The sequence below is a fragment of the Bombyx mori genome, chromosome 23, assembly GCF_030269925.1.
Source record: "Bombyx mori chromosome 23, ASM3026992v2".
NCBI classification, from domain to species: Eukaryota; Metazoa; Arthropoda; class Insecta; order Lepidoptera; family Bombycidae; genus Bombyx; species Bombyx mori.
This window is the reverse complement of record NC_085129.1, coordinates 11,341,799-11,446,188: the sequence shown is the minus strand read 5'-3', so window position 1 is coordinate 11,446,188 and position 104,390 is coordinate 11,341,799. Positions and strand designations below refer to the sequence as shown.

Here is a 104,390-nt window from a genome sequence, read left to right as displayed (position 1 = left end):
AACGTTGAAGAAAAGGATCCGAAAAAGACTCGAAATAGTTAAAAAGTGGTTACCCAAAAGAAAATTGTACACTCATTTAAATTTACACGTTCAATTCGGTTCAATCTTAATCACGATCATTAATTTTGATCACGGATAACGATCGAGATTGACGGTGTACTGGCTCCCTAAGCAACTCATTATTTTACAGACATCCTACAGATATACATTTACCTTTTTTTATTGACAACATGACACAAGGTCTTTTCCGTATCACCAAGTTTCAGATTACAACGCTGCCAAAGTTTTCACTGAGAAAACCATAAATAAAACAGTTATGAAACCAATACATTCATTTTAAATGCCATGCCATGTCTTATTAAATATAAGGAGCCATATTATATAAAATTCATCTCCAAAGTAGTGTTCTAATTTCAAATTTAATCCATCCTATAATATATTTATTTAGATTTTTTTATACAAAATGTTCCACTAATATACAAGAACTGAAAATAGCCAATATTCTTCTCGTTATATTTTATTAAAATAATTGGCAAATCGACTCGAAAAGACAAATGATATGAGACATGTTTGGAATTTTACAGAGATAAATTCATCATCCAATCTGATATGGTTTGAAAGCATCTTGTGGCGTTTTATTATGCGTAAGCCGGAACGCACGGGATGTGGGAAAAAGGATATAGTCTGTGACACAATACCTTTTTACCGCCAAAATATGAAAAACATAAAAAATAATTTATAATGTGTTAAATAACTAATATAATGTAATTACTTTATGCCGCTACAACAATAAAATTTATATTGTTCCAACTGTGGTGTTAATTACATAAAACACGACCAGGCGAAATAAAGAAGGGACTCTATATGAATTCCCTCATTGGTGACCCCGACGTGATCGATCGTTACAAATAGAGATCGAGTAGAAACCATATACACCTGGCGCAGCATCCAGACAAGGTCGAGTACAAACTATATACACCTGGCACAGCATTCAGGCAAGATCGTCTACAAACCATATACACTTGGCGCTGCATCGCCGCGCACAGCAGAGTGATCAAGTACAAGCGGTTAAACACCTGGTGCGGCATTCCACAACATGGAACTTATTTTCTTCTTTTTTTTTTTGTGTTTTCTGATTAACTCAGTGAAGTGTTTTAAATTTTTTATTTTATTTTAATCTTAATTCTTCTTCATATTCTCCGCCTATACTGTAACTTTAATTTTGTTACTTAATTGCATATATAACAGCTTTGTCTTTGTCGATATAAAAAACAAGAAATACAAAATTTAAATTTAATTTAAAGGTTCCTTTTGTAACAATAGGGCCTTCATTGCTCCGCCAATTCATTGTATAACATTGTAGTTATAATATTAAGGTATTATTGTACGATTAGTAGTAAGGAAATATTTGTTTTTACGAGGCAAAATAATTACAGTTTTAGGTTTTATCAACATGAATGCTTTAGAGTAAATAGTCACGAAATGTAAGTCGGTGCCTAACAACACATCTGTATTTGACTAATTTCTATTTTCTTGTTTACTATAATTTTATTTCATTGTTTTACTGTGTCTCTTATAGTCAGTATTTTGCCACCTTTTACCATAATCATTAATTTTCAATTTCCTCTTTACTTATTATTATTATTATTTATTTATATTTATTTAAAATCTTATTAATTACATAATATTTTTTAAAAAATATATTAAAAATACAATTTTTAAAAAACACTATATAAAAATAGATTGCCGCTGATGGCGGTGTCTACGACACAAGCCACCAGTGGTTAGGACTCCAGAGTGAGAAACCTCCTCACAATGCGTGCAGTATCGAGGATAACTGCTTTCTGTATTAGGCCCTTAACCCAGCTGGATAACGAAAGTTTCTTAAGATGTTGATCGAAACTTTTCGCTATCAAGCCGTGTACCGATACAACTATTGGAACAATGATGGTTGAATCAACATGCCACATGGCGGTAGTCTCGTGGGCCAGGTCTAAATATTTTATTAATTTGTCCTTTTCTGCCTTCACGAGGTTCTCGTCATGAGGAATGGTGACATCAACCAACACTGCTCGACGCGCAGATCGATCTATTATCACAATATCAGGTTTATTGGCAACAATATACCTATCCGTGATAATAGATCGGTCCCAGTAGAGCGTAACATGACCATTATCAAGAACTGGTTGAGGTTGGTATTGGTAATAAGGTACAGCAGAATCAAGAAAACCATATTTCAGAGCAAGTTGTTATTATTATTGTTATTATTATTATTATTGTTATTATTATTATTATTATTTTTAAGTTGTTACATTGTATAAATGCTTTTATTTTTATTTTTTTACAATTGTAAACGTAGTGTTCAATAATGGAGGCAAACGAACAATTAGTAAGAGAAGAAAATACACTGTTACTACAACAAAATGCCATCCTAAAGGCTGAGTTACAAAAACTTAAAATGCAAGGCATTGATAAAACGGACCCACCCCCCACAGACCCATTATTTCCTCAACCTACCTCAGTATGCAGAGTAGCCATAAAACTTCCTCCCTTCTGGCCTGATCGGCCTGCAATTTGGTTTGCTCAGGTAGAGGCACAATTCTCGAGTTCAGGCATCTCCGCTGACCTGACTAAATTTAACTACGTGATTGCTCAGTTAGATACCCGAGTTATTGGGGAGGTAGAGGACATTATTCTCCAACCACCACCTGAGGACAAATATGGTCGCCTCAAATCCGAGTTGATCCGTAGGTTGTCCACGTCTGAGGAGCAACGTGTCAGGCAACTTGTCAGTGATGTTGAGTTGGGTAACCGCCGTCCTTCGCAGTTTTTACGTTATCTTAGATCATTGGCAGGAAAAACCCTCACTGATGAAAATTTGCTTCGCCAGCTATGGATGCGTCGCCTCCCACAACATCTCCAAGCAATTTTGGCCGCCCAATCAGAACTCTCGCTGGACAAAGTCGCTGAGCTAGCGGACAAAATTTTAGAAGTTTCGCCTGGTATGGTCGCACCTTATTCATCTGCTGTTTTCTCAGCAAGCACGTCTGCCGTCTCACCCCGTTCGTTAGAAGATATCACACGGCGTCAGGATGAGGTCTCGCGTCAGCTTGCTGTGCTTACTGCAGAGCGCGGTAGAAATAGGACCCGGGATTTCACCAACCAGCGACGACGCTCACAAACGCCTGGTAAGCTTCAAATGTGCTTTTACCATAGGAAATTTAATACTAAAGCTGTTAAGTGTATTCAACCATGTACCTGGACGCCGCCGCGACCTTCGGAAAACGACAAAAGCAGTCAATGATGGCGACGTCTGACTGCTTAAAGGAGAGTCGCCGATTATTTGTCACCGAAAGCGCAACCAAGCGCCGTTTTTTAATAGACACAGGCTCTGACCTCTCCTGTTACCCATACCAGTGGTTAGCAAATAAGCCGGTACGTTCAAACTATACGTTAGCGGCTGCCAATGGTAGTGAGATACGCACTTTTGGTCACATAGAAATGGCGCTTAATTTGGGGCTACGCTGCACATTTCAATGGCGATTTATTATCGCTGACGTCAACACGGCCATCATCGGCTCCGATTTTCTGGCGCACTATCGGTTGTTGCCAGATTGTGCCAGTAAGAGACTCGTCGATAGCATTACCGGGTTGTCATGCGTTGCTGCCGTCGCTGTTTTAGACCAGACCAGCGTCAAAGTTGTCTGCGCTCCGTCATCCCAATTTAGTGCACTTCTTGCGGAATTTCCGTCCATTACGAAGCCACCAGGACTTATTCGTGAGCCGAAGCATAACACAGTTCATTATATTCTAACCACTGAGGGCGCCCCAGTCTCTTGTCGTCCTAGACGTCTGGCACCTCAAAAACTTCAAGAGGCCAAAAAGGTTTTTGATGATATGGTACAGTGCGGGACAGCCAGACCTTCGAAAAGTTCGTGGTCTTCTCCACTTCATATGGTCCCTAAGCGCGACGGCACCTGGCGACCCTGCGGCGATTATCGTGCGTTGAATTCACGTACCATACCTGACAGGTACCCAGTTCGCCATATCGGTGACGTTGGCCATAACATATCTGGGTGTAGTACAATCGACCTCGTTAAGGCATATCAGCAAATTCCTGTTGCGCCTGAGGATATCTGTAAAACCGCCATCATAACACCCTTCGGACTCTACGAATTTAATTACATGACTTTTGGTCTGCGCAACGCAGGCCAAACGTTTCAAAGATTTATAGACGAAGTTGTCCAAGGTCTCGATTTTTGCTTTGCGTACGTTGACGACATATTAGTGTATTCTCGTGATCCTCTTCAACATGCTGCACACCTTCGTACTCTTTTCAAGCGATTTGAAGATTACGGAATCGTTATTAATCCACACCGATCACTTGGACACCTGAGCTCGAAGAATGCTTTAATGCCTGTAAAGATAGCTTGTCATCTGCAGCTCTGTTGGCACACCCTTTGCCTAACGCTGAACTAGGGCTTTTCACCGACGCTTCCAGTTCTCACGTTGGTGCCTGCCTTCAGCAGAAAGTCGGTGATGCTTGGCAACCCCTGGGTTTCTTTAGTAAAAAGCTGAATCCCCGACAGTGCCAGTGGCCAGCATACTACCGAGAACTTCTTGCGGTATATGAGAGTGTGCAACATTATCGACACTTCCTAGCCGCACAGCACGTAACGATTTATACGGACCATAAACCATTAGTTTACGCTTCTCGCAACGTCGCGAAAGGCTTCCTCCGGTACAGTTAAATCAACTGTCTTTTATTTCGCAGTTTACCACGGACATTGTCCATATAAAAGGAGTGGACAATTCGGTGGCGGACGCCATGTCCCGCATCGAAGCTGTATCGTAACGATGCGAATTCTTCTCTAAAACTAGAGAGCGTCGTAGTTCCTGGCACAAACACTGTTTTGGTCTGCGACATGTCAACAGGGCGACCACGCCCATTTGTATCGGAACCTATGCGAAAGGAGATTTTTGCTCAGCTACATAATCTTAGCCATCCTGGTACTAGATCAACCATTCGATTGATCTCAGACCGTTTCGTGTGGCCTGGCATTGCCAAAGATTGCCGTTATTGGTGCCAAACCTGCGTTGCTTGCCAGCGAAGTAAGGTGACGCGGCATATAAAATCTCCACTTGGACACTTCTCCAGTCCTACGTCTCGACTGAAGCATGTCCATATTGACATCATAGGCCCTCTTCCATCTTGTTCTGACTTCCAATACTGCCTGACTGCTGTGGATCGCTACACTCGATGGCCCGAAGTTTGGCCTATGCACGGAATAACAGCAGAAGAAGTGGCGAGCACCTTTGTAGCCGGTTGGATTGCTCGATTCGGAGTACCTGCTGTCATCACTACCGACCAGGGACGACAGTTCGAGTCGGACCTTTTCAGACGCCTTACTAATTTATGTGGTACTAAACGTATACGCACTACTAGTTACCACCCTTGTGCCAATGGGCTCGTGGAGCGCATGCATAGACAATTAAAGGCCTCTCTGATGTGTTATGATGATTCGTGGTTGAATGCATTACCTTTGGTCTTATTAGGAATGTGTTCGGCTTTTAAAGAAGATCTACAAGCAACAGTAGCGGAATTGCTTTACGGAGAAACCTTAACGCTTCCAGGGGAACTGTTAGTACCTCCCGGTCCTTCTGGCTTCGAGGACCCGACGGATTTTGTCGTAAAGTTAAGACGGCGTATGTCTAAATTGCGTCCCACTCCATGTTCCTCACACACTAAACCATCACCTTTCATATTTAAAAATCTTTCCACCGCCTCTCATGTCATGCTCAGGGAGGATTCGGTTAGACGTTCAATGCAACCACCTTACTCTGGTCCTCATAGAGTTATATCTAGAGCCGAGGACGGAAAAACGTGGTCGATTGATGTAAAAGGGAAACAGGTGACGGTCAGTGTCGACAGAATTAAGCCAGCTTTCGTCGAGCATTCTTTAGTAGATCTCGTTCCAGCACCAGCACCGAGGGTTTCTGTGCCTCAACCAGCGCAACCGGATGCTACTAATGTCCCTTCATGTCCACTCGTGCCTTCGGCACCTCTAACTGCTACTCCTACATATACACCTCAATATACCACCCGGTCAGGTCGCAGAGTCCACTTCTCCAAACCTTTCGACCTATGATAATTTTTCTCTTTTTCTGCGGATTCTCCTTCTCCGTAGGGGGGTGGTGTGGCGTTTTATTATGCGTAAGCCGGAACGCACGAGATGTGGGAAAAAGGATATAGTCTGTGACACAATACCTTTTTACCGCCAAAATATGAAAAACATAAAAATAATTTATAATGTGTTAAATAACTAATTTAATGTAATTACTTTATGCCGCTACCACAATAAAATTTATATTGTTCCAACTGTGGTGTTAATTACATAAAACACGACCAGGCGAAATAAAGAAGAGACTCTATATGAATTCCCTCAATCTTAACAGACAGACACATCTAGTTTTATTTATTCGAGATCTTCAACGATCCAAGGAAGTTGTACATAAACACAGTAGATAAATAGTTTTAATGAAATCAGTTCCTTGAAATGGCCGTACATATATAGGTTGTCAGTGTCACTCGCCTAAAAGAATTGACAATCAAAGCATAGAGATCAGCGGCATTCAAGATCGAGTGTCTATGTCCATATGTTAAAAACACGCTATTTTGTCTATTAGTAGTGGAAAATGAAAATGTGCTGTACTTGGTGAATTCAGATGTTACAGTTTCGTTCGTCTGTTTTTGTGTTAATTTCATATTTAACCAAACTATGAAGCTATTGTTACTATTTTAATACACTGAATAGCTATGTAACACCCAAAAAACTATTAAATCATAGTATAATTCAACCTAAAATGTATTCCAACAAGGATGCGGCAAATCCAGGATATCCCACCCAGTGGGCCTTGAATCCAACGGCCTATCAAAATGTGGACTGCAGTGAAGTCGACTGGGCGGCATTGGCTCAGCAATGGATAGCTATGAAAGAAGCTGCTGCCATAGTGGCACCGGCGCCACCTCCACCCAAACTCGATGTAGAGGAAGGAGAAGCCCCCATGGAGGTGGAAAATACCGAAAACAACACCGATGTACAGTTGCCTCCAGGTGCAGAGTGGAACTCATCAACGAATTCCTGGGGCGGTTCATGGAATCAATGGGGTATTTTTAATAAAGAAATTGCAGTCAATGACTTGTTAAAAATTGAAACACTTAACAACTAATAGAACTAATATTTATTTTCAAAGTAACAAATTATTTATGAATGTAAAACAAGTGTTTTAAAATTAAAATACAAGTAACAAAATGCTATCCCCATCTATAGTTCACATGATATACCTAATTCAAACGATATCGACTTCCTAACACCTAAGTGGGAGTGTCACAAGCCAATAGTTTTGCAAATTGCAAACATTATTCACATGCAACATCTGTTTGTAATAATAGTATCTTTAATTATATCTCATTTGATTTATTCTTAATGATTGGTATACGAAAGAATATTGATGGGTAGTAGTAAAACTGCAATAAATTTAATTCATGATAGACATAGGCAACTGTTTGTTTTATTCCATATGGAGGAGGTCACAGCCCACCTGGTGTGAAATAGTTACAGCAGCCCATAGAAATCAGAACATGTCATATGTGTGTTATCCTATGGAGTTGTATTTTGTAATTAAGTCATGAGAGAACAAGCTCTGGTCTTAAGTGGTTACCAAAGCCCACAGATATCACAACATCATTTCCACCATTGACATTGAAACTGGAGGTCTATTGTTTCAATTATAAAATACATTCATTTAACACTTCTTCCTCAGAGATGTAAATTTTGAAAATGTGTAAAGTATGTATTTTATTAAAAAAAAGTTCCAGCTGGATTTGAACATTGAAATAACAATAGAATAGAATATATGCTCTGGCTTTAGGTGAAGACATCTTCATTCTCTGACTAATTTATGAACTCATTTTTTCCTAATCACTTTAAAACTCGAAGTCAACAGAACTTAGTGATAGTTAATGACATCACTTTAAAATCAAATAAACAGGATGGGGTTGGCCAGGTCATGGAGATCCAAAAGTTCCTTCCGAACCTACTTTACCTTTGATCGACGGGTTTCCCATGCAACCTGATGCAACTGGACCTTCCATATCAGGGTAAGAATTTATTGATTAATTTTAATGTGAACTTAAGGCTTTATTGATAAATTTTAATGCGTGTAAATAAAAATAAAGTAATTCGAATATCATATACGATAGGACTATAACAACAAAAAGAAGCAAAAAACTTTAAAGCTCTTTAATCTCAAATCTTTTCAGAACTTTTCAACTAGTAATTGAAAAAAGTAATTGAAAATCCAACTTAATAAATTCTAGTTCTAGGGGTAATTCTCGTTCAATACATGAATTTGAAGTGACTTTTAATGAGTATGTACATCTTTTATAGAAGACAGCAGCCTGGCTGTGATTCTGGCTTTGCTAGTATCCAGTGGTGATGGTCACCTCTTAGTGGGACTGCCTACTTGTGTCTTAGACAGTAATAAAGCAAAGAAATAAATTGTTATACAAAACTCATAAGTTTCATTAATACTTCCACAGCTATACAACAGCAGCGGGGAGTGGACCTACATTTCAACATGGGTACTGGACAGCTCCACAAGCTGATCAACAAACATCAAATAGAAGTAATAGTCAAAATAGAGATAGAAGGTCAAAAAGCAAGAATAAAGAACACAATAAAACCAGAATTCCAAGGCCACAAAGGTGAACACTCTAATTCCAATAATAATAATTAAAATAAGCCTTTTAATCCATGCAAATAGTAGGTTACATACATATTTCAAATATAAAGAAGAAAAGAAAAAAAGAAATAAAAATCTTTTTTCTTTTCTTATTTTTTCTTATTCCAATACTGAAACTTATATGAACTGTTATTTAATGGTGATAAGACTCAGTGGTATTACAGCTAAATTATTTTCTTATGAAAAGAAAATCATTTAAGATATACCATTTCTAGAACTGGCAATACCTTATGTCTCAAAGTTAATGATTTGTGTCCATTATGGTATCAAGCAAAGGCAGTTAAAGTAATTTGTTACATTCCGGTGGCTTATTAGCAAACAAAATCATTTGAGTAGAAAGAATGATTTAGAAAATGTATACAAACCATTTATTTGCTACCTCTATAAACATTGGGTAAAGTATATATTAAAATCTCAGTTGAAAATATAACTTTCAGAGATAAACCAGGAATAAATCCAGTTATTCCACCAGCTATGCCTGGCATTGGCATGCCGACGATTGATGCTGCAAAAAGAAGACAACTTCCAGCTTGGATAAGAGAAGGTAAATTGGTAATTCTTGAATAATAGTCATAGAAAATACCTAGCAAAATACTAATACCTAATGTGAATAATAGAAATAGATTTAATAGATGCAGAGATATATTGCAAATATTGCATTTCGGATCCTCCCGATCCACTAACGGTGCTTTTAGGTACCTCAAGCACCGGTCACCGTTCAGCCTTTCGGCTTCGACGAGTAAATTAACCCTCAGACACAGCCCACTGAGTTTCTCGCCGGATCTTCTCAGTGGGTCGCGTTTCCGATCCGGTGGTAGATTCTGCAAATCTCGGCTCTTGCTATGGTTCGTGTTAGCAAGGTTGACAGGTTTGAGCCCCGTGAGCTCACATACTAGTTGAGGTTCCGCTGAAATAGCCTCTGAAGGTTATCAGCTTAGGTAGGAAAAAAAAAACCAAATATGGGAAGTCGGAACTCAGCCCGGCTGATATTATGTAGTCATTGCACCATCCCAAAGACCAAATAAAATGATTGCCCCATTCCTGAATTTTTATTCAATTAATCTGAAATGATGACTACAACCTCAAGTACTTATAGCCTGATGGTTTTCATGCCATCCTTGTAAGTCCTCAAATAAGATGCAATTTAGAGATGTTACTAAGATTAACTGTCCCTTAGATTTGTTGTTTGATTTTCTTTTGTTAAATTTATTTACTTTAGAAGTACTTTAAAAGAAAAATATATTCAACACTTAGATTTTAGTCAAACTTCCAGCAATGCGATGGACATTTTCCATTGTTTGTGTTTAGTAATTCTGTGATGTATTACTGCCCATATTAGAAGGTAAGGGTAAAAGTCATTAAGTTATTGATTGAGTTAAAGCACTCTTCCTTTTTTTATCCTGTATTTTTTTTCGTAAAGAAAAGCATTTATCTTCAGTTTAATTTGATAATAGGTAGTGTATATATGTAGGTTGACAGAATTGACAAAGTGAAGATATTCCCCTAAGGACACGAAATAGCTCAGCAGATCAACAGTTCTGTAGGTGAAGAATTACTTTAGGATCATCAGGAAAGAGGGGTGTTCAAAATTTTATTGTTTTGAAGTAAAGTCAAATATATGTTGTAAATTCTATTACCACGATTCAGATCTCTGTCAAATATTTTCTTTTTTATGATAGCTACCGCTACGGTATTACTCCAGTGGTAGAGGTGAGATGACACATATTGAGTTTCTGCTGCAAAATGATTGTATAATGCATTATGCTAAACAATTGAGACTTCCTGTCCTAGGTGCGTGGCAGCATTCACGTGGTGATGTCTGGGACTCCAGTAACAATTTTTCACTAGTTGAGCCATGAGCTGGTTCACCAGTCTACGTAATAAAATAAATATTTTTTTTCTTCTAAATACAGGTTTAGAAAAAATGGAAAGGGAAAAACAGAGGGCAATAGAACGAGAACAGGAAAAGAAAGCAAGAGAAGAAGCAGAAAAAGAGAAAAAACGGTTAGAAGAAGAAGAGTTGGAGCGAATGAAGGCAGCTGCTAGTGGACAACCTGTACCTCCACCTAAAAGCAAATTCGTAAGTTAATTTATTTTTCGAAACCTATAACTTGTAGATATAAAGAAGAAAGAATGAGTGTGTGCATGTCTGCAATATAATATTGTAATTTTATATTCTTAAATATCTTTTAGCATTAACTACACAACTAACAATTTATTTCAACTTAAAAAGTACAGTTAGATTTGAAGCAATCCTACAACCTCTGGTTTGTTGTATCATGACACATCATGAGCTCCAGACTAAATGACAGATCTTGCTAATATCAATTACAGAATTAATCAATTGTGTGAAATAAGTAACTCTTTCAGGAGGCTGTGTATCCTTTACAACAATATACTACAAAACATTCAGTTATATATTATCTATCTATACTAATATTATAAAGAGGAAAGATTTGTTTGTTTGTTTGTTTGTTTCGAATAGGCTCCGAAACTACTGGACCGATTTGAAAAACTCTTTTTCCATTAGAAGCCGACATTGTCCCTGATGAACATAGGCTACTTTTTTAAATTTTTTTTTATTTTATTTTTTTGGTTTCATGTGTGTTTTAATGTTTCCGAAGCGAAGCGAGGGCGGGTCGCTAGTACATGAATAAACATATAGCATGTTCTGGTATTGGGGCTTTTACTCCAGATCATTTCAGCATAAAATGAGTAATGAAAACACAAGTCTGCCATTTACTTTGGATTCGAATTTTCGCCAGATGCATTTAAACAATCTTTTTCATTCGAAGTATTCAAGTCGTGTTAAGCCTTAAGATATTTTTGTCTATAGTATATTCATTCGGCTTCTTCAATAAATTGTTGGAAATGATAATGCAAGTCTGACCCTCTCAAATTACTAGAAGTCTTTTTTTATTATGCTCCCATACCTGTAGTTTGGTTTCCTATCTAACTTCTCAATTCCTATCCTGAATTCTGGTGGTAATGTGTTCCAAGTTTCCATATTTGATAATTTTACTAATACTACATATTATAGGAGTCCGATTCGGAAACGGAAGAAATGGAACCAGACACCAAGGAGGAACCTTCAGCGTCGACTCCAATTAAGGAAGAACGTGGTGAGATTCGTCGTGAGGAAAATGAAAAGATTCGAGATGTCCCTTCCCCTCTCATTAAGAAAAGTAAAGACGAGATTATGCAGGAAGTAGTGAGTAAAATAAATTGGTTTCCTTTTTTTTTTGTAAAACCGTAGGGCGTGCTCTAAGCCCGCACGGTTAGGCACCACCCTGCCTATTTCTACCGTGAAGCATTAATGCGTTTCGATTTGAAAGATGGAGCAGCCTTGTACTGTAAAACTGAGTTTTGGCACTAATGTCTAAAGGTGGGTGACGGTTGTATGTACTTTTTCTTTAATTTCCACTGACCACTTAACACTATGTGGGCCATAAGCTCGTTCACCCATCTAAGCAAAAAACACATCTATGCAAATATGGAAAGTATGATGTATACTGTACAATTAATTCACAAAATATGCACCTATTTACTAAAAACCCCGCAAAATTGACTAACCTATAGAGGGAGAAATACTATGGAAATATTCAACTGAAACTGAATACCTGAACACTTAATTAGATTTAATTAATTGGCACTCAAAATGTGTCGACATTAGGAGTGGGTGATATAAATCGTATATAGATTCAATATCTATATATCGCAACAATATCGTTGAACCCGATATCGCCCCGCACGAAATCTATATATCGATATCAGCCGATACACGATATTGCTCGATGTGATGCGCATCGCCATATCGTACCGATTCGTGAATCGAAATCTATATTTCGATATCAGCCGATACACGATATTGCTCGATGTGATGCGCATCGCCATATCGTACCGATTCGTGAATCGAAATCTATATATCGATATCAGCCGATACACGATATTGCTCGATGTGATGCGCATCGCCATATCATACCGATTCGTGAATCGAAATCTATATTTCGATATCAGCCGATACACGATATTGCTCGATGTGATGCGCATCGCCATATCGTACCGATTCGTGAATCGAAATCTATATATCGATATCAGCCGATACACGATATTGCTCGATGTGATGCGCATCGCCATATCGTACCGATTCGTGAATCGAAATCTATATTTCGATATCAGCCGATACACGATATTGCTCGATGTGATGCGCATCGGCATATCGTACCTATTCGTTAATATCAGCAATATTCGTTTGGTTCGTATCGAATCGGCCAGAGTGAGTGAGCGCACGATAGGGATATCATGTGATGAATGAAACAGAAACAGGCATTATCCACACAATTGTAAACCTTATATTTAAGTCCATATGTCTGTAGATTATTCTTAGCGTATCAGCAGGATACAATTAAGGAAAGAAGTTTCAACTTTCGACCCTAACTTGAATGCAGTATAGCCTATTTGCATCGTTGAATTTAATTTCACGCGCTTTGACCTTGAACTAGAATTTTTGGACAAGTGTTTATAAATACTTAAAAGTTTTTTGTGTTTGATTTTTAAAGTAACACATTTTTCTATTTTTAGTTGAATCCAAATAATTGAGTTTATTTCTTGTGTTTGTATTAAACTTTTGAAATCTACACTCTTTTGGTATATTTTGTAATTTTAAATTAAGACACAAAATACTAAAAACTGAAAATAATGTAGCCAGTCCTAAGCCTGGTAAAAGCATGAAGGAAAGTTTTTTTGATATTTTTATTTTCATGTTCTTTTTATTACTTTAAGATCATATTATAAATTGATATCAGAAAACCAACCGTATAACGTTGACTTAAATCTATATCTACTACGATATTATATCAGCGTATCGTTTCAAATCTCAAATATCATGAATCGAGAAAATCTACTAGCATCCATCAATATATAGATTCAGAAAATATATAGATTCAACTAGCTGACCCGGCAAACGGTGTCTTGCCATATATAAGATTTCTAGAGAATTTCTAAAATACTAACTTATTGGAAGTGTATAAGGATGTGGAATATGAGTGAAAAAGGCCTGGAGCGCTGGGAACGATGAGGGAATTTTGTTTAAAAATAACAAAACACCAAACATTAATTGTTTTAATTTATTAAAAGTAATAATTATATATATAATTACAGTCAAAACCGTTTACTGCGACATCGTTTAATACAACATGCCGGTTATAATAACCAAGAACAAAGGTCCCGGCTGAATGCCATATGACCGCCTTATTAAAAATATTGCTTTCTACGACATTGGTAATAACGACATACCTCATAAAACGACCACATTTAACTAATATTTCGGAGAATTAGATCTGTTAGAACGACCGGCTAAGCTGTATTGTAAACAATTTGAATAGGTATCCACATTTGTCTTCAATGGCTTTTAAAATCAGGAAAGAAAATAATAGGATTTAGTTTAGTGTAGGGTCTTTTCTAATTCTTAGAAACAAAACACGCGCATGCGGTAGTCAAAGCCCGCTTCTTCATATCTCTTCAGTTAGTTTGTTACTTATCTATACACAAGACGCACCAAAACTTTGTAGAGTTATTCGTGAAACTTTCAAAATGTCGCAAAGAAAAAGAAAACAAATTAATATTGAAGAAAAATCGCGTATTATGTAAATATATTTTTCCAATAATTCCCTATCGATTTGTTTGTACTTGCACGATACACATTAAACATCACCGGTTGTTACGACTATCGGTTTTTACGACTGAATATGAGCAGTCCCTTCAATGTCGTTATAACAGATTTTGACTGTAATTCATTACATAATATTAATCTCTTAATGCTGCAGCGTGGACAATATTTTTTGTTAGCCCGCTTAAATAGGTATTCGTGGTATCAATATATGTTCACCTCGAAACTTGCCATTTAAAATGGTGCCTTCGATAACTTTTTTCATTATTTTTTTAATGACTAATCGCGTACCGTTTCATAGCCGTGGCGGGTTCAAATTACGAAGCAAAATAATTGGAGATCCAACCTTCAATTGTAAGTTATGTGGCGGCATGCCTGGCAAATCCAGTGAGTTCAAAAACTCTGTTGGAAAATTTACAGCTTCAGTGCCATCGCAAACTGTATCAATAGATCTATATGATACCAAGTCCCCTGGCATTAACTGTTGTATCTTCAGATTTAAAATGTCAACGTCCACATTTTTTGCAGCTAACATTGCTCTTTCTGCAAGCCACTCGAGATTTATGTAATTCGTGTGTACATCGGGAAATATTTGTTCAATGAGAGCATCTTGCGAATCAATGATAGTGCAGAAATCATTCGCTAATTTTATGTATCCAGTTTCAGCTATAGTGACTTTTCCATCACCGATATCTAAGAGTTGTTTAGAGAATGTTTCAGCGGATGGATCTTGAAGCATTTGAACGCGCATATTTACTTTCAGCTGTACTATTTCAACATTACGCCACAATGTCGATGATTTTAAGCAGGCGTTGATTTCATCAGCGTATGTTGAACGTGGAATGACGGGAAGTGTTTGTCTGAAGTCACCTGAAAGGACTAACAGAGTGCCACCAAATAGTTTGTCGTTGTTTTTAATATCTTTCAATGTCCTGTTCAACGCCTCAAGCGAATGTTTGTGTGCCATGGTACATTCATATTTTCCACTCTAAACACCGCCATGTCACTGCCTTTATGGACATAATTGCAAATGTATTTGATGCTCTTCACAGAACTGCAAAACTCAACATTAATATGAGCATTGTATGTTTTGCTCAGCAGGGGCGAATATGGCACGACCCAACGATTGTCAATATCAATGTCTGTGTTGCTGATGTTTATAATAAATGATTGTCCGCCATTATCTGGATTCCTTCGACGATATATTGGATATCCGTCGACATTTGTGATTGTATCGTTAGTGAAATCTTCAGGGAATTTTTTTGTACTTTTTCCATCTGATATGCAAGGCGATGAACTAAAAATGTTTAACTACTACGCTTGAAGCATAAACACTAATAATAGCCGAAAACTGTAGAGGTAACATCCCTACTCCGTGCTGTTTACTGGGTCAGAAGTGACACCTGTAGACATCTGGCGAGGATAACTAATTAAATGACGATTGATCAGTTTTCGACCGGAGAGGAAAAATGATTAAATTACTAAAATGGCTATTAAAAAATAAGGGTTGATCGTAGAAGGGTGAAAATTGAGGATTGTATGTATTTTTGTATGTTGTATCATAAAAAAATAGAAATTAAAATTTTTGTCTAAAATTAAAAAAAAAATATTTAGGGGTGGACTACCCCTAACATTTAGGGGGATGAAAAATAGATGTTGGCCGATTCTCATAGATACCAGATAAGCACAAAAAATTTCATCAAAATCAGTCGAGCCGTTTCGGAGGAGTATGGCAACGAAAACTGTGACACGAGAATTTTATATGTTAGATATCCGATATTGATCCTCGATATATAGATATGATTCAATACGCGGCAAAACCGATATTACCCACTCCTAGTCGACATACGACATCTCTTGATCATCCTTATAACTAAAATACATTCGGTACTGCAATTCGTGAAATATTCTACGGATAAACATAGATGGCGTTATATGTTTACTTGATATAGTTTAAGTAAATGTAAGTAAGTAAAATAAAGAAACTGTTGTTTGACCTTAATGATGTCACCAATCCACAAAGATGCAACACTGCTTGTAACTCACTATCATGATGGTGCTTGTTTTGGAACTTTTTAAGTCTACTACGGATGGACTGGTTTTATAATGTATGCTTCATTTTGAAATGATCAAGAATTGTTTGTGTAAGTTTTTTTTCCATCGTATGCAATTATCTTTATACAAAACTAGCTGACCCGGCAGACTTCGTAGTGCCTCAATCGATAAATAAAAGACCTAAACTTTTGTATAAAATAATCCTAAAACAAACAAAAGGAATCCGTCCGACGGGGGACATGTCAAAGGAAAATCAAAATTGTTAATTTTATTTCATTCCGAGCATTTTCATATTTATCTACCTTTTAAACCTTCTCTGGACTTCCACAAATAATTCAAGACCAAAATTAGCCAATTCGGTCCAGCCGTTCTCGAGTTTTAGTGAGACTAACGAACAGCAATTAATTTTTATATTTATATAGATAGATAATTTAAAAAAATAGAAAAAAAAAACATTTTTTTGCTATATCTATTTCCTATTGCTACACCACATCGCAATGAAAATAGATAACAGGATAAAAATTATTTTTGGTTGCTTTAATGAGTTTTCTGCGTTATACAATAGAGAATAGAGTTGAATTTAAAATGTATCGCTCGTTAAGTTTGCGCTTTTTGTAGTAATACATTCTGCGCTATGAAGCAGCATTAGTAGTAGATGCTTATGCCGGTGTAAGCTTTTGTGACATTCGGGGGAGCGTCATCGCAGATTAGCCTTCACTTGACCACTGTATCGGTCAATTAGCCTCAGGTTGATCTAATACCAACCGCGACCTTGACTACTCATCGACCTTAAATAAGTATATGCTATCATTTATGCTTCTAAATTCGAATCTTTTTCTTAGAAAATTATTGAAGGTTTTATTTTTGAGTCAGTCAGCTCAAAAGTAACCTAACCCACGACTTTTCATATTCGTGCTTATATATTGCAATTTATTTAACACATAATAAATGTTGATACAAAACCGCTATCCCTAGTTTCACCCATAGATAACAGATGGCTTTATAAACATTATTTTTGCTCGTATTGTTTTTGCCTATGAAGCAGTGTAAAAAACATTAAAACCTTATTATCTCCGTACTAACTATGGTAAGCTTAGGCCACTGTTGCGCGCTGACTGATTCAAAAATAAAACCTTATTTAATTTTCTAAGAAAAAGAAACGAATTTAGAAGCATAAGTGATCGCATATACGTGTTTTCACACTGAACCTTTTATTCTAAGATACCTATGTGGCCACATTTAGTAGGTTTTAGTAGGTACAAGAAAAATACACACCAGCTCGTATCAAATTTATATTTTCAAAAAGGATCTAAATATAAATATATATATTACAGAATTTACGCTTCTTTGATATCGAAACTTAATGATGGTCACCTTCACTTGTCATCAATCATGGACGTAAATACATCGTTTTTGTTATCGAGACGTCAAAGTGGGATGACTTATAAAAAATTATATAAGAAAAATGAGAAACCTTCTAAGATACCTATGTGGCCACATTTAGTAGGTTTTAGTAGGTACAAGAAAAATACACACCAGCTCGTATCAAATTTATATTTTCAAAAAGGATATAAATATATATATTACAGAATTTACGCTTCTTTGATATCGAAACTTAATGATGGTCACCTTCACTTGTCATCAATCATGGACGTAAATACATGTTTTTTGTAATCGAGACGTCAGAGTGGGATTACTTATAAAAAAAATGAGAAACCATAGTATTTTTTTTAAATTATATTCTAATTATCTTTTCATTTAATACAAATGTATAAATAAATACCGGTACCCAATTTGATTGATTAGGGATAATAAATACAAATACAATATCGTTTGTTAATTCCTCGGCCTAATAAAATTAACACCAGCCAGTTTAAATATTATAGAGGTCAATGATAAATAATTTAATAATTTCGAATTGAACCCGGATAGGAGCTTCTATGTCAGGTACATATTTCTACTTCGGTTCCGATTTGAAGAATATTATTTAATGTGACTTCTATAAAATTATTTTCATAATTGTAACTGTTTCAATTTCAATAAGAGCATCAGATGAGCCTCGTATTTTTTTTTTTTTTTTTTTATTGCCCTTGTAGGCAGACGAGCATACGGCCCACCTGATGGTGAGTGGTTACCGTCGCCCATGGACTTCAGCAATGCCAGGGGCAGAGCCAAGCCGCTGCCTACCAAAATTGTCGATACTGTCAATAATTTTCCAAAAGGAAATCGATAAAGTCAATGAAACGCAAATATTTATTGTGAATTACGTATTTTTGATTGAATTTTTTTAGCGTCATGACATATCTTTATGATAACACTATCGACTGAACACGGATTTTTGTTTATCTCTAAACGAATATTAAGATTAGTGAAATTAAAACGATTTCCTAGATAAATTTTAATCATAATTTCATCATTATTTTTATATCAATAAGATTTATTTTATTATTATTGCTTTGTTTAAGCCGACCATAATTTATTATAATGACGTTTTACGATGAACAACTTTTTTTAAATAAGCTTTTAAATATAGAAGTGTTACATAATTTAACAATAATAGTCGTATCACATGCCAGCAGTAATAAGTAGTTTATTTATTTATTGTATTGAACACGTTAAAATTTATATAAATTTAAATAATCTATTTTGTTTGTTTTTTTGTACTAGTAGTAAAACAAGTATGTTACCTGTTGTACGTTTAGGAAATTTAATTAATTTATTAGGACCCCTATCATAGAAGACAGGTTTGTTTTTCTCAATCCTTCACGATTCTATTATTATTAAGTAAAAGAAATTGGTGCAAACTACAGTAGGTACAGTTAAAGCGTATAGATAGCGATGAAACCAAACATAATAATAAGTGAAAATTAAATCTGTATACAGTATCAATAGTAAACTAAAACAAGTTTTAAACGTTTCGTTCGTGGCCTAAAGGATAAGACATCCGGTGCATTCGTATCTAGCGATGCACCGGTGTTCGAATCTCGCAGGCGGGTACCAATTTTTCTAATTAAATACGCACTTAACAAAATATGTTCACAATTGACTTTCTTGTTGAAGGAATAACATCGTGTAATAAAAATCAAAGCCGCAAAATTATAATTTACGTAATTACTGGTGGTAGGATGTCTTGTGAGTCCGCACTGGTAGGTACCACCACCCTGCCTGTTTCTGCCGTGAAGCAGTAATGCGTTTTGGTTTGAAAGGTGGGGCAGCCGTTGTAACAATGCTTACATGTAACAATGCTAACCTTAGAACTCATATCTCAAGGTGGATGGTGACATTTACGTTGTAGATGTCTATGGGCTCTGGTAACCACTTAACACCAGGTGAGCTGTTAGCTCGTCCACCAACCTACAATAAAAACTGCATTAAAATCATCATGCTACTGATCTAACATAAAGAATGAAGGAAAAAAAAGCAACTGTTCCGTAAAATATAAATACTTGCTTAATCTAATAAACGCATAAATACAGTCTACAGTACTAATTAGTTCTTGACTTTAAAGTTATGTTTAAAGACTTTAAAGCCAAGAACAAATTAGTTCTTGACTAATTAGTAGAACCAATTAGTTCTTGACTTTTAACTAAACGATACATAATTGCGTATCGTTTACTTGTTTGTTGGTGTATGAGTATCTGAGGACGTGTCTCAAATAGAACTTAAATAATCGGTTAAAAAAAGATTTTAAAAGAGTTGTAAGACTCTATTCTAGTAATTATCATTATCATTATATTCAAGTTCGACAACAGGATGTTACAATAGTATTTTGGTATTTATGTAAAGGAAATTCATTTCAATAGACTAAGGGAAAAATAATCGATAAAATACGTACGTACCGTTAGCAAGGATGTACTGTACTTTGTCTGTGTTGGCAATTGTATTTTAATTTATTTCATTGTCATATAAATTCATTATGATGAATAAAGGCACAATTATCCAATTCCGTTGTTTGACAAAATAATTTCTATAAAAAGCGTATTTATGCGATCCATTATTTATAAAACAACAATGTCCATCATATTTTATGATATTTTAGTAGGGTGAAAACTAGTTTAAATATAAATTAAAATTGAGAAAACACGCGTGAGGTTTTTTAACAACTATCGTATTTGGTTAAAAAAAATTTACTGCCAATAATTTGTTTCTTTCTATTCATGAGTCAGTTTTATCATTTTCGATTCCACGCTTAGGAGCGGTCAATGCAACAGACTTCGTCTATGGCATATATAAAAACATAATTTGCAAATTTAGCTACGTATATATAATGTATTCTGTAATTACATGTACCTATATATGTATATATTTATATATATATTTACAGATATGAATTATACAGCCACGAGCAAAAGTATTATGTATCACAATTAAACTGCCAGCTTTAGGATAGTTTAGCATTGGAGATTCAAATAAAATATATTTTGTAACTAGTATTTTTGCCTTATTATAATAAATGAATTAAAATTTCGTCGGTCCACCTTTTGATTTTATGACAGAAGCCACTTTTTTAGGCATTTCGACTCTAGCAACATTAAACATTCTTCTTTGGACAATTGTTGCCACTCCTTCTTTAAAGCAGCCAGTAGTGTGTTTTTATTAGTTATGGTGTTTCTCCGTATCATTTTCTTTAAAATAGACTAAATATGCTCTATCGGATTGAGGTCCGGCGATTGTGGTGGTCAGTCTATAAGCTCTATACGGTTTTGAGCCATCCACACCATAGAATGAGTAGATTTGTGGCAAGTGGCGTTGTCTTGCTGGAATTTTATTCCTTCACTTTGTGTCGCCGGCGCTAGAGCTGTTTCTAGGGCTATAATGTATTTTTCACTATTCATTTGCCCCTCAAACAACACCATTTCACCCACTCCGTCGACAGCCATACAACCCTAAATCAGAACTGAGCCTCCACCGTGTTTAATAATGGACACTACACATTCTTGTTTATATTATTTGTCCATTCGGCGCCTGACACAGATTGTATCGGCAGTTCCAAAGACCTGTACAAAAACAAAAAGCTAGTTAAATTTATGATTTCATTATTTTTATTACAGAATTAGTTTTCATAGATATCGTGATATTTTAATGTAAAACAAAAAGTGAATAACCTAACCTCAAAGTTAGCTTCGACCAATCTTCCACTGTCCAATCTTTATGTTCTAGGGCCCATTCCAAGCGATTTTTCATGCTTGATTTTTCAGGCTTGTTCCGATTTTTTAGCATGGTCCACACCAAAAATGTTATTCTCTAAGAATATGGCAGAAATATTTGCGTATATACAACACATGTATTTACTTGAAACTCTGACAACACACAAAAATTTGACATTTTCTAAAATAGCTAATTCGAAGAAATAATAATATTGGTATGTAAACGCACCTTCAAAACAATAATAATACCATAAAAATCTTATCTACACACAATTTTTCTATACATGTTTGTGCGTAATACTTTTGTTCGTGCCTGTATTTTTATATTATTATATTATTATATTATTACAGATATGAATTATATATAAAATAATTAATATTAATAAAATTACCTGTTTAATTTCCTCTTTTAGACTTATGTTGAAAAATATTTTATGTAAAATTATATTTTATTTATGGTAATGTGCTAACCATTTAGTATGTAATTAAATTGGTTGTGCTTATCGCATCTGTTGTGGGTATCGCAAAAGGCGGATTCACCTTGAAAGGCAATAGATGCAATCTTTATGGCATTTGCAATAGGAAATGCATAAGATGCAATTTTAAAAGTAATTTCAAAGTTAAAATATGAGTTACCAGTGAACTAAAGTCTCCACTGATATGCATTTATCTTACTATGACAACATATAAATAATAATTGTAAATTTCCATTCAACCCTAAACAACTAAACACAAGCGTACATATCGCGAATGAACAAACACAAACATTCATTTATACATTTATATTTCAATATAATCTGTTTGACATTAAATAAAAATCTACTTTTTCATGTGCTCAGCTAGGTTAACGACCTGCTTCCGAATTATCGGTCCTCAAGATCTACATGGCCGCTATAGAATTCGAATGCGTCCACCTACCTACTTCAAAACAATACGTTGAAGTATCATTTACAAAATGAATACCCCATAAAACAAATGCAACATAAATGATGTGTTGATAATCTGTTCCATCCTAGTAGTATTAAAATTAAGGTTACAAATTACGAATCTATATATTAATACGAGAGGCAAAAACTTTGTACCCCTGTTTACGAAAATTGCGCGGACAAAGGACTATAAAATTTCCCACACTTATAGAGAATATAGAGAAGGAGCGCAGAATGTTACTATTTTTTTAAATTATACATAAAAAATATGTACCTTAAAAAATTAAATAAAAAAATTACACACTACCATGAATTTCCACACACACACGCATGCATACTATTTGTTTATTGTCAAACTTTTCTTATTGCTTATAGTCTGTGGTCAAATTGAGAATAGATTAAATATTGTTTGTCTTTATTAATATTGGCAAAATCTGTGATTATAGAAGTATAATAGAGTCATAATAGTGTAAACTTATAATTTCAATTAATTATAGTCGAATTTCGACTACCGGGGGGGCACTATAGTAGAATTATTTTGTCCGTGCAGTTTGGGTCATAAAAAATCGGAGCGGTGAAGCGAGTATTTCGCTCTCTCTTCCACTCACGAGCCTCAGGGATGGGCATAGTGATGCGCATTATTGTTGTCGATAAGCGTTAACAAGCAAAATTTTTGAATAAATTTTGCCGTTTTGGTACAAAACAAAAGAGTAGCCATTGTGTCCCTAAAGAAATTCAGAGAGCGAATGCACAAAATCACATTTCTCTTTGACATATGTACTATAATTTGCAGGTAGGTACAAGAAATTACACATAAGATAAAAATGTCTCACCACCCTTCGTATACCACCCCGCCGCCGTGTATCTGCCTTCGATGACTCATTTGTTTTTATCGATAATGGTGTTGCGCCCGCGCAACATGCTCACCGCCCTAGCTGGGCTATGTTTTATGACCCAAACTGCACGGACAAAATAATTCTACTATAGTAGTGTTTAATAAATTAAAAATACCGAGAGCGAAGTCTCTGTATCTGCATATTATTAATATATTTTCATTGAAGAATTCGTACGTTTTTCTTACGACAAGGTTTATTAACAGATGCTGGCGGTCCGGAGATCGCTAACAGAAATCCTGCTAGAAGTGACCGACCAGGAAATTGAAACGGTGAGCCAGGAAGAATTGGCCCGATATACCGCCACTCAAGGTATTTGCTCTCACCCTAAGCTTTACGGGGACCGGACGGTCTCCGAGCCATTGTCTTCAGCGAGAAACGTTCGTTTATTGACTGTAAAACTGTGATTAACAATGATTCAAGAAGACCAAAAAAGTGCTGTGAATAATTTTAATTGACCGATAACGAAGTTTTATTTCAGATTCAGTATGCCTGTACATTGAATACATGTGGTGTCTGTGATTAATGTTGGTTTTATTTATATGGTAAAAGCATCGCGCATCAACGCCATGAAGGCGGGCAAGTCGAAGGCACTCGCCGCCATCGCTTCGGGCCTCGGTGAGTTCACTTCCTACTCCCGATCACGCCGGAATATCTCGCACACAGAAAAACACTATAATATACACAACCCCTAGCTAGACAACGCAGCGGAAATTTAACCGTATGTTTTACAAAACAAAGGATAAGTTTGCGGGATATTCTGCTTGAAACACTATGGGGCCTAGTAAAACAAATTAAATCAATAATTGTTTAATTCGTAAGGCACCATAGATGTTCAGTGAAAAGTTTGTTTTCAGCTATACCTACCTCAACGTATTTTTTTAATATTGACCTTAATATTGGCAATACGATAACGCAGTGTTTTAGCACTGATTTAGTTGGAAACATTTGGTAAGACCGCACAGAATTTCTTATTGATGTTGTACGAAATATTATTATTTCTTTACAACCTTAGCGAAGAGGAGGTATGACGTGCAAACTTTTTGTAAAAAAAAAAAACCACGGCCCCAAAAACTTCCACATAGTTGTGGTATTATTTTAATTAGAATTTATTTTCAAAAATTAACTTTTTCAATTGTCTGATGCTCTTGAATAATCAAGATTAATAAAATCACACGAATGTGTCCCAAAAAGATACGTGAGAACACAGCGCGATAATTATGTAAAATGAGTATGCATTCAAAAATTATGTCTGTCCATTTTTCCTTCCCTGCCTTTAAATTTTGAACACTTCCCTTCGTCTTTTTTTTTTCAATTTTAGTTCTATTAAAATTTTCACAATAACCTCGTCAAACGTTACTAAATTTAATATTAAATGAATATTTTATCGACAAAATAATCCCAGAAAGATTGTACGTCAAATCTCAAGAACAAAATACGAATTGTTTGTATAAAAAAAAAACATTATTTATTTTCTTGATTCTCCACGTACAGGGTTGGGAGCTTACGAAAGCAGCAGCGGCGAGAGCGATGACGAAAATCAAAATGATATCAGCGATCAACAACTACAGGTGAAATAAATTACAGTTTTCGTCATCGATTCTAACTATACTATATACTAACTATATTGAGACCTTAGAACTGATATCTCAAGGTGGGTAGCGCATTTACGTTTGTAGATGTCTATCGGCTCCGGTAACCACTTAACACCAGGTGGGCTTTTAGTTCGTCCACCCATCTAAGCAATAAATAAAAAAGTTTAATTCAATTAAATTGGTCTACCCTCAGTTGTGTTTTAGCCGACATATTATATCAAAATGTAAATAGGTCTTGGTTTGATAAAGCTACCTGCGTATTCCAATGCTTGTTTTCTGTTGGATTTGAAAACGAAAAATAATTAATCCATTCGAGAAGAAAAAAGGGTTTCTTTTTTCTGTGCGGTCGAGTCAGGTTGGCGCGTCAAATTTAACTTTAGTATGACGTTACGATTTGACGACGGACCATAAAAAAAAATATATGCACTTAATTAACTTTGCAACTCAGATTTAGGTTTAGGTTAATTACTACATATATCAATATAAAATAAATAATAAAATGCTTAATTCGGAAAAAAAACTTTCTAAGACTAGTTTTCGACGTCGAACAGAGTTAAAGCCGTGGCACGCTCGTAGACTTCATTACTCTATCTTGATAACAAAAGATATCATTTAAACTATCTCGCCTAGCACCCCATATGGAAAGTTTGTTCCTTTGTTGAATAATTATATTTGCATAGCCAAAATTATAACAATGGTATTCATTCTCTTGTCTATTATTCAAACTGTTAATTAATTATAATAAGCATTTTTTTGAAATACAGCCTTGACTACTATTATGAGGTATCTATCAAAATGATATAACTTTAAATTTATAACTTCTTATACTTTATAGTATAAGAAGTTATAAATAAATAAATAAATAAATAAATAAAATGATTGAGATGAAAATGTTCAATGAACTTAACGAAGGTCACAAAATTTTACAATATAATATTAAGTTGGGTCGATGTCGCAACCCTTTAGGGCAGTGGTCGGCAACCCACGGCTAGTGAGTTCCATGCGTTTCTTTGACTCCTCGACTACCACTCTTCCGCGAAAAGTTTAGTGCAGGCACGGAATATTACTTATTATCTTGCCCTGTAAGAGACCTGAAAACCGTTTTTTTTAACATAATGCTATAAAAATATGTTCACATATGATAACAAAAATTATTCTATGAATAAATTTCAATTGTGTTTTATCTATATTTAGCTCTTTTGCTTAATAAAGTTGCCGACTAATGCTTTAGGGTATGTTGCGTACAAGTTTCGTGCACTCTGCAGCGTTTGTCATCGAACCTGTCGCTTGCCACGAAGGGCTCGGCGAGTAAATTAACCACACAGACACAGCCCACTGAGTTTCTCGCCGGATCTTCTCAGTGGGTCGCGTCTCCGATCCGGTGGTAGATTCTGCCAAACACTACTACTAGGGCTAGTGTCAGCAACGTCCACAAGTTAGAGCCCCATGAGCTCACCTACTCGATCTGTGAATCTAACATAATCCCTCAAGGTCCCTAGAAAGGGTAGAAAAAAAATACTGCAGCAGATATTACGCTGCACCTGTGCGCATCCGTATCTGATGCTTCAGTATACCCCAGAGTTGCGTGATAGGGTCTTGATCAGGCGATACTATCTACAAGTCTAGAAGGGAATTGTGGTGGACTAACTCGTGGTTCCCGATATGTGGCATACAGAATTGTCTTGCTAATTATATTGTTCGATGACAAAGTCACATCCAGAACCAGATGTTAATTCATTGTGTTTTGACTTTTGTTTATTGTTCTCGTGCTTTATGTAAAATTTCGATGCATCAAAAGTCAATTGTTAAAATACGCACACTTAAAGACATTAATGAAATGGTTATGTGATTTACGTTAAAGGAAAATTCATCATATACAAACATACCCCAGTTCGAAATACGTATGACACGGAAAACCCCACGTAAACAGTTCATTTACTAGTATTACAAAGAAGAAGAAAAAATACAGTTTCCGTTAAAACCACAACAATTCGTTAGACAGAATTCTAGAAGCGACCTCATAATTCGCGGTCCGATTGTCCGACGCCGAGTAGACTCAGAGCTGGAAATTTCTTCTGCGACAGTATATGTTTTTTCTAAACCGTTCACACTATCTATTCTCATTGAAAATAATTTCTCTAGGAGATGATAAGGCGTAAGAAAATCGAGTTCGAGCGGACAGCCAGAGAGATAGAAGCGGAGGTTCGCCGAGCCGAACGTGACGGTGACGGAGTATCAACATCAATCCACAACACACCAGAGAGGCCTACGAAATCGGAGCGACGTTAGTCATATTTAAATCCTCACAAAATATTCTACATTTCAAATGATGTCCAATTTCGGAGTCATTTGGAGGGCAAAATTGGCGTCAAAATTGGTGGGAGTCCTCAACAGAACGAAGGGGTACTTCACGCCTGGACAAGGACTGTTCTTTGTCGTTCGAGAAGCAGCTGCCCTTGAGTTGTTAGGTCTCCATTGGAGGCGCTCGGGCAGCTGTTAGCAAACTCCATCTCTCCTGGCTGAGCCTTTACTCGCCCACCTGTCTTGGTGAAACTGGAAAGGCCTCTGGGCCACCAGTTATCCCTTATTCATAAAAAAGAAGTTATTCTTTATATGTCTATGTTTAAAAAAATCTATATCCGTTTTGTTTTCTTTATTGTTTTATGAATTTAAAGTAAAATCGATACTAAAGTAACGAATTTTAGCTACTCAATTCTGATTGTTGTATAGCCGCAAATATATCTAAAATTCACGTTCATTCATAGGTTCTTCAGCAACACCGCCTTTAGATAGCGAAACACCCGAAAAAATACTAGACAGACGACTATCTAAAGATAAGAAGAGCGTACACAAATCATCAGATAAAGTCGACGGGATCAAGAAATTGGATCCCATTTTAGAAGAAAGGTCTAGAAGAAACAGTAAGCGTGAACACACCCCTAGTCCACAGCATAAAAATAACTATAAATCAAACGATAAGGAGAGCACGTCGTCATCCAGCGACTCTGATGATGACTCCAGCAGTAGCTCTAGCGACTCGTCAGAAAGCGAACCCGAACCGAAACGCTCGAAAAAACGGAAACGCAGAAGCTCGAGCTCCAGCCATTCCCGAAAGAAGTACAAAAAGGAGAGAACCAGAAAAGATAAATACAAATCGCACGATAGACATTACAAAAACGACGAATATGACAGATACAGTTCGAAAAAGAAGGACGTTTACCAAGAGAAACACAAGTCGTCCAGGAGCAGCAAGGATTACGACAGGCAAAGGTACAGAGACGGGTCGGAGGAGGAGAGGGGCAGGAAGCGAGCCAAGCGGTCGCCGAGCCCGCGGCGCCGCGACCACGACAAGTACGATAGGTATGAGCGGTCTAGGGATCCGCGACGGTCGCGCAGTACCAGCTACTCCCGCCATCGTCGGTGAACATCAGGTTACAAACATTGCAGGTTGTATTTTTATCTAATTATCATCACAGTAAATACCCTCTGTAACAAGGATCAGAAGTTTTTAACTTTTCACATACATTATTATAATAATGACGTCTGAATGTGGAACATTCAGTTTGAAAAAAAAAAGGAAATTGAATAAAAAAATATTAACAAGAAAGTTTCATTGTTTATCAAGATCTATAAAATGTACTAATTTTTTTGTTTCTACTAAATCTCATGTTTCGTTTATTTATTTCATTTATATTCTTAGCAACTGGACCTTGACTGTATGCTGATGAAAGATTCATTAATGTGAATGATACAAATAAAATATTATAAACCATGGGCAGACTTCATGTTAAATCAATAATTTAAAAGAAACCATTTAACACTTCTTTTGAGATCAAATGTTCCTGTCACTCCAAACTAGAAACTTATCTTTGCAAAAAATGTTTGTGACAGAAGACAAGCAAAACATACACTTTCTCATTTATAATAACAGTAAACAATCTTACTACAGTATAAAAAATTACTTTATTCACAATCATTTAATTTATATTCAAGATCTAATTTGAAATAATATTTGAAAGCAAAAAAAAGTCAATAGAAAGTTTCATATCATTCTATTGAAGTGACGTGTTCTAATATTTCTATACAAAAAAAATAGAATACTATTTTTCGATAAAATTTAAAAGTAATAATGTTATTAATATTAAACACGTATTTTTCCTTCAATTGAATCCCAAATTTGAGCTTATTTTAATAAAGGCTGTGATCTATTTTAAAATTTATCTCTTACAGATGGAAGCTGTTATGTACGCGTTGAAGTGTATCTTAGTGATATTGTGTATAGTATTTTAGTGTGCAACAATCAATGATCCATCGCGTTATTCCAATAAAGTTTTTTTGAATCTATATTGATAAATTTCGTTTCTTTGTCCTTTCTGTGCATGATGGTATAAAAATGTTATAAAAGCAAAAAAAAAACAAGTTTTACCAATGTAACCTGTTTATTGATGTTTGCAATGCCCTACTAATATTACATTAAAAATACCAATGATAAATAACTACAAAACTGAAGAATAAGATAAAATGAAAGTATCACTGATCTCATCATTAATTACACTTATATTTCAATTTAAATTTTCATTTCAATCTAAAAACAAAATATCATTTTTCCTGAACTATTTGAAGGAAATCCTTACAAAAAATTAATTAGAGTTAACCTCTAATCAAACCAATAACCTAATCAGTGGTGAATTTATTAAAATTTAGTATTTACAATAAAAACAGTATTTAACTATTACACCACAAATATAAACTGCTACAGCATTTCCTTGAGTCATATGAGTCAAGCATAACTATATTGAATAATATGCACTTGAATATTTGATGATACAAAAGATAGAAACATGCCAAAATCATGTTGTGCTGTTACCTAATTAATAATTCTGTTTTAAATGTAAAGGAAATTAAAATCTGTTTTATCAGCGATGCATAAATTATTTTCATCGACAGAATTAAATTTTCATATACTTCAAAATATAACACCATGTCAAATACAGGCACATACCTACCTAATTTTAATATAATTTGATATATAGGAAATATACTATAATATGTAGACCATGTTACTTTGGTAAATTATCAAACAAGTTCTTGGCACTCATTTTTAAAAATCTCATTCTTGTGTTTATGAATTTCGCCTATTTACAAATACATTCAATATTTGACTGTTGTAAAATAAATTAAAATAATAAATTTACTTAGGCCTAGTATTGAATTTAATTTACTATCACTTCCAAGTTACGTTCCAAATCTTTGATCGCATTTACTATATTTATACATAGCACCTACAAAGCTTTCAACACTTAAATTATAGTCAACTGATAAACTTATGAACTCTGTAAGTCTTATTTGCCATGGCAATAAACCATGTGTACAACAAACTGGACCTGAAAATAATGCTAAATCAGGATCTGGAATGGAAGGGTATACTGCTGATATCACATCATCAAATTCTTGTGCGGTAATTTGGTCACTTTTTCTATTATATGGAATTTTTTCCTCACACATTTCTTTGATACATTGTGTAATTGTGGAACGTCCGTTCTGACAAGAAAAAATATTCACAACAATTTTATGTGCAGGAATGCCATTTGTATACCCATTCAAATCAGGTTTCTTTGACCATTTTATACACCCCGGAACACCTTTCTTGTTCTTCTCAACTGCATTAAAAAGTTTTTCTTCTTGATATGAAAGTTGACCTGCAAAGTTTTATTAATAAAGATTTCAAACTTATATTTTGTTTATTCAATAATACAGAGGATCTCTGATGTTTCAGCCTCAGTCTAATTTAGGTCCTGCTGTAATCCGATATACTATAACATATTACAGAATTATTTAAAAAATCTGTTATTTTGTGTCAGAGGTTATAGCTGTGTATGTCATTTATCAGCTTACATGGTACTGTTTTCAAAATAGTTCCAGACTACTGGAGACTAGACAGTACTCTATAATCCAACAAATTCAATTATCTGACAGTGGGTATTGAAACATTAGTCAAATTATGCAGATCAACTCTAAATTAGAAAATATTGTAATTAAGAGCTGAGAATTAATTTAGTGTTAATTTATTTTTTTATTATGTTGCATTAAATAAATATTTTTATTGAGAAAAGAAGTGCTATTCTTACAAGTCTAAATTTCTATACTAAAATAGATTCTTATCACAAAATCGACAAAATCCTGGGTTGGGTTTTATGAATTTCCAAGTGGTTAACAATAATATTTAATTTATTTTTTATATTGTAGTGTAAATTCATATTTTAACTCACCTGATACATCATAAAAACTTAAAAACGGTATTCCGGCTACTAAACTCCATATCACCATTCGAGCCAAATCATCTATTGAATGGTAATCGCTATCAGATAAAACAACTAAATGCTTTGGTTGTTTACTGAGTTTCGGTATATGCTTCACTATTAGCTTTAAATCAGTTTTTGTCACCTCATAGTCTTGTAAACTGTGCTTTTTAAGCCAATATCTGCAATAGACATTCTGAGCACCAACAATAAAATTTAAAATCAAATGTAGCAAAGCAAACAAGAACTGTCGAAGCAATCGTGACAGCATAATTCACATTAAATTATTATCCGCGACGTATGTAACGATAGTATTATTTTATTTCAACATTTTCGAGATAATATGAACTGAAAACTTTATATCTTTACTATATGATCACACGGCCTAGTCCATAGATTATACACTTAATATATTAGACAGCCGCTTTTCAAGAGCAGCCAATCACGAGCTTAAGAGTGGACAGTATGCAATGTTTACCAACGTTCAAAAATGAATTTACAGATTAGAGGAACTTTTTATATGACATTTCCACGCGGTTTTGCGTCACAGTTTGCTTGCGCTAGTGGTCAGCAGCTATCGATAGCGAAAGTCTATCGATGATTAGTACATGAATGTTAGGTTTTTTACTCAGATAAGTGAACCCTAGTATTAAGTGGTTACCAAAGCCCATAAACATCATAGTGTTAATTCCACCAGCCACCTTGCACCAGAATTAAGCAGAATATCGCGACGCTCCCTTGCCCGCAAGAACCCGTTAGGTAGCGTACTCGCAAAAGGTATCAATAGAATCTCCGCATATATTTTATAAATGTAGTGTGTTCTTTTTATAATGCTATTGCTGTTATTATTTTTTATTGTTATTGCTTCGTAGTGGAAGTCGTTTATGGATATGTTCCAACTTTTAGTTCGTATTTCTTTTCGCCCGTTTTCAATAACCTATCTGAGATTACCGATAGATAGCTATCTGCGCTTATCAGTAAGAGCGTATCTATTTTTAGCTTGCGTTTCACAATCACGGATATCTATCTTTAACCAACAGAGGATAGCTTCTTCCTTCTGATCTATCCGAGCCTCTTCATACGTTTCGTTCTACTGCAAATATGAAACAACATCAGGTTCAATACTTATTTTATTTTAGTCTAAATCATAACTGTAATTTAACCATCATATCGTATCGTATGTCGTATCACTCTTGTCAGAGCGGTCGTGGTCGTCATCCAGTATCATTGGTGTGGGCAGATGTTATGTGAGCAATCATATCGTAGACCATCATAAATTCATTTGTTTTTAATAACAATTAATAAAAACATATCGACGCTTGAAAGGCTAACGTGACTAAGCGACAATGCGTGAACTTTACTGTAGACTAATTTAAAGTCGAAATACCTGAAAAAAATCTATATTAACGAATCTAGCTGTAGGATTGAAATTATTTTAATAGACCTAGAAATATATTTTTTTTGCGCATCGAATATGGTTATTGCCTATCATTTATGTATAAAGCGGCTATTGTCGCTTAGTCACGTTTGCCTTTCAAGCGTCGATATGTATATTTTTTTAAATTGGACGTATTGTTATTTTTATACTAGTCGAAGTTATGAAACGAAACGTTTTGACCGCCCGTTTGCCAATGAGCAGTGGTCAGTTTCTTTTGTTTGTTTTTCTGTTGGTTTTCTGTTACTCGATAGTGAATTGCCTCCAAAACGCTTTAAAATTTTCGTTTATAATTTTAAGTATATAATGTGTATAATAATAATTTAATTGATATAGAGCTACAGTGAAATAAAATAAATTTTGTCAGTATCTATAAATTACATTGATAACTTTTTTTTGTGTTCAAGTTTTGAAAGATATATTTTTCAGTCAAGAAAGGCAATTCGGACGTTCTTTATTTTCTTTTAACCATATGATATCGGCTTCACTATCACTATCTGCATCACAATCTATCATCATTTGAAATAATTCCAAATCACTATCATCAATACTACAAGATGCCATTATGAAGAGAAACACTAATTAAATTATAGCTATTTAATTTCAAAAGGTAAACATGTAATCGGCCGATTTTGACAGATAAGCGGATGCCCTTACTAGAGATAACGCCGCCTATCGGAGAGTTACTTAAAACTCATATTGAAACGGGAGTAAACACGATTTGTATGAGCGTTCTATCTTTAGTAGGCTATCCGTCCTTGGGACGGTCGTTAGGAGCTAAGGATCTGTATTACATAAAGTCTCCAATCATTTTCGATCAGAGGACTTCAGATACCGACATTAGTTTTTTTTCGTTTTTAGCATTTGACTTTTTTTTTGTTTTTTTTTTTAATACTACATAGTTTGATAGTTTTTTTCTTGATTTGATAGTTAGTTAGAAGTTTGATAGCTTTGGGGCTGAGTCAAATAAAAAAACTTTGGCAAAGCTGTACTTAAATTTAAGTAACAAAAGCTAGAAAGAAATAAAAACAAGCTACAAGGTAAACAATCACAAACATCAGAAATAAAAACACAACCTAAATAAGCTGCCTAAATAAACAGTAAACTGCTAAGCTAACACACTCTTGTTTATGGTGTTCCAAGTAGTTTTTTTTTTTTCAGATACTTATTTCATTAGATTATTTAAATTTAATGTATTCATCAAAGTAAAACATTTCTCAAATGTTTTAGAATAATTAATAGGTATAATTTAAAACTACAAACATTTAAAATTCTCGATAGTTCTCCCTCATCACCCTCATCACTAGCTTGCGCAAAGAATTATTTGCTTTTCCATTCAGTAGGCAAAAGAAAACTATTCTATACGTCGAATTATTTTTCACAAAATTAAGCACTTAATAAAATATTTCACTCTTTAGCTTTTTATCAAAATACTCGCCGAGATGTTTTTAAATTTGCATAATTCATTTCCAGGGTTCGGAAAAAAAGCAACGTATCCTCAACGGTTAAAGATAATCCTGGGACTGTCACGTCTACGACTAACTAGGAATAATCTGTGATTTCCGTTTCCTACCGCCATTGCTGTCAGAGTTTCTTTTACTTGTCAGGCTTGGTTGATAAGGTCAGTAAAATCATAAAATAGCATTTTACAGGCAAATTATGCTTAAATGCTATCGTGTTAAATTTCTCAAGCTATTAATAAAAATCGTTAATATCACAAAGTGTTTTGCTTTATTCGTTTTAGAGTTTTGTGAGAAGTTATTTTCAACATTCAACCACGCTGGTAACATGTTTTTCTTTCAGATTTTACAATATGCAGTTGCATATCAGAGGGCAATCGACACACGTCCTGGACGTCAATGGCCAGGAGTCCATTGGTCAGATCAAGGTAAATAGTGATTGAGTTCATGCTATTAGATTAACTGCGGGTTATATATATAAATAACCTATAAAATGGCCAGATTATTGTGCCTATAATTTTCAGTTCTATGTAGGTAATAATATTATTTTTTCATTTTTCTCTTGGCTTTCTAGCTTTATGTTTCTGGACTGTTTCATTATTGCCATCAGCATCATACTCTGCGGAGGCTTATAATACGCTCTGCCTTACAAGTATAATAGCCGGCAAACTTCTTGAGCATTTGTTGACGTAGTGGGGGTAAGTTTGCGCATGGTACACTCACGTGCAAAAACATTATTTACTCTGCGTCATAATGCAATTAAATTATTAAAATCAACATATGTATTTATTTATATATTTATTAGAACATCAACAAAAAATATAGGTTAATAATTGTAATAATTTAATCTTGGGGTAAAACAGATATTCCTTCTATTAAGTCAAAACTAGAGCTGTTGCCAGGTCTTCGTTCAGTTGAAGCGAAGCTGGTATTTGTAATTTTTTTTTCGTTATCATAATCTTCACCATTATCATCATCACTGTTTTCATCACCCGAGTCGCCATCATCGTGATAAGTCGACATAGGGCTCATCGGTGTAGGTTACGATTCGGTCGGTTCGATCTTCTTTTTTGTCTATAATTAATTATTTTTTGAAGATATTCGATTCATAGTAATCGAATGTTACTTTTTTCAATTACCAGCTTCCGATTATTTTCTGTTTTTTTTTCCATCTGAAGCCTAGCTCTTTCATAATTCGTCGTAAACTTCATTCCGAGCCGTTAAAATGTATATCTTCTTTAAAATTTTCGAAGCCTTTCTACGGTACGGAGTTTCGCTGCTTGTTATGTAGTTATTATGATTACATCTTTTTATTACAGATTGAACGAAACTATCCATTCCGGTAACTTTCTTCTTCCCTGATCTTTTCTTACCCGGAGTCCCAAGCACGATGAGCAAGCCAGAGCCTTTAGCTTCGTTAATAATGCACCTAACAGTACTCACTGATGTTTTTGTTGCTTCCGAAGTCTGTTTTACTTTTTATATATAATATCATATATAATATCATTTTTATATAATATCATTGTTTTATAATGAAGCAATATACGTCGTACACAATTTTTCTACCCTTTCTTTTGAATACTACACCAGTTTGTCGCGGCATAGTGTATTTTTTATAAAAAATCAACAAACACTCAACAAATAGCAATGGCAACAAAGTCAACAAGCAATTATAACAAAATATAACGTAACGATTAATAACGATAGACTTTTCACTGTACGCAAGCGTACTTTTGGGAGCAAGCGGAACGAAGGCGCGGTGCGGGACGCAAGGTTAGACTGATCTACCAATAACGCGCTCGATACGATTTCCCCTGCCGTCGCGCCTCACCCTCACCACCAAAGTGATCTAAAATTCGATTCTGCGCAGTCAAGGTCATTTGCTCACGATGTTTGCCGGTTACTATAAATGACGGTTGTCAACTCCAGATGCTGTCCAATACTCTGAAAATTCTGGTAATGAATATCCCCGATATATCCCATAGGCGTTTTTACGACATTCACGAGAAGAGATGGGGTGGTGGTGTATTGTAAACCTTAACCATTGATTTGATTAAATATCTGAATTTATTACTGGTTGAATATTTGATAACACAGATCCACTTGTATAGATTCAATAAAAAAATATAATTTTTTTCAGGAACGCATTCGTACTCTTGCTGCAGTTGGCGATGAAGACCTTACTCTATCATTATGTGGAGCCCCTTTAGATGATTCATGTCTTGTCTCTGAGCTCTCATCATCTGAACTAGACCTCACAGTGCCATTGCTTGGTGGTAAAGTGCACGGATCTTTGGCTCGTGCAGGTATGTTCATAATTAAAAGATTTAAACAATCAACTCTTTTGCCTATCCTTTGATTTAGGTACACTAAATTGGTACTAAGAATATTTCCTAAATAATGCAAGCAATAATATGAAATGCAAAGACATGTATTGGGCACCAATAGTCTAGTCCACAAGACCAGTCAGCCCAAACGCCTTTGTTGTCCATCTATAGTTGCTTAATATCAGAATATATTTAAATCAGAATTGATGAGATGAAGGTGAGTTTTCACTGAACTATCTGGTTATGAGATAATTTATAATTTGTGTGGTCAATTTATATAAATTCCATTATTTTCTCATAGAGTGAAAGGTTAACTTCCGTTTAAGGCTCATAAAGTTGTATTCTTATATTGGGAATTATTGTATTTCTGGTTACTTTCTCCAAACTAGCTCAAAAGCCATTTCATCTCGGCTATAGTAGACTACTTTCCATAGAAATGAAACGTACATTGCATGTCCTGGCTGGATTGTTCTTATAAAGTAGGTTCACCGTTTGCCTTTGGTAATATTTAAATTTTTTATTTATTTATTGCTTAGTTGGGTGGCTGAATTCATGGCCCACCTGGCGTTAAGTGGTACCAGAGCCCATGGACATCTACAAAGTAAATGCTGACACCCACGTTGAGATGAGTTTGAGGTCTCTGTACAGTATGACAGCTGTCCCACCCTTCAAACCGAAACACATTGCTGCTTCATAGTAGAAATTGGCAGGGTAATGATACCTACCTGGGCGGACTGACAAGCCATTCTACCACCAGTAATTAGGCAGATTATTATTTTACGGGTTTGATTTTTATTACACGATGTTATCCCTTCAATGTGGAAGTCTAATGTGAACTTTTTTACATTACATATTTCATTGGAAAAATTGGTACTTGCCTGCAGGATTTGAACACCATTGCATCTCTAGATATATTAATGCACCGGATGTGCCTTTAGGCCTTTAGCTTAAGGCCACAATTACTTGAAATGAATAAAAAAATTGACAACTTGACTTTAAATTAGTATATGAATTCTCATAATTGATGGTAGTTAAGTGAATTGTGAACACAGGTACAAATGTCTTGCCTCTCTGCAGTCTACGGATCCAGTTTAAAAAAAAAGCTATCATACAACTCAGATTCAGACCTTTATCTTAGGGTAGGTTGGAGGAATCTCATATTGTGATGTGTGAACTTCAGTAACCAAAGAGAAGAGCCAACATCTCGTCCATTAGAATAAAAAAAGTTTTCTTTTGTGTGAAAGTTTGTAACCTTCTCTCAAAAATTTTATAGGTAAAGTCAAAGGACAAACCCCCAAAGTGGAAAAACAACAAAAAAAGAAGAAGAAGACTGGCCGTGCTAAGCGTAGAATTCAGTACAACAGAAGGTTAGAAATTTATTGTACATTCTAAATAAAGTAGCCTAACACTGCACATAACACAATGAACAATGAGACTACTGATCGACATTTAGAAAATAAGTTTATTAGTTTATTATTATAATTCAAATTTTCTTCAATTTTTATGCACCTAAGAAAATTAATTAAAATTGTTTGGTTTGCAAAGTTAATATTTATACATAATGTGATTTGCGTTTTCAGATTTGTCAACGTTGTGCAGACCTTCGGACGTCGTCGCGGACCCAACTCCAATTCATAGATTTATAAGTAAATAAAATGCAAAAGTAACATCAATTTTGCAAAAAAATTTGGTTTTTATTTGAGAGCCACCCGTGCTACAACTTCATTAAAATTATTTTCTTCTTTTAGAAATACTATAGGCATTATGACAGATTTTTTATAACTGCATCACTGATTTTTCGCAAATACTTTACTCATATTTTTTAAAAGCTTTATGTGACATGCCTTCGTAAACCATTTAGTTTGTGTTTCCATTAGTTCGGGCACATTTGGTGTCAAAGGATATTATTTATAATAGTATTGATGGTAGTGTTTATACTTTGAAAATCACCCTATAATCGTGAACGGTTGAATGGAAGTCTGTCATTTTTAAAGTAAGAAGGACAAATTTCATATAACTGCTTCAGGTTAGAAATAAATGTGCACCTGAATTATGGGTTGCAAATTTATAAATTATGTATGTTTGTTATCTTAATGCACTAATTATTCAATATCATCATGATACTCAGTACAGCTATTTGCAATCCAGAGGTTTTTCTTCCGCTACCAAAAATTTACGATTTACTAGAGGTCCCGCGGTAGTCTAAATTCAACTATAATAATTAATTGGAATTGTAAGTTTGTACACTACTATGATTGTATTTTATACTTCTATAATCGCAAATTTCGCCAAGGCTACACTATAAAAAAATATTATTATAGAAACAATATTTAATCTATTCTCAATTTGACCACAGATGTCAAGAATAAAAGTTTGACAATAAATAGTATGCATGCGTGTGTGCGTCAAATACGTGGTATGAAGTGTGTGTAATGTTTTCTTTATTGATTTAATGTATCTTTTATGCATTATTTAAAAAAAATATTAGCGTTGTGCACTTCTCTATATTCTGTCTAAGTGTGGAAAAGGGGATGGCCCATTTTAGGCCCAAAGCGGACAATAGATTATAGAAAAAATACTTAGTGCATTAATTTTGTCATAAATAAATATGCATTTACTTTCTTGCAAATAAGCGCCACTATAGTTTACAATAAGTAGTTTAAAAAAAGTAACTCTATTGAAAAAACAAGGATTTTTATTTTTGCGGGAAAAATATTGCCAGCTTCAAATCCTTTTACGTATGAAGTAAATATTTTGAGTATAATTATAAATAAAACATATAAATAAATCATTTTAAGTATTATCATTAATCAAACGATTTTAATGGATTTTATGCACATAAAATAACATCGAAGACATACCCATTGGACTTTAACTTGTAACTATACTTGAGACCTTAGAACTTATATCTCAAGGTGGGTGGCGCATTTACGTTGTAGATGTATGTGGGCTCGAGTAACCACTTAGCAAAACCAGGGTAGCTGTGAGCTCGCCCACCCATCTAAGCAATAAAAAAAACTTTACTAGGATTGTTATTTAAATATGTACAACTAAAACAAAAACATAAAAAATAATGTGTACTCGTAAAAAAAAGATTAAGATATAAATCAATTATCGGTTATTTAAAAAAATAATCGATATATGAATTTCATGTAATTATTTTTCTTTATACTGACAACACTGAATTTAATCTGACTGATACTTCGCTTGCTGCTTGTGGTGTTGTGCTTGCGTACAAAATGGATGTGTTTTGATTTTTCTTCGATTTATTTTACTTTTATCAATAACGTTTCATACTACGACTAAAAAACATTGTCTGAATTGTGGTTTTACCCTGACCGAGATTTAAAACCGTGTATATGCTCTCCTTTGCTATTTTTAGATGATACTAATTGTGTATGAAGATGAAGAAAATATAGATATTTAAAGAATTAAGTGTGTTTTTATACCCTATTGGATAAAAATACATTAGGAACATCTTAAACATTAAGAAAAGAAAAGTTCTTGAAGTATCTCACAATCCGACACTTATTTATATAGAAAATTAACCTCAAAACGAGTTTTTATTTTTATTATATTTTTTATAATAGTGGCGTCAATTTCAATATATTTTTTAGATATCCAATACATTTAAGAATTTGAATCAGTACATTTTTATAGTAATATTTGATGTCCATCTTGGGCCTAGCACACTATGGAGAGTGGGCAATCCCCTTTCATACTCCTCCGTCCACGCAATTTTCGTAAAAAGGGATACAAAGTTTTTGCTTCACGTATTAATATATAGAAGGCGTGCGAGTGGTTACGTGTGGAGCATGCTGCATTGAACTAGTCTAATTATCTAATATAGATCGTATCAGCTCCTTAATTTTACTCACGAAATTTCCTTTGTATCTATCAATCAACATCTTTTTAGTAGGCACTTTTTGTATTATAGTGCCATCGTGTACGCTAACATATAGGTATTAACGACAAAAAAATACTTCAGAAATTACGTGTTTATGTTAAATACATTTTCATAATCGCGTTTTCGTTACATAGAAAATAGTGCGAAACGTATTATGAAGGTCAAGGTACGAATAGACAAATACCTAAAACCCAAGAAACAGTAGGTACCTAATACCGTTTACTAATATTATATATCGATACAATACAGTAGGTAGTAATGATAGTGCCTTTTGTCTACACAGTATACCAGACTAGTAATATAGACTGGAAATAATATCCTTAACAAAAAATGAAAACACTATAAATTAGAAACGACATAACGGAATCACTTTAAAAACCTTTAAATGCGTCAAATCACGCCTTGATTTTTGATATTATATTTATATTTAACCATGACGAGATTTACTTGTAACATGGCTTATTGTGAACCCAGAGTGCGGTCATCCGTCACCCGGTTGCTGTTTCGAAGACGCGAGTGGAGGCCAGGGCTCAACTATCCCGACCCTCGCCTCGCCATCTGTGTGCTTAGTGCGAGTTTTTTAACGTTCTCGATAGCGTAAAAGTTAGTTCATATTTGTATGGAATGGGATCGTTTGTGTACGTTTGCCGCTAGGAGCGCTGTTCCAACTGCATACAAAATTGGGTTAACTTTTACGCTAACGAGAACGTTAAGAAACTCGCACTAAGCACAATGCCTCCGCAATCTTATACGTTAAGTCTGTCATCTTTGCTGCGCACCACGATGCACTCGCCTATGTCGGGCATCGTTCGCCATGAGCTAGTAACCGCTATGGTCTGTAAAACTCTTGATACGGAGACCTTATCACTCAGGTCTCAAGGTGCATTTCGGCATTTACGGTGTAGATGCTATGCCAGGGGCAAAGCCAAGCCTTTGCCTACCGTTTAATACTCTCCACAAGCCTCGTTTGAAGAAGGACATGTCATAGCGCTCGGGAAACACCGTAGAGGGGAGTTCAATCCAAAGCCGAATGGTACCTGGCAAAAAAGATCTCTGGAAGCGCACTCTGAATGATCGCAGTGGTTATAGGTAGTATGGATGAACGGTGTGATGGTAAAATCATCTTAATACCTCCGAGCACTCCATCTATTATCTACAAGACATATAATGTTTGTGCCCTTATCACTTACGCTACTGTAGCCTGGTATCATCTCATCCCGTGAACTTCGCGGGTGAGGTTGCAGGTCCAGCAGAACCTGTGACTTCGCCCGATCGTCATTCTTGAGGCAACAGTCGGATTTGGAAACGGAGCCGCTCGGAGAGTTCATCCGGAGGCTAGCTCGTGCTATGTACGAGCGGCCTGACGGTGGACCCTACGAGTGCCCCCACAACCTATCTCCCTTGCACGCCAGACCACCTGATGGTAAGGCGTTGCTGAGGGAACTCCTGGACCCACTGCGATAGTCGGTGCAGCCGGAGTAGTGTGGGAGCGTTCATAATGGGACCCTCCCTACGGGTCTGACTAACCGCCCTCGTCAATCTTCCCACACTTGGGGATTTCCCTTCAGGGGAACCATCCTTTCTCCGGCCCTGTGGGCAGTCCACTCCACTCAGAGTGCTCGCCTACTCCGAAAAGAGAGTCAAGGACGGGCGTGTGCCAGAACGGTATCGTTGCTACTCTTCCGATTCGTAGTTTAGTTGTAGTTCCATTATAGGTAGTACTCCTCTGGTGTAGTAGGGGTGCGACACTGTTACATTGTATATAGATTGTAGTTAGCAGTAAGTTAGAGGAAAAAATAATTAAGAAAAAGACGATAGCACGACATCCGGAGGGGGCTGCCACCGCGCATCGCTCCTCCATCCTCAAGTCAAGCCCCCGTATTATATGTAAGTCTATCAGATGTACTGTAGTCATGCACGTATGCGAACTTCTCACATCCCCCAAGTCCGTCCCCGCTTCAAATAGACCCTGCTTTTTTTTTATTGCTTAGATGGGTGGACGAGCGCACAGCCCCCCTGTACATAAATGCCGCCACCTACCTACCTGCTTCACGGCAAAAATAGGCGGGGTGATGGTACCTACCCGTGCGGACTCTCAAGACGTCCTACCACCAGTAATAAAGGGCCTGCTTTATAAAGCAGGGAGCTTATTCTCGAGGTTCGCCAGGAGGCCCATCCCGTACCCCCGTATGGGTGTACAACAATCCAGTAGATTAGATTAGATATGTTTCGTTAATCGTAGACAGTGTGACGTATTAGTAAAGATTACACTATAAAAAAGAATATAATGTTCAAAAATAAAAGTGGGTATTCAAATGACCATAATTTTTAAAATAGGAGATTTATTTTTCATATAATGTAAACACACATTCAATGATATTAAATCTAACGTTGATTTGCCCATCTTTACAAATATAATTAAGACGACATGAAAATTTCGAACATTATTAACTGATCTCTTCTGAGAAATAAACCACTAAAACATTTTAATTAATTTACCTTTGATTATTGAAACTGGATGAATAATTGATGAAAGTTTATTTAGTTTTAAAGAAATTCATTTGTTAATTTATTGATCAATATTTTTTGCAGATGCTAATTAAGAAAACGACTATGATTTATTATTTACAAATGTAAACATAATCTAATGACCACAGCCACAGTTGTCGAATTAAAACTAAACAAACATTTAAAACTAATTTACATGTTTTCATTAATGCAAATAAAGTACAAAGGGCATTCGGAACAACAGATTCCATTTAAAAAATTAAAACATTAACAATATTTATAAACTAATTTCTATTTTATATAAGTAATTAGGTATCACTTCAAACATAAGGCACAACTGATTATAATTACAACGTGTTAAGCAAATTCGTATTACACGCGAGTACATTAGGTACTTGTAAGATAGCTTACTATTAAATTACAAAGAGCATTATGCCCTATTTTTAAGTATAAAATTAGGCACACACATTATATAATTTAATTAAAGTACATTTTGGCTTCAGATCATCTCGGGTCTTACCTTCGACAAAACCGCTAAACTAAACTCTACTACTCGATTCTTTGTACTTTTAAACCTCTAAATATATATTAAATGCATAAAAATGACTTAACCGAATCATTGCTCGTCTTGTCGAAGTGTCCAGTCGGGAATGTATCTCATTATAAAATTTCAAATTAATCGAATAGTTTTGTAGATAAATTCGAAATCTTTTTTTTTGTACTATTATTATATTTCAAGAGCAACTCATACGACTCATATTCATGAACGAACGCGTCGAAAACCACATCTAAAAATAGCCAATCCAAACGCTGCGAATGGTCATTCATGAATACAAGAGTAATCGGTACCTACCTACCTAGGCATTCATACAGCGCCGTCGATCATTAACCATTCAACGCACGCGACGAATATACAAGCTCGCTTACACGACGGACCCATAAAACGTTCTAATTTGCGATCCACGTAACGTTATTCGCATTCTAAATCTGGGAAAAGTTTTAATTGCGGAGAAAACGAACCAACATGATTTTCATTATTACATTATTACTTTCATTAACACTCGCTTTCGTTGACCACATCATTCTGGCTAAAAATTGAACGTATGTTAATTATTTTTGAATCTTGCATTAATGTTTTGGGTAGTTTACACGATTATTGCCATTCACGTTTTGGCACTAAAGTCTTTTTATAATGGAGTTCTTGCTTGAGGCTCAAGCTGTCGGCGAAGAGTTGTGTACTTTGCGAGACTTCTCCCATTTGCTGATCGCATCCACAGGATAACACATAACCGCAGACAACAACAGGAATGCACCGGACACGTAGAACGATTTATCGTAACTAAGGGTCAGGTCATAGAGCATGCCTGAAAAAATAAACATACGTAAAATTAAACTTTGTTCTAAACAATATTCAAAATTTAAAACGGTACAGCTAATATGCTGATTTAAAGAGTTTCAGATCTGACCCTCCAATTATAATATCTAATTTATAGCAGAAGACAAAATAGCTGATAGCATTTCATCGTGTTTGTCAACTAATAATACTTTTGCTAGCTAGCTATTAGTCATTGATGAGTTGTAGTTTTATTAAGAAAAAGCTTATTCTCCATTACTACATAAGAAAAAATGCCAAAAACAAAAGATAAAGTGTAATATTTAAAATTAATGAATGTTGAGATTTCAATGATTATGAACTTCGATCACTGGGCGAACTTTAGTTACAATAAAGAGTAATTAAGAAGAAAAGACTTAGCATTGTTCTTTTAATAGGTATGTATGTAATAATTTTTTTCAATAAATATGCGGGCGTTTTTCAAGGTAGGAATTTGGCACTGTGCCTATTAAACTATTTCAACCGGGTCAATGCAACGCGGAGAGCGAAAGGATTAGGTAATGTTCCGTGAAAGTTACATCAGAATGTCGCCCACACAATAACGTATTTATATTTTTTGATTAAACTAAAATAGCTCTCAGAACAAAATAATCATAACGTGAAATTGTACATATAAAATTTACCTGCAATAGGCACTCCCAACACAGCACCAAACCCTTGGAACAGGAGGAATAGCCCGAAACAGTTGGTTAACTGTTCTAGTCCAATATACTCCACTACCAAAATTGAACGGAGAGAGGCGAAGCACGCTGTAAATTAGTCGCAATTTAATTATATCATAAGGATACGTGAATGCTTATCACATCAAAATACATGATTGAATAACATACCAGCAGCCAGTCCGAAAATGGCGCAATAGGCAAATTGGAAAACGCTGTCGTAGTACAGTCCGCTCATCATAGTTGCAATCCCCCCGGCGGAGATGGCGATGTTGTTCAACCACAAAGGGGATATCTTCGGCATCGACGATAGAAATCCACACATCACACGACCAACTATGTTCGATATTCCTATGGCGGATATAAGCCAACCGGCGATTGCTTTATTCATACCGTTACTTTCACCTCGTCTCTGTATGTACATGTACGGAACGAAGAAGCCTAACATTGTGAAAAATCCACTTAGAGCAAGGATGACAAAGGTCGGTGATCGGAATAGACTGACGTCTAACATGGTAGCCAATGTCCTTTTCACGGCTTCAGGGCAGAAACGACATTTTCCTGAGGATTCCTCTTGAGCATCTTCTTTTGTAGGAACGTGCGTTACTGCGAGATGGTATCCAAGCGAAGTCCTAGATGTATATTGAGGCAATCGCGTCAAACTGGCTCCAAAGAAAATATCGTCCCGGTACAAGGGTCTGGCCACTAAATCAGCATGAGAACGACGTTGATGGAAACGGTTCTGTGTGGGGACAACTTTCACAGCAGCTCCAATAAGGGGCTCAGTGTTGTCGATGTTACCGTTTGAATCCTCTTGTTCATCTTTCTCAGCGACTGGCATTTCGATGAACATAGGTTTGTTTCCAAGTGTATTCTTTATAGCTCCAGCATTCGCTGACGATCGTCTCCCGGCGTGTGAATTGCTCAAATGCGAGTTACTGCCACGGAATACCTCTTCGGCAGTCGGGTAACGTGTGTTATTAGGCACGCCCATCCAAGTATGAGGGCTTACTTTGTTTGTAAACTTCATTTCTGGAGGCATGCAAATTCCAGAATCGAGTTTGCTGTGTAACTTGATCATGGAGTTAAGTTTTTCGACGGCCTCCTCGTGACGTCTTGCAGTATCTTCTTCATCTTGTTCGTCGGCTAATGTCACGCGGACTGGTTTGATCGGCCGGAATAGAGCACCAAAGAGCATGCATAGGAGTAACATGGCTAAAAAAAAGAAGATAATTGCTTAACTTTTCGAAATATGGAATATGAAATAACATTTAATTTTTGTCACTATGAATTTCAAAAGTATAAAATTTAAATAATTTACCTGCATGTATGAGCACAATAAGTCTCCAATTTTGTAAGCTTTCATTTAGTTTATTAGTTAAGATGGCGATAACGAAAGTGCCTACTCCGGAACCACAAAGTGCTAAGCCAGTGGCTAGACCTCTCCACTTTTCAAAGTAGAAACCAACAGTCAGCACCGCAGGCATATATATCATACATAGTCCAATACCTGAAATTTAATTATGGAGATATTTTAATTATGTAAAAGTTTATAAACAGCCATTTACTAATGCATTTTAACTTTTAATTAACGGAAAGCTTTTAATTTTCGAACACGAACCTCCCATTATACCGTAGATGATATAAAGATATTCTACGCTGGTTGCGTAGTAGGAGACAGCGAATGCAAAACTCGAAATCAAACTTCCGATTATTGTTACGACGCGAAATCCATACCTGAAATTACAATGTGATTGATTCATTCAAAGGTTCAATTACGAACAGTAAACATAAATTGAATAGAGTAACTAAATGCGAGACTAAGAAAATTTGTTATTTTTCTTGAATTTTCTATGGAATAGCTACTATGATTCTTCATTGAGAAATACTGCGAAATGATTCACTTCATTTTCTCAATGGAATTTCTCAGAATAAATAGTACATAAGCAATGCCATTCTTTAATAAATCTTACTTGTTAGCTAGTGCCGACACGAAAGGTCCAGCCAATAAGTAGAAGCCAGCCAGTAGAGAATTCACAGTAGCTACTTTTCCTTCACTAATCTGAAACAATGAATTAATTACATTTCATTATTACAAGAAAAATATAATTCTTGGCAGATGGGAAGGTTATATCATTTATAAATCGATTTTGTAGTAGAACCTATGCGTGCGGACATATATAATGCGGTTTAACACCAGCAATTAATCAAATATCAAGAATTTATTCCTTCATTGTAGAAAAGTCGTGTTAGTTCTTTGGTTGAATGTTGAATATTTAATGAAGTGTTTACAATAATAATTGTTATAAAAAAGAGTACATGCACAAGAGAGTCAAGTTTTTGATGTAATAATTTGAAAATAATTTAATTATCATAATATATTATACATATCAAATATTTTTATCAAATGTTCGGAAGCAATTTATATCGACAACAGAAAAATAAAGATACAGAAAATATGAAAGACCTTGAACTCATTGGCTCTAATAAGTAGGTCCGAAAACTTGGCACAATTAGACAAGTGCAAAACTGAATGAAAGCATGCTTTTTTTTTAAATACATTGCTTAATTTCTTAAATAAACCGAGCTAACAGGAAGGGGAAGTAGGATGTGAAACAGACATAACAGACGCAATATATCTTTGCTAAAATATTTACAACGAGGTCAGCCGGTTACACTACATATTTCTAATAGGATAGATACACTTTATGATGACCGATTTATTCATCGAGATTCAACATATTCAATAGAAATTGTGTAACAAGAAAAATAATTGTTCTTAGATAAACTCTTTAAAATTCACTTTCCTAGTATGAGTTCCTAAAATATAAATTTACATGTCAAACTTAGATATCAGATCTCAATGAAACTTTAGAACAATTTAAATATTATGTAATTCTTTTTTCTATGGTGATAAAGAAAAACTGATTTTCGTGTTAATTTTTTTTACTGTTTTCTAACGATTAACTGCTCTAAAACATAACAAGTCATCGTTACAAAAGACACACGTGGAATTAAATTTCCGCAACACGATTTTTGTTCTGATATGATTCACTGACCTCGAACATATCGGGTGTGGGACTATTTTATAGAGTTGTGTTCTTAATTAAGTATAATCAATGTTTTTCGATAAAACGTTAAAGGAAATAAATGTTCGTACGTAACACGTACATTTTATTTAAACAATAAATTTACGATCTAATTTTTATTGGACAAGTAATTATTACTCTAAACTATCGTGGACTTGGCATTTTAATTTATCACCGACTAAAATGTATTACGATACAAAAAATGCATTTACCAGACTGCCAAAAAGTTTTAATGTCTTCGACTTCGACGTGAGAACTTCAGATAGTGTTATTAATAGATAGAGAAATGCTTCACTAGTCCCCAGGTACAGTGAAAGAGATGTACCGTAACTCGCATTGGCTATACGGGTCCCATTACCGAACGCCTACATTGGTATTGGGAGGCATTGAAAGATTTTCAGGGGCACCCATTGGGGGGTCGTTAAATAATTGAATTTAAATCGAAATGCTGTATATCGGTGATTATCTATTACGAATATAAAAATATTGATATGAGTTGATTAGAATCAACTAAAATAAATTTCAAAGAATAACGTCTGGACATATTTATTCGAAATTGAACAACAACATTCGGACTATGAGAATGCCGAGCAATATAACTCTTTGGTGGGTGATGTACCTATGTACTTCAATGAAACGAGATTTAGTTTTGGTTCATTGAAAATTTCTTCATTTCTGATTCGCTAGAGGGCCTCATAAAAGACGTGAATTCATCTATAGGATAACACGAGACACGGTTGGAATTTCCGTGGACAATTGCTCTCGTGTATTGTATAGCGGGAAAACAGCTATTTATAAAGATGATATGATCTTGGTGAAATGACAGCTAGGGAACAGGTTATTTTTGCTTATTTTAGAAGAAAACTAAAACAATGGAAAGTGAAAAAAATGTCCAGTGCATTAAAGCCATTATCATCATAGCCAATTTACGGGGCTAATAATGATGCTTCAGTGCCAATGATTGTACCGGAACGTTGGCGTGCCAATCATTGTACAATTTACCCTGTTAAGGTTTGTGCTCATGACCGTGACTTCCAATAACACTCGAATGTAAACTTAGTTACAAAGTGTTAATTGTGGTGATCTAGAGATAAGGCATTTACAGTAATGCGTTTCTGTTTAAACGGAAGCCAATTTGGATACTAATGACATGGAGATGTAAACGATTTACTATAGTTTTGCTAACCACTGAACTTTAGCTAGATCCTGGCCGAGAACTCGTTTGTCGAACACAAGAGAAAAAACCTGACCATTATAGTATTTTATACACATCGTGTAGGTAGAGATTGAAGAAAAATATACTTGTGTTATTTACGAATAAAGTGCGTTGTAATTTCATGTTGAATTCGTTTGATGTGTTTTGAGATTAAATTTACCTAAGATGTTATGATGACAATTTTTTTTATTGCTTAGATGGGTGGATGACCTCACAGCCCACCTGGCGTTAAATGGTTATCGGAGCCCATAGACATCTTCAACGTAAATGCGTCACCCACCCTGAGATATAAATTCCAAGGTCTTAAGTATAGTTACAACGGCTGCCCCGTCCTTCAAACCGAAACGCATAATAAGTTATTATGAATTTGATAACAAATATTTTGACCCTCGTCCAGATCGGCGATTTCGCATCTGCGGCGCTGCATTTAATGGTGATGTGTGGGTCCTATTTACTTAACCGCGAATGCATTGACGGTGCCGCGCTTCGATCGATGTGTTTGAATAACGGAATCATTTATTGCCTTTGATTTCCAATGTGGGATTTTGAAAGGGATTAATTTTAAAATATTAATAGCCACGGTATAATGGTGAAACTTTTCGTGGGAACTGAGAGACGCTGAGAGAAATCTGTAGTCGAGTTCAGTAGGTATGGAACTTAATTCAGACTTAATGAATAGAAACTTTACTTAAAGATTATTTACATAAATTCAACGTCATTGAATTAATAAATAAGCGCATATGTTAGATACGTTTTACATAGGTATACGAAGCAGATTATTATAGATAATTTCGTACTTCGAATAGTTTACTGTAAATTTCACAAACTACAATATTATGTTCGTCCATCGCTAACATCCATTACTTTGTAATATAATACAGCCAAAATAAACAATGGAAAAAAAATGTGAAAAATAATTTATCAAGGACACATCGTTTTATACGAGCTATGTACCGTAACGATTGCATCCGTCGCGATAAGACAAAGATAGCTTTTTTGTGTAGTTCCAAAAAATAATTTTACTAAATAAATACGTACCTACGTACGTTTAAATTACTTCGACTTGAGCTCTACGTTAAAATTAAAACCCGCCAAATTGTAGATTTGCCTAAAAACTGACGGCAGAATATAATAGTGATTTTTTTTTTATGATTGAATGATTACTGGTAGCCCTGAGGCCTTTCCAGTTTCATCAGGACAGGTGACGAGCAAAGACTCAGCCAGGAGGGGTGGGTTTTGCTAACAGTTGCTCGAGCGCCTCTGAAGGAGACCTAATAACTCAAGAGCAACTGCTTCGCGAATGAATCTACTACCGAATCGGAATCGCGACCCGCTGAGAAGATCCGGCGAGAAACTCAGCGAGCTGATGCACGGGTTGGAGTAGTGAAGTAGTATCACCATCTTATGTATATCTACCGCGAAGCAGTCTTGCATTCCGGTTAAGCATATATAATAAAGTTACTACTTCGACCTGATGTCTCAAGGTTGCGGGCGGCATTCATGCTGTGATGTCTAGGTATATGCTTCTTGAAACTCATCTCAAGCAGTTGAAAAAAGAAGATGTTTATTGATAGACACATATGTATAACCTAAAGAACGCTGTCTGGTAAAGGTGACAGCAATGTGAAACTCATTCAGTTTTATAAAATTTAATTCGCGGACAATTATAATAATATTATTGCATTGTAATAAAAATCTATCTAGAATATTTTATTGTTTTTGTCGCGTATTTAATCATTCTTTAAGGTCAAGAAACAATCTTTTGACCCTCGCACGACGATATTTTTACGATAAATTAAACACAGATAGAAATTGAACTTAACATTTTTAGAAAACAGGGAAAATGATCGATCGATCTTCTTATTTTACACGAAATTTCTGGACGATTTAAATCAATTTAAATAAAGGTCCGAAATCAAATAAGAATGTTAAAATCAATTATAAGTAAACAAGCACAATAAACTTTTCGATTTAATTTTTATATTATCATCTTTTACATGGAAATCGCTGATAATTAATGATTTAAATTTTTGTTAGTGATCTTATTTAAAAATGCAATCGCATCAGTGGAACGTGTAAGCGTTCGTTGCCCTCATACGGTCGCTACTCGTAGGTAGGTACATTGAAATAATGAGAGCTACTGCACCCAACTGCTGTGGAAAACTTCCAAACTCAACAACGCTTTATATACGATAGACAAAAGTTACCGTATTAATATCTATTTTACTTTAAACCTACAAAAATTGAAAAAAAAATTCTAATTTTTTAAGCAGAAAGTTAAAATTGTATCTCAATGTTTACAAATAGGTACGTGGTAGAATATGTTACAAGTACTTTGTTGTAAACGCAAAAAAGTCGATACAGATAAACCTACATAACTGACAACAACAAAACAATGTCAATCGTGATAACCTTTTTCAAGGCACGCTAACTAAGGGAATATTTGCATTCACTGTTTTGTCGTTTGTTGGAAATGTGAAACAGCTATACAAATGCAATTTATTCACGGCCGCATATAAAACAAGACTTGGGCAAATTTATTTTAAAGATAATGTAAAAGGAATAAAGTCTATACTAGTGCTATTTAAACCCGGACCACCAACACCAAGTATCTTAAGCCTGAAACAAAACAGGATCTGCATGGTACAATAATACTGTCGACTAACGGACTGTCCAGGCAATAAAATCATATAGAAATTCCGGACTTATCTATATATTAATACGTGAAGCAAAAACTTTGTACCCCTTTTTACGAAAATTGCGCAGACGGAGGAGTATGAAATTTCCCACATTTATAGAGAATATAGAGAAGGAGTGCAGAATGTTAATGTTTTTTTTATTCAGCATAAAAAACGCATTAAATCAATAAAAAAAACATTACACACACTACCATGTATTTGACACAACACATACATATAAATATACTCTTTATTTATTGTCAATTGTCAAACTTTTGTTAGCGTTTAAAGTCTGTGGTCAAATTGAGAATAGATGAATATTGTTTGTCTTTATTATTATTTATGTATAGTGTAGCTTTGGCGAAATCTGTGATTATATTATATAAGTATAATAAGTATTTGACAATAGAACGATGATAATGTTCAAACTTATAATTTCAATTAATTATAATCCAATTTCGACTACTGCGGGACAATTAGCTTAAATAAATTTGCATTGGTGTAAATTATTATAACAACATATTTCGGTCTAGACGGCGTATTTGGGTCAACTAATGACGTAGACTGCCTCATGATACACAGCAACTCATATATGTCCAAACGCGGATGGAGTCGCTCACCTTACCTTACCTTATGTAATCGTAGTCTCAATTGTGAACATATGACAACTTTTTATGGTCTGATAAATCTATGCATAGTTTATATATACATAAACTTTCTCAGATTTTAATGAAACCCAAATATTACTGGTGGTAGGACCTCTTGTGAGTCTGCGCGGGTAGGTACCACCGCCCTGCCTTTTTTTCTACCGTGAAGCAGTAATGCGTTTCGGTTTAAAGGGTCGGGCAGCCGTTGTAACTATACTGAGACCTTAGAACTTATATCTCAAGGTGGGTGGCGCATTTACGTTGTAGATGTCTGTGGGCTCCAGTAACCGCTTAACACCAGGTGGACTGTGAGCTCGTCGAACCATCTAAGCAATAAAAAAAAATATGATTCTAAAATGACGGAAACCGTAAAGTAATTCAAATTAAACAACCGAGTAAAATGATTATACGGCATTCATCATGCGTTGACAGCCCTGTGAGAGAGAATGGTCACGGCAAATTCCAGAGACTGGCGTCAAGTCGTTGTCGAATTGTTGTAAATTGTGCAATTAATTACTTTTCGAATCCCGGAGGCTTCAGTGACGTCGATACTGAAACACTTCCAGCGGACAATCGAGAGAATCGTTAATCAAAACGTTTGACATCGACTGAGAGAAACAGTTGATTTAGGAATATTCAAAATTGCTTTTGAATCAATTAAAACGAATCGATTTGTAGCTTCATCTGCGTCATAAAAATTCAGATGATGCTTACAGAATTAATTTGTACATTGTAAACCTAAACGCGTGATTTAATATTAAATTAACAATAAAAAATACAAGTTAATAATTATATACATAGAAATAGTCTAGTATGGTCAACAAAAAAAAAGAATTTGGACAAGATAATATTTTTAATAAAATTTTGGTCGAATGATTGAATGAACAGTGCTATTCAATGGTTTCGTTCGTATACTGAAAAGCCTTGGCCTTAACATTATGTTAATGACCAGAGACAGCAGACAACGCCGATGTTCTGTTTGATTCTAAAACGTGTTTCTTGCTATTTGGTCGCACGTTTATGTAATTTTTCCACGATTGCTGTACAAATACAAAAAAAAAGTAAATCCGGTTTCAATTTATTTTTCGGTTATCGATAAAGACTTGGGGGTTCGACCTTTTTCAATAAAAATATCATTGAAATGGATAATACTACCTTCCCGCAATGTGCAAGCAATCTGTACACGATTTTCTATAACTTAAATAATAATTTAAATTAGTTATTCATGACTTTCAGTAAGATAATTTAGAATCAATAAATTAAGGTAACTAGTGACTATGATACCTACATACATATATGTATATTCAATTAACTTGATACGGTAACTAGTATAACAATTATTATTACTGCGACGACTTCGTCTCAAGATAAGCGGTGGTATTCATAATATTGCCATATCTGTTGCTTTCCGTGACCACTTTACACCGGGTAGCTATAAATCTAATTTTTTTTAGTTTTTGGCGTTCTAGGGAAGAATTTTGTCATGGAATGGTTGGGGTTTTACAACATTTGAAAGTACTGCTGATCATTAATCAAGTGGTTTTTTGTTAGTGCCTAATATTACATGTTTACATTGTTATGGGTAACAGGGCACCAATTTAATAGGTTAGGCCGAAGCTTGCGTGTCTATCGGCTCCTGCGATTGCTTAATATCAGAGGAGCTGTGAGTTTTATTTATTTATTTTTTATTGCCCTTGTAGGCAGACGAGCATACGGCCCACCTGATGGTGAGTAGTTACCGTCGCCCATAGACTTCAGCAATGCCAGGGGCAGAGCCAAGCCGCTACCGGTAACCCATTGTCGACCCATTGGTTAAATCAGTCTACGTCAAGTCCATCATCCGACTCTAATAGATCATTAGTTTTATACGTCTATACGGCTTATTCAAATACTTTTTTTTCCATCTATGTTGGTAGCCTTGAGAGGCTATTTCAGCTTCTCCTTGACATGTAGGTGAGCTCACGGGACTCAAGCCGGAATGTTGCTAACACTGGCCCTAGCAAGAGCAGTGCTTCGCAGAATCTACCACCCGATCGGAAACGCGACGGGCTTAGCTAGGACGGTGACTGGTGCTTGAGATACCTAAAAGTACCGTTAATGGATCGGAAGGATCCGTAAAAAAATACTATATATGTACATTTCAATGAAGAGTTTAGCTAATTTTATAACGATTATAGATATGTTAACAAAGATCTGCAATCGAAACCGAGATAAGACATCTAACAAATCGATTTAAAATAAATAACAAGAAAATAAATACCTACATGCGTACCTAATCTTACTTCGTTATGTCTGTTTTATTCAAGATCAACGTGGATTTAATTTGTTTAGTTATTTCTCTATTTAAGTGTATAAAATACTTGGAATTAATCATCTAATCAACATTTAAATTATATATAGATGCATAGCTAGGCGATGACTCGCAAAATGTTTGCATTTATAGTCTCGACGCCTACAACGATGTAACTGACTTGAAATATCGTGCTTTGATTTTCAATTCTAATCAGAACTCGATAAAGTATAAAATCATTCAATTCACTCACCGTTGATTGGTTTTGAAACTACATTTCTATTCTGATTAAAACACGATTAACGAGTTTATTTGCGCATTTATAAAAGTTAAATGTTAGTCAATGGACAGTACGAAGTAGAAGAGCTTACGAACAAAATGTGATTGAAAATCTAAATCCAAAAAAGTGTTTCGGAATTTATTTAAAATTATATCTACATGTATACATAAACAGAAGCGAAGATTTGTTTTTGAACTTCCAATAAATTTAATACGCTCGAGTCAGTTTCGCAAATGTACCTACACACGTGTACAAAATTATTAATACCTAAACTGTGTTTTAAAATGGAGGCACGGCTATGACGCAATGTCAAACCAACGATGAGGGTGTGGTACGATTAGATGTTGGATGATTTAAAATAGACTGCGCACAAGAGTATACAAACACATTCGGGTTCTTTCTTGAATATTTACTTGATTTTTTTGTTTTACTTCTCTTAACTTAGTCGATGTTATATAACTAGAAATATATAATCGCGTGTTAAATTTTGTTTTAGATTTTAAAAGTTGTTACAATTTTGTTATTAGTTTTGTTTTTGTGAGACATGTGTATTTTTTTTTAAACCTTCATTGCGTATGTATTGTATTGACGTATTTGCGTAACACCTGATGTTAAGCTGTTTTGAGCCTATAGATATAGTAACGTGAATGCTGAAGCCAACGTTAAGACATGAGGTCGAAGATTCAATTAGATGTGTAACGATTGTTCACGCTTTAGCACAGCAGAATGCATTTATAAAACATGAAACGCGAGTAGAAAACCATTATTTGGTCATATTTATTTAATTAAGTGATATCAAAATTTCTTACCTTAAAATCATCCTTGATGGCAGAGGACAACAGACCTCCAGAGAATATGATGCCATCAACTAATACATTGCACATGAAAGACGCTCCCACCACAACCCAGCCCCAGCCTCCATCTGGAGGAACCACCTGCAATCAAAGCAGAAAGAAGTAATTTTTGACAATTTCTGAAACTGAAACGGATTTAAAAATTTTTTAAATTAAAAACCGCCTAATGACTTTGGTTTTTAAGAGAGTTTGGCGAGAAATTTTCCTGTTATATTACTTTTTAATAGTCTTCTAATCTTTTTCTAGTCTCATGATTTTTCGTACCCATAAATTTCATTCCCCATTTGCATCTCATTTTTCACAAAATTATATGCTGCTTAATCTAAATTTCAAACGTGGGATGTTCTATTTTATTGTAATTTAGTGGACCGATACTTCACACACCCATCTAAGTAGGTAGTCGATTTGATATTCCTTTCACCTGCACCATCAAATTGGTTCATTACGTCAGCCATGCTTTATGTGAATTCAATTATTCATTTTAAATCATATTTTAAAGCAAACTCTAACGTACTAGTTTGGCTGTATTTTATCAAAAATTTGTACAAATTTATGCCCAGAGTATGTTGCCAAACAGCAGAGAGACCTTAATATATCTGTTGACAGTTGACGTTTATAAAAGAAGTTTTTATGGAAAAATTGTCTACTGCAATGAGTGTTCTACAACTGTCCTTTGTGATTCTCACATAGACTTTGGCGGGACCGCGAGAAGCTTAGCTGTGTGAATAACGGTAGTTTATTAACAGTTTACATCTGTGAAAGTGCACAAATATGGGAAATGAAATAAAACCGCTGCATGTGGCTTCTCGCGTTCTTACAAAATGTTCCTTAAAATCCCTTTAAATAACTTTACTGAAGCTTTACTTCATCTCATTTCATTTAATGTCATCCTATTTGAATTCTTATGTAAATCAACTTCACCATATTCCGCTCCATCTTATTTATTACCTACATAACAGTACCTATATGTATAATAATATAATACAATAATATAATAATTGACGATTTTTATAAATTCAACAATGGCATCGCAAAAGCCAAGTGCCATATTGAAAAAAATATATTGTCAGGAACAATAATCTTTAGTATTAACGAAATGAGAAGAGGTGTGTGTTTAGGCATCGTTTTTTTTTGTTGCTTAGATGGGTGGACGAGCTCACAGCCCGCCTGGTGTTAAGTGGTTACTGGAGCCCATAGACATCTACAACGTTAATGCGCCACCCACCTTGAGATATAAGTTCTAAGGGTCTCAGTATAGTTACAACGGCTGTCCCACCCTTCAAACCAAAACGCATTACTGCTTCACGGCAGAAATAGGCAGGGTGGTGGTACCTATCCGCACGGACGCACAAGAGGTCCTACCACCAGTAAACGTGCGCCTCAGCCAGTACTAACTAACCAGGACTAAATACTACAGAGCATATCAATTCTAAGTAAAAAACAATAAAAACGCTGACTGCTTTCGATGTAGTTATTGGTTTATTTTTAATTTATTACTTTTCTGTTACGCTTTTAATCTACTTATTGTTTTATTCCAATGTTTATACCATCAGTAGAATATAAGCCCCAAATAATAAGGATGCCCAAATTACGGCATCTGTTAGTATCTCGGAAACATTCCTCAATATCTTTGTTCTCTTTTGCCAAATCTTCTTAAAAGCCATCATGAGTTCTTAAAGCAGTAATATCATAATCGTCATAGATATCTCAGCGAACGCTAACGATATAGTTGCAAGTAAACAAGCGTTCACTATTTTCTCGGCTATTCTACGAATGGTTTTTCTCCTATTGAGTTTCTTCTCTTCTGCAGTCATTGTTAGAATTTTTCGTTTTTTATTTATTTTCAGTAATATTGTTCTAGTCCATATTTACTAAAACTTCATTACAACTTCAGTTTTCATAACAGTTATATTTGCAAGTTTCTACGCATATTGATTTGGTCTCAATGTTGTCTGTTTGCATACAGACATTTTTTCTTTGTGAATTTTTGAGGTTACTAGATTTTATCCTTTCGAAATTGAAGATCACAGTACATAAATGGAGTCCAATTATAATAACTGTTATTGTATTTAAACATGAACTGTATTTCATAGCAAGTAAATGAAAGAAAATACAGGCATTTCGGTTCGTCCCATTATAAAACGTATTTCTCAAAATCTATAGGCCATGTTTATTATTGACACTGAAGTCAATATGGCGACATTTGACAATAAAGGTTTTTTTATGTAGGTACATCAGTTTGGTCTTTTTCGAAAAGTTTCAGACCTATATTAAAAACGAATAAAGTAATATGAGGTGATAACTTCTATAGTAAAATTGTAGAAAATACTATTTGAGTATTAAGCATCCATTGTTGGGCAAAACCAAATCAGATAATGACAAATCAGATAATACTCTACTCTTTTCTTTTCAAATATAGTAACGTACTATTATTAAGAAACGCGAAGCTAGTTTAATGTTCTAAGTACAAGACTTACCAATGCTGCTTCTGGTTCAGTGTTTTCGCTGGGAGAGTCGCTTCTCCCGAGCCCACTCTCATCCGAAGAAGGACTCTCAAAAGGCCGCTCATCTGTTGCTACCCTCACCACCATCTTGACTTATGATCTGATCAAAAGAAAATAAAATACAACTTTTAAATTAGAATGTCCAGCACAAAGGGAATTCATTGGTTCGTGTGGCAATATCAGCTGGTTAAGTAATAAAATCGACAACGACTTCATTAGAATGACACTTTATACAAACACTAAAACATTATCAGTTTTAAACCAGAAAAATCGAGTTCGAATTCGCTCGTAAATATTGTCATTAAATTCTATAGAATAGCATTGACTGGAATTCTTCTGGGCGAAGTAAGAATTTTTTTTTTTTTTCATAATTTATATTTGAAATGAAGATAATGCAAAAATTACAATTAATATTACATACATTTACAATACATGATAAGTAACGTAACGATTTGTTACAAATATGGTTGTAAGAATGAGACTTTCCTTATATTATATAAACAAAATGCTTCGCGTTTTGGTCGACTATATACGTCGCATTTGTGATATAATTATATGTACAGCGTATGTTTATGTACAAGTGGCGCCAAGATTATAACCGTTGAAGACCTTCATTATTTTCCACTGTGAGCCGAATTTATCGGAGTTGACCTATGGTTTGGAGCTATTTGAATAGCTCACTATACAGTTCGTTGGTCGGACAAACTGTCATTTTAAGTTTAAATTTAAATTTGCGCGCAATATTCTGAAACGCAGCACAAGTTTTTTTTTTTAAATGACTTCAAAAAAATAGGGGGTTCTCAATTCGACCGTATGTTTTTTTTTATGTTCGTTACCTCATAACTTTTGACTGGGCGAATCGATTTTGATGATTCTTTTTTATTAGAAAGCGGACGCTTCCCGTGTGGTCCCGTTTCAATTTAGTCCAGTTCTGATAATGGTATTTATGAGAAAACCATATAAGTCTTAAATTTGGATTAAGTAGGTGCGCGACAAGTAGAACTCAATTACTCAATATCACGCCAACCGATTTCGATGATTATTGTTTTACTGTATATTAATTTGTTTTGGAATATATATTTTTTTTCTATTTGAAGTCGGTTTTTGTTAAAGCATGTCTATTTTATTCACGTAATTGTTGGACTTGTCATGGTTTTTTTTTTTTTTTTTTTATGAAATTGTAACTGTGAAAATGCACCTACTTTTTTCATAATACCTAGTCAGGTCATAAGTATTGTCACACAGTAAAAACTTTTCTTTTAGAATGCTGGCCACAAAAAAGTTTATTGAATTCGAATTTCGAATTGTTCATGAAAATAAAAATAGTATACATTTAGAATTTTAGTCATTTTTAAATATGGAGTGGACGCTTAAAGAAGACCGTGTTGCAATTATTGCGTCGCATCGTTGCGGTTACGCGCCAATTCAAATTTTTAACATACTGAAAATTTTGAATATAACCAAAAGATTCGTTTATCGTACCATCAAACGATACAATGAAGACTCTAGTGTAGATGACAGGTCAAGAAGTGGTCGCCCTCGGTCTGTTAGGATTCCAGCAGTTATAAAAGCTGTGAAGGCGCGAATTCAAAGAAATCCCAAACGTAAGCAAAAACTGTTGGCCCTTCAGATGGGGTTAAGCAGAACCACGGTGAAAAGGGTGTTAAATGAAGACTTAGGGCTTCGGGCATATCGAAGAAAAACAGGAAATCGTTTGAATGCTCGTCTAATGGACCTGAGACTGAAGAGATGCCGCGCTTTGTTGAAGCGGTACGCGGGAAAAAAATATCGGGAACTTCATTTTTCGGATGAAAAAATTTTTACCGTAGAAGAGAGCTACAACAAAAAAAAAATGATAAGGTGTACGCACACAGTAATGAAGAAGCGAGCAACCGTATTCCGCGTGTCCAACGAGGTCATTTTCCATCCTCGCTCATGGTATGGTTGGGAGTTTCTTATTGGGGCTTAACAGAGGTACATTTTTGTGAGAAAGGTGTAAAAACGAATGCAGTTGTGTATCAAAATACAGTCATGACGAACCTTGTGGAACCTGTTTCTCATACCATGTTCAATAACAGGCACTGGGTATTCCAACAAGATTCGGCGCCAGCTCATAGAGCGAAGAGCACACAAGACTGGCTGGCGGCGCGTGAAATCGACTTCATCCGGCACGAAGACTGGCCCTCCTCCAGTCCAGATTTGAATCCGTTAGATTACAAGATATGGCAACACTAGGAGGAAAAGGCGTGCTCAAAGCCTCATCCCAATTTGGAGTCACTCAAGACATCCTTGATTAAGGCAGCCGCCGATATTGACATGGACCTCGTTCGTGCTGCGATAGACGACTGGCCGCGCAGATTGAAGGCCTGTATTCAAAATCACGGAGGTCGTTTTGAATAAACTTTAGTGTCATAAGAATCTATGTTTTGTTTTCTCTCCGAACAGGCCTACCGTCGAGTTCGGGCATTTCCTGGACGGGATCGGGGCGATTGCTCGCCGCCTCGCTCCTCGTCCAGTGATTCTCGCGGGGGACCTCAATGCGAAGTCTGTCGCATGGGGCTCCCCCCGCTCGAACGCTCGTGGTAGGCTACTGGAGAGGTGGGCGAATGCGGCCGGCCTCTGTCTGATGAATAGAGGGTCGGTTGCGACGTGCGTGCGGTGGCAGGGCGAGTCTATTGTGGACGTTACGTTCGCAAGCCCGGCCATCGCGCGCCGTATCCGCGACTGGAGGGTTTTGGAGGGGGCGGAGACGCTGTCAGATCACCGATATATTCGGTTTGATCTCTCCGCCCGCTCCGCAGTCGCGGACGTCCACGGGGACCACCCCCGTGGTGCGTCCCGATCATTCCCTAAGTGGGCACTGAAGCGCCTGAATAAGGAGCTCCTGATGGAAGCCTCTACGGTGGCGGCGTGGGCGCCCATGCGTCCACACCCGGTGGAGGTCGAGGGAGAGGCAGGGTGGTTCCGGGACACGATGCGTCGCATCTGTGATGCCTCGATGCCCCGGATCGGCCCTCGACTTCCTAATCGCCAGGCGTACTGGTGGTCGCCCGAAATTGCGCAACTCCGCGTGGAGTGCGTTCGGGCGAGGCGCGAGTGCGCCAGGCATCGCCGCCGCCGCCTGCCGCGGCGCAATGATCCGGTTGCGTTCGCGGCGGCAGAGGCCCGGCTGCACGGCGCATTTCGCGTCGCGCAGAGGGCATTGCAGCTGGCCATCAGAAGAGCCAAGGACCAACACATGGAGAGTCTCCTGGAGACGCTGGATGAGGATCCGTGGGGGCGGCCCTATCATATGGTGCGCAATAAAATGCGCCCATGGGCCCCCCCGATCACGGAGCGTCTCCAGCCTCGGCAGCTGCGGGACATCGTCTCGGCGCTGTTCCCGCAGGAGCGGGAGGGATTTGTTGCTCCTGCTATGGACGCGCCGCCGGAATACGACGGCGAAGCCCCTGCCGAGGTGCCCCATATAACGGGGGCGGAGCTCCGTGTGGCCGTGCGCAAAATGTGCGCGAAGGACACTGCACCCGGCCCGGACGGCGTCCATGGTCGGGTTTGGGCCTTGGCTCTTGGTGCCCTAGGGGACCGACTCTTGAGGCTTTATAACTCCTGCCTCGAGTCGGGACCGTTTCCTTCATCGTGGAGGACGGGCAGACTTGTGCTGTTGAGAAAGGAGGGGCGCCCGGCGGATACTGCCGCCGGGTACCGTCCCATCGTGTTGCTGGATGAGGTGGGCAAGCTGCTGGAACGCATTCTGGCGGCCCGTATCATCCAGCATCTGGTCAGGGTGGGACCCGATCTGTCGGCGGAGCAGTATGGCTTCCGAGAGGGCCGCTCAACGGTAGACGCGATCCTTCGCGTGCGGGCCCTCTCGGAGGAGGCCGTCTCCCGGGGTGGGGTGGCTTTGGCGGTGTCACTCGATATCGCCAATGCTTTTAACACCCTGCCCTGGTCCGTGATAAGGGGAGCGCTGGAACGACACGGAGTGCCCCCCTACCTTCGCCGGCTGGTGGGTTCCTACTTGGAGGACAGATCGGTCACGTGTACCGGACACGGTGGGATCGTGCACCGGTTCCCGGTCGTGCGCGGTGTTCCACAGGGGTCGGTGCTCGGCCCTCTTTTGTGGAATATCGGGTATGACTGGGTACTGAGGGGTGCCCTCCTCCCGGGCCTAAGCGTAATCTGTTACGCAGACGACACGTTGGTCGTGGCCCGGGGGGAGAGTTTTGCTGAGTCTGCCCGTCTTGCTACCGCTGGGGTGGCGCATGTCGTCGGCAAAATCAGGAGATTGGGCCTCGACGTGGCGCTCAGTAAATCCGAGGCCATGTGGTTCCACAGGCCCCGGAGAGTGCCACCTGTCGATGCCCATATCGTGGTTGGAGGCGTCCGTATCGGGGTCGGGGTGCAGTTGAAGTACCTCGGCCTCATTCTGGACAGTCGTTGGACCTTCCGTGCTCACTTTCAAAATCTGGTCCCTCGTCTGTTGGGGGTGGCCGGCGCGTTAAGCCGGCTTCTTCCCAACGTTGGGGGGCCTGACCAGGTGACGCGCCGTCTCTATACAGGGGTGGTGCGATCAATGGCCCTATACGGGGCGCCCGTGTGGGGCCAGTCCCTGGCCGTGGGGGTAGCGAAGCTGCTGCAACGGCCGCAACGCACCATCGCGGTCAGGGTCATCCGCGGCTATCGCACCATCTCCTTCGAGGCGGCGTGTGTACTGGCTGGGACGCCGCCTTGGGTTCTGGAAGCGGAGGCGCTCGCCGCTGACTATAAGTGGCGGGCTGACCTTCGTGCACGGGGCGTGGCACGTCCCAGCCCCAGTGTGGTCAGAGCGCGGAGGGCCCAATCTCGGCGGTCCGTGCTGGAGTCATGGTCCAGACGGCTGGCCGATCCTTCGGCTGGTCGTAGGACCGTCGAGGCGATTCGCCCGGTTCTTGTGAATTGGGTGAATCGTGACAGAGGACGCCTCACTTTCCGGCTCACGCAGGTGCTCACTGGGCATGGTTGCTTCGGTGAGTTCCTGCACCGGATCGGAGCCGAGCTGACGGCAGAGTGCCACCATTGTGGTTGCGGCTTGGACACGGCGGAGCACACGCTCGTCGCCTGCCCCGCATGGGAGGGGTGGCGCCGTGTCCTTGTCGCAAAAATAGGAAACGACTTGTCGTTGCCGAGTGTTGTGGCATCAATGCTCGGTGACGACGAGTCGTGGAAGGCGATGCTCGACTTCTGCGAGTGCACCATCTCGCAGAAGGAGGCGGCGGGGCGCGTGCGAGACGCGCAGGCCCGCCGCCGTCGAGCGGGGGCCAGGGAGGCGGATTTCGCCCAAGCCCTGGCCCTCTAAGTGTTTCGGGTCTCTCTCACATGTCGGCCTGGGGACCGGCGAAGGGGACCTAAGAAGATGACGTGCAAGCTGCTCTGCACGCGTTTTATGCAAGAGCGTCCGGGTGATGGAAGGCCGGCTATCCTCAACCCACGCTGGTTCTGACCCAGCGGGGTATTCCGAGGGTAGACCATTCTAACCGGCGCCATCTAGGCGGGCTTCGGATAGCCTGCCGACCGAGAGGACTGGTGGTCGTGGCGCCGACGACCGCCAGTCCGGCGTCCCGAGGGGGAGGGTGATGGAAGAGATGTGCTCCGCACTAAACGCTTCACTTTCCCCCCTTTGCCTTTTCATGAGTTCTGTCTCATGCGAGGTTTGGATGCTGGTTGTTGAGCGACAGGAGGTTTTAGTCGGTTCAACTCCGACATGCCCCGCCCTCCATCCCCAGTGGAGGGCGGAAGTCCGGTGATTTCCTCCTGACAAAAAAAAAAAAAAAAAAAATTTTTTGTTAAGTTCATTTTGGTATATGAATGGTTACATAATGAATAAACTTGTTTCAATTATTTTACATTAAACATGTGACAGAATTTATGACCTGACTATGTACTTATTATGAAATATTTATGATCATCGAAGTTTATTTCGTATTTACCAACCAAATAACGCTCAATAATTTAATATAAAAATGAATGAACCAGGATAACAATGCTAAATAATGTATTTATTTATTCAATTATTCAAAACAATTCACAAATGAACTTGGAATACCTAAATATCTACCTTGGACTTGGAATACCTAAATATCTACGAATAAACAATTCTAGCAAAACAAAACATCCTAAACGATGTGTCGTAAAGCTCATTACTTCATTATTTAAAAACGTAATTTAAGATGTCGAAGTTCCTATTTTTAAATACAATACATTTATGTGGTGACTACATAGTACTACAATAATACTATTGCTGATCGAAGATGTCGAACAAAATAATACATGTGATAAGTCCCATGTTTCCACCACATGAATGTATTGTATTTGTAAATAGGAACTTTTCGTACTTTGGTTTGTTTAAGATTTTTTTTTTAAATGTCAAAGCTTAAAAAAGCAGAATTTAAAAAGCCTGGTCAATTTGCTGTACATGGGTCCATAATATTTCATGTGATGATGACTGAAAGATAAAATAGTATTTTGAATATATTCATTGTAAGTCTCACAAACTTTTTATGTCAATAATCAATCCTGCTACTGAATCATATGTGTCATGTACATATATTTAAGCATAATAAGATATAATCTACGATTAAATAATAAGTACTTATTATTACTTAGTAGTAGTACTTAGTAGACTTATTATTTATTCGTAGGATATAATATTAGAAAATAGAAGTTGTTTTACTGCCTATTTTTTCAAATGTCGATTTGTAATTTTTCTTGAAATCAATTATTAATTGAAATCCGTTAGTATGATTGATAATTTGTGTTTTAAATTAAACATACTTATTTTTTTATATTCTCAAGTAAGCGTATTTACTGTTACATCTCATTGCATTCGAACAAATCACATTCAGCGTTCACTGATAAGAGTGCGATAACATATTCGACCTCTCTCGTTAACTGTAATTTTAACTGCGTTCATATTCATTATCTCTAACGTAATAAAACTCCATTGGAAATATTGCAGAGTTTTATAATATTACGGAGCTGTACGTACAGATGTTAGCGTTTATAAAATAAATTTGCTTTGAAAATATATTATTTGACTATTTAGGTATGACGTGATTTGAAATAGCAAAAATTGGAAGGACGGGAAGTTTAGATAACATTTATACCGAAGATTGTCAATAAAACAAGTAAAATTAAAAAATAGTAGCTTGAAAGTAATGGATTGAGAATAAATAAAAACACTATAGATATTCCTTCAATAGAATTTTTTATAATGTAATAATATTTTTTTTTATGTGCTTTATATTAGACGATAATATATGTACTTATGTAAAGGCATTAAGCATTTTCTAGAATAGCAGAATATTTTATTTTTGTTAATAATTGGATTTTTTTTTTCTTCCTACCTATGCTGATAGCCTTGAGATGCTATTTCAGCTTCACCCTAACGTTTGTAGGTGAGCTCACGGGGCTCAACCGGAGAGTTGCTAACACTGACCCTAGCAAGAGCAATGCTTCGCAGAATCTACCACCGGATCGGAAACGCGACCCACTGAGAAGATCCGGCGAGAAACTCAGTGGGCTGTGTCTATGGGTTAGTTCGCTCGTCGAGCCCTTCGTCGCAAGCGACGGGTTCGACGAGGACGGTGACCGTAATTGGTATTGCTGTCCCTCGTGGATGTCAGCAATGCCAGGAGCATAGCCAAACGGGTGCCTAATAACTTAAATTTACTCTTATGCACACGAATTTTTATGAACGCACAAAATGAATACACCAAGTTAATAAATACATCGCTTATCGTAAACATACGCGCAATTCTCGTAATTCATGTAATGTTATCAAATTTTGTTATCTATACTTGCAAAAGCTCTGATAATAGCTTGTGCTGGAAAAGCTCGTTGATAGAGATTTTATACGTTCCCGATAAATTATCCGTTATCTATCCTAATAAGTGGGTATATTTATATAGTTGAAAAATATTTTATATGTATTATTGAGATTACTGATAGTAAGGTCTCTTGGGTCTCGCATGGGTAGATACCACCACACTGTCTATTTCTGCCATCAAACAGTAATTATCGTATGCATTGTGGAAATCGTTTGGAGTGTGGGGCAACCGTTGTACTGTAAAACTGAGATTTAGAACTGGTGGGTGACGGCATTTGCGATGTTGATGTCAATGGGCTCCGATAACCACTCTTTACACCAAATGGACAATGAGCTCGTCCACCCATATAAGCAATTAAAAAAAAAGGTTCCTCAAAACAAAGATTTCCAAATGAAACATTTTCAAAACGCAAGAAAATTCCATTACAATAAAATATAACTACTTCATTTAATATCGATGTCTTTTAAAATTGTAATAAAGTGAAAACGATTTAACGTTTTCGAGCTAGCCAATGGTTTTATGAATATCATAAAACCATTGGCCATGTATAAATTCAATAAAATAATTGTGTTTCAATTTGCATTTCTCACTTTCTTCTCATGCCTTAAGTATGGATGTAAATTATTGTGTACAATAAAAAAGACTATAACATATTAGGTAGTTTTGTTGTTAGTATTATTCTCATGTCACTTAAATTCGTATGTCCTGCTCAAAGTCGAGTACAGCTGTGTGAATGTTTTCAATTTAACGAACTTTTCCGGTATAAATTGCAATGCACGACTGCAGAAGTCATTACTGACATTCCAATCTCACGGATATAAATAAGTAGATTCAAAATTTCGTCTCAAGGAACTAAATTACTTAATTTAATCTGCCTTTGAAAATATAAGTTTAAATTGCACTGTCATTTAAGACTTCATTATTTAAGTGTTAATTATCTTAATTATTACTAGTAGCGGGGCATGTATTGGAAATTAGCTTTGTGGTATAATCCTTGTTCTATTGTCTAATCGATCCTTTGGTTCTCAAAGTAAAGTGAGCATTCACACTTTCTATCGTGATAAGCGTATCATAACATAAATTTATTTTTTTACGATGTATCAAAATTCATTCATCAAAGTAGTTGCATAAAAATTCAACAGGATGAAGATGTTTTTTTTTGAATCGATATAGAAAAACATTATAGATATTTAATCATTTAGAACTTTACAATTATTAAATGATAGTGTTATAGTTTCAGATACATAAATATAATAAAAATTACTAGGAACTATGTAATTTGAAATTTAATTATTAATTCATTAATTATTTCCCATGTGTATTTTTACATAGCATATTATCATGACTTGAACCACCGACTTTGGATAGGCAGATTTATGTCGAAAAAATGTTAGTATGTAATTAAGAAAAATACCCACGTATCTAAGTGACTTCTGGTATTTACCATACAAAATTGCTAAATATATTTATGTGCTTAAATAAATTTATTATGAAAACATTACCCTCCCTTGGCAGTCGGATAAAGAGACCTATAAGTTTAAAAAACACACAAAAACAAACCCGTAATCCAACAGTTTACATACAATACAATCATTTTATATTTTTACAAAATTATCATATTGGAGACCTTTTTATGTGTGTTTACATTAAATCATACGGAAGATAAGAATTGCCAGAGTGATGAAATTTTGGTCAGTGTTTTGATCGCGTGGGAGTTTCATATAGATACGAATTATAGACGTATATTAAGTCACAGAGTACATAAAATTTAAATAATTTCAATACACGATCGTGGCTTTCCACCAAGTGCACAGTTGAGCTTTGGATTCACCTGATGTTAAGTGGTTAAGGGAGTCCATAGACGAAAGCCAATGCATAGCATGTCTCAATTGTATTGCAATGCAATTGAAACATTGATTGGTATTATCAATCTATACTAATATATAAATTTACAGTGGTATTTATGGATGTTCCGTTATAACTACTGAACCGTGCGTCCGATTGACTTGAAACTTGGTATCCATGTAGAAAATACATGTACTTAATGGATAGGCTAATGTTTATATGAGTGTTGGACTCCCTAATAATAATGACAATAAATAATAATGTTAATTTTAAATGCCCAGCGAAGCGGGCGAGTACGGCTAGTTGTATCTAATTCTATCTGATTCGTTTTCATATGAATAAATTGTGGAATTTAAAATGAACGAATGGATTAAATCAAAATGCTAAATAATCAAGTTTCGGCTAATGTTCGCTCATATCAAAACACCGTTTTACATCAAACAATTTAATACTAGTTTAGGTAGCCAGTAAATAATAAGACAATCTTGGAAAATTACAGTGTAATATAATCTCTGTTTTGATTTAAATTTTCCTTATAAGAGGCACAATGTCAAATAGTTAGGATTTGTTTTTCATTTAGAATTTTTTGCATTTCTTTACATTTTTTATGCATCATAATGTTGAAGGTTTCTTTGATTAGCTGACATAAATTTGTAGTTTAAAAGTCAAAATTGCAAAAAGATTATCTAAAATACTAGCGACTACTTCGTACGAAAGTGATTTAACCTTAAATATTTTTATTTATAGTTTTTAGTAATTATCCTATATGATAAATAGCTATTGTTAATTTTAGCAAATTATTTTTGAGAATTTATTATCACCGTCCTGAGTTTTTTGGAAGTTTTGAAGCTTTTGTGTTTTTAATGCTTTTAAGGCTTTGACTTCGTGTCTCAAGATTGGCGACGACATCACAAACACTAATAAGTTTTTTGTCTTCAAAGTATTTAATTTGAAATTAATTAATTATTAACCAAGCTTATAACATATACTTTAACAGTAAACTTAAAGACTGACATCATAAAGGTTAACTACCATATATTAAACCTACCTCTATTTTAAAATAAAATACACAATTTCACATCACAGAAAAAGCGATCGACAGAATGAACGCAAATCGACCACTGTATTGAATAATGGCGAATGTTATGTTTATAGCATATAACTATGTTAATTTTCAAGTTCTATGTCATTCGAAATACCTGTTATGACTTGTTTTGTATAGCAAGAACGTATCTATTTCTGTCAAACCGATATTGTAAGGTATTTCGTGAAAACCGATTTCGAGACCAATATGTAGCCGTGATGGTTTTTTAGTTTCTATAAATTTAGAGCACTTTAGATATTCTAATAGAATATGTTTTGCGATTTCCCGAAATAGGAAATTATATTAGAGCGCAATGTACAACGCAGCACGGCGAGGTACTTACATCCACATGTTTATCCCGAAACACCTGTTCGGGCGGTATCATGGATAGTATAGCCGGCAGATAATACAATGAAGACTTTTGCCTGACGTGTCTCAAATTTGCCGCCAGTATTCATGTTGTGATGTCTATGGACTGCAGATACATAAAGTAAAGCCAGAGCTCATCCTTCAATCTAGAAAAAAGAAATAGCTTGACGTCGTTCAATGTTGGAACGGGTAACTAATCATTTATTTTTTTCGTAATTGTGAAGACCTATGCTAAATAGAAATATATAGTATATAACACGCAGTATGTTCGAGTGCTAATAGTTGTAGCCCGTTGGCAATGGCATGTTCGAAGGAGATCTTTGTAAAATACATACAAGTTATCGAGTATTATCGAGTGCTTACAATACGTTTGTGATTTAAACTGCCAATCTCTTAGTCTATACATATATTATTTTCCATTCACCTTCGTGTATCTTCACAGAAACAAATAAATAGAATACCTGTTTCGTCATGTTATGAAATCTGACATTTCAACTTGTTACAACAAAATATTCCACGGGATATGATGATCCGCAAACAAAAGCGGTGCAACCATATTTTATAAAATTTATGGCTTATAATATAAAATAATATAAAATATCGAATAATAACTAATGCCTGACTTGGTGGCGCAGCAATTAGCAACCCCAACTACTGAGCCGAGGATTGTAGGTTCGAACCTATGGGAATCGATTCCCAGATCGGGCAAACGTTCGTGTGTTGAGTGAGGTCACTCCTTTCTAGATGCTCAATATCTATTTACGCACATATATTGTGTTTAAAAGTGTGTTAGTACATAGTTTAGGGCTAAACGACTGTCTGTGACAGATTGTATTGTTGAACAGGTCAACATTGAAAATACATGTTTTTTCATAGTAAGTTCGCTTAAATATTTTAATTACATTATTTATTTTATTTTTCACAATTATATAATACATTTTGGACATAGGATTTAAGAGCGACAATTATCAATAATTCTAAAAAATATAAAACCAGTGATTGTGAAAACACGAATTAGAAATACACAACTTAGGAATATGTACCTTATTTCTAATACAAATAACCTAATCTGTTTCTTATATTTATGAACATTAAGTGCACTCTCTTTTAGAGGTGGAATTCAACAATATTTGACTTAATTTAACATAGATTAGATATTTAGAGCTCTTCTATATTTAGTCTAGTGATAAACACTTTTATAACTTCGATTATAAAATCCTTATTCGAAACCTTTCTAGCACCCACGTAATGATGTGGTTACGCTTCGTGTAAAATACAATAGTTTTCTACAATGTCATGACCACAATGTAAATATTACATATCCGAGTCAATGAGCAAATTTGTATTGTTCACTATAAATTTACACACGTGTTCGTTTAGTTTAGATCTACTAAAAATTCAACATATTAAAAGCGAGGTGACGTGCGTCAGCACATCGATTTGTGTTCGTCCGAATGTAATGTACGAAGTATATAATATGTTCCGTTTTGTCATACTAGCATTTGAACTTGACTTAAACTTGACAACAAAATAAAAATATCTTAAGTTACAGCACCCGCCGGTTAATATTGCACATCGACCTTTGGAAAGAGACAATCGTCTAATGTCGGCTTCGTAGAGCGTGCGACAGAGATAACGCTAGTATATTTGTTACTATTGTTGATCGAAGTTTGGACTACATGCACTTGAATATAAACTAATGTCATATAAGTAGTGTCGTAGTGGATCGTCTCTTTTCAAAGGTCGATGTGGTAATATTTATTGTCGGGTACTGTATGTAGCTTATTGGATAACAGAAACCAAAAAAATACAATCATATAAAAAGTTCATGGTTAATTTGATATTGTATAAAGACGTAAAAGCTGTGTTTCACATTCAGGTTACTCCCGAAGATACGATGTCTTGATAATGTCACCGTTGGAATGACATTCGAGAAATGCTAACGCTATACGCTTCATATTATCAGAAAAAGTATACATTATATACTTGACGACCTACGACATTAACAAAGAGGATCTTCGGAATTGATTCGAGCTATTTGTAGCAGTGACTGTTGTTTCTTATCCTTTCAATTTATGTTTCACAAAAGTCCAGAAGACGTAATAAAATACACTCAAACGAGGCTGAAAGCGACTTTAATTTATACTATTTAGAAATTTAGTTTATAGGTAGAAGGAGAATAACCGTAGGATTGACGTCAGTCAGGCGGCAGGTCGTAAAATCCATGTTATAACCCTATGCAGCATGGTAACCTATGCTGTGTCTTAAAACAAAGTTTCAATTGTATTAGAAACAGTCGTTCCGCCTCCAAGCCGAAACGTGGTAGCTTCATGATAAAAATAGTACGAAACCATGCGCCCTCATAACATCCCCTACTACCAGTACTCGAAATAGAATCTACAGGACGAAGATTGAAGTCAGATAGGAAAATATAGATATTATACAACTAACATGGATGGATGTTGGAAAAGTATTTGTTGTAACAATAGTCCAAGGTGTTCTCAGCAACATACCCGCATCTTCTGTATTATACGCAGATAGTTAAAATCAAGTAAGTTTCCCTGATCTTGAAAACCGTTCAAGGCTTCCATAAGTTATAAATAAAAACATTTGTACATAACACCACAAAAACTGCATTCGGTTTGAATGTAAATATGTTTTATTATCGTGAGCGATAAGTCTCTGTATTATACGATTTTTCTTTCTTAGTTTTCCGAACTTGTTACAGTGTGTTATTTTTGAAGTGAAACTTCTTTAGGCGCATGGAGGTAAAATTTTTACAGAACGTCACGCAGGTATGCAACGGAAGTGACATCAAACTACTATTGAAATTAAGTACGGTACTTGTCAAATGTCAGTAGTAGTAGTTGTTGTATTTTTCCAACTGGAAAAGCAAATGTATCATACCATACAACCTAATATTTTATAATTTTTTTGTGAAAAATGTCAATAGGAATTGAAATGGAATGAAAAGAATTTGGAACATTAATAAAATAGCATGAAATTAAATTAGTCAATTCAATTGGCAAAATATTAGTTGTTTACAATTTAGAAATCTAAACATAATGTGACTGTCAACACTGAGGTTTGAGATTCACATTTAACAGACTTTTGGCGGGAACATATCTTCCTTTTTCCCTTCCTCTAAGTCTCGGAAATCTAGTTTTAGATTTGTATAAATATAAGCAAGACTTATAAATTAGTTCGCCAAAAAAATTTCACTTCTGACATGTATACTTTGTACGCACGCACTTTTTTATTTTTACCTAAAACGTCTATTTTTCATCTTAATGGTATACTTAAACATTCAATCCGTTGTCAGACGGTTCAGTCTGTGTGTTTTCAAAGTCTTTGAGCTTAATGATGTCGCTTGTCCGGTATACTAATACAAACAATCTTTATGGTAATGCGTAACGTTTGAATCGATTGCGTATAACACGAATTGTATCTCGTAACAATAGGTTATTGTGACCTTGTCACACAGCCCTGCGATGTGTGAATCAAACTTATATGAGATTAAAGGCTTGTTGTTCGTAATTTTACGACTGCGGTATGTATTTTTGTAATATTTTTGAATACTGAGTTGTGACCATTGTAGTACATTTTTATAGTATCGAATCAGAGCCTTCGTTTCGGGGAAAGCAGAATTTAGAAGTTCTAAGATCTCAGTATAGATACAACGGCTGCCTTACCCTTCAGACCGAAATGCATTACTGCTTCACGGCAGAAATAGCTAGGGCGGTGGTACCTACCCGCGCGGACTTACAAGAGGTCCTACCACCAGCACCAGGTGTTTACCTAATTTTTTTAATTGCTCAAAAGAAACAGAAAGTTTTAAGTGGTGACTGGAGCCTATAGACATCACAACGAAAATACCAACTTGAGACACAGGATCGAGGTCTCAACATTTATTAGCATTACTCAGCATTTAGAATTACCTATCATTAAGTTACAAGTATTCATATAACAAAATTAGTAAACATATCTGAAGGCGCCATAGCGAAGCGCCGCGCCGCACTGTAATTACTATGGAAACAAGTTTTCCTGCTTTATAATACGTACGTACAAATAAATCAAATAGATTCGCTAAGAATGTGGCGAAGCGACTTTCCACGGCCTTATCTTCTAAACTAGTATTTAAGTGCAAAATCTACGGTGTCTAGTAACATGAACGTGTTAAACTATTTTAATCCCTTTGCTTTATCATAGTTTGGAAGGAAAAAATGCCTTCAGCGTTATTACGTGTAAATTTAAATCTGTAGTGATTCAATAGAAATATGTAAAAATTATTGTATTGTTATTTGAATTGATGAACAGACCAAAAAACCTTTGTTATGCTGAGCAGTAGATAAATCGAGTTGGATGAGCACTTTCTTTTTTTCAGAAGAGTATTATTGATCTTAGAGTTTATATGCTTGCGTTACCACCTCTTTGGAAACCAATGCATCCTCTTTGATAGCTCACACATTTCAAAAATTGGATTAATTAAAACAATTTTAAATTTCGAACTGATATAACAACATTCGAATTACCGCTTCTATACGCCCAACTTAAGTGTATAATCTATGCGCCCAACACGCAACGCTCGTGAAGAAAATTTTAAATGTATATTAAACGTTAAGATATATTTAAAACGTTAAGATCGCTTATTTTCATAACTATCATACCATACCAGGGCTGTGTTAATAATATTGTGAAGTGTCCGCGTTCAGTTCGCTCAAGGATCATTGAGGAATCCTGTCGCTGAAAAGGCTTTTGAGAGCTTTAGGCGATTCTCAGGTTTTCTTCTCTGACTCACGCTGTTTTCTAATGCGAACGCGCCTCCAAAAAAATCCTTCCACAGACAAGGTCTAGCTACGACTACTATTTACACACCACATCACTGTTAAAATAATGTTTACATCAATGTCGTATGAAGGGCACAGATAATTTTTTTATTTTTTTTATTGCCTTTGTAGGCAGACGAGCGTACGACCCACCTGATGGTAAGTGGTTACCGTCGCCCATGGACTTCAGCAATGCCAGGAGCAGAGCCAAGCCGCTGCCTACTAGCAGAGCCAAGCCGCTGCCTACGAAATGCATTATTCCTTTATTTGCAGAAATATACATACAAAGAAAATTGTAGATATACATTACAATTTTACTTAACATGATAACATACTGGAGGCGTAGTTCTTTCAATACTTCAGCTTAAAAAAATTACTAAATACTTTCAACATTTACATGATACTGTTCTTTTTTTTGTTTAAACAGTTGCCAAGTTTTTTTCCATACGACATACTGTGTCACGTTTAATAAATTTCTTAGCATATTATCTGCATATGCATAAAATCACCATAATATATAGTGCATTACTTACAGACTTTCTTTTGAAATGGGAGTGTTTATCGAAATTTAGAAATTGAAAAAACTTAATCTGCTCCATGAGCAATTTCGCGGTTTAATTTAATTCGATTTGTTTACATTTGTCGACTAAAACGAGGATAGCCATTTGATGGAAGAATGCGATCCAAAGACAAAATCATTTTTAAATCAACTCTTTTCTAATGAAATCGGAAGAATTCAACTTCATCATCATACGCATGAAGATAAAATGAAAACTCATTCTATGATTCTTGACTCAAACAATGATTTGCCTAAAACTGGTTACATCAGACTACAAGACTGAGTCATTCAAAGAGATTCATTCAGCAATGCAGTCGACGGTGAAGAATGATCTGAAATCACAACCAAAATAGAACGGACAGGGTGAAAGGGGACATCACCCAGTCTAATTGTAAACGATCATTTCAAATTAGACTGAGTCCCCATTGGATTTTCTTATACCGAACGTATTATGTAATAAATATAAAACATTTAGTACTATCTATAAATTGCACTTAAAGTAAAACTATGTTCCAAATGTCAATTTTATCTACTTAAATGAAATTTCTTCTGCACCGGTAAGTAATTAACATACACCCGCTTCTTAGCATTTAATTTGGCGGGTACGTCTTACCTATGTATTTCAGCAGATTTTATTTATATTTATATAGGTATAGTTGTATATATGGGTAGACGAGCTATCCAATTATAATTGGTTACTGCAGCTCGTAAACTTCAAAGACGCTAAGGTGGGATGGGATGGTGGATCTTTGATACATTAAGTTGATTTCATAAATGTACCTATTGTATAACGGCTATGCCGCGTTTTCATTTTGCATTGACATTTTCATGTCATCGTGAAAGTGATTCATATCGACATCGACTTTTATAATGGTTTACCCACTGTTTAAGCCTAAAAATTCTATGGAGCTATATATGAAGTATTTAGTTTATTTATTACGATCAGTGATCGCTTAGTATGTGTTTTTTAAATAAATAAAAATATATTTAACCAATACGTAGCACTGTTTCGCACTTTTTTTTGTATCTGTACACAATCGTTGTATTTATCTTAACACCTCTATGTACGTAATAACCTAAGAACATCGTTATATTTTAACACAAAACTAATAAATGAACATTATTACAGTTTGCACATCGTGTGGGCCTGTTTGAATATCGCGTTATTATAAGCACGCGAAATTTAGAACTTCCAAAAGTATTAAACGTAAGTTCAGTTAAACTAAGTTTTAGAACAACAATTAATCGAATTTAGAATATTAAAAAATTAGACTACATATTTAATTTATTGTTTTATATTATATTATTAGTAACTTATTATTATTCGTGGCTGACGCTTGACTTCTTTTCCCACTTTCCTACCTTAAATACATACATTCAATTTGGATTGGATTTCCAACTATTGGCCACCCAAGGATCTACATATTTCATCTAATATCTAGTTAATTATCAAAACTGATATTTCTAATGTTAAGACCTCTAATGTGAATAACTTTTTAAGGAAATATTACACTATACAAATTGCCATCAAGTTGATTAGAAATTAGGCTAAATTTTTTGTCCTTTCTAAGCTGAGAGCCTTGAGAGTCTATATCAGCGTTTAGGCTAAATTTCGAGAATCTCTTTTTTATATACATACTATATCGTTTACGCTCTCTCATTATTGAACACCACAAAAACCGATATAAAAATTCCATCGATACTTGGACGCATTTTCGATACTACGGCGGTTTCTATGTGTAGGTTTTTTTTCTTTCTCAGAAATGAATGGATCGTTCACACTCAGGATATGGCGCCAAACAACACGGTTCGTAGCATAAGACACCGATTTTTTTTAGAATCCCACGCTTTGGTGTTTCCGAGAACTTATCCCTGGACGTGTTAGCTTTTTCTAAATGTTTTTTTTTTTGCCTCATATCTTAAACTTGTGAATGAGCCAGTAACGAGTCGGCGTCCCCTGTGTTCTTTTTCCTTGAGTATAATACGTTTCCGTCAATTTCATTTTTAAAACCTCACGCATATTTCATGACACTTCATTTAATAATAAATTATATGTTGTATGTATCTTTCCTACACGAAGAATACCATACATTTAACAGGTGTTTTAAATTATCAGTGTTCCCGGATAAATCAAGTTTGTTTATCATTTTTAGAAGTTAATTTTGGCTTATACATATAGGCAAAAGTAGTGTTTATTATTTCTTGCACATTCGCTCAAATTTTTAGCAGTTTACAGAGGTTTTGAAAAGTGCATAAAAAACACACCGATCGGAAAAATATGCGGAACCAACACGTGCGTTAAAATGCAATCACGGTTTTCGGAGCGAATCTTAACCTGAGAGCGACGGAAAGAGGCTTAAGATTTAACATCTTTAGACTTATATAAAGTATTATTACTGCTAGTAGAATTTTATCTAGTCTTTAGTCATAATTTACTTCCTCACTAGTAAATCTATATTATATAAACTAATTCAGTTTGTCTATGAGTCATTTTTCATCGCTCATTCATTTAGACACACAATACACAGATCGTCCATTAAAAAACACTATTTAGCAATAATTGGATTTTTTTGTTTTTAATAGTTTATTGTATTTTCCTATTTACCTAAAAGTATCCAAATGTTTGTGTTCTTTGTAGAAGAAGTTACTTTACATGAGACACAGGTTGACAGTCTAGTTTAATGACAGAAGCAATTTAGGTTTTGTATATTTAAATTTTGAGTATTATTGATGAATGAAATTTTAACAGGCCGCTAAAATAATTCTGAGGCAAAATGGTTGATTTGAAAATATGATATAGGAGATACGATTGACTATTATAGTAAAAAAAACGCAATAACTTAATGTATACTCTGTTTGTAGGATCATAAACATCCATATGTGGAGCTAATAGAAATAATTTTTTTAATTTAATGGCATTGGAGCGGCAGACCGTGACTTTCCCTTTGTGATAAATATCACATTTCCATCTATATTTATACAATGCGGGCTGTTTACGCCACCTAGAATTCTTTAACGTGAATTTATAATATGATAATGTTCAAGTGTAAAATAGAGCGCAACAAGAGCACATGTCGTATAACAACAACACGTACGTGTATGGCTTTCTGCACATTTCTACCAAGGTGGCTGAATAACGGAGAGTTTTCAATTGGTAGAAGATGTGATTCCACACCGAACTCTCACCGTCCCCCTCGCCATTACTCCAACGTTATTAACTCTTCGATCTTATGTCTTGAGTTTTCTGAATTTGGTATTAGCAACATTATAGTGTCGTTTAATATTAACCACCAATACTTAATCGTGTAAATAGAATGTTAGTTTTTGGTATTTTATTTTAATTTATGAATTGTCTACTAGTGAACTTCGACCATACCTAATAGTCACCTGAATACGGTCGGCTTTCTTTCTTTTTTTTCCCTACCTATGCTGATAGCCTTGAGAGGCTATTTCAACTTCACCCTAACATGTAGGTGAGCTCACGGGGCTCAAACTGGAAGTGTTGCTAACACTGGCCCTAGCAAGAGCCGTGCTTCGCAGAATCTACCACCGTATCGAAAACGCGACCCGCGAAACTCAGTGGGCTGTGTCTATGGGTTAATTCGCTCATCGAGCCCTTCGTCGCAAGCGACGGGTTCGACGAGAACGGTGACCGGTGCTTGTGGTACCTAAAAGCACCGTTAATGGATCGGGAGAATCCGTAATGACGTGAACAGCTTTCTGATTGGTTCACCGTTGCAATTTTTCCGTCTTCCGAAATGATGAATGTGTATTACTTATCAAATATAGAAATTTCAATATAAGCTTCGAATTACAAATAAAAAATTAAAATGTCATATAATATCTTTAGTTGCACAATCGGAATGCACACGTGTTGGTTATTTTCCATAGATATTGAAACGTACACGTTAATATACATTGCACAATATCGTCTTTCACTTATAAGACGAATATGACATTATTACAATAACAATTGGATCATTTTATTAAATACTTATAAACATATCATATTGCTTAAATAAAAAATGACATCAAAAGATAAAGGCGCGTAAGATACTTGCATTAAATAATTAAACGAGAATTCTAAATTCATATTCAACTTTTTCATGTGTTAAATAAAAATTACTTTTCATATAGCATATAATTTCATTTATATGCACATAGTTTTGCGGGTACAATTAGAAGAATTATTTTCTGAGACGTATCTTATGAGATTAAATCTGGTACTAACTAACGAAAGACCTAGTGCATATCCATTAAAGCTGTTTATAAGCAGGGCTTTAAAATTAAGCAGGTAATTTTATCAGCTTTATACATCTGAAATCTTTTAAGGCCTAAGTTCTATGACTAAGGTCTTAGTCATAGATATTGTGAGAGCTTTAGATATTTTCGGTAGTTTACTTATCTATACAAATAAATAAAATTGGAGCGTCTGTTTGTAATAATAAACTAACCGTATATCAAAAAGATCGATGCGATTTGAAATGTGGGTGGGGCGGAGGATGCTACGAACATCGGGGACGGCCATGAGAACTAACGAGTCCATTCTAAGGCATCTAAACATCCGAAAAAGGCACTCTTCCATCTGCCGGGAACGTGTTCTGAGCTTCTTCGGACACATCATGCGGTCTCCCAGACATGAATTAGAGAAGCTCATAATTGCGGGTCGCATAGAAGACAAGCGCGCCGTGGGCAGAACACCAGCCAGATGGTCAGATCTAGTAAGAGAAGCACTTGGTGGTAGTCTGTACCATGTGGTCCATGCCACCCATGATCGAACACAGTGGAAGCACGTCACATGTGGTCGCGATCCTCACCAGTGAGGGAACGATATAAAAGAAGAATACCAAAATCACATTTTTTATTTATTTTGTCTGTCTGTCTGTCTGTTTGTTCCGGCTAATCTCTGGAACGGCTGGACCGATTTCAGCAGGACTTTCACTGATAGGTAGCTGATCATATAAGGAGTAACTTCGGCTAATTTTTTTAGAGCAGCTTCGCCACGCCGCGTAGCATCGCGGGACTCAGCTAGTCAATTATAAAGTACGTACATATGTATCGTACTTTTAAACATAGCTGCCAGTTTTTATTAAATAAGGAATACTATTGATTTATATTTAAGTTTCTTATCAAGAGGAAAAATCAAAATTAAAAGGGGCATTCAAACATGAATTCGCTATATCTATTTGGGTCACTTATCTAAAGTCATTCTGTGTCGTCTCAGAATAAGTGACAGACAGACAGGAAATAATTGAAATCATCATAAACAATAAAAAAATTTGAAACAAGAGTTTTTATTCGTTTTTATTGCCATCATAGGAGAGCTCAGGGCCCACCCGTTGGTCACTGTCGGCGTATTGTCATCAACACAGTCGCGAACGGCTTAGGACTTAGGTTGTTAAAGATTCTGATATCTGTAGAAATCAAAATTCTTAAACTACGCTGTTTGGGTGGATATTACATAAATAATTTTATATTGTCGTCTGGTACAAATAGATTTTGAATACACAGAGATACAACGCGAGAAAATAATTTTGAATATAGTTCAGTGTACATCCACGGAACAGCTCTCATTTTTTTCATAATTAAAGCGCATATTATATACCTAACGTAACTCGACCGTAAGCCCATATGACATCTATAGTCATCGTCATTTTGAATAAACAATGAGATAACCACATACGCGCATTGAGACTGCGATATCACTATAGACGCTGTGATTGACGTTAAGAAAATTCCAATTATTTCATTTTATTTACCGATCACAAATCACTCACAATTCACAAAAATTAAACATTTAAAGGATAATTCTAATTCAACATTCGTTATCTGCAAATCCTTTATAATAATATGACAACTACATATTTAGATTGTTTTGTTATTGCTATCGGATTCCGAACTGAGAAGATACAAATATTCTAATCTGTGCAGCGAAAGTAGAAAGGCGCAAGGATATAATTTTTACGATCCCAATTCAGTGGCTCCTTCAAGTTTTGCGCGCTACACGACTAGTACGTTCTCTATAAACTAGTTTACTTTTTTATTTCAAGGTCTACGACGTTTGGCCAATACGTTTGTGCATATAAAGCTTGCGGCACTAGGAGCCACGTGGCGAGCGAAAATCTGGATTTTAACTCCTGTAAAAAGACATTCAAAAGCTAGCCTGTAGAAACGTAGTCAGGTTATACTATTCTCTAATAAAACTAAATTGAATACCGAATTTATTTCGTCCGTAAATTTCTCAAATAATTTATCAATTCTTCGTCGCAAGGTCAATAAATTCACGCGTAGTCTTGTCTGTTATTTCGTTCGTGTGGTTATTTTTTACATACTAAATTGACGTGTACTCGGTAGGTGTTTTGTTTTTACATTAATTAAGTTTTGTCAGTCGTCACCAATATAACAGTCTGATCGATTTATCTACTACGAATTATAGGGGTATTTATTTTATTTTGAAACTTAATCTAAGGAAGGTTAAGCTAAAAGTTAAGCATTTTTTTAACGAAACCTTTTATCGATATATGTATATATAAATATAAAATATTGAACAGTGATGAAATTCTGATGATAACGAGAAGAACCTTCAAAATCATACATGCTCATAAAAACTGAAATCTTAAATTCGATTTGACGGCAACTACTGGAAGCATTAATAGATCACGTCGAACCATATTATATTAAAACATTATGTCGAATCATATCAATATAGACATTTTAGTTCCATGTTTCTAAAAAGTTTGTTTGGAAAATTTTACATTTACAGCGATTTCGTAAGTTATAGAGTTATATGTAGTTGGGAATACAAAAGACAATAGGACGTTAAAAATTGAGCTTTTGTTGTACTTAACATCTATGTATTACAATTTACAATGATGTTCCTACTTTCTCTGTGTAATCTTTTTCCGAGGTCGTTGACACTGCAGTGGTCTGCACAACAGTAATTTAAAATATAGTATACTTAAATTATGTACTGTCATTAACTGCCATAGTGCAAGTTAAGTAAACGATTGTATTTTTACAAAATAGCCTCGTCCGAATATATTTAAATGTAAGTAACAAACAAAATGTAAATAGCACAATGTTAATGACATAAAATAACAAAATAAATTTAAAACAACTTGTTAGGCTATTAAATTATAGTGAGGTTAAAGATTTTTCGTTAACTAACTGCAGACTAGGCAGTGGCGCGGATTCTTCAAAGCATACTCATGAGCACACATTGCGTTATATTACATGTGACATTTAGAAAAAAAATAAAGCGCAACATTCTTCGTACGCTGTTGAATCTGCGATCACAAACATAAAGACACGCATCGTCTCGTTAGATCACAAGTGCGTTATCCCCGCTAAAATAAAAGACAAGCAATCCTTCACAAGTTTTTTTTGTGGTGGAGTACACACATTGTAATTCCATTCCATTATACAACATTACTAACATGTGTAAGTGAACGGATACCAACTGTTAGTGAATTACCTATTAAAATTCTGTCAGTTTGTGAATAATATGAGGCGACCGCGTGCACATCGGCCGGCCAGATAGGACAAGCCTTTATCAAACTTCCACCGCAATAACTACCGAAACCAACCAACGACAAAGTTTATCGTATATTATGCTTATTTAATTATGTACGCACTACGGCAACTACGACACATGTTGGTACACGGCTTAACAGAAAAGCGGTAACGGCATACTGACATTATATTACGGAGTTTTATGTATTTAAAACGAATAAACATCTGTTTGTATAATAATTTGAGCCGCGACCGTACTTCTTGTATTATAAATTAGTTTTATCAGCTTTCTAATATTTTGTAACATGAGAATGCGTATTAGATTATAGGTGTGAGAACGTTTCGTGAACCAAAAATAGTTGCGCGAGGTTGAGCATCCCGCACGTTCACGTTAGAGTAAAAATAAAGCCGCGGCTAGACCGATAGCCTAAGTGTCACTCACCCTATGCACACGTGATCCTTAGACGAATGCCCACAAATCAGCACCAATACGTCAATCTCTCTCTTACGGACCTTGACCAATTCGAATTAATTTGGAATGCTTCGTAACGCCGGCTAGTTAACATCCACGCGACGTTCAGCACTCACTGACTTATTTTCAATGAAAAATTTTACACTGAAAAGAATTTCCAACAAGAAATGGAATTCTTTAGTTAATTTATAAGATAAGACTTAATAAATTATTTTAATTCGATTTATTCTGAACGAAAGTGTTGACGCGTGCCTCCGTCAACGGTTGCGCGTGAACTGAACGGCGCCCGCGACTGTCCGCCATGTTTAAAGCACAACAGTTAGTTCAATAAAATTGTGTTCCAAATCCATTTTCAGAAAACATTGTGCAGAGGTCCAGAGGCAGGTGAGGTGACAGTTTAAATTACGATACGACATCTGCGCTTGAGACTACCTTCAATAAATAAAATTGCATTCAGCAATTTTAAGCAGTTTAATTTCGTAAAAACAATCTTCGAATGTCAATGGTTTTACAACGTTAATTTTTGACGACGATTGATTAATCAATCGACAATATCTTTAATATCATTCGATTCACCTCTAAAAACAATATTACATAAGTTAATTAAATAATTCAACTACTTCAACTACCTACATCATTACATATTTAAAATGCCGTGTTCAGAAAAATGTACTTCATATTTAAACTAGACATACCTAAGTGTGTAAATAAAAAATGCATTCCTATTCCTTTTATCATAAGTATAGGAATGTCAATACACTTAAAATAAATATATATTTTTTGTGACCGCCTTATCAGTGGATACGTGGTACTGGGTGGCTAACGTAATAGAATTTTCGTCAACAATTTAACTTTATTTAAGTTAATACTAACGCCTAAAACCTTTTAAACCAAACCAAACTTTTAGAGTTCCGTAGGCAAATTTCAAAATTCTGAACCCTGTATATTTAAAAATTGTCACATCCCTCTGACTGTTAGTTAATACTGATAGTGATTTTACAGCTATTTTACTCTGAGACTATTCCTATTTGACGTATAGATGAAATTTGAAAGACTGCAGGATTAGCTCATGTAAATTTAAAATATTAAATTAATAGTAATTCTTAAAATATAATTTATTGCAAATATATGTTAAAGTGAATTCATAAGTAAAGTATTCGAAATTGTTTTAAAAGTCAAATTAATAATGTTTAATGCAGATTAGGGCAAAGTAGAAAAATGAAAAATTTCAACGAATTTTTCAATTATACATATTAAATATATATCTAAGTGATATTGCAAACATGAAAGTTTTTATGTTTGGGTAATTGTTACATAAAATTAACGAATTAATGTCGATGAAATTTCTTCCAACGGATAGTTTATAACCGGATTAAATAGATACTTCTTTAATTTTAGTAAATGGAAGACCTCTGACAACACCGGATATATCTGTTACAATAAATACGGCAGTGTGTTCACTAGATCGTCGATTAAAGCTAAAACTAGTATATCAGTGAACTCTAAACGTTTGAGAGTCAAAGTCAGATACTTTGAACTCCCAAACGATTAATGACGATCCAATGACAATTTTTGAGAAACTAGTGTGGAATTACCAATCACCTTCGTTGAATGGTTTCATCTAAAAACATATTTTATTTATTTATTGACTAGATGGGTGGACGAGCTCAAAGGCCACCTGGTGTTAAGTGGTTACTGGAGCCCATAGACAACTACAACGTAAATGCGCCATCCACCTTGAGATCTAAGTTCTAAGATCTCAGTATAGTTACAACGGCTGCCCCACCCTTCAAACCGAAACGCATTACTGCTTCACGGCAGAAATAGGCAGGGCGGTGGTACCTACTCGCGCGGACTCACAAGAGGTCCTAGCACCAGTAAAACCACCAGTTTTGATACAGTGGTTGGGTTTTGCGAGGTAGAACAACAGCATCAAATATTATTTTATCATAACATCTAAAATTATATTTACGTAATAGTATTAATAAATGATTTAACTATGATATTTATTTCATTCGGTCAGCAGCATTAAGAGGCTTGATCTAAAGATTTTGGATTGTTTCAACTTTTACATAAACCAAAATATTTCTAGGTAACTCGTTATTCAAAAAAATGTTTACCTACTACCGGTTGAAAAACAATAGCGAAAAAAAAAGAGAAAGATACATTCACGCAAACACAGCATGTAAAAAAACACCTCACAATAGAAAAATAATCCATGAAATTGAAAAAAAAATTACAAATTTGCGCGTTCAAACTTCTTGGTAATGAGTTTCGTTGCTGAGATGACGTTTTCGGTTAAAATTTAAATAAAATATATGTATTAAATTGAGTTGATCTTAATTAAGACAGACGCTAGACAGACGAAATTTCAAGGGCTTCATTTTATTTGATTGGTTTACGGAACCATAAAACCTAATTTGTATTTCGAAACGTAACCTACAAAACGAATAACGTTCTCATATCAGCCAAACGTTCGCTTTGAAGACATCAAATTAATAATGACGCATGTTTAATTTTTCAATTATCTAAAACTCGTTTCATTCTGCGGATAAGGAAAAACAGCTTCGGGCTCGTGGTATTCCCGCAGCTTATCGAAATAAAGACGTCAAAGCAACTTTTAAATGTCAGTTTCGAGATACATGGAAAATCAAAATATTTTATTGAAACACAACTACGCAAGATAAATAATTTTATTAATACTTAATGGTTCCAATAGTTCATCGCTAACGCTAAGTATCTCCGACCAATCAGTCTCTATTATAGATGTTCCGCAGTCAAACTAGTCATATTTTTGAAATAAATTTTTTTTAGCAAAAATAAATGGCGCATATTAAAATTAATAGAAAGTTTTCGTACGAATAGGAACACATCTAAATATCAATAATCATTTGACATAACGTATAGCGCTATTTGGAGCATGAATCAAGGTGGACACCTGGCTAATCTAACAAGTTGTAATTCATAAATTAATATTTAATTCATAACGATACGGTACATGTGCGATTAGTACTTTAAAATAAATGTTTGGTTGATGACAGAACTCAAATTATTAGGACTTTTTTCTTGTAACCTTACAGATACGAGTAAATAATTTATTTTAGCCTAATGTTTATTGCTTAGATGGGTGGGCGAACTGGCGGGACATCTGCTGCAAAGTAATTACCGGACTACTCCGTACACATGAACAACGTAAATGGCGTCACTCAGCTTGAGACACGAGTTCTAAGTCTCAGTTTTATAGTCCAATGCCTGCCCCACCCTTAAAACGCATTCCTGCTTCACGGCAGAAATAGCAGGGCGGTTGTACCTAAGTGTAATATTCTATCATGTCATCTATTCTGTCATGACCTATGCAAGTATTTACTGGTGGTAGGACCTCTTGTGAGTCCGCGCGGGTAGGTACCACCGACCTGTCTATTTCTGCCGTGAAGCAGTAATGCGTTTCGGTTTGAAGGGTGGGGCAGCCGTTGTAACTATACTTGAGATCTTACACCTTAGAACTTATATCTCAAGATGGGTGGCGCATTTACGTCGTAGATGTCGATGGGCTCCAGTAACCACTTAACACCAGGTGGGCTCTGAGCTCGTCCAGCCATCCAGCAAAAAAAAAGTGTAGTGTTCGCTCATGCGGCCGGTAAATATATTAACTCTCTCCAGGTCATCCAATCTCGTTCGAAACATGTCTTGTCGGATCCACTCTCGGTGCATTTAGGACCGTCAAGCACCGGTCACCGTCCTCATCGAATTCGTCGATTGCGACGAACAGTTCGACGAGCTAACTAACCCATAGACACAGCCCACTGAGCTTCTTGCCGTATCTTTTGGGTTGCGATTCCGATCCGGTGGTAGATTCTGCGAAGCACTGCTCTTGCTAGGGCTGTGTTAGCAAATTCTTTCAGGTTGAGCCCGTGAGCTCTCCTACCCGTCCGGACGTAGCTGGAATAGCCTCTTAGGCTACCGGCGAACAGGTAGGGGAAAAAAAGCTTTAAATACGCCTTACCATTATTAATTACGCAGCTTATAATATCCGAAAGCTTAACCTATATTCCTTAAGTAATTTAAGACGATTTCTGAAGTACGTATTTTGTGAGAATAGTTGGTAGGTAAACCACCAACCTGTTGCTAACATGAGGCATTCATATGTTACGCTTAGAAGGGTTGGAACTGCCTTTAGATAGGTAAGTAAGTAAGTAAGATAGGTGAGTTTTTCTGTTTTAAAATTAGATTTATTGAGGATTGGGTATTAAAGCAATATTTTTATTTATTTTGTAACCTTGAATCTAAAACTTCTAATATTGTTAAAAATGAAAATATTTGGCAATTCAGAAAAATGTCAACTAATGACGAGGAACGAATCAAAAATCGAAGTCTTAACCAACCGTGGAACGTTTCAAATCATCCAAAACAGTTACGGTCGCGCGCTCTTCACCATGATTTGTTAGTAAAAAAACTTTTTACATTGCAATCACTGAATAGAATATACGTTTTACGACGAGCCATTGGTATGATTTTCAATTCTAAATTAAATAAAGCTTTCAAGAAGTCTTCTGAGTATCATTTATCAAACGTTGACGTGTTTTTAGGAAATCAAAAATAAATTGTTTCCGATAAAATTGTTCGCAGATAGGTTTAAAAATACTTTTACGGTTTATCTCTATTTTTATTCAATGTTTTGAGAGTTGTAAAAGATTTTTTTGTTTTTTTTATTGCTTACCTGGGTGGACGAGCTCACACCTGGTGTTAAGTGGTTACTGGAGCCCATAGACATCTACAACGTAAATGCGCCACCCACCTTGAAATATAAGCTCTAAGATCTCAAGTATAGTTATAACGGCTGCCCCACCCTTCGAACCGAAACGCATTACTGCTTCACGGCGGAAATAGGCGGGGTGGTGGTACCTACCCGTGCGGACTCCCAAGAGGTCCTACCACCAGTGATTACGCAAATTATAATTTTGCGGGTTTTTGATTTTTATTACACGATGTTATTCCTTCATCGTGGAAGTCAATCGTGAACATTTGTTGAGTACGTATTTCATTAGACCTCGTAGAGGAGGTTTGGCCCCTAAACAGAAAAAGTTTAAGTCACGAGAAGGTATCGTTAACAAACAATGCTCATTTTAGTATTTATCTAGTTTTAGTATTGCTACGACTATGACCATGGTTGATTTGTCCTCATCACGAATGCTAAAGGTCCCCGAGCTCGTGACTCTATCATCATTATTCTATGGGCATTTGTGAACCGCATGGGACCACACCGTCGTCGAAACGTTGCGTATATCTACACATTGATATGTGTTCAGTATTGTTTAGCTAAACTACCTGCTAGTTGATGTGTTACCTATTGTTTGACTTATGTTGAAATCGGTGATGAGCTTTGAAATATTTATATCATATTATGTATAGTCAGACTTTAAATCTTCTAAAATTTAAACATTTCATTATTTTGTATATGTATCTGTTCTAAGGTTTCTGCGTTATCATATTAACATTCTTTTTGGGTAGAAGCACTAGCATGTGTGCTACCAGTGATGACTTACGGTTCCGAGACGTGGTGCTTCACAAGGGATCTTTTTAGGAAGCTCAGTGTCGCGCAGCGAGCTATGGAGAGGGCTATGCTTGGTATTTCTCTACGGGACCGAATCAGAAATGAGGAGATCCGTAGAAGAACCAAAGTTACTGACATAGCCCGTAGGATTAGCACGTTGAAGTGGCAGTGGGCAGGCCACATAGCGCGAAGATCGGACGGCCGATGGGGCGGAAGGATCCTCGAGTGGAGACCACGTACTGGCAAGCGCAGTGTGGGACGGCCACCTACGAGATGGACCGACGACCTGGTAAGAACCGCTGGGTCACATTGGATGCAGGTGGCAACGGACCGGCCGCACTGGAGATCACTTGGAGAGGCCTATGTTCAGCAGTGGACAATGGACAGGCTGAGATGATGATGATGATGACTAGCGTGTACAATGAAATTGATGCTTCATTCATATTTCAAGAGATGAAGTGGAATTGCAGTTGTGACATCTAAGGAGTCCTATAACCACCTAGTCCGTAAGCCCGCGAACTTGTTGCATTGCATAATTCGAAGTGGATCTTCATCTTTCGTCACATTGCATTGAAGTCCAACAAAAAATAGATTGCGCCTATTAATACTAACTGATCGTCATTCTTTCGTGTACACATTGACACATGCAGATTTTCAGGACTGCTGCCAATCGGGGCACAGGGTTAACGTTCTATTGCTGGGCAAACTTCCATAAAGTAATTAACTTATGCAATATGCAATATGGAAGCGGTATCTGTTTTCTTTCCTCAATATGATCGAACAGTTTGAAATTAGGTCTGTAAGCGCGAGTGGGTACCATCATTCGGCCTATTTCAGCCGCGATGTAGTCACGCGTTCCGAAGGATGGGACAATCGTTATATAGTACAATTGAGACTTCGATCTCATGTCTCAAGGCATGACATCCACATTATCAGTAATCAGTTAACAACCGCTGGATCATGAGTCCGTTCATATATGCAATAAATGTGAGTACTCGGCAACGCAGACCCGTTACTTCTAGTTTAAGTCATGTGTGATAAGGGTACTTTATTTTAAAAATAGCAACCAGGTTGCCGATTCTTTTCCCTAAAACTGCATATCGAATCCTTGTAAAGCCATGATGATACTAAAGCAAATGTCAAAAAATTGGTCTTGATTTTAATTTAAAAAACCAAATTTACAACTACACTTATTGCACTTAACCCTCCATGATACAATCTATTTTCCAATCAAATTCAAATCCAATTCCCAATCAAGACGGATCAAAAAATCAACAAGAAGGAATGACAATTTCTAGGTGCTTAAATGCAAGCCTTAAAAAAAACTGAATTCTACGGACGAATTATACAAAAGCTGCAAAAATAAGGTCAAACAAAAATAGAAGATAGAAACATTGATTATGTAACCATTCTTACGAATAACGATCCTAACAGCAATGAATCTATCGGCAGCACAAATGTTTAGCCTGGCCCGCTGCATCGGAAACCTTCAAACTATAAAAAGATCAACGTAAACGCCCAAGCGTTTTTCTTAAATGTTTTCCAACGAAATACATCGGTACATTCGGCAACATTTCGTTGTATCGCATTGTGTAAGTGTGATGATTTTTCTATCATTAGATCGTTTAGGTTAAGCTTGGGAATCCACCGGCCGTAATGCTATAGTGATGAGGTCGATGTCTCGATTAAAATGTTATTACTGCAACTCTTTTCTTAGAAACCTAACGCAAAGCATAGATAGCCATGACTATGGTACTTAGGTAGAGCATAATGTGCCATTAACACCAGTATCGCAATTAATATTGGAATTTTAAACAAGAAGCCGACAGACTTATTTTTGATCTATGCAGAATTGAAACGATTCACATTTGTTAGAATGCATGGAAACAATTCAAAATGTTTATAGTCAACATTCGAATAAGTTATTTGTCTATTTGTAAAATTATTTTACTATCTGTTCTGAAAGAGATGAAGAGTAGAATTTAGTAAGTGAGAGCTATTTAAATTCAAAATAATGATAATACATAAATGTTTTGAAGGAGTTTTTTTTTCTTCCTATAAAGCAGTTTCCGGTGTTGCGTTACATATACTGACACGAATCACGATATGCACTATAATAACTGTCACAATTTAAATATGTACTGTATTTGAATGAAAAACATTTTTGATTTCAATTCCAATTGCTTTTCATTTAACGTATTTATTTCTAATTATCCTCGTAGTTGTTGAGAATATTGCTGCGTTAGGCCACACTATACGCGTAATTACCTACCGGCGGCCCAGCCGTATCTTGCGCAGATCGAAGGCTTAAAAAAAGGCACAGCCCGTCTTGTTTAAGGATTCTTGAAAGTATATTTATTTAATGCGAAACGAACTTGAGATGACATTACCCTAGATGGACCAACGAATTCAATGTGTTCAGTAAACACTTAACAACAGGCGGATCGTATGCGCGGCCTATACATCTAATACTGTAAATAAAATTTAAAATGATCCATATCACGCTGTTTGTAGAAAATCCATAAAATTGTCATGATCGAATTTTAAATGTTGATTTTATCCATCCCCTTAATTTTTTCCCTACATATTCGCTGGTAACATAAGAGGCTATTTCAGCTACATCTGGACGGGTAGGTGAGATCATGGGCTCAGCCCGAGAGAATTTGCTAACACTAGCCCTAGCAAGGGCAGTGCTTCGTAGAATCTACCAACGGATAGGAATCGCGACCCACTGAGAAGAACCGGCGAGAAATTCAGTGGGCATCCCCTTAATGTTCAACGCAAACATTTCAATGTCACGTAGATGAGGAAAAATAATTTAGCCAAATTTCAATTAAGGAAAATTCTTTTATAAATTGTACCTTAAATTGTATGCGGAAACACGAAACGTTTGACTTGAAAACAATGCCAAGGCAGTAGGTTAATTCATATTCTTGAAATTGCACAGTCTAGATGTTTCCTTACCACTAACCAATCTCAGAGCTGAATGTAAAAAACCCATCTTAACACAATAGTTAATCGTATTTATTTAAATTAAAAATATTAGTTTAAAAAAACTAACAAAATACGCTTTTATAGAAATACCAACTAAAAAATAAAAAATAAATTTTAATAAATTTGAATTAAAAATAGTGTAAGGAAAAATGATTTTGTTGTAAGCAAAGCGTGGAGTGCTTCTCAGGATATTATCAAAATAATCCTTCTACTCATATCTGTTCATAAAATATTTATAACTACTGATATCATGCACCCCACGCTTTTTTTACATACTAACATACATGCGTCTGAAGCTAATAAAAGCGTATTAAAAATAGTTATGTCCTTGACTGAACTTCCTTCAAAAATGATTCGAGATTGCTTCTTAGCAATCTTCTTCTTAAAGTCTTCTTTAAAAAGTAAAGTTAGTAACCTATGCGAAATTCTTCAAACAATTTTGCCTTATAACTACGGACTTTGCTCTTCAGCTCTACTCTTGTAGTAGCTAATGAGCGACGCTAGTCATTTACGATCACGTAGACTCATTTTTTGCTTATCAAAACTATGATACTAGTAAATCAATTCTCTCTTACATCTTATTTCTGCAAGGTAGATTACACAATGACCAGAAAAATTTGATACGTGAAAATATTACCGTAATAGTTAGAAAGTAGATAACTAATTTATTTGTGAAAGTACTTCTTTCATCATCAAGTGAATAGATACACGCAACATATGAGCATCAATTTGATTTTTCTTCGAAAATTGTAATAGTTTGAAATAGAAGTACCTAATAGTTTGAAGAAGAATATCTTTCGATAAAAGTTCAATATGACTACATAAAGGCAACTTTCGAATATATATATTTTTTATTGCTTAGATGCGTGGACGAGCACACAGCCCACCTGATGTTAAGTGGTTACTGAAGCCCATAGACATCTACAACGCAACTGCCGCCACCCACCTTGAGATAAGAGTTCTAAGGTCTCAGTATAGTTACAACGGCTGCCCCACCCATCAAACTGAAACGCATTACTGGTTCACGGCAGAAATAAGCAAGGTGGTGGTATCTACCCGAGCGGACTCACGGGAGGTCCTACCACCAGTAATTACGCAATTATAATTTTGCGGGTTTCATTTTTATTACACGATGATATTCCTTCACCGTGGAAGTCAATCGTAAGCATTTTGTTAAGTACGCATTTCATTAGAAAAATTGGTACCCGCCTACGGGATTCGAACACCGTTGAATCGCTAGATAGAAATGCACCAGACGTCTTATCCTTTAGGCCACGACGACTTCTTAACTAAGCAAACATTTTAACACGAAGAGTTAATTATGTAGGACTAATTTAGAATAATGAAATTGCTAATTTCTAATCAAATATACTGTAGTTTTGCAGCTGCCACAAATTCTTTTAAATTACAATTAAAATAAACCGCTCTAAATTTTAATGCAGCGTCATCCTAATCATCCTAATAAACTGTTCATTGTTATGTCTTGACAAATTCTTATTCTTTCAATTTTATTCGTAGACTCATAAATGACGTAACTCAGCAAGATAAAATCATCGTCTTAGAATTTTAGAATCATACTAATTTAACGCAGATTGTAATTGAAATATCTACATATAAAAATGAATTGCTGTTCGTTAGTCTCGCTAAAACTCGAGAACGGCCGAACCGATTTGGCTAATTTTGGTCTTGAATTATTTATGGAAGTCCAGAGAAGGTTTAAAAGGTATATAAATATGAAAATGCTCGGAATTAAATAAAAATAACAATTATGTTTTTCCTTTGATGAGTCTCCCGTCGGACCGATTTCTTTTGTTTGTTTTAAGTTTATTTTATACAAAAGTTTAGGTCTTTTATTTATCGATTGAGGTACTACAAAGTCTGCCGGGTCAGCTAGTAAATAAATAAAAACGACGACTAACCCGTTGTACTTGTATAGTTGTTGTAGCGGAAAATCAAATTCTTATTAAAAAAATAATAGACTCGCACGCTGAGTTTTTTTTATTTTTATTTTTTATTGCTTAGATGGGTGGACAAAGCTCACAGCCCACCTGGTGTTAAGTGGTTACTGGAGCCCATAGACATCTACGACGAAAATGCGCCACCCACCTTGAGATATAAGTTCTAAGGTCTCAAGTATAGCTAGTTGAGTTTGTTTCGATGGCCGTTTTCAGAACTTTGATTGTCTTTTTGGAAACGGTGGTAGAGTTACTTTGACGTTCATTAAGTGTATTACGTAATATTGAAGCTGAGACAAATGCATTTTTAATTTGATTGTGAATTTTAAACTGAAACTGAAATGAAAATATGTTAGATATGTATGAAAAAACAACAAGACCACCTTACCTCTACGCTTTTTGTTGATTGGGAATAAAAAATATTTTAATAAAAATTCAATAGAGCCCGAAACCGAATTAAATTTTTCTTTCAATTTATTTAGTAATTATTTGTGTAGACTACAAAAATTTTGTAACTGTACAAATAAAATAATCCTAAAACACTCTTTTTTTTTTAAATTATGTATTGTTTTCTATTGTTTTACCAAAAAAAACATTCGATCGTCACATATCGTTAAAAAAACTTAAGTGGTGTGTAGTAGTAAGAAAAAACGTTTTTACAACGATAAACATGTAAACGTAGCCAATTTCACTTAAGGAGAACAATCGTAAATAGTATAATATGATTATTATTAGGAGTGGAGTATAAGTTTGGAGTGGAATAAGACTAATATAAAATATTACTTCGCATTTTTTTTTTTTATTTTTTTTAATAATCAAGGTAGTGCACCAAAGCGCACGTAACTTCAAATTACAGCTAATCTCTCTATCTATAGCGGAACTTAACTCATTCATCACGTTGGTCTCGTGGTTATATTACTTATATTATTTTTCCGGTCACCGTCCTCGCCGAACCTGTCGCGTCGCTTGCAACGAAGGGTTCGACGAGTAAATTAACCCATAGACACAGCCCACTGAGTATCTCGCCGGATCTTCTCAGTTGGTCACGTTTCGGATCCGGTGGTAGATTCTGCGAAGCACTGCTCTTGCTAGGGCCAGTGTTAGCAACACTCCCAGCTTAAGCCCCGTGAGCTCACCTACTAGCTCGGTGAATCTAGAATAACCCCCCGAAGTTACTAAAATAGGTAGGGAAAAAAAGTGGTTATATGAGATGTAGGTTTGATTAGAGGTCGGAGTCACCATCTTTTGAAACTTTTGACATTTGCGATCGGCATGTATGTACTTGTCTTTCTGTACAGGGAAGAATCAAAGCCGTCGTCTAGGACCGCGGAAGAATCTATATTTGGTTTTTCGTTGTGCGCTTTACTAAAAGATTTTAACATAATTCAAAAATAATACATATATTTTTTGCATAGACGGATGAAATTACGGTCCGCCTCATATCTTAACCATTTATGGTTACCGAAGCTCATAATTATTACTACTTGAAATCCGCCACCGACCTGAAGTTATGAGCTCTAAGTCTCAATTGTATAGTACAACAGCTGATTTACAATAAACAAATATATGAAATCAATAATAATATCGAATAAAAAAAGCAGGTTTCGATTGCTCTTCAATTATTTTCAAAAGGGCGGGAAATCTCAACTTGATACATATATCTTTTGCATGATTGTAGCACATTATTATAACAGGTACCTATTACAGGAACACTAAGGGTTTTCTAAATCATTTCAATATCATTAAAACTAAACTCGTAGCTCGGTAAACTAAATAAAACTCGTAGGTTCATAATTTATTATCACATCAATAAGCTTAGAACAAGAAGCTTTTAATTAATCTGTTACACGAGAATATATATGGAAGTTTACAAAAAGTATTATATAAAATTCACAAAATCTATTTAAATTTTATAAGGTGGATCGACGACCCATTGAAAGCCGCGGGAGTCTGTCGGCTGAGAGAAAGAAAAATGAAAAAAAATGTACAAAACGTTGTGACGTTCGCAACGTATATAAAATACAATGAGCGCTACACGACTTCGTAATATTGTTTTGCTTTTAATTACGAAACTTCTGATGAAATTTTCACAGCTGCTTCAGATAACGAACGTATTTCGTGGCATAACATTGTTTTGTTATTATTTTATTCACATTTACTGCCAACATTAATTCATTGAATATTCTTCTTATTGTGACATTGGAATATTCTGTAAAAGCGTCAAACTTTTTCATTGGAAGTTTTTAATGTCATTTAATTTTTTTATTACAAAAGATAACTCTCGTGTTTTATTACTAATTTTAAAAAGCATTGTAAATCTTAAATGCGAAAAAAAGCTACTCACTTTTCTCTTCTTCAACCCCTGAGTATATATAGTTCTCTTCATATGCACTCCATTCTTTTCGGTCCCTTGCCTTTTGAATCCAGCTCCTACCAGCTCCTACCTACAAATGCAGTTCGAACTGCACCCGTAGCCGCAAACGTAGACAATCGTTCCAACTCCATACAAATTTGAGTTAACTTTTACGCTATCGAGAACGTTAAAAAACTCGCACTAAGCACACAGAGTGAATTTCATATGTATGTACAGTTTATTAGCGATTTTAAAATTCAAGGCACCAAAAGTTACGGGTAAAAATTACGGTACAGTAAAAAATTATGTCTCGGTCTCGGTGGCTCCAGGATTCAATATTAAGATTCAATATAAGAACGATCGAGAGACTCACTGACCATGAACTTTAAACAAACGATGTATGTATTGAAAATATGAAATATAAGATATCTTGAAAAGGTGAATGGCGGTCAAGTTTAATTCATTAGTTACTTAGTGTTTTTAAAATTCTGGCATTTAAAATACCGGAACCAGCTCGATAATTTTATTGTAATGCTTGCTAATTAGCCATCATAAATTTTCGACTTATTGTTTTACTGACTTGTAATTTGTATCTTACAGCGTAATATTCATTTATCTTTAAAGTGTAAATTACCTATTAATAACTAAATTAAACTAGCCTTAGAAGTGCCTTGACCGCATTACCTACTCTGTGGAAATCTTAATAATTAGATCACTGCAATCGATATAAAAATTGCATGTTTCGATCATTTATCAACAGCAATGGATTATAATTTTGCGTGCAGGAACGATCTTATTTTAAAACAAATGAAATAGATACGAAATGTTTAATCATTTACTTGTCTATTTTTTATGTAAATGTCAAATTCTAATATATAGGTATATTCAAAAGGATTTAAAGAAAAGTAAATTGTTGAGTGTTTTCGCAATTTTTTTTGGTGTATTAGTAAGAGGTATTACCTATTCATAAAACTTTGGTTTCAAAACAGCATACTCGAATAGTTTTCTTTAATATAGTCAATTATAATCATCGTAATATATCAAAGATCAAAGATACAACTGCGGCAGGATATGTCATGCGTTACATTTACTTGCTACAATTTACACTCAACCATTTCCTGTTCCGTCATAACTTGACTTATTTATCAACGCGATCACATAAAAACTTTTCCAGCGTCTTCTCAAGGCTTACGGTACTGATCGATAGCTGCTTTTTTAAAGTACATTACAAAACGATAAAATGTTTATTTTTACAGGAATTCGTCTAGCGCAAGTCTGCAGAATGTTACATCATTTTTCATGAGTCACGAGCTTGTACTACTTTTTTTTTTGGTTGTTGTTCCGTTGCCGCTAATCTAAACGTATGTTATATGCACATGGGACGAAACTCGTCAATGAAAGACGTGTCTTGTTGAAAATTTCGTTGTAAGCCATTCAGTGTTGTGACGGCAACATAGCGGGTTCGGCGTCATATAACGCGACTTTAAGCTATAATGTTTATAACTCTGGAATTCCTTCGACTAGTTATTTAATGTGTATTTCAGATCAATCGATTCTACGGGAAACCGGTTATAAACTTAAGAAATAAATCACTAAGACTTCGTTCTTTAAGGACGCTTGACAAATATTGTGTCACCTGAATTAAATGTAGTTGACAATCTCGTACTCAAACTCGGTTCTCTCTTTGTTTTACCGTATGTTCCATGTTGATAGTTCTCAGGAAGCGTTTGAAATGGTTCCCTCTCTAATCTGGTTTTACCATCGCAACGCCCCTAACCGGAACAAAATTCATCCATACTATCTAGGACCACAGCGTACATCCACAGTGCTTTTCCAGCGTTCTGTATTGGCATATACCATTCGGGTTTGGAGCCTTCTTGGTGTTTCCTGAGCGCTTTGATATGTTCTTCAACTGAGTTCTACGGAGAATTCTCAGCCGGAAGCATTGCTAATGTTCATGAGCCGCAATAGCCACTCGCTATCAGGTAGGTAGGTGAGACGTATGCTCGTCTGCCTACAAAAAGCTAGGAAGAAATGTGTTTTTTTTTTACTGAGAGTTAGTTTGTAAGAAGGTAAAACAAACTTTTATAGTTAAAAGATTTCAATTGATGAACATTGAAAATAGGGTATCCGTATATTTGTTTATTTAAAGTTTAAAAAAATGTAAGCTTGTTACCAAAGTGCCGTACCGCGGAACTGAAGGCCAAGTAATCAGTTCTATTAATCTTTTTTGTAATTCGTCGAAAAAACAGGGAAGCTGGTGTAACTTGGTCAGAATATTACGCGCAGTTTTAAAGTAAATCACAAAAAGTACGATCTGCGCCTTTAAAACAAATAATATTGACGATACTAAAACACACATAATTATTGTCATCACGATATCACACACACACCTGCAAACACATCTCTAAATTCGTTCTATTCTGCAGAAAAGCCTTCTAACGCAGTGACTTAAATGAAGTCTAATTTAGGTAATTAAACATCAGAAGATCGAATGAATATCTTTAATAACACCTGACAAGATTATTTGAATTATGAACCCCTCATTTTAGTCACATTTAGTTACACTATTAGTTCATTTATCGCTTATATCCATTTAGAAGCATTTTTTTGTATTCCACTACTTAAGACATTTTTGTGTCAGAATTTTAAGGAAGCAAATATTAATTAAATGTACGTCACGTTAGCGAAATATTACGACGTAGTTATGTTGTAGGAAAAACTGCTTAAATAAATATGCCTAGTATAAATTAAAAACTCCACTTTGTAAACGCAATTTAAAAATAAAAATTACGTAACGAAAAATGTGTATTCCAAATACAGTTTTCAAAAACTACGCGCTGTTCAATTGTTGATTTTGCAGTATTGCGTGGATTTGTTAGAATGAAAGTGCCTAAGTAGGGTATCCAAATTTTTTATAATCATTTAGATGTTTTTATATTGTGGGGTGAACAACTTCACTGCATTTACGTAAAACAAATCTACGTTTCATTTGTTTAAAAAGTAACTAGCATTATTAATATTCTACCGATATTAAGATTATGTAGGTTTTTACAACGTCTATTATGGACTTAATAAATTTATTATTCTTACATTTATTGATAAGAAGAAATTTTAGAAATTTTTAATGTTATTTAGTGACTGCTATCGAGTACGCGAGTGCCAGAAAACACTTTAAAAGTCATTTTACGTTACGTCCAACTGTCATTGTTCGGCCCCCTGATCACGTAAAAATTTGCGACAGCCACAATTTTGCAGATGTTGTGCAGACGCGTCGCGACCGATCGCAAAACGTCAAATTATTTCGTATCACGTACCGCGATTGTTCGCTTACCGCTTACTGCAGTTTTCTGTCATACAACTAGCGCCAGTCGCAATCGGGTAGCAATAATTGGCACTAAAAAGCCACATTACTTTTTTTTTTTTTGCTGAACAAACCGGCAAATGAATTTATAAAAGCGCGTTACATATAAACATTTTAAAATGTTTAAGTGGAATTCACGTTTGAAACGCCAAGTGAGAGCTGCTAATTCTGTTCTTTTCGATGAAGCGTTACTAAAAATAAGTGATCTAATAATAATTTTTGCTTTATTTTGAATAATAGCTACAAAAATGTAATTGTGTCATGTCAAACACTGATAACATTTTTTTTTGTAATCGTTTGATAATTTGTAATCAGATAGTTGTTTACGTTACGAACCTATTTTAAAAAAGAATGGATCAAAATTATAGCCTAATTTATTAATTTCATTATCAATTAAGTAAGTACATAAGCTCACAACCCATCTAGTGTTAAGTGGTATAGACTTCACAACGTGAATGCCACCCCCATTTTTAGAAACGAGGTCTGAGTTTCAACTGTATACCAAAACGGCTGCCCCATTCTTCAAATTGCAACGCATTACTGCTTCGCGGTAGAAATGGGCGGAATGGTGGTCTTGCGGGTTAATCAAACGCCCTACCACCAACGATTTCAGAATATTTGCTAATTTGATTTTAAATAAAAGATGAATGAATCCTTAATCATGGAAGTCTTCCATGTATACATGTCAAATATGTGTTTCATTGGATTTATTGATATCTGCCTGCGGGATTCTAGCACTGGTTCAGTAAGATTTCAAATTAAATAGTAAATTCTAGAATAAATGAGTTAGTTTTATGGTTTTATCAATAATAAAGTGTACAACAGATCCATCTTACGCCGACATGAGGCCGACAACGCTAGAACAACCAGTCGATGATATTCTAGGTGAGATGCTGCTATTCTTTATCAAGTAATAGATAGTGGATTTGTTTGACTTGGCAAGAGTAGGCTTTGATTTGAATACCAGAAATATAGTGCTGTCTTTCACAGCTTGAAGGGAAATAAAAGCTGTGCAGACTATTCATAATAATGTTCACCCAAGGTCATGGGCAATATGACGTGAATAGGAAACTGCATGTCAGACATTAACTTAATGTTCTATATTATTTTTAAACAAATGAATCTAATATTTTAAGACAATAAATAAATATTTATTTTTATAATTAGCCCAGTTTTTCGTCGACGAAGCCATCTTAAGAGAAGCTTCATTGCAAATATCAGGCCGATATTTAGTAAGTTATTTTTATTCATTAACCAGGTACTCTTTGCACTCACTCACTGCAGTAAGAATGTTAATCAATCATTATATTATCTAGACTATAGCGGACAACAAACAAGAGTGGACACATCGTGAGCTGTAGTTGTAGAAAGAGGAGAAAATGGAAACTAAGGCGAACCACTGGCTCATGCAGCTTTCATTTCAGCAGAGGCTGTTCGTACGCAGGCAGAGGCCGCGCATCTTTCAGCTGAGATATATAAAAAAATTCAAGGAATTGACCAATATCGGCAAAAACCTTGTTTAAAATAATAAGTTCAATTTTGTTTTAATTTTAGCTGAGTCCATAATAGTTTATATTACCATAAAAACGAAATAGCGCTTGTTACAATAGTCAAGCAAATCCAAATATATACGTTTTACTTTAGGCTGGTACTACAGTAAATTTTATGACACTAGTGAGTATATTTTACGCTAATAAAACTACTCTCAACTTAGCATTTCAAAATGACTATTTATTTTTTTATTGCTAAGATGGGTGGACGAGCTTACAGCCCACCTGGTGTTAAGTGGTTACTGGAGCCCATAGCCATCTACAACGTAAATGCGGCACCCACCTTGAGATATAAGTTCTAAGGTCTCAGTATAGTTATAACGGCTGCTCTACCCTTCAAAACGAAACGCATTAAAGCTTCACGGTAGAAATAGGCGGAGTGGTTGTACCTACTCGTGCGGACTCACAAGTGGTCCTACCACCAGTAGAATACCAGTATTTAGCTTCATTGTATATTTTGTACTCACAGTATTCGGCATGTTCTGCTTCTAGTCTATAGGGTTATAGAGCTATCACCTTGCTATCATTCTACTTACCTCGGCCCCAAGTTCAGTTATGTTTCTTTGAAGTTATCGGCAGTCGATATTATATTTCAATTGTGGCTTCAATTTCATGCGGCAAGAATTACAAACAAACTACGATTTCCTAATTTAAGAATTATTATTCAAATAAAACAAAATTACACAAAAAAAATTATTATCAAACTTATCTAACGACCGTCTGGTGTAGTGGTAAGTGACATGGTCGCTACACAAGGGGGTCGCGGGTTCGAATCCCGCCAAGGGAAGATATTTGTATGATAAATATAAATGTCTTTTCCAGGGTTTGGAATTCCAGGGGATGTATATTAAATATATGTATGTGTATAATAAAAATCCTACATTTATTTCCGTTATCTGGTATTTATATTTATATTATTATTATTATCACAATGAACAAAAATCAGTGGTGGTTGATCAACATTTTGTCTAAATTATGAATTATGTTTTTCATTTTGTAAGTAATATTCATGTAAGTATCCAACAAAATTTAGAAGAATTATGAATTACTAGTCGATTTGTTATTCATTCTATTCCATTATTCAAAACAGCAGTATATACAATAATATATATAACAACACAACATACAAACGGGGTTAACATAAAGATAAAATGATACAGAACAAATTGAGCACGACAGATTAAAACATTGTCTTAATAAAACAACCTCACAATTTTGCTTTCAAATAGTTATGAATCCATCCTTTATATAGTAAAGGTAAAAACACAAAAATGTTAAGGAAATATGTATATTTCCACTAAGCACAATTAAAAAATTATAGACACAAATAATTAGGCTATTCTTGCCCTCTCAGTTCACATAATTAAGAACAGCAGTTTTCAAAATATCTACATAAAATTACTAGAATACAGAGGTTGAGACTAAATTTAATGTCTGTTCTCCACAATCCAATTGAACCACCCTTGAATGTTGACATGGTGCTAAGTGCTGTGTTTCCTCTTCTCTCCCAAAAAATACAATGTTATGAGTTTGATAAGAAACATCAATTTCAGCATCTTCGTCAGAGAGTTGGGGCACTGGAAACCCATGTGTGTTTGCCATGTTATGCAATACAAGCTAACAATTATGGTCTTGGCCATCATAATATGATGATCATAATGCAGTACTCTATGTACCAACAAGCATCTCCAACTGGCTTTCAATACTCACAATGGTCAACTGTGTTCCTGGTATGACAATAAACATTACTATAGTACTATATATTAACTGCCTTCCCAGTTTTAAATATACTTTTAGATAGAGTATTATTTTGTAGTCAGGTTACTGAGACAGAGCTCATGATGTTTTACTTGCCTAAAAACCAAACTTTTTCACTATTATGGTGCAGGTCCTGCATAGGCATATTCAGTTGTGATAAGCCAGACAAATGTATCATGAAATGTTGCATTAATACTAAAAATGTTAAGATCACTATCACATATCTGAAAAATTTAATTCTTTAGATAAGTACTATCAAATGTTTGTTATTGTGAATGATAGGCTTCAGCAAAATACTTACTATTTGCACATTCTTGAAATGATAATGCTTGCGGTTCTAAAACCTTTCTTCATATACAGAAGATCTGATAAGTGCAAATGAGTGCCATCTATACACCCCGAAACCCCAGGAAAACCAAATTTATTGTAAAACCTATAATGAAAAGAAATTTATTTACTATTATATTATGTTTTCAATCACAAAATTATTATTGTTCAAATATCTATGCACTATAAAAATAAGACAAACTTTGAATTAAAAAAAAAAATGTAGTAAAGATTAATGGTGGCCTGAAGGCCTTTCCAGTTTCACCAGGACTTAACATTTCTCAGAACTCTGTTTAAAATATAGCTATATATAGCTAAATATAGCTATAGTTATAAAGCTTCAAGAATATAACTGATATATTATTATATGATTGACTCGTGGAAATTGTAAAATCAGTGGAACTCTTGTGCTCTATACTATAAGATTTTATAATAACTTGTGACCCATTGTACTGTTTGCAGAAACTTTAAATGTTTCAATAAAACTGGAAGATTGTTTAATGCCATAGCCACTTCCCTAATGGCATTGGATTTACTACAGTTTAACTCAAAATGCAAAAAGCTCATTCTCACAGGTTTCTGGTATGAAATTTTGTAATGCTGTTAACACCTGTATAAACAAGTTATTTAAAACATTTAGTTAAGAATAAATCTAAAATCAAAAAAACAATGCTACTTTTGAAGACAAGATTTTGTGAATCTTTTATTTTCTTCATTATTTACACATAATATATTATAATGTTTAATTGAATATATATAAGTACCTTGCATTTTACTTTCTATTCTTGTTCGTCTTGATGATCTAGGTTATTAACGGCTTTAATTCAGAGCACAATTGTAAATATTGATGTTTCGAAATTCTGTAATGTGTTCTGAACAAACTTTCCGATAGAATAAGGGGTCAGGCTTGATCACGAAGACAGCGTCGCAAACGCACTGATTCGTATGTATCCGACCTAATTTCCTTAGACTCCAAAGCCCCATTATTTGAGCTCTGTCCATACATACCTAATACCTAGAAGAAATATTAATTTGTAAAAAATAAACTTTATAACCTCAACATTATTAATGTACTTAAATTGCCCAGCGTGGTATTTAATGTTAATACTATGGAAAACACAAACACAAATAAAGATCTAAACCAATTACACTTACCTAAATCAAGTTAAAATAATTTAATTTCACAAATTTTACACTTGCAGATAGTTAGCAACAATTCAGCACCAGATACAAAAGGTGTCGCAAATTTGACAAACGAAATTGCTAAATATCTGCTGTTGTGTGGCAAACAAAAGCATCCGTAATACCGACTTTAGGCCAGTTGTTGTTAGTTGTATGGAAAAGAATGCACTAAAGTTTCACAAATCGCTC

General features: G+C 35.7%; 6 protein-coding genes and 1 long non-coding RNA gene across 13 annotated transcripts; 5 read left to right on the top strand and 2 right to left on the bottom strand.

Moving 5' to 3' along the window:
* Window positions 1-2,368: 2,368 nt before the first annotated feature.
* LOC119630332 (uncharacterized) lies at window positions 2,369-3,304 on the top strand. The gene has a single exon (XM_038019341.1). It carries the CDS (start codon window positions 2,369-2,371, stop codon window positions 3,302-3,304), a length of 936 nt encoding a protein of 311 aa, XP_037875269.1.
* Window positions 3,305-5,279: 1,975 nt separating this feature from the next.
* On the top strand, window positions 5,280-6,149 carry LOC119630331 (uncharacterized). The gene has a single exon (XM_038019340.1). The coding sequence runs from the start codon at window positions 5,280-5,282 to the stop codon at window positions 6,147-6,149; it is 870 nt and encodes a 289-aa protein (XP_037875268.1).
* Window positions 6,150-6,586: 437 nt separating this feature from the next.
* Window positions 6,587-29,443, top strand: LOC101738549 (arginine/serine-rich protein PNISR). Of its 4 annotated transcripts, none has more exons than XM_062675254.1 (12): window positions 6,587-7,114; window positions 8,053-8,161; window positions 8,603-8,767; window positions 9,243-9,349; window positions 10,719-10,885; window positions 11,846-12,016; window positions 23,701-23,806; window positions 24,047-24,112; window positions 24,989-25,065; window positions 27,232-27,373; window positions 27,855-28,536; window positions 29,320-29,443. In XM_062675254.1, exons 1-11 carry the CDS (start codon window positions 6,865-6,867, stop codon window positions 28,511-28,513), a joined length of 2,019 nt encoding a protein of 672 aa, XP_062531238.1. In that variant the 5' UTR covers window positions 6,587-6,864; the 3' UTR covers window positions 28,514-28,536; window positions 29,320-29,443. The 4 variants fall into 4 exon arrangements, with proteins under 4 accessions (XP_062531238.1, XP_012551373.1, XP_004932690.1 ...); XM_004932633.4 differs by having other exon boundaries at window positions 6,601-7,168; XM_012695919.4 differs by having other exon boundaries at window positions 27,855-29,443.
* Window positions 29,444-29,509: 66 nt separating this feature from the next.
* On the bottom strand, window positions 29,510-32,290 carry LOC101738415 (dehydrodolichyl diphosphate synthase complex subunit Nus1). The gene is made up of 2 exons (XM_004932632.5): window positions 31,359-32,290; window positions 29,510-30,788 (listed from the first exon to the last, which is right to left on the bottom strand). The coding sequence occupies exons 1-2, from the start codon at window positions 31,657-31,659 to the stop codon at window positions 30,325-30,327; spliced, it is 765 nt and encodes a 254-aa protein (XP_004932689.1). The 5' UTR covers window positions 31,660-32,290; the 3' UTR covers window positions 29,510-30,324.
* A 97-nt stretch (window positions 32,291-32,387) lies between these two features.
* RpS30 (ribosomal protein S30) lies at window positions 32,388-40,041 on the top strand. 2 transcript variants are annotated; one of them, XM_062675124.1, is made up of 6 exons: window positions 32,388-32,504; window positions 34,297-34,444; window positions 34,627-34,711; window positions 36,424-36,589; window positions 37,884-37,977; window positions 38,191-40,041. In XM_062675124.1, exons 3-6 carry the CDS (start codon window positions 34,637-34,639, stop codon window positions 38,246-38,248), a joined length of 393 nt encoding a protein of 130 aa, XP_062531108.1. In that variant the 5' UTR covers window positions 32,388-32,504; window positions 34,297-34,444; window positions 34,627-34,636; the 3' UTR covers window positions 38,249-40,041.
* Window positions 40,042-42,842: 2,801 nt separating this feature from the next.
* LOC101738278 (monocarboxylate transporter 7) lies at window positions 42,843-96,147 on the bottom strand. Of its 3 annotated transcripts, none has more exons than XM_062675253.1 (9): window positions 96,012-96,147; window positions 58,609-58,735; window positions 56,087-56,212; window positions 47,051-47,139; window positions 46,699-46,814; window positions 46,399-46,587; window positions 45,249-46,292; window positions 45,042-45,167; window positions 42,843-44,389 (listed from the first exon to the last, which is right to left on the bottom strand). In XM_062675253.1, the coding sequence occupies exons 2-9, from the start codon at window positions 58,720-58,722 to the stop codon at window positions 44,238-44,240; spliced, it is 1,956 nt and encodes a 651-aa protein (XP_062531237.1). In that variant the 5' UTR covers window positions 58,723-58,735; window positions 96,012-96,147; the 3' UTR covers window positions 42,843-44,237. The 3 variants fall into 3 exon arrangements, with proteins under 3 accessions (XP_062531237.1, XP_004932688.1, XP_012551386.1); XM_004932631.5 differs by lacking the exon at window positions 96,012-96,147 and adding an exon at window positions 83,138-83,863; XM_012695932.4 differs by lacking the exon at window positions 96,012-96,147 and adding an exon at window positions 82,658-82,874.
* A 4,327-nt stretch (window positions 96,148-100,474) lies between these two features.
* Window positions 100,475-100,915, top strand: LOC119630341 (uncharacterized). The gene is made up of 2 exons (XR_005246122.2): window positions 100,475-100,616; window positions 100,701-100,915. It is a non-coding gene; the product is annotated as an uncharacterized LOC119630341 (long non-coding RNA).
* The last annotated feature ends 3,475 nt before the right edge of the window (window positions 100,916-104,390 follow it).

Bases quoted from the DNA above. Each gene is read 5' to 3' on its own strand.
- LOC101738278 (XM_062675253.1), bottom strand. From the start codon at position 58,722: ATGGTGGTGAGGGTAGCAACAGATGAGCGGCCTTTTGAGAGTCCTTCT. The intron at 46,815-47,050 runs GTAAGATTTATT...TTGTAATTTCAG, and splicing joins GTGTCGGCACTAGCTAACAA to GTATGGATTTCGCGTCGTAA. The intron at 46,588-46,698 runs GTTCGTGTTCGA...ATTAAATTTCAG, and splicing joins CATCTACGGTATAATGGGAG to GTATTGGACTATGTATGATA.
- LOC119630332 (XM_038019341.1), top strand. From the start codon at position 2,369: ATGGAGGCAAACGAACAATTAGTAAGAGAAGAAAATACACTGTTACTA.
- LOC101738415 (XM_004932632.5), bottom strand. From the start codon at position 31,659: ATGCTGTCACGATTGCTTCGACAGTTCTTGTTTGCTTTGCTACATTTG. The intron at 30,789-31,358 runs GTGAGTTAAAAT...AAAACTTTGCAG, and splicing joins AAGTTTTTATGATGTATCAG to GTCAACTTTCATATCAAGAA.
- RpS30 (XM_062675124.1), top strand. From the start codon at position 34,637: ATGCAGTTGCATATCAGAGGGCAATCGACACACGTCCTGGACGTCAAT. The intron at 34,712-36,423 runs GTAAATAGTGAT...AATTTTTTTCAG, and splicing joins AGTCCATTGGTCAGATCAAG to GAACGCATTCGTACTCTTGC. The intron at 37,978-38,190 runs GTTAGAAATTTA...TTGCGTTTTCAG, and splicing joins AGAATTCAGTACAACAGAAG to ATTTGTCAACGTTGTGCAGA.
- LOC119630331 (XM_038019340.1), top strand. From the start codon at position 5,280: ATGCACGGAATAACAGCAGAAGAAGTGGCGAGCACCTTTGTAGCCGGT.
- LOC101738549 (XM_004932633.4), top strand. From the start codon at position 6,865: ATGTATTCCAACAAGGATGCGGCAAATCCAGGATATCCCACCCAGTGG. The intron at 12,017-23,700 runs GTGAGTAAAATA...GTTTATTAACAG, and splicing joins ACGAGATTATGCAGGAAGTA to ATGCTGGCGGTCCGGAGATC. The intron at 27,374-27,854 runs GTTAGTCATATT...GTTCATTCATAG, and splicing joins GCCTACGAAATCGGAGCGAC to GTTCTTCAGCAACACCGCCT.